The sequence below is a fragment of the Crocodylus siamensis genome, chromosome 3 (assembly GCF_052110815.1).
Source record: "Crocodylus siamensis isolate JL-2025a chromosome 3, ASM5211081v1, whole genome shotgun sequence".
Classification (NCBI taxonomy): Eukaryota; Metazoa; Chordata; order Crocodylia; family Crocodylidae; genus Crocodylus; species Crocodylus siamensis.
Window position 1 is genome coordinate 127,461,997 of NC_143397.1, and position 118,320 is coordinate 127,580,316.

The 118,320-nt window shown below is 44.8% G+C and overlaps 1 protein-coding gene across 2 annotated transcripts; it reads right to left on the reverse strand.

Moving 5' to 3' along the window:
• Positions 1 to 13,426: 13,426 nt before the first annotated feature.
• Positions 13,427 to 71,089, reverse strand: ICE1 (interactor of little elongation complex ELL subunit 1). Of its 2 annotated transcripts, none has more exons than XM_090039161.1 (20): positions 70,867 to 71,089; positions 67,550 to 67,608; positions 66,659 to 66,694; positions 66,114 to 66,131; positions 63,861 to 63,972; positions 60,610 to 60,686; positions 57,816 to 57,853; positions 56,001 to 56,083; positions 55,668 to 55,707; positions 55,523 to 55,582; positions 51,484 to 51,573; positions 51,345 to 51,401; positions 47,349 to 47,710; positions 40,714 to 45,864; positions 39,424 to 39,592; positions 29,157 to 29,317; positions 27,753 to 27,943; positions 24,896 to 25,002; positions 15,375 to 15,473; positions 13,427 to 14,498 (listed from the first exon to the last, which is right to left on the reverse strand). In XM_090039161.1, exons 1-20 carry the CDS (start codon positions 70,951 to 70,953, stop codon positions 14,317 to 14,319), a joined length of 7,179 nt encoding a protein of 2,392 aa, XP_089895287.1. In that variant the 5' UTR covers positions 70,954 to 71,089; the 3' UTR covers positions 13,427 to 14,316. The 2 variants fall into 2 exon arrangements, with proteins under 2 accessions (XP_089895287.1, XP_089895286.1); XM_090039160.1 differs by having other exon boundaries at positions 51,345 to 51,404.
• Positions 71,090 to 118,320: the final 47,231 nt, after the last annotated feature.

Sequence of the window (118,320 nt, forward strand, 5' to 3'; positions counted from 1 at the left end):
TTTGTCAGGAACAGTACCTTCGTCTGTCTGTAGAATAGTACATACATGACTGGTGCTCACCAACTAAAGCATGATTATGGCCACAGAGGACATCTTTCCATATGCCCTAGGGATAGATGGGGAGGGGGTGCTTGAATTAAAGCAGCTCCAAGAGCCTGCAGCATCTCATGTATTCAGTGTCCCATGCTTCTAAATGACAGCAGGGGCACTTTAACTAAAGCTTGTTTGGCAAGCTTTACTTTCAAATGGCAGCAGGTATGCTTTAAGTGTGGGGACGCTGCCTATACTAAACACAGAAGGTTCCTGTCGTGCACTAATGAGCACACTCCAGCAGACTTGATTGAGTTTGCTCCAATGTGCTGCAGTTACAGAACACTGGAGCCGCATCCCCATGTATGCACAGGCACCCAGAGAGGGCAGATGGCCACTTTCACATCCATACTATGCAAGGAATGTACTTCCCTCCTTAACTAAAATTGGAATTTCTTTCCCAGAAGTCAACAGTCAATATGGCTTTTAAGACTCCTGCCATATTTTCTATGGGTATTTGTTGAGGCTTCCTTTCATAGCCTATAACCTACATTATCACTCATTACCAAGAAGTCAATTGGCTTGAGGTGCCTCCATCATCCAGTTGCTAAATTTTCAAGCAGGCACCTCTGTGCTTTCTCCCATCTTGCATTTTGTACTTTTGAAGGGTTGTTCATAAATCTGGACAAAGGCACTCCATTTTCATCCTTCAAATCACTTCTTAAATTCTCTTTTGCTGGCATGCCAACAAAAAGCTGATTTTATTTTGTTGCAGAAAAAATGCTTCAGTGAGAAAGTTGACATCTTGACCTGCTCAGCATTATCCTGTGTTTTACATTCTTGGAAAATCACCTGATCCGTGGCCAGTCTATGCTGACTTTGTAAAATCTAAAGTCATTGAGTGACATGAGTCATTTCCTCATGATCTAAGGTCCATTGGTCATCTACCTCTGAAAGAAAGGGACCACTCTGGATACCCAGGACAATCTCATTCTGCAAATTAATAGAAAGCCCAAGGAAGAGAAAATGGGAGCAATCCTGTAGAAAAAAAGACAAACAGAAGAAAAGTGGATTATTTTTTCATGCTATCGGTATTACCATTAACTGCTTGTTTTCAGACTTCCTTGGACAAGACATGGAGAAGGGCATGGACCTCTCTGGGTCCATGCTCTGGATTTTAACCTCCAGGACAGAGGGTAAAATCCTGTAGCCAGGCCCAAGTCTGAAACCTGACTATTGAACCTATGAGTTATGATAAGCTCTGAGCAAATCTTCTTCCTGGTTCCATATAGCAAAGAGCAACAATCACCTGAGTTAAAGTTATCAAGAAATGGAACAGAAGAAAGTTCTTCTTTGCCTTCAGTTTTTTAGGGACATCTCTGATCTCTCCTATTTTTATATTAGTGCTTGTATGTGCATTTGTGTCTGTTTGCAGGAACAGTGCCTTCAAAAGTTTCCTAAAAGTAAACGCCAAACTGTCATGGAATGAATCAGTAGCTCTCTTGATTAGAAAAAGTAGCATCAAAAGCTACTATTATGTACAATTTACCCATCACTTCTTGCAAATGTAACAAGCATGGGGCGAGTAAGAATGGGCACAGCAATGTGTAATGCAGGTGAGATTCAAGGAAGGTTAAAATATCACTCAGGTTAGCTACATTTCCTGTTATAGCTAAACACAAGCCGCAGTTATCATCAGGTTAGGTAGGTCATCCTGGTGAAGGTCTAACACTAAAAGTGCACACTTGGGTCTTTCACCAGCTTTGTCAATACAGGGTGTATCTACACATGCAATTAATGTGAAGCAATAAACTCTAGCACATATCACGCCAGTTTATTGCTCCTGGACGCTACTTTTACACATGTCCGGAACCGCAACACATTGAGCCAGGTTGGAGCAGCCTCAGCTGCCAGGGTCCTGAGGGCTTAGCTTGGGGCTGCTCCTCCAACTTGACTCAACATTTTGTGGAAGAGCTGGCTAAGGCACAAGGGTGCTCCACTGAGAGGATAGCCGGTGGGCAGTCCCCATACTGAAGCACCCTAGTGCTCCAACCAGTCCCATCAGCGTTGCTGTGCAGTAAATACCGCTGCAGTACAAGTACTAACCTACAGCAGCATTTATTAGTTTACTGCAGTGTAATAGGCTGTGTAAACGTGTAGATGTGGCAACTTTACTTTGGAGCTAATTAGGCCGCTCTGCAGTAAACATGTCGTGTAGATGTACCTACAGTGTGGTAGATAAGACAGTAGCTGAAGTCCTGGATTAAAAAGGAATCTGAATAATAATTTTGAATTTATTTCAACACCAATTTGAATCTATTGCTTTAAGAGTTAATTTGAGCATTGCACTTTCATCTATTGGTAAGTAAAGTGGTAGTAAATTCACTTAGGCATATGGTTACTTAAGTGTATGTATGTTTACACTTTTTTTTGGATAAAATCCATTAAAAATCACAGAACTCATTAATTCCATTGAATTGGAATATGAACAAAAAACTTTAAGGGATGAAGTAACCTCAGTAAGAAATTTGCAAGCCATGTGGCTCAGACTCCAAATACTGAAGTCTTTACCAAACTCATCGTTATCTATTAGATTCATGAACTTTAAAGGCAAACGAGAGTATTGGATCATTCCTGAATATCAAATGGAGCTAACACGGAAGAACTGAAAATGTTGAGGTGCTTTCATACTCCAGGACCCTACGCTGAGGGAAATGCCCAAAACCTAATAAAGGACTAGGCAAAATAGCTCCTTTCTTTCAAAATACGGGGATGGTGGCAATGATGCCATCACTGTCCTTTTATGTAGAAGGACAGTAGTTAGAGTACTTACCCAGGACAAAGGAGACCCAGAGAGGTCCATGCCCTGCTCTGAAGGAGTCACATCCACAGCTCCCATAGGAGTGTCTGGGCTATAGCTCCTACTCCAAGGACAGTTTATATATTTTATATTTCACAATCAGGAGGTAAAATACTGAAATATTTCAGGGGGAGGGGAAAACACTTTTACTGTCAGAAGATAGGACTTTGAATATTGGTCCCACAGGGAAGATTATCTATGGAGTCAGTCACTTTTCAGGTCAAAATCGTACGGCTGGGATTTCCCTACCCCTCCCACAATGTATTTACAGTCTTAATGCCACCTTAAAGCCTGTTCCATCCGTAGTAATCCATTAATTTTAAAATGTCCAGTCCCTTTCCTTCATTAGAAGATCAAAGCTCTGGAGTCTAAAGTCCTTTTGAGTAACAGACAAAAATAAAGTAAGTGATTTCCTTTGGGTGCTGAAGCAGTGAATTGACCTGAAAAGTACAACCTTGAGGCAGGGCTTTTGTTCCATAAATGCTCTGCCAGCTGAGGTTGCACACATTATGCAATCGCCCCACAAAGGGCATCAGTCTTTCTACAGAAGAACACTCTCCCTCTGTACATTATTGATAGTACTGTGTCTGGCTCAAGATCTGAATGGGCAAGCAAAGGCATGGAAAACATGCAAGCAAGCAGACTTTTAAAAGTTAACAAGATGACAACATTAATTCCCTTGTGAAAGATAAAGAGCCAGTGGAACATTTACAAAATATGATATAATTTAACTTTTCCTCACCTTGCATATAAAGCCTTGGTATAATGTTTCCCTGACACATAGGGTTCTCAACAAGAAGTGAATCTATGGTACTGATTACACCAGACCAAAATCTATTTGAAATTTCTTGGAAGACTTAGGCTTAATCCTAACTGTAAGGGGTGGGATGAAGAAAGGTCACAACCATAGAGCCTCGAGAGATGTTACATTCATTTTTAAAAAACCTACGTTTCAAGGGTATGTTTACAAGCTAAAGGGATGGTTTCATAACAATACTGAACCGTAACATTGATTTCTTGCTTCTACAAAGTAAGTGTTTTAAAAGCAAGATGTATGTTAAATTTTAATGACTTTCAAGATGGTCGTAGTTGAATTTCAAAGTCATTTTTCTTAAAGGTCAGGCAAGCTTTGAAAATTCCATTTTCCGCTCCATTGCAAATTTCACAAACAGGTTTTCAATATGCAAGCAATAGATGGCCCCTGGTTATACCCATTCATGGTGAAAGTTGTTAGAACACCTTTACTTAGATCTTAAGTCACAATTTATCTTTTCTTCACTGGGAGTGAAACTGCATTGCAGATGACTTTTCATACAACACATATTCAATACATTCTTTGAATAGCAGTGGCAGCTATGAACTGTGTGCTCAGCAAAACCATGCAAAACCTGCTGATACTAATCACTTTTTTCCCTCTAAATTGGGAGTTCAGAAGCAATGGGAGTGAAGATATTTATTCAGATAGTCTCTCCTCTGACAGAACAAGGCGTTTCAGGAAGATAAACTAACATTACATTAGCATCAGCCTTTACTACACCTGAATCCAATTCAGCTTTTTACAGATCTGGTTTAAATTTAATCCAGAACAAGCAGCAAACTCTCCCCTAATCATGAGGACCCAAAATAAACTGGAGCTTGAAATCAAGTTTTACAGCTTTCAAAGAATTGATAACTGCCTGGGCAGAAGAGCTAGGAATTTTAGGAAGATCTTCCAGCTACACTGCTTAATAAACTGATCCAATGTCACTGGAATCAGACAGATGCTTTCAAATTAACATGAATGAAAGCTGATAGCTGCCCAGACCATCTGTCTGTCATCATCTGTAAAATCACGTTGCCCAGACTTTAAATGACTAGCTCCATGTTCATATGTTTTCCTGGGCTGCACACATGCTTTTTCCATAGGTTGACATTTTCTTTTTCTTTTTAACTACAAAAGAGAGTAAAGTCACTGGCATAAAACACCTTTAGGATAAAGGTACATCAGGTCTTCAAGTTATGCAAGGCACTTTCTTTTTTACATTTTGCTGTGCACTTGTGCATAAAAACAGGGGGAAAAGGGGGAAATAACTGGAAACTGTTTTAAAGCTGACAAAAAGTTTGCCAAGCTAAACATTTACACTGAAGTTACCCAAGATTGATGTCTGCCTCAGCCTGAAATGCTTCAGGAAAATTTCAGCTGAAGTTACTGAGCTGTTTCTTTAAACGCAGTTAAGTAAAAGATGTTGCTCATTTTATTATTACTACTGTTCGGTTGAAAAGTTCTGGAATCTGTACAGTTGGAGCAGAGCGTCCCCCTACCCCCCCCCGGCCTGCGGGGGATGCCCAGCAGAGCCGGGGGGGCAGGGAATGGGGGGCCCCACACCTGTCCTGCAGGTGCCCGTCTTAGGGCCCTGGAGATGCAGGTGAGGGAGCTCCAGGAGGAGGTTAGCAGGCTGAGGACAATCAGGGAAGCAGAGGATGAAATTGATGGGTATTTTCTCTCCCTGCAGGGCCATGCATCCAAAGAAGAAGCACGCCAGGAGGCGCCCTCCACAGCAGAGTGGTGGATGGTCCCCTCCAGAGCCAGAGCTGCTCACAGCAGAGCAGTACCAGTTCCTCCACTCCGGCTGGAGAACAGGTATGAGGCCCTGGTGACCCTGTAGGAGAAGGAAGGAGAGGAGGAAATCTCTGGAGAGGAGGCAACTCCACACTCTGAACAGGCTGAAGGAGCTAAGCAGACCCAGAGGAAGAAACGTTGAGTGATCATCATAGGCAACTCCATCCTGAGAAGTACAGAGGACCCCATCTGTCGCCAGGACCCCTCGACACGTGAGGTCTACTGCCTGCCCAGAGCAAAGATTCAGAATGTGATGGGGATGATCCAGACCATGATCCAGCCCACCGATTACTACCCCATGGTCCTAATCCAGGTGGGCACTAAGGATGCGGTCAGGAGAAGCCCCGATCACCTGATGATGAACTACCATGCTCTGCAGGGCATGCCGAAGGAGATAGGGGCACAGGTGGTATTCTCTTCTGTCCTACCAGCGAGCAGACGTGGAAGACAACACGAGACCTGCATCAGAGAGGTCAACTTACGGCTTCGGGAATGGTGTCTCAAGGTGGGCTTCGGCTTTGTAGACAATGGCCCACATATCAGGATGAGAGACATGCTCAGGTGGGATGGGCTTCACCTTCCCCCTGAAGGTAAGCATGTGTTCTCTTCTAGGTTGGCTGATCTCCTCTGGCGGGCTTTAAAGTAGGCTGATCGTGGGAAGGGGAAGACGAGGGCAGAGGAAGCTTTGGACCACTAAACCAAATGTCACCCACGAGAACAGCCTAGCCTAGACTGACGACGAGCAGAACAATACCCAGGTAAACAACAGGGGCCCGGGTAGTACTGAGATTAGGGGGCCAGTGCATGCATCTTCAGGAGGCCTCAAATGCCTCTACACTAATGCTCGTAGTATGGGCAGGAACTTACCCTCCTGCTAGCTAACACCAACCCAGACAATGAGTAGCACTGGGTCAGAGGAGGGGCACACTGAAGTGCTCTGGGTTAGAATACAAGGAAGTTGAGGGGAAAGGGACTTAACGGTGGGGGTCTACTACAGAGCACCCAACAAAGGGGAAGAGCTAGACCAGGAATTCTTAAGTCAGCCCATGGAGGTAGTTAGGTCAAAGGATGTGGTCATCATGGGTGACCTGAACTTTCCAGACATCTGCTGGGAAGAGCAGTCAGCCAGGTCTGACCACTCATGTAGGTTCCTAGCCGAGATACAGGACCTCTACCTAACCCAGGAGGTGTATAGCCCCACCAGGGGAGACGCCTTGTTGGACCTGGTGCTGGCCACAGGCAACGGCCTGGTAAGAGGTCTGCAGGTGCTCAACCACCTGGGCGACAGCGATCATCGCCTGCTGGAATTCACCATCCAGCACAAGGTGGCAAAGGCCTACAGAAAGGCAGCAGCCCTGGAGTTCAGGAGGGCAGATTTCAATGAGGTAAGGAGAACAGTCGGAGAGGCACTGAGGTCCCAGTCAGGTGTCCAAAAAGAGTGGTCGTTCCTTAATGAGACGATCCTCCAAACTGAAAGGGAGTTAATCCCAACATGGATCAAAGGGGGCAAGAGGGTGCAAAAGCCCCCATGGCTCACTAAAAGAATATGGGAACGTCTCCTAGCTAAAAAGGAGGCGTACACCCAATGGAAGAGAGGGGCCATCACCAGAGAGGATGATACCCCAGTTGCTCAGGGCTCTGGGGGGCAGTCAGGAAGGCCAAGGCAGAGATGGAATTGGGACTAGCCACCCAGATGAAGGACAACAAGAAGTCCTTTTTTAAATACATAGGGGGTAAAAAGAAGGTACCGGGTAACGTGGGGCCTCTGCAGGACATGCTAGGAAATCTGGTGGTCGCACCAGACAGTAAAGCTAACCTATTTAACAATTTCTTTGCCTCCATTTTTCAGAGCAGGGACCGGGTCACCCCCATCTACTGGGACCCCCGTAGGCCCCAGGGGAGGCACACCCAAGCATAGGGTCAGTGAGGAGCTAGTCAGGGAAATTCTGGAGGGATTGGATGTATTTAAATCAGCAGGTCCTGACGATCTCCAGCCCAGAGTGCTGAGGGAATTAGCTGAGGTCATTGTGGGACCCCTGGCATGGCTTCACGAGCACTCGTGGTGCTCTGATGTGGTGCCAGAGGACTGGAAGAGGGCCAATGTGGTTCCCATTTTCAAAAAAGGGAGGAAGGAAGACCCAAGAAACTGTAGGCCAGTCAGTCTTACCTCAGTCCTGGGTAAGCTTTTTGAGAGAATTCTCCTGGCGCATGTCCGTGAGGGGCCAGCAGGGGAGATTATGCTTAGAGGCAACCAACATGGGTTCATTAGAGGCAGGTCCTGTCAGACCAACCTGGCGGTCAGTCAGACCAGGTCACAAAATCCCTAGATGCAGGTGTAGCAGTGGACACAGTTTTTCTGGACTTTTGGAAGGCCTTTGACACTGTCTCTCACTCCATTCTCATTAAAAAACTAGGAGACTGTGGTGTCGATACCTACACAGTCAAATGGGTCACTACTTGGCTGGAGGGCCGCACCCAGAGAGTGGTGGTGGACAGGTCATTTTCAACCTGGAGGGACGTGGGGTTCCACAAGGCTCGGTCCTCGGGCCCGCACTGTTCAACATCTTCATCAGTGACTTGGACGGGGGTGTAAACAGTACCCTGTTCAAATTCGCAGACGACACTAAGATGCAGGGGGATGTTGGCATGCTAAAAGGGAAGAATAGGCTGCAATCAGACCTAGACAAGTAACTGGGGTGGGCAAATGAGAACAGGATGGGTTTCAACACTGACAAGTGCAAGGTGCTGCACCTGGGGAGGAAGAACCAGCAGCATACCTACAGGCTGGGGAACTCCCTTTTCATCAGTGCAGAGGCAGAGAAGGATCTTGGAGTCATTATTGATGCCAAAATGAATATGGGCGAACAGTATGGGGACGTGGTCAGAAAGGCCAACCACACCTTGTCATGCATCCACAGATGCATCTCAAGCAGGTCCAAGGAGGTGATCCTCCCCCTCTACGTGACACTGGTCAGGCCGCAGCTGGAGTACTGCACCCAGTTCTGGGCGCCGCACTTCAGGAGGGATGTGGACAACGTGGAGAGTGTCCAGAGGAGGGCCACTTGCATGATCAGGGGGCAACAGGGCAGGCCCTACAAGGACAGGCTAAGGGACCTGAACCTGTTCAGTCTTCACAAGAGAAGACTGAGAGGGGATCTAGTGGCCATTTACAAACTAGTCAGGGGGGATCAGCAGGCATTGGGAGAGTCCCCGTTCCCCCGAGCACTACCAGGAGTGACAAGAAATAACGGTCACAAGCTGGCAGAGGGTAGATTCAGGCTAGAAATCAGGAGGCGCTACTTCACTGTAAGGGTGGCTAGGATCTGGAACCAACTTCCAAGGGAAGTGGTGCTGGTTCCTACCCTGGGGTCTTTAAGAGGAGGCTGGATGAACACCTTGCTGGGGTCGTTTGATCCTGGTACTCTTTCCTGCCATGGCAGGGGGTCTTACTTGATGATCTGCTCAGGTCCCTTCCAACTATGAAACTATAGGGATTTCATGTTTGGCCAGTGGAGATTACCCTGCTGATCAAACTATGCACCCTTTACTGTCTCCAGGAAAATTCACCTGAAATTGGCCATGCCGTAAGCATCTGAAAACTGCAGGTTGAAAGAAGCTCCTACTGAGCACATTCACACTGATGAACCAAATTCTCTAAAAATTCTTCTCCACTATGTACACTCCCATGAGCAGACTTCCCCTGCAATTGCTCCTACTAAACAGTCAATCCTAGGCACGGAAACAAAGAATAGGAGGACAGTCCCCTGTGCTGTCACTGACTTCTTTAGGATGTCTAGGCACCAAAGAGGAGACAGAGCTTGACTAGATTTCAGAGCTGGTCAGGATCATGAATGAGGCTGAGAGCTGGAGGGACAAGAGTGGATTGAGCTTGAGGGTATTGAAACACCTGTAATCAAGGGTGCACAATACCTGAGAGCCTGGAATGAAATGCTCAGGAGTTTTGGGACTCAACGTTTCACTATTTCCAGCAAACAGTCTTGACAACCAATGGCAAATTATGTGCATCCCTTCCATCTGATGGCTGGCCCTCATAGGGAAAGTAAGCAGCCTACTACCACCACAGCTGCTTGGTTAGTTCAAGGGGCAGAGGGCTGTGCTGTAATTCTAATCCTGTTGATATGCATCATGTGCAGTCAAAACAGTCCCATGTGGATGGAATTTGGTTTTGAATTGCTCTTTTCCTCCTAAAAAACCCTAAGAAACTACACACCAAATCCAACATGGAAGGTAAGTGAAAGTTGCAAAAATGAGGCCATAAAGTTGGAGAAATCAACACTCAAGTTGCTCCTGTGACCTTCATTTAGCGCTCTTGTGCATGTGTGAGTCTGATAGAGCCTCTTAATTAAATTCTTACATGTTATTTCCTCACAGGACTTTTGCCTCTTGCAGTGCACACACTATTGATGGTGCTAAATGAATTAACAGTTGTTTTTTTTCTATCCTAATCATTCAGTATGCAGCCATTCCTTTAATTCTGTACATCATTCAAACCCCGCTCTGAACACAGAATTGAATAATTTCTCCTCCGGCACTTGCGGGATCAATTGAGTGCTTCAACAAATTCACAAGGATTCATCTCCACAAAACCTCTGAGAGCTGAGGAAGCATCACTCCCATTTTATAGAAAATTAATAGAGGAACAAAGGGAGAAAATAAAAAGGTGCCTTCATTTGGGGATATCCAGTTGAAATGCATGTGCCCAAATAATTTAGCACATTGTTTTATTGTGCTTTCTGCTGAGGAAAAAAATATTTCAGTGGCATCTCTAAGTATTCAGCACCACAGACCTCAAGCAGCTCCATCCACTCAAACACCGAGAAAGGTAACATACAAACAATTCATGAGCCCCTGTGAAATGTATGGTTGAAATAATTTGCCCAGCACCACATAGGAACTGTGGCCATTCTTTCTCCCCCTACAATACAGTACCATACCTCTGAACTCTGGCAACCATTGATGAAGGGGTCCTAAGGATAGGGTTATGATGCAAGCGACGTATTTCAGTGTGGTAAAAGCTGCAAAGGTAATAGTCTACCAGAGCTGGGTACCACTGTTCAAATCAAGGTACAGTTACTTTGTTTCATTCAGCTCCCTAAGACTCAGATATATCCAAACTCCATCAAACTCTTAAATGGACACATTTGCACCAATTGTCAAAGTATAATGATGCATAATGATCTGCCCCTTTTATGTCCAACATTTTTCCTGAACACCAGGTAAAAAGGTCAGAGCAGAGCAGCTTATCTGGGAAAGAAAGTAGAGGTGCACCAAGATATTGGTCCATATTGTATCAGCATTGATAAAAGAAAAATTGACATTATCAGCAGTTGGCTGTATTTGGCTGATGTGCTTGCTAATGTCACCGATAAATGTTGTGCCAGCCACAGTATGTATGTGGCCAGGAGTGCAGCCCGGCTGCTTAGAAAGCAGGGTCTGGCCAGTAAATCTGTGATGGGAAAGGGACATGTTGGATGGATGGGGAAAGATTGAGGCCCCCACAGTGAGGGAGGGAATAGGGCTGAGACTGGGGCAGGGGCAGGAGCTGCAGAGCCAGGGCAGGGCATGGGACAAAGCCGTGGGCATCTCCCACTGCTGCATGCATCCCAGGGGAGTAAAGGGTGGCATGTGCCTCCTGGATTTGTGCATGAGGGGAGGGCAGGCTGCCCACTACAGGCTCGGGGCCAGAGGCCACACCAGCCTCTTCCCAGCAGGGGGACCGGGCCAGGGCTGCGCTAGGAGGGGGGGCTACAGGGAATTTTGGGGTGGCCAGAGCCCTCCTGTACCTACCCGCCCAGGACTTCCGCCACCCACGCCAAACACAACCCCAACCCACCCTCCCCTGCCAGGAAAAGGCCCGCACAGCCCCCAGCCCCAAGCCTGCCATCTCCCCATGCACAAATCCGGGGGGCACACGCTGCTCATGCCTCTCCCAGGGAGTGCAAGGTGGCAAGAGCTGCCCACCCCATCCCCCACATGGCTCTGTCCTGCACTTTATCCCACCCCAGCTGGGCAATGCCTGCCCCAATCCCACTCCCTTTCTCAGTGTGGGGGCCTCAATCTGCCCCCACCCCCATGCTCCTTTCCCCCCTACAGACTTACTGGCTGAATGCTGCTCTCCAAGCTGCTGGGCTGCATATTGGCAATCAGATCGGTATCGGCTGATATGGCTTGTTAATAATCGGCCAATGGTTATCGGCCAAAAAACTTTATCAGTGTCCTCCTAAAAAAGAAAGTGAGCTACAGACCACACATACACCTTTGTGAAAACACCTTTAGTCCTCAAGATTGGGACAATGTTGACACGGCTAGAGTTTCTTTTCCTCTCCCTCAAATTGGCAAACATGCACAAGCATCAGCAGTGCTATTACTGCACTGACCTACTGCTGTCTTAACTCAAATTCAATGGGTGACACACTATTAAAGTAAACAACTGAGCTGTTGACTAACTCTTTGGTTTACTAGAATATACTTGGGCACCTGAATTCACACTTGTTAATGCAGACATCTAGTCATGACTTTTAATTACTATTGATCTTCTCTAACTTTGAACCAGTTAACCCAGTGAGGAAATGTTTCATATATTACCAATGCCCAGATGCAAAATATTTAAATAAATGCAGCTCAATTTTCCAAAGCATTTCTCAGACAATTTCTATCCTGACTGCCAATTAATGAAATTAAAATACTTGTAAGATGTAGAATCTCTACCTAGCTTGTGTCCAATTCAAAGCTCATGTCACAAAAGGAAAGTATGCAGGAAAACACCAAAAATGTTGTATTTAGATAATATAAACTTGTACTTTTTAGTCGGCGACTTTAGAAGACTGTAGCTGTAGCCCATGGTATTCCAACTGTCCACATCTTATGCTTTAAACGTGTACCCCTGTCAGGAATATAAATAAGTCCCATAGTCCAGTTAGCTGCATTGAAAAATCAAGAATTCAACAAAACCTTTTTCCATTTCCGAAACTGAACCATAAATTCAGTTTAACTGATTTCATGGCTCATTCTGTGCTGGAGTGCCCTCTAATGGCAGTTCCCTACAATGACTATGTTAATCTAAAATTCACCAAGATTTAATGTTTCAGTTGTACATCATTTCAGAAACTTCCTTAATGGAAATTAAGATGTACTGATTTTGTTTCATATAATGGGAGCAGGGGGAGGGGGGAAAGAAGAGTGGCGGCAAAGGGGGATGTAGCTAAGTGGTAAAAAGGGGACGTAGCTCAGTGGTAGAGTGCATGCTTTGTGTATAGGTCCTGGGTTTAATCCCCAGTATCTCCATTTTAGGAGGAAGGATGGGTTAGTGGTTAGAGCACTGCCTTTGGGGCTCTGGAGACCAGGGGTTCAGTTCTCAGCCCTGCACAGACTTTCTTGGGGATCTTTAAGAGAAGGCTGGATAGGCATCTGGCAGGGGTCATCTGACCCCAGCACTCTTTCCTACTCAGGCAGAGGGTCAGAGCCAATGATCTGTTGCAGGCCCTAATAGCCTCAATACAAGATCCATTTACATGTGAGCAATACAGCTCTAAACTTGCCAGAAGTAATCTTTGGCAGCACTACTTAGGCCAATAAGCCTTCAACATGTTTTACCTTGCCAGAGAAGGCTTTAGATTTTTAAACAGGTTTCAAATGTTATGCCATATGTCTACTGCTCAAGAAACAAGGCTACCTATACCTAAGCATTCCATTTTAATGGGGATGGGAAATCCCTTCTTACTCATAACTCAGCTCATCATATGGATAAAACAAATGCTAACGTGAACATACACACACCCACCATGGTAACCAACAGATGCTGAAAAAAAATGGCCAGTTTTTCTAAAGATGTTTATCTATTTTGGACAGCTGCCTCTTAGCTCTTTTTTAAAATGAATTGCTAATTGAAGTGAAAAGTGACTGCTATAGACACAGGATTGTTTTGCATTTCCTTTTTATTATAAAAATGTTTTGAGACATTTTCTAAAAAAAGCCTGATGTATACACATGAAACTACATTAGAAGTTTCAACATTTTAAAGATTTTTTTTAACCCAACTTCCTATATACACGCACTAAAATTCCCAAAGTGGAACAACATCAAATGTGAAACACATTATAGGAGTATACCATATATACAAACTCACAGAGATCCATTACCTCTGAATCTTTTATACTATATATAACATTGTTACACAAGGAGCCCATTCCCGCTTGCCTTATCTGAGTAGACTCATTGACCTCAATGAAGCTAATTACAAATAAGTAAAGCAGGATGCAGGCCAAATATTTAAGCTTTTACCATTGGGATGCCATCTTCCATATAAAATATAATAAATACACCTGAACAGTTATTTTATGGACAAACATAAAACAACATTTTTTTCTTTTCCCTCAATGCAGGGCTGTCTTCTGTTTTGGCAAGTAGTCCATCAAAAGGACAAGAGGTGTAGTAACCAGATTTTCAGCTAGTGGAAGACTAATCAAGACAGAACCTTTCTATTTTAAACCAGATACCCTTGGACTACAAATCGGCCAATAGCTTTTATATAACTGATGACTTATACCAGGAAGAAAAAAAGATGAGAAAAGAAAAAAAACTCCTAAATATTTCTGGATGTCTCTGCAGCAGAAAGGGCAAACAAAATCCTTCAGTGCCTCCTTTGTTATTCCCAAGGGGGTACATAGTGCCTATGTAATTAAATGGGTGCATATGCTTCATGGCTTTTTCTTTTTTGTATCGTTGTAAGATTTCTTTTTTAAAAAGGTGCCACCTAGTGTAATAAAAGGCACTTTTTCCATAGATAATGAACCTCCTTCCCAATGGCTTAGTTTGATTCTGTTGTAGATAGGGAGCTGAGTTCAGTTATGCCACTATTGACTGCAGTTGGGATGCTGTTAGTAGCTGCTGCTCTCCAAGGTTGGATAGCCTCAAGAATTCCTACTGGATTGCTTGGACCCAAGTCCAAGAGTGCATACACTGCTGCCAGCTGCACACCCCATGGCACACCTGCAAAGAGTTGATAAGATCTTAGCATCAGTCCACAGAAACTCAAAACTATTTTACATGTAATAAGCCCTTCAAGTCACCTGAGCCCAAGAATCTTAACCTCATCAAAGATTAACATTTAGCAAAACAAATTAACAGGCAGTATGATGATCAGAAACAGGAAGCACTATTTTAAAATGTGTATGCTTCTTTCACCCAAATTTACCATTAAAAAACTAAAAAATTATCACCCTAAAATAAACTTCCAAATTCAAATGGAGATGGACTTCTAAAGGGAAGTACATACCCAATTCTCTTGTGTCCCTTTGAAAATCTAGTAATAACCTTTCTGTTTCTACCATGATTTCAATGGTGTCTTCTAGGCTCTTCTGACGCACTGTAATTTCCCTTACAACTTGCCTCTAGTCACTGCCACTTGAACAAGCCAAAGAGATCACTAATGGGCTCCCAACTAGTAAAGGCTGGAACTAGGGGCCAATTGAGGAAGAAGGTGCTGTTCTGCATCAGTCCAACTATACACATGCTGAACATTATCAGTTTCCTGCTTACCAAAAATATGCAAATGTCTTTCACTGGACCAATAAGCCGAAAGTGGTCTAATTCATTAAAATAACTTACTAAAACAATTGCTCTAACTTCCACTTATCCTGGACTTCTCTTCTTAGACCTGAGGAAGGGTGCCCCACAGCCTGAAAGCTCATCCCCCATCTATACTAATGCTTCAAACTCCCAAATCTTGTTTCTTATGGCCCTGGACCACCACAGTGTCACCAGTGCCACCACTGTTACCACTAAAAAAAAAAAAAAAAAAATCACCAGAACATTTAGAGGATTTTGCAAGGAAAAATCTTCTAAAGCATCTTTAGAAGACATTACCTTCTTCCTTTGCATGCTGCACAAAGACTCCAATTACAGAACTGATGTTTTTCACAGCAGAAGAAAATCCTTCCTTTAAACCAATTTGACTTAAGCGACCTAAAGGTAAAGAAAAAAGGGTTACTGTGTGCCTCTATGATAAATCACTGTTTCAGACAGAGCTTTTCCAATTTGCAGGAGAAAGTAATAATTGAAATCAAAGTGCTGACTATGTAGAACACTGAAACTACATATGAAATATGAAGGTCTAGAAAAATAGAACTGGTCACTGAATATACCTTGGGAAAAGAACCCCCCCATTATTATACCATTTAAGACTAAAGATCCCAAAGCACTTTTCCAACTTACCTGAATTACACAAATACAATGGAAAAAAAAGAAATCACACAATTATCACAGTAAAACCTCTGGAAAAAAGGATGCAACAGTTGTTTAATTTGCTCATTGTGGTTTAAGATAAAAAAGAAAAACAGCGTATACAATTCAAAGTGCAGAGGAAGTTTATCTAACCTGATCAACTTCAAGTATAGGCAAAATATTAGTGAAGCACTAAAGCTCAAGAGCATTGGTGAAATGGGGGTCCAGGAAGGGTGGTTGTTCCTCACAGGAGTGATCCTATGGGCACAGGAGGAGACAATCCCATTGTGCATGAAAAGGGGCAAAGGGGCCAAGAAGCCCTCTTGGCTGAACAGGGAAGTCCAGGAAAGACTAAGGGCAAAGAAAGAGGTATATAGGCTGTGGAAACAGAGCTACCAAGGAGAAGTATACCTCCTTGGCCTGCACTTGCAGGGAATCAGTTAGGAAGGCCAAAGCAGGATTAGAACTTAGGCTGGTGACAAAAATTAAGGACAACAAAAAGTCCTTCTTCAGCTCTACAGGGAGCAAAAGGAAGACACAGGGTAGCACAGGACCCCTACAGGACAAACTAGGGCAACTGGTGACAGAGGGAGTGGACAAAGCTGAGCTCATCAATGAATTCTTTGCATCTGTATTTCCAGACAGGCAGGACACCAGCCCATCAACTGTTAGTGCAGACACAGTGAAGGGGCACTTGGAGGGGCTGGATGTGTTCAGATCAGCAGGCCCGGATGAACTTCATCCAAGGGTGCTGAAGAAATTGGCCAGTGTCATAGCTGAGCTGCTGGCACAGCTGTTCGAGCACTCATGGTGCTGTGATCAGGTCCCAGAGGACTGGAAAAGGGCCATTGTGGCCCTTGTTTTCAATAAGGGGAGGAGGGAGGAACCAGGAAACCATAGGTCAGTTAGTCTCACCTCCATCCTTGGGAAAACTCTGGAAAAAATTATTAAGAACCACATTTGTAGAAGCCCAGCAGGGGAAATAATGCTGAAAGGAAATCAGCATGGATTCACTGCTGGTAGATTCAGCCTGACTAACCTTGTTACTTTTTATAACCAGGTCACAAAATGCTTAAGATGCAGGAGTCACGGTAGATGTCACCTACCTAGACTTTAAGAAGGCCTTTGATATGGTATTTCATTCTGCTGTTGTAAATAAACTGATGGGCTGTGATGTAGATGATTACACAGTCAGGTGGGTGGCAAATTGGCTGAGGGGTCTGCATCCAAAGAGTGGTCATGGTGGACAGGTTGATATTGATCTGGAAAGATGTGGGCAATGGAGTCCCGCAAGGCTTGGTCCTTGGACCAGTGTTATTCAATGTCTTCATCAGTGACTTAGACAAGAGCATGGAGAGCACCCTGTCCAAGTCTGCAGATGATACCAAATTATGGGGCAAAGTTAATACACCAGAGGGTAGGGAACTGATTCAGGTGGAACTGGACAGGTTGGAAAAATGGGCAGAACGAAATAGGATGTGGTTCAGCAAAGACAAGTGCAAAGTGCTGCATCTGGGCAAAAAGAACTACCAACACATTTACAGGCTGTGGGAACGACCTTCTCCACAGCATAGCAGCAGAAAGGGAACTGGGAGTCATAGTTGACTCCAAAATGAACATGAGTTGTCTATGTGACAAAGTGATTAACAAGGCAAATCACACTAGCAAATGCATGATGAACAGGTCCAGGAAGGTGATGCTTCCCCTCTATGCAGCCCTAGTCAGGCCGCACTTGGAGTACTGCATCCAGTTTTGGGCACCGCACTTAAAGAGGAATGAGGAGAATCTTGAGAGGGTTCAGAGGAGGCCACTCGTATGGTCCGAGGCCTTCAGGCAAGGCCCTACGAAGAGAGATTGAGGGACCTAGATCTCTTCAGCCTTTGCAAGAGAAGGCTGAGAGGTGATCTTGTGACTGCCTATAAATTCATCAGGGGAGAGCAGCAGGGAATAGGAGACTGTCTACTAGGGCACCCCCTGGAGTAACTAGGAACAATGGCCACAAATTGACAGAGAGCAGATTTAGGTTGGACATTAGAAAGAACTTTTTTCACATAAGAGTTGCCAGAATCTGGAATGGGCTTCCAAGGCCAGTGGGGCTCTCCCCTACCCTGGGGGTCTTCAAGAGGAGACTGGACAAGCACCTAGCTGGGATCTCCTGACAACAGAGCTCTTTTCTGCTCAGGGCAGGGGGTTGGACTCGATGACCTACTGAGGTCCTTTCCGACCCTAACATCTATGAATCGGGGGAGGGGGGCGCATACAGTCACAAAACAAGGGGAAAAAAACAAGCAAAGAAGAAAGCAAAAACGCCCTATTTCAAGTGAATTAAATTACACAATGACTAATGTTTATAAGGTACCTTTAACCTAGAGATTTTAAAGCACTCCAAATGAACAGATTTCAAATGTATGAAGGGGTTAGTTAAATCATGACTGGCAAGGTAAAAATGCCTAAAAAGTGAAAAGCCACAAAAGTTTAAGAGTGGACAAAAAATGCAGAACAGAACAGGAAGCAAATACCACACACAGCAGAAATGAGTTGACTATGCAAAGCAAATCGACCAGAAAAGCAGGGCCAACCCACAGCTTTTACTTAACCTAAGTGATCTTAATTAACACAGCTATTAGAGTCTGTTTTAGATTTCATTTGAAACACTGTCTCCTGCAGTACTACGCAAAGGAAGAATTGATCCTTTAATAATTCAGAGAGGGCAGTGACACCTACTGGAATCTACAGCATTTTATATAGTATGTAGATGCAAGTGGAAAAAATATTGTGTGGACTCAGCAACATAATAAGAAATCATAGCCTACAAAGAGCTGATTGGTTACATGGTCTGGGCTCAAATTTCTAGCCACCAAATTCATTACTATTCATAAAATATTCTACTAATTTTCTATGTAAATAATACCCGTAGCAATCAAGGTGACAAACAAGCATGGCCAGGATTTCAGCTTTATATTCAGTGCTACAATGTTGTTACTCCCTCCCCACTCGCAACATTAGCAGCATTTTGCCCATGGTGCATACTTTGAACTTACGAGCATAAAATATAAAGTACTGAATATACTAATCCAAGACTACGAATCAAACGGTAAAATAAAAGAAACCATCCCATCAACAGAACACATTCTGATCAATGTAGTCATATTCAACCTGGGGGGAAGTGGGCAGCGGAGTCCCCCAGGGCTCGGTCCTTGGGCCCGTGCTGTTCAATTTTTTCATCAGCGATTTGGACAACGGGATGAAATGCAACCTGTTTAAATTCGCTGATTATACCAAAATTTGGGGTGAGGTGAGCACGCTAGTAGGGAGGGAAAGATTGCAGCAAGATCTGGATAGGTTACAGGAGTGGGCTAAAATAAACAGGATGTGTTTCAATACTGGCAAGTGCAGGGTGCTGCACTTAGGCAGTAGAAACCAGCAGTAGAAACCAGCAGCACGCTTACAGAATGGGAAACTCCCTTCTTGAGAGCACGGAGGCAGAAACGGATCTTGGAATCATTACTGACTCCAAGATGAACATGGGCCGACAATGCGAGGTCACGGTTGGCAGGGCTAACCAGACCTTGTCGTGCATCCACAGATGCATCTCAAGTAGAGCCAGGGAGGTGATCCTCCCCCTCTATGCGATGCTGGTCAGGCCACAGCTGGAGTACTGTGTCCAGTTCTGTGCGCCCCATTTCAGGAGGGATGTGGACAACATTGAAAGGGTCCAGTGAGGGCCACCTGCATGATCCGGGGACTACAGGGCAGACCCTACATTGAAAGACTGCGGGACCTAAACCTGTTCAGCCTTCACAAGAGAAGGCTGAGGGGGGACCTGGTGATTGTCTATAAACTCACTAGGGGGCACCAGAAGGGTTTGGGGGAGACACTGTTTTCCCTAGCGCCCCCTGACATGACAAGGAACAATGGACACAAATTATTGGAGAGTATATTTAGATTAGACATCCGCAAGAACTACTTCACAGTTAGGGCGGCTAGGAGCTGGAACCAACTTCCAAGGGAAGTGGTGCTGGCTCCTACCCTGGGGATCTTTAAGAAGAGGCTTGATGCCTGCCTGGCTGGACTCATCTGAGTCCAGTTTTTTGTTTTTTTCCCAACCCAGGTGGGGGGTCGGACTTGAAGATCTACAAGGTCCCTTCCGACCCTACTTCTATGATTCTAATGATTCAATTACTCTGCAAAACTAACTTCATTGCTAGGTACCATATAGACAAAACAAATGAACTGAACTAACATTACATGGTCTAAAATCCTTTAGGAATCGACTAATCCTAGTCATCATTGACTAGGATAGTGTGATACAACTGCAGAAGCACTAAACTTTTATGTCAGTTTTCACTCATAGAATTCTATATCCAATTCTTTATTCTTCAGAAAGCACTGAAACACGATTGTCTAACTGGCAGGCCACACAGGGATAAACTGTGGACCCTCTCCCATCTCCCACCCAAGCACTGCTGCCCTCATTGCTTTGGCTGCAGCAGTAGCCTGGAACTCCAGACTCCTGTCCCTTGAGCTTCTTCATCCTGCCCTGCCATAGACAGCAGCGCAATGTAGCTTTCAATGCTGTTTAGCCTGCAGCCCAGGATGCCTAAACAGCCCAGTGCAGTCAGAGAACTCACTGTAACGAAGCTAAGGATGAGTTGGGGTACCTCAGTATATAGTGCAGCGGGGGTGCACAGTATAGTGGAGGGGGAGCATGATTCAGCATGCAGGGTTCCACAGTGGGAAGGCACATGGAGCAGCCGGGGGTGCAGCACAGCCATGCGACCCTGCTGGTATGGCCCCCCAGTCACTTAAAAGTTTGAAAACCCTGCACTGAAAGATCTCTATCACAGCAAGGCTTGCTGAAATTGTGGCCAGAACATGGTTTTGGTGGGTACAATTTATTACAATTTATTAGAGATGCATTCAATTAAAGTGTTTCAAGGGACTTATTTTGGTCTGGAGGCAACTTTTAATTTGTTTTCATTTATCCAGTAGGGGTGTGCAAAGTGGGCTGTATTTGATTCAGATTTGGCCCGATTCAGGGGACAGGAATTTGATTAGTTGATTGGATCACTGTTCCGATTCAGACTGGCCGAATCCGAAAACTCTATGCTGATTCAGAGAATCACCGATTCAGCCATAGACACAGCTTTAAATGTTTTTTCTACATACCTCAAGGTACAAGGTGCAGCTCATGAACGCTGCAATGGTGGAGCGCACGGAGCATCCCACAGGAGCACAGAGGGGCCTCCCCACGTGCTTGGCAGCAGACCCAGAAGTGAACCAGAAGTAGTTCTGGTCCACTTCCAAATCCACCACCGATTACATGGGGAACCCCCCCAGCTCGGTAATTGGCCACGGGGGGACCCCAGATATCCCCCCAAACCCAGGAGGCACCAGTCGCCGAGCCATGGGGAGGGTCCTTGGCATGCTCCGTGACAAATTCAGAAGTGGACTGGAAGTGCTTCTGGTCTACTTCTGGGTCCTCTGCCAAGTGCACTGGGGACCACCCCGTGCTCCAGTGGGACACTCCATCCGCCCTACCATCTCAGCATTCACAAGCCACCCGGTACCTTGAGGTATGTAAAAAAAACATTTAAAGTTGTGTCTGTATCCAAATCGCTGAATCTTTCCGAATAGATTCAGAGGGTTTTGATTTAGTTCAGAGAGATTAAAGGGTCTCCTGATTCGATTCAGATTTGGCCACCAAATCCGGCCAAATCTCTGCCAAATTGAATCAGTGACCAAAGCTTTACATAGCCCTATCGTCCAATTCTGCCTGAAAGATTTTCAAGACAGAGAGCAGCAGTCGTTCTCCCATTTCTGTCTATAACATGAAGTTTGTGTGAAAACAAATACTGGAGTGAGAAAATGTAGGTGACGTTCAGCTCAGAAACCACAGGATTTGCCATTTTCTTCAGTGTTCCTGTGAGTTGTCCCTCCACATAATTCAGCACAGATATGCGGCTAATACAGTTTGCCAGACATTTCACCTAATCATATGGGACAGAAAATCATACACTGGTTCCCTCTGATGCTTCTCAGTCCCTCTATGCCATGGTGCAAGTACAACTGAACAGGTTCTGTGATGCATCAAACTCCAATGAAGTCAGGCTTAGTAACAGAAAACAAATCTTTCTGCAATGAATCACCAAACTTGAAAATTTTCACAAAGGGCTGGTCACAATGTAATTTAGCTTTGAAGAAGTGAAGTGAATCTGCCCAGCTGATCCAGCAGTATTCCCTGGTGAAGACAATGCTGTATTTTCATCATCTGTTTTCCCAGTCACACTGCAGCTTCATGAATTCCTTAAGTTCTGTGAAAACCACATTGTTGTGCTTTGCTGCTATTACTTCCTGCAAGTATTCAATGCTTGCTATCTGTCATCTTGAACAAGGATGAACAATTACCATGTTCAGATCACAGGTTTGCAGACAGTATCGATTGCTTCAGGAAGAAGTGCAAGGATTCTGTCTAGGGCTTCTCTGAACCTCTCATCAGTATTGCTGTGTCTCAGAACCGTAACACATCATGCATTTTTTTTTTGATAGCCCACACAGCAACTCTGCAAAAACAGCTCTGCAAGTGCTTGCCTATTTGTCTCCCAGACTCCCACGCACTAGATAAAAATCTCGCAGTTCCATTTGGATGAACATACCACATCAGCACTGCTATCTGCTCTTTCACAGAAGTCTCATTGAGCCAAACTGGCCTCCGAGCTGAAGAATCTTGCCACTTTCACCTGTGCCAGATGTTTGCATTGAATCTGTAGCCCTCTCAGATACATCGGCTCATTTTCAATTTGGATTCTGTGGTCACCAACCCAGATCTTAGAAAATCAGGCTTAAGTCAGCTGTTGAAAGTGTACTGAAATTGCCTGTGGTCTGAAGCCTCTCCATCTATAATGCTTCCGCACAACACCAAATTCTGACAACATCCCACTAAGCATGTACTATTCATTCAATTTTTTTCTAATCCTGCTTCAGAAACAGGTGGGCTATTATTTGTCTTTCATCACATACACAAATAATGCATCAGCCGTAGGAACTACAAATCTTGTTTGTTTTCAACTTTCTGTGCCTCTGAGGAATCCTATTCACATGGACCAGTCTGTCATTAGTGATGATGCCAACACTGCTTCTTTACAGTTTTCCAAAAACAAATCATGGTTCACAGACGACTCCATCCATATGCTTTAAGTCCCATGCAAAATTGTATTCTTGAAGAGGCCTCAAATCGTAACTTCTACAGTGCTCACACTGGTCTGATTTTGTTTGTTTGGGAACAGAAAGCTTGCAGGTGACATAACCTGTGGGTTAAAACTGTTGCATTTTGACATCTGTCAAATGGTCAACATTTGTGTAACAGTGTCACACATTCTGCATGGGTGGGAATCCTCCTCTCTTTCAAAACTGTACATCCTGCTATTTGGCAGGTGCAGGTCCTTCACCAGTGGACGTGGTTTCAACTTCAGGAGCTGCCTCTGCTTCACTAATGTTTAGAGTGGCATTTACAAGTACACTTGGTTCTTTGGTGAGATAAGCTTGTGACATGAAAACAACAATAAAAATACAACACAACACTGAAGAGGGATAGCACCAGATATTGTAGAGTCTGGAATGTCTCGTTTTCTACATGCTTTCTTACCGGTTCAGGAAAACTGCCATAACCTGTAACATTTATGTTTTCTCCTTGTTAGGTGCATTTTGCTTTCCTCTTTTGGGAAGCAGACAATCATTTTCTCTGCAGATTCACTCCTAAAAACACCTTTATATCTTAGGTATTTTTGAGTAATTTGGTATGGTACACTTTGCATTTCAGGATCAGAGACAGGGCTCTTGAAATCATCTACATCCACAGGCAGTGACAGACTGTTGAGCAATCCTCTTGCAGCCCAGAAATGGCACATGATGTGCTGTGGAGAGGAGACCTGTGTGGGGCACGGTGAGAAGGTCAGCAGCTGTGTGGTGTGAGCACTGGAGAGGAGAGGGCTGTGTGCTGAAGGAAGAGCCTGCTCACAAGGGGCATAAGGTGTGTGGAAAGTTGCAGTGTTCAGGCACTGGGAGACACTCCAGACAGTCCCTGTGCTGGGAAAGGGCCCTGGGACAGAACTGGTAAAAGTCCCCCAACCTGGACTTGCCCCATTTACCTGGCCTTCCTGCTCCATAATCCCAGGCCAAGCAATCCTGCCCTGACCACAGCCAGCAAGAAACAGTCAAGCACAGTGCTCAGAGCACCCACTGGGGGTCAGGCCAGTCTGCTTACCTGGGTGCCATGGTTCCCATCCAATCTGTAGCCTAAGACTCAACCCCTGCCCCCAACATCTAATATCTATTTCCCATTCTTCAACACAGTAGCCAGTCCAGCCACACCCACACTTCCTCAACAATTGTGCAAGCCCCACCGCAAGCAGCTCACACCAACAGCTCACACCCACCATCTTCATCCATAGCCCCCTGTACCCACATGTTTCCCAGGCCCTACATAGACCCTGCTTCCTGCCACAGACTGCCATAAACCCCAGCAACCTCATAAGTCCATAGTGTGATCCACCCAGCCTACCTTCTACCCAAATGACTAGGTTAAGAAAGAACATCCCGTCTCACGTTCACAGTCACCAATTTGCATACAAAAGCAAGTCAGGCAAAATGCAAATGCTCCTCCTCTCTCAAATTGGGAACAATTACACAACAGGACACAGCCTCCTCCTTCTCCTCTTGTGATGAATGAAAGAGGTGGTCTATGCAATCACATCTACAAGGCAGGAGTCTACCAGAACATCTGTAAAGAGGTGGAACCCCAGAATACAGCAGCACCAGAACCTTCTGCACAAGGATGTGGCATACATTAAAAGGATTCTTCATTTCCTACTAATAGATCCCAAAGTCACTGAGCCATCAGAAATCTTTCAGACACCATAATACAACAATTTTTCCTCTGAAGACTCAAATACATACCAAAATTAGGTCGAATTTCCCATGTAGAGAAGATGAGATAAGATGTCTGTATAGGAAATTAAAAACGGTTGATTTTTTTATGAAATCACATTAAAAGTAAATGAATTCAAGATCCAAAAAGCATACAAATACTTCCAGCAGTCACCCTGACATCTTCAGAGAGCATACCTATACAAAGTAAGGATTCAACCAAAACTTAGGTTACTCACCAATTAGCCTGAGTGCTGATGCTACAATAATATCTGGAATAGACTGAACAGCCTCGTGTCCTTTTCTGTGCTGTATCCACTTATGCATGAGAGGCCAAAGCTCTTTACTGTGAAAAAAAACCAAGGCGGAAGTTAAAAACATAAGACTTGAAAGACCAATGTACTGATACAGAGCTAGTCATGTAAGAAATGAATACATTGTATAGTTCTTCAGCTTACCATGCAACCTTTACCATTTTGTCTGATGAAAGATCTATCTTCTTGCAATTAAATTTTACATGCCATACATCCTGCCCTCTGAACAGTTATAAACCAGCTTTTTTCCCCTGCTTTTTTAAAGGAATAAAAACAGATCTGTTGTAAGAAATAAATTCCCCTAATATATTCTCAGCTAGGGTTCCATGGCAGGGTTGGGTGCCATGAGATCCTTTCAAGGGTGCCACAGAGTGCCACGCAATATTAGCACTTTTAGGTGCGCAAACCGTTTTTCTCAAGGTAAACCCAAAGATTTCAAATAGGAATACAGTCTCAAAAACATTCTGACTGGTTGTTGCCTGAGGCTTTTTCCAATAGAAAATTGTTCTATAGTTTTTATGTAGTCAAAAAACAAGTGAAAACTAAGGGGGGGGGGGGAGGCTGGCCTAAGGCCAGCCAGATACTGAGGGGGGGGGGGGGTGGGAGTGCGTGGTGCGTGGCCAACCCAATGGCATTTTGGGCTGAAGCCAACCTCCCCCTGTCTGTCTGTCTGCAGCAGCAGCAGCAGCAGGCAGGGGGCGCGGCTACAGCCCAAAATGCCATGGCACACTTGGACATACCTGACAGCACACTAGTGTGCCACAGCAAACCAGTTAGGAAACCTTGGGTTAAATACAGCTAACACTAAGCATGCCTGTAAAACACATGACCCATATGGGGCACATATACCGATGAGAACCTACCACAAGGATAAGTTAGGACAGCCCATCTGAATAAAACATGTGGTAGTGCCCTCTGAGTGCAGTCCCCCTCAGTGCCAACTTTTTCAAGTCACTGCACTGAATACATTTCGACTTCCTCTTCAGTCCCACAGCTGAGTTCTGCCTTTCTTTCCTATTTCCAATAAGTTCAGTTTCTTCAACAGCCTTAAAAGTCTGGCAAACATCAAACTGGGCCCCAAACACTTCACCCAGAAACCATTTGTCACCCCCTCTCTCAGTCTGCTGCATGTGATTAGTGTGGCCCTGCCTTCCATCCAAGGTTGCCCTGTGCCTCGGCTGTCTATACGTTTTTGGAAGATCCCAGGACTCTGACAAGAACATACAGTTCCAGTCATGAGTGAGGGGCTAAGTTGCACATGGATCCTTTGTGGGAGGGAATATCTGGAGTATGTACACACACACACACACACACACACACACACACACACACTCCCCCCCCCCCCCCCCCGTTCTGGGGGTTACCATGGCTTGAAACACTCATCTCTGCTGGGGTCCATCTATATGGTAAATCATGAGTCTTTTGGCTTTGGACTAACATCATGAGTTTATACACTGTATAGGTAGGTAAAGCGCTGTTTAACAGTGTGCTTATGGAGTACCTGTACTAAAACTTGCAGCAGTTTCAAAAGAGGTAAATGACATCAATTCTACAAGAACTAAACCTATGGATATGTAATAATTTCTCTATATGAAAGTTATTACATGTATGTTTATTTCAGTCAGTGTTTTCAAATTTTTCTTTTGCTTCAGTCCAAATTTTTCTTTTGCTTCTGTGCTCAGGGAGAACAGGGTCTGACAGTAATGAGGCAGGGGAAGAAAGTTTGGGAAGGGTGGGCAGAGGGTAAGAGGGCTATGTAACCCCCACCTCTACCCCCCAGATTTATTTTCCCTGCTGTAGCAGTGGGAAGAAGACACATTCAAGGCAAACCTCCAATAATTACATTCTATACCTGGAAAATTATAACAAATACATACATTTCCCATATATAGAATCTAATTATTGGGGGGGTTGCCTTATAATCAGTCATTAGGTCTTATAATAGGTCATCATGTTCAAGTAAATACAGTACTTCTAACTTTCCAGGATATCAAATACTAGACCTTAACAGTTCTGCCTATACATAAACCATTAGGTTATTCACAATTTATATGACTCTCACTGGTAGCCTAATTCTTAATTAAGATCGTATATATGCAAATTTGACTGCAGCTATGCTTTTACCAATTCTAAAAAAAGCACTGCCCTGAAATAGCTTTTGTGACATGTATCATACACAAAAAACAAAAACAGGTTAGCTTTTGTAATTTGCAGGGTGTTTACATCACGCCATGCCATACAAAGTTCTTCCCTTAAGGAATATTACTAGTTTAATTTGGCCTTACATGCAAATTGAGGCTCTTACAAATAACTAGTATTTTTTTCAAATGAAAAACTTTAAACACAAATGCTCCGTTTAATCAGTCCATAAGCCTACCACTACCACATTTCTGTATATCATACACACACTGCACATTTCCACAAAATGTTTCTAAAATTACTATGGATACTAAGGTAATCCCTGGCAGAACAGTATGGTTAAAAAGGCTTCTTGCCTCCTGAAGCAGAAACCAGGAATAGACTAGACAAAATACAATAATGTTTTTGTTCCATGCTAGAGTTTTGATTAGAATCAATACATCAGTTTTGAGGTGCAATTTTCTGTCACTCTTACATCATTTGGAAAGAGATAACTATTTTCAGAAGAGGCAGGTCAAACATTTTACTTCCTTTGCAAATTGATCTGGGCCAAGAGGCCAACAGGTGCTTCTACATCCATTCAAAATGCAAACGATTTGGATAACTCTAACACTTTGAAGCAGGGAGGTGAGTCACACAATACCTAATGATATTGTTGTGGGTCCAATCCCATTTCAGATGAGAACATAGTAGCTCAATGGCAAATATGTACTCCCAAGTGCTTTCAGGTAGGTCTTCTCCATACTGATCACTCGATTGGAATTCAAGTTTTGGACACAGCTGTATTGCCAAAAGTAAGCTTGAAACCATAATGCCTGCATCCAAAGGTGACTCCTGGAAAATTAAAGATTGATCTTTAAATGAAACGTTATCTATCGAAAACTTTATATAAGCTTTCTTAACACTGCCAACAAACAAATCACCACCAGCTTTTCCTATTGGTACTGAATCAGTAACACATATCATAATTTATGTTTTTATTCATAACTCCGTTTTATATCTTCAATACTTTCCTTTCATAGACTGGTTAGGGTCCAAATGGATTACACGCACTTCCATATGAACAGAGGTTACTTAACAGAAACCGTTCATTGAAAGTTACCTTTCAGTTCCCACTTACGGCTCCCCAAACGCCAAGATGCAGAACTGAATTGAAAAGCATTGCAAGATAAGTCTCATGCAAGTACAAAGCCAGCTACTGCTCACCAAGGAGTACCCCCATTTTATCAGCTCACCCCCTAAAACTGATAAATGTTTCATAGGCTAGTGTCAGATGTCATAACAACAGTGGAAAGCCCATTACCTTCATAAGAACAAGGCAAAAAGAAAGCAGAGCAACTAGTTAGTTGCTAAGCAGGCACCTTAGCAACTAACTAGTTCAGAGAGGTATAAACTTTTGTAGACAACAGCCTACTTTACCAGATGCTACAGCAACTGCTGTCCTGCCTTCTCCCCAATTTCAGACTAAAATGACCAGCTTACTTCTCTACTCAAGAGCAAAGCAAGGGCTCTAAAACACATGTACCCTATGCCCTTGAGAAGCCTGAGGATGATTTAGATGCATTTATTTGCAACATAACTGTGGAAATCCTAACTGTGGAGTGACTTAAAGAAATCCTGAAACTTAAGGTGTAACAGGTATTTTAGGACTGCTGGGACCCCATCATAAACTGGGATTAGCAATTTATTTCCATTTGCATCATTTTAGGGTAAATCCTTTCCTCACTTGTAAGGCTTCCACAGAGGGTTAAAAAACAAAACAATACCAAACCCCGCCACCAACTTTAAAAAACAAAATGTTTAAATAAGATAACAAAAGTGCATGTTAAAAAAAACCCATCAAGGTTTAAACAGGAAAGAGAGCAGCAGGAAAAAGCAAAACAGGCAGCAGCATTAGCAGCTGTACACTGTAACAGATTACTTGGGAGACTTCTGTTGTGCCTCTCTTTGCATCCTTCTGCCTGCTAGTGGTTTAACGAGACACTAAGCTTGCATGCAAATTAGTGCAGACCTAAAACCCCACTCAGATAGCAAAAGTACAGGTTACCTTTTCCCAGTTCAGATAGGCATTCAGGCATTTCAGCACCTCTCCTTTTGCACGTTGCCTGGCAACTAACTGCACAGCTTTGTTAATCACACCTTGGAAGGAGAATATATCTTGCCACATGCTTACGATAAACAAAATCAATTTCTCAGATTCTGGAAAGTCTAAGAGAGAATAGAAGAGATCAGTCAAAGGGGAGATAAGTCTCCAATAGCTTCTTTTTTTTTTTTTTTTTTTAAGTCAACTACTCCGACTGCAAGGCCAGCACACTTCTTTACAGGTGGTTCTTGCTTAAACCATTTCTTCACTGTATACATTAAACATACAACTGTCTTTAAAACATTTCACACTGTCAAAATAGTTCTTTAGACCCATTTTCAGAACACCATGCAGTCTCCCTACAAGTTTTTGCAAATGCCTCTGCTGAAACAGAAATAGTGGGAGCTGGTAGTCAGGGCTGTAAAGACAAATTAATTATGATGGTCAAAAAATCTTTACCTGCTGTTAAATAATTCTTATCAAATCTTCGGTGTCAAATTACATTGTACCTCTAATCATGATGTTAGCTAATTCAGAGCCCTCCCTTTTCTGTGGGTTACCCACCGAGCAAAACATATTTAACATACAAAGAATTTTAAAGCCACCACAACTGTCAGAAGACCTCAGGAGTCCTGGCGTTGTAGCTATAATGGCCCAAGGCTGCAGAAGAAAGACGGACATGTAAGAGTGGAATTAGTATCTTGAAGGATTTTAAAACCAGTCCTCAATTCCCATTTAGGCATCTAAATGAAGTATTATCCATCCATCCACCCACCCATCCATCCTTAACTTGACAGGATTGCTTTAATTCAACATAGCACGTTATAAAGACCACCACTAAAAACTTAGCTAAACTTAACATTTGTTTCCAAAATAATTAGGAAGCAATAATTACCATGCTTACAGGCAGTGGGGTTTTTTAATGTTATTCTCTTATTTTCACAGTACATTTTGATAACCACCCCAGAGCAGTACCCTGACGTCAAAGATGATCTAGATAAGACTCTGATTCTCAAGTGGAAGCATCTGTCATCAACGCCACGGGTCTTTTCACTTCAATATGGACAGGTCTTCTGGAAAGACCATGGCCATGTTACATGTGGATGAATACATCTGTAGATATACAGATTGCACACAGCCTTACACTGAGTTATGGTAAACCTGGCAAACTACATCAGGAAAGACCATGCATCTTGGAAGTCCAAGGTCTGCATTCCCTGTTGCTCTTGGGTGAGCAAGAAGTTTCTTGATGCAATGGTATAAGGTTTTTTGAACCACTTCCTGGCATAGCCAAGGTCGTCACCATGTTTAGTGAGGCCCTGGAGTCCCTTTAATTCATCTGTGGGACAAGCACAGGGAAAAAATACCTGTGCCACATCTGGGAAAGATGAAAAGACAACAGCATGCAGCTTGTTGTACACGGAGACGGTGTCTTCCCTCATTATCTGCCTATTCTTTCTATAGGCCACCAGCTGCCGTGTCTCAGCTAGTTTACAATTTGCCTCTGTGGAAGGGACAAACTAGTACTAGAGACACCAGATGATACACGTTTTCCAGTCTAAGGCTGCACAAATGCACACTGAGGTGCACAACAAAACTATAGTAAATAAGGTAGAAGTACTAAAACAAAGGTATGGGGGATACTAAGGAAGGATTAGCCACAAGTCTCTTCTTGCTCCCTTTCATGGACCCCTTTAAAATCCCTTCCTGAAATTGTGCTGCACAGAGGGGAGGGTGGACAGGTAGGTAATGACTTTCTACTAGGCTCAATGGCAAAGGAACACTTTTTTGAAGGAGGATACCATTCTGTTGCAAGTATGTAGTAGGGCTGTGTGAAACTTCAGGTGTTGATTCAATTCGGAGGAGATTCAGCCCGATTTGGTGGCCAAATCTCCAAATCCATATCGAATCAGGAGACCAATGAAGAGGTCCGAATTGATTCAAAGCTCTCTGAATTGATTCGGAAAAGATTTGGAGAGCTTCATCGATTTGGGCAGTCCCCGCTTACTGCAGCATGGAGCTGGACCCAGACTACCGAATTACTGAATCAAATCACTGTCTTCCGAATCGACTGTATCCGAAGCGAATACTAGCTGCTTCGCACAGGCCTAATATGCAGCCTCTCTGGAGAAGGCTGGTTCCTGGGATGCCACCATAATCACAGAATCATAGAAAAGTAGGTTTGGAAGGGACCTCTGGAGGTAATCTATTCAAACCCCATGGCTCAAGGCAGAACGGTCTCTGCCTAACCCGTCCTGGACACATTTGTTTAACCTGCTCATAAAAATCTTCCAGTGATGGAGATCCCACAACTTCTCAAGAAATATGTTCCAGTACTTAAACTACTCTCATAGTGAGAAAGTTCCTTCTAATATGCAGCCTGAATTGCTGTTCCATAGTTTGAGACCACTGCCTCTTGTCCTATCCCCTGGAGCCACAGAGAATAGCTTATCACCATTCCCTATATAACCACTCTTCAGGTATTTGAAGAATTATCAAATCTTCCCATAGTCTTGTTTTCTCCAGATTAGATAATCTTAGTTCTTACAGTCTGTCTTTGTACGCCATGCTTCCTAGGCCTCTAAACTTTTTTGTTACTCTACATTAGACTCTTGTCCATGTTTTTCATGAAGTATGGCACCCAAAACTGGTGAGCACTCCAAGTGAGGCCTCACCAGTTCCAAACACAGCAGAAAGATCATCTCCCTTGGCTTGCAAGGATGCTTCTGTTGACATAGTCCAGTATGCTATTAACTTTTTTTTTTTTTTTTTTTTTTGCAACTGTTGGCTTATATTCAATTTATGGTGCACTATAAGCCCCTTCTTTTCAACAATATGGCAAACTAGCCAGTCATTCCCCAGTCTGTGTTTGTGCACGCAGTTGTTGTGTCTTAAGTGGAGGACTGCCTACCCTTATCCTTACTGACATTCATTCAATTAATTTTAGACAATTTCTGAATCCTAATCCTACCCTTCACCATCTGCAGTTCTACCTAGGCTGGTGTCATCTGCAAATTTGCTAAGTGTGCTCTCAACCCCATCCTCCAAATCATTAGTGAAGCTGTTTAACAATATTAGAGTCAGGTTTCCCCAGGGATCTCTCTCCTTCCAATTAAGACAATGACCCACATATGACTACAGTTTGAGTACATTAATCCATTATATTCACCTCACAGTACTTGTGTCTGGACTGCATTTCCTTTGTTTACTAATATAGACATGGGAGACAGTGTCGCTAAAAAAAATCAAGGTGCTTAGAAATTGATATCTTGACATGTTCCATGACTTTTCTAGGTATTGAGGTCAGACTGACCAGTCTGTAAATCCCAGGATCCTCCCCCTTCCCTTTTCTTTACAGATTGGCACTGTATTTACTGTTTTTCCAGTCATCACCCGAGATCTCACCTAATTTTGATGAGTTCTCAAAGGCAACAGCCAATGGTTTTAAAATGATTCAGCCAATTTCCTGAGAATTATAAGATGCATCTTGTACAGCCCTGCTGATTTGAGAACATCCAACTTCTCCAAGAAATCCCTACTCTGTTTTCCCAGTATGATACGCTGCTTATCTTCTCCCCTATCTGTGCTGCCAAGTGTATTCGTCAGCCAATAGCTGACCTCGATCAGTTATGACTGAAGTAAAAACATCATTTCAGAAGCTCTGAGGTACCTGATGCTGAGATTGCTACCAAGGTAGCAAGACCTGTCAGTTTAGTGGGTACCGCATAGCCTGTCTTGGAGGCTACCAGGACACTAGAAGACACCTCTCAAGCTTTCAGCCCTAAAAAGACTGAATTGGAGAATCACAAATGCAGTACCTCTTATGATTTGACCTATTAGGCATTGGAAATGATGATCTACATGGTGGCTCACTTCTTTTTCTGACTACTTTCTACCCATCAGATGTCAGTGTCAAAGCAGCGGTAAACGAACCAAAGTTGAGTAGATGCAACTGGGTGGTTCGGGCTGAATCTGAACTTACCTGGATATTAACAGTTTAACCAAATGGCCAATGCCAAGATGTACTAACATGATGGTAAGTACCATTGCCGCCAGCGTCCTCAGGGAGACCACCCACAAGAGGATCGCAAGGCAATCAACCGGACGTGACTTGGCCACCTTCCTCAAAGGCTCGCTGGACGGCAAGTTTGGCAGAGATGGTGGGAATTTTGCCTCCCTACGGAGCTGAGCCCGCAATGCCATGTGCCGCCTTGGGAAGCGCGTCAGCTGCACCTGGATTTGGACCGAGGAGTGCCAGGAGCTGGGAGTCTCCCGCAATCAGCCTCACGTGCCGATAGCGTCACCGTGACGTCCCGCACGAGGACCTTCCTGGAGCAGTTCCTGAAGGACACTATCCGCAGCCAGTACGCCAGTGACCGGAGGGACAAACCCGGTCAGGGCAAGGTCTTCAACGTCACCTCACAGTGAGACTCCAGCAACCACTTCATGCCCAGCAAAGCTTCACGTGCTTCGCAGACTGGCACTTCCCCCACCGCGCCCGCCTCAACTGCCTGCCTCTGAAAGGGGCCGCCCACTTCGGCCACTGGGACAAGAGGTGCCAACAGTGCAGCTACGCGGCAGAGACCCTCCTCCACATGCTGTGCAGTTGCTGGCTGCACGCCAGAGCCTGGCAGCTTCGCCACAATACTGTCCAGGACCGCCTGGTGAGGGCCATCCCAGCTGCAGCAGGGGAGATCTCCATGAACCGCACCGTCCCAGGCTGAGAGAACCAGACGTGCCCTGACACCACGATCACAAATGAAGAGGCCAAGAAGATTGTGATTGTGGACGCGATCATCCCCTTTGAGAACCACTGCCAAGCCTTCACCGACACCTGGGCTCACAAGCAGGAGAAGTATGCCCCACTGGCCGACATCCTAAGGGGCCGCAGCTATGACGTAACACAACTCATCATGGAAACGCTTGAAGCCTGGGACCCCAGTAACAAGAGCATCCTGTGTGCCTGCCGCATTTCCTACAGCTACGCCAAGCTGATGTGCTGTCCCATGCTGTCTGACAATCCGCTGGTCCTGTGACAGCTACGTGGAGCACATCATGGGCCACTACCAGTACACTGACCCCACCAGACTGACAGCCACTGGACCAGATTCAGAGAGGATTGCCTGAACCCCACTCTGCACCTGATGGACTTCACTTCAAGAAGAATCTTCGGGTGTAACAGGGTGGTCCATTGCTGAAGAGGACCCCCACGATGAGACTCTATATGGACTGAGAAACTTTCGTCAATCTACTTCCTCCACCATTGCGGACCACTGTACGGGTTTGTGTCTGTCTATTTTCTCTCTCAGCATCAGGAACCCCCTCCCTTCCCTTCCCTCACCCTCTCCAATGTGTTTTGGATTCATAACTCTTAACATCTACTAATAAAATTCAATCCCTCCTGGATTCTGATAAGTTGCCACTAGTTCTTAACAGACAAAGCATCATACAAGGTACAGAACTGTAATCCCAGAGATATTGTTTTGGCCACGCTGCTAACATCTCTTACAATAACCTATAAACTTGCTAGGCACAATCAGATCTGAGCTCACTACTAGGGACATCCTGACCATTGCTGCTGCACCAACAAGGATCAGAGCCAATAACACTTGCAACCCTACTTTGTTCTCCCTCCTCTTAGGTGTACTTCTGTCCCCCCCACAGGGTCTTCCTATTTGTCTTTCAGATTTTCCAAGACCAATTGCACTGCAGCATGATACGCTAAGATGGTGCATCCAGTTTTGCACAGCCTACCCAAAAAACAATGCACAGGACAATGCATGGGAGTGATCTGACCAAGCAGGAAGGAAGATGTCCCAAACTGAAGATTTAAGCCACAGCCCAGACCAACAGCTGTCATGACTGATTCGCTAGCTGAAGCCCACTCGTAACTGACCAGCTGCCTCATCCTGAAAAAGCGGTTTACTCCTGCTTTCACTGTCCACTCTTTGCCCATGCATCTTATTTAAGATAGAGAAAGTGACTATTTGTTCACAACTGAAAACTCAAACAGAACTGTTTCTTCCCCCTAAGCAGAAGTGATTGATAAAATGAGGTGCTACAGCTACACAATAAATTTACTGTCCTAGCAGCAGCACCATTGGGTGCTTTGCGCTGTTCCAAGAGGGTTCTTCTTAGCCAGCATCAAGTTCATGTAGCACTTCAGGCAGATTCATTACAGTTGCTGAGTGACAGGTCCATTTAGCATGCCTCCGGAACCATGCACACATGGCTACACTGCAACCAACAGTGTTACCACAGACGTGGTAATCTGTCCAAAGCAAGGAAACATGCATAAGGCACCACTCCTAGGATATTTAAGTTTACCATGTAGACATACCAAGAAACCAATCATCCTCTTTGAAAGAGGGACTTTTTAAATTTGTTACACAATTTCAGAATTGTTTGTGCATATTATATAACAATAACACCTCCCAACTTTGCTCTGAAATTCTATAGGCTGAAGAACAGTAAAACAGGTCACCCAACATTCACAAGTTTGCAGAACTACTAGAGGCAGGAGCTAAAGAACCAACTCAATATCTACACCTGTACATGAAAAGAGAACAGAACAAGCTACTGGAAAAGAACTAAACTGTCAAAATACCAAGGCCTAACAATTGCCTGTAACAAGTAGGACAGAATATTATTAAAGCAGAATCATAGAGGTAGGGCTGGAAGAGAGCTCCAGAGGTCATCTAATCCAACCTTCAGCCTGAGGCAGGACCATCCTTAGTCAAATCATCCTATACAAATCCATTATCTAACCTCACAGTAAAACTACAGTCAAACCTGACACAACAAAAGACATAACACCCTAACCTGCCACAAGTAAAGCAGGCTGACCACGGGAGCCAAGGTCTTGCTCCTGTAAAAGGCTGTTAATATGGGGTCAAGAGATCCCAGGAATATGGCTATGCGCCCCCTACAGAGGAAGAAAATCCCCACAGTCCACACTAATCTGACCAAGGTTAAATTCCTTCCTGAACCCAGGTATGGCAATCAGTCTGAACCCAAGTGGATAGACAAGGCCTTTTAGCCAGGAACCTCCAGCTTTAAGTCCCAACACAAACACTGGAATACCCCAGCCAAAATCCCCAACCTTGGCTGCAGCCAACATCCAGTGCCTCTGAGAAAGGCTTACAACTCCTCCCGCACCCTGTATCCCATGTAGTAGCAAGGTGGGAAAGGGGGGGAAATGGAAGGCGTGGGCACAGAATTCCCTTCCAGCCCCATGCGGCAACCAAAACCCAGAAACATGGGGAATTCCTATAGTATAACACAGGCTTAACCCCAACAAATGCCTGTCCAACCTCTCTAGTGATGGAGGGTCCACAACTATCTTAGGCAGTCTATTCCACTGTCTCAGTGCACAACTGTGAAGAAGTTTTTACCTAGATATTGAATCAAACCTCCTTTGCTGCAACTTTTAAGCCATTGTTTTGTGTCCTACTCTATGCAGCAAAAGAGAAATGAAGGTGTTTTCCCTCTTCCTTACGGCAGTCCTTCAAGTTTTTTAAGACTGCTACCAGGTCCCCTCTTAAGCACCTTTCCCTCCAGCTGAACATGCCCCTTCAAGCCTCTGTTTGTATGACTTCCCTTTATCATTTTTGCTGCCTGCCTCTGGATCCTAACTTCTCCATGTCCTTTTTTAAAATATGAAGCCCCAGCTGAATGCAATACTCTAGATGAGTGCAGAGTAGAGAAGCACTTTGATGTCCTGCATCTTGCACCCATGCATCCCAAAACCATATTTGCTTTTTGCATAGCTGCATAGCACTACAGACTCATATTGACCCTATAATCTACCAAGATGCACAGATCCTTTTCCATAGTGCTACCATATGGCCAGTTGTCACCCATTTTGTATTTGTATTTTTGAATATTCTTCCCTGAAATGTAGCACCTTGCTTTTGTCAGCACTGAACTTCTTCCTGTTAGCTTCAGCCGAGCTTTCCATTCTGTCAAGATCCTTTTGAATTGCGCTCCCATGCTTCAACATGTTCATAATCCTTCCCAGTGTCATGTCATCTGCAAATTTACTCAAGAAACTATGACAACATGCAAATAATGACTATGCTGAACAGCACTGGCTCAGGACAGACCCCTGTGGGGAAACCTCCTGCTATTGCAAGATGGATCCATTAATTATCCTTTGCTTTCAGCTGTGGAGCCAACTGTCTATTCACTTTATAGTAGTTTTGTCAAACCCACATTTCTCCAACTTACTTATGACAAGGTCAGGTGGGACTTTGTCAAAACAGGCTTGCTGAAGTCCAGATATATCATATCCACAGCATTCCCTTCATCAACCCAAGTAGTTACTCTGTCAAAGAAGATTAAGTTTGTTTGGCACAATCTGTTGTTCGTAAATCCATGCTGACTGCCTATGGTCAGCTTCTCCTCTTCCAGATGCTTACAAATGGCATCAGGATATGTTCCAGTAACTTCTTGGGTATTGAGGTGAGGCTAACCAGTCTGTAGTCTCCTGGGTTCTTCTGTTTGCTTTGTTTTAAAGATGGGCACTATGATGGCCCTTTTCCAGTTCTCTGGTACCTGGCCCATTTCGCACAACTTCGTGAAATTCATTCTGAGATCTCTGCCAGTTCCTTCAGTCCTCTGGGAGAAGTTCATCAGGCCTTGCTGACTTGAATTAATTCAGACCCACGAAAAGCTCTCTGACCGTCTCTTATTATCTCACTCATCAGCTTGTCCCCTTCTTCCTTATCCAGATAATCTTTACTGGCTGTAAAAGATGCCACTAAAACCCATCTGGGCCCTTGTGCATGTACACGCACCCCCCTCCCCGCCAAACACAGGCACTAGGAAAACATTCAAGCACCAAAGTCACTAGGTCCTGGAAAAGCCTCCTCAAGGCAGTCCCACTACTGAGCTGCTTATCTCAGAGCAACTGCTCTCTGCTTATGAAGAAAGAACTGGGAACTAGAAAGAGCTTATAGCAGGATGTTATGGCAGATGAAACTAGAGACAATTTGTTAGGAGTAGATAAATGAGTTTTAGAAAAGGAGAGTGTTTAGTCAATAAATATTTGTTGTGAAAAATCCTAGAAAATGTACTCTGGTACCAAATGCCAATCATTACCTTTGATGACTTCAAAAAGCCCCTGCTGAGTCTTGACAGAGACAGCTTATAGAAGTTAATAGCTAGCTACACAATATTACAGAAGACAATTAGAGAATTACTAAGCCTTACCTATATAAAAGTGGATTAAACAACAACAGGATGGTTTATGATAGTGACAGGAGTCAGTCAAGGATAAATATCATCATTTCTGCTTTTTGGACTGGCTCCATTGGAACCTGAATACTTAAATTTCTATGGACGAGACCACCTTCCTCTCAGTTTCTACATATAAACATACAAATGCAAACGAGCTGCCAGAAGACAGTACAGTGTTTCAGCAAAGACCAGCAACGTGGTAACACAAATGAAAAACAGACCCAATATAACTGGTGATGAACAAAAGAAAAAAAATGTTAAAAAAAAAAACTTAGCTATCATGTTGGTCAGTAACAGCAGACAACAACACAGAAATGACAACAAAAGGAATAGGGAAGGCAACTGGATATGTGAATGGGTTAAGTTGTGTCTGGAGCAACAAAAGCTGCTCAGTCCATAAAAGGATGAAGCTATTCACCAGCATAACAGAGATGCTGGTACACAGAGCAGAACCATGGCTATTGTTAACAACCCTTGTGGCAAAAATAGATACTTTTCACTCGTAGCCACCACAAAAAAACTATTAAAAGCTACCTGGGCAGACAGAATTACAACTCTAGAAATGCAATAAAAAACATGCTAGATGCTAACAGCTTAATAAAGAAAAGGTGGTGAAATATAGCTCAAAAATATAGAAAGAATGGAAGCACACAAAATCACAAGACAAACATTCAAACTGGAAACAAGGAGAGAAAGAGAGGCCAAAGACTACCATGAACATCACTGCAATATTAAGGGTGCAAATGAGCCAGGGATCAACTGGGGTGAAGCAGAAGAATAGGCAAGAGACTACAGTTTAATAAAAACCTGTCCATTTGCACCACAAGACCCAAGAAGAACAGAAATGTCCCTTTACAGACAGAAGGAGTAAGGATAACTACACTCTTGAAGAAAAGTGCAAATACATATACAGCATGAGGGAAGCATAAAATCTAAAACCAAAAAGGCACATACCACCCTTGAAAAACAAGATTGCTAAACCAAACCATACCTTCCTTAAGCAAGCTGTAACAGAAAAGACGGGCTCTTTCCAAATCTCCAAACTGCCGACAGATTCCTATGTATACTCGGCAGAGAGCATGTATGACACTGTGTTCCAAGGATGTCTTCTCAGTCTTAAGCTTATTGAGAACAGTATGCAGCAGCAGGTCTGCTAAATGCTGTAACAAGCAAAAGCAATTACCTGTTAGTAAAAATAACCAAGCTATATTGGAGAGTAGGTGACAAATAAACATGAACGTAAACTCTGTACACGAAATAGCATGCTCCTTGTAACCATATTAAGAAGGTACATGGTGAGATAAGCAATGATTTTAAAGACATACAAACACAAATACCTGAGGTCCTCACAACAGGCCTATCAGAATAAGTATTATTATAACAAAGAAGCAAAGTGACTTTATGGTTCTTTAAAAATATTTTTTAGAAATGTTCAAATGTTTAGATGACACAGACCTATGGTATTATCCCATGAAAAAGGACTGGTACAAAAGATTGCAGCCAATGATAAACAATGATAAAAACTGAGATGGTAACCTTTTAGGTACCTTTCCGAAAAGGGCCAAGATACTCCAATCAACACCAGGTTATAGATTCACAAAGATTTCATCTTTTTGTGATGCTCCACCCTATGGGTTGATAAATGGCCTAATAGGGACTACAACCTTAAGAGGAAATCGGAGTCATTACAGTATCTCTACTATAACATTAGAGAAGTTATTAATGTGCATTTCAGGACTAGGAGCTGCCCTTCCCCAATTCTAGCCATTTGAAAATCTTTATCTCATGATACTAAATGGACTGAACAGAGGGTGAGCTGTTGTGACATAACCAAATAAACTGTCCAGTGTAATATCTTTTGTAAGAGGAAGAATCAGGCCACAGATTTACAGAGGGAAACTTAAGTATTTCATAAATACTTTTGCTATCCACCAGAATAAAAGTTTAGAGAAAAAGAACTAACCATGCTAACTCTGGTATTTATAACCGTCAGGAAAATGAGCACACCAATGGATGCAGCGGTGTGTGGATACTGAAGGAACAAATATTTAACAGTAATGTCTTGAAACTTAAAATTAGTCTAAAGTCTTAATTTTTTTTTCTGTTTAAATTTACAGCTTTACAAAGTACTTGCTGGCCTCACCATCTCAACAGCACAAATACCATCATTACAGAGAACCTAAATTTTCAACTTCAAGTTTTCACTTTCAGGACAATTACATTCTCTTCATCTGAACAAATACAGCTACTGGAACACAAAATTCAAAGATATGCCACATACCTTGTTTGCAACGCCAAATTCATAGACAATGTCCTTCTCTTCATTTCTCATTACTGGGACCTTTGAAATATTGCCTACATGCACATGGCTCCGTATGACAGGAAACAGGTCAAAACAGGATTCAGAAATTTTCTTCAGTGCCAAAGACACAGCTTTGCTGTCAGGATCAATAATCTTCTCTACTGATGAAGATATTTCTGAACTAGAGTTCCCTACAGACTGACTGATTTCAAAATTGTTGAGGCACATAGTTTTACCCACACCACTCTGTACTTCGCTACTGAAGTCTCCTTTAGCTTTATTTGCAACCTCTTCCTTATCATTAGTTTCCAATCTGGGTGACTCACTATCTAGACGCAGCCTCTTAGCGCTTCTTGGCATAGATGTTGACAATGTTCTTTTCCCAATTTGATTCAATGAGCTGGTACATGGCTGCTGATTCCCCAGATCTGTCTGCTGATCTCTGTTGCTGTCAGGTTTCGAGCTGCTTCCCGTTTTAACAAAAGCAGTGGATGTAGAAGCAATTGTTTTGAACCCAGTAATCTGATTCACAGGCCCTGGGAGATTTTTGGAGTCTGAAGGGGCACATCTATTGAGCTGAATATTACCTTTGAGGATGTTGAGTGTTCTTGCCCTTGCTGAAAGCTCTGGATACATAGTGTCCAGTATTTTCACAGAGTTTTCCTGAGGAACGCCTGGAGCACCACTACCAGATGCAGATAGTGGAAGTCGCCCTGGTACAGGAAGTGCATGCTTTGGCGTGGCAGCACAAAACTGCAAAGGCGAGGACAGGATTCTTCGACATACAGTGGTTTCTGAGGGTGATGGAGTGCAAGTCCTAGGGGGAGATCTGCGTTTTGGGGTATCTGCCAACGGAGAGACAAGCGGAGGAATTGGAATATCACGTAGTGGGGATATTAGATCATCAAGAGGAGATGGCAGAGAGGACTGACTAGCTGAAGTCATCATTGGGGAAGCAGGCCGTACTGTTCTTGGAGGAGTAGCTTTCAAAGGCAAAAGCAGGGGAGGAAGAGGTGGGCCCATCTCCTGTCGAATTTTATTGAGGGTCTCAGATGAGCATCTGCTAGGTGTGGAAGCATCAGTATTTGCAAGAACTTGCTGGGTTAGTTGGACTTGCAAAGTTTTCTTTTTCCCTTTACCTTGAGATAACCTCTGCGAAAACTTGCCCTGGCTGTCCCGGTCTATCATCTTGGCTGAATCTTTTATGATTTTTGACGGTTCTTGGGCTTTCTGCTTTGATCTGCTGCTCTTTTGGGGTGCAAGATCTACAGATGACTCTAGTTCTATAGCAGGTGAGTTTTCCAATATTGTTTCTTGTGACTCCAAATTTTGATATTCAGCTTGCGGGTCAGAAACAGCACACAACATGGCTGGATTCTGAGAGCTTTTGACAGAAATGTTTTCTCTTTTGCTTTTTTGAAAATCTGTCTGTTGAAAAGAAGTGCCACTGTTGATACCATCCTGCAATGCTCTAGTATTGCAGTCTGCCAAGCTAAAAGCAGCATGAGTTTCTTCCTGTTTATCATTTAGTTCTTCACCAGGCACAGGTGCTTCTATGCCAGCCTCATGTGGCACACTTTGCTCAACATTTGATCCAAGTTCTTCATTGCCTTTTCTTTCTAACAAGTCAGCAGATGTGAAAAGTGCTGCATCTAACTTACTATTTTTTATAACACTTTTATAAATTTTAGAGCATTTGGCTAGTAGCTGGTGTGGCAATAAATTAGTTTCTAAAGTACTTGGTTTAGTTGGAATCTCTTCTGATGCCTCATCTCTTAGCGAATTCTTCTCATTGTCAGAGGACCACCCAACTGCATTTGAATTTTCTTCATGTTCAGGAGCCTTTTCAGTATTCGCATCAGTATGGAACACAGTTTCACATGTCATGGAAAGCTTACTTTTAGAGTCACTCACACCTGTGAAATACGTTACCTCCTTTGTCATACTTGGAGAGTGATTAGTTTTACAAGGTATGACCATATCCATTAGCATATTTACCTTTAATTGTTTATCACTCTCATTATTTTCTGTGTGCAGTGTAGAAGGGTCAAACACTTGGTGGTCATCAACAGTCATGTGAATTTGTGACAGGTCCTCTACTGAGGTCCTAGAAGTGTTCGATTCTTCCTTGAACACTGAAAAGCTATCATAGTGTTTGGCGTATTTAACCTTTCTTAAAGGATAGTCTTCTTCTGCAGATCCATTGGCCTCCTCTTGAAACTCAGGAGTTTCTGTTGAAGTTCTGTCCTCATCTTTATCAGACTCCCCAAGACTGTTCAAGTCTTTGTCCTTTTCCTCAGTCATTACTTCAGTAACAGGATATTCTATGGGACTCTCCATCTGCCTTTCAGAGCACAGAGGTTTCTCTCTGTAAATGGAAGAAGTTTCTTTTGTTCTACAAATGTGTGTGTCAACTTCCCTTAGGATAGACATCCCATGAACTCCTCCTTCAAAAACTAACTTAGTTTCCTCTTGTGCATGGTTACCACTGTCAGTAGAACTTGCACCCAAAACCTCTAAAGTTACTAATGGTTTTTGAGGTTCCTCAAGCTGCACTTTAACAGTCTGTATGTTATTTTTATTTGCATATTCATTAATGGGGCACACAAGTTGTTTGCATTCATTTTCTTTGTCATTAGGTACAGCCTCCTTGCCATTCGCATCTGCCAAAGACTGATTATATGCAAACTGGATACTGCTATCATAATCTATTTCATTATTTCGAGCTACAGTGGAAGCAGCATCTGGTGTGATACAGTCTTTGACAGAATCGTCTGTGCTGTTAGTGTTAAAATCGTGGTGATTCTGTTGAAGACTGAGAGTAAAACCAGCAGGAGCTGCTGTAGCCTCTGAACCAATTTTCACTGTGCTAGAAGAGTTCGCCTCTTCAGTAACTACATTTCTTCCCAACAAAATACCTTGCTTAGACAAAGCTAGCTCTTTTTCAGCATTCTCTTCTGAGGCAACCTGGTCTGGGGCATCTGAAATCTCACCTCTTTCATTCATTTTCTCCCCATCTCTCTCTTCCAGATCAGTCGAATTGTTGTTGCAGATCTCAATCACCATTTCCTCAGGTGATTTGTCACTTAATTTCTCATTTATTCTACTGCACTGAAAATTTTCAACAACTGAAAATGAACGTACAGCTTTTAAAGGCTGCGCCTGAGAGGTATGTTCATTTTCTGTTACAACACAGTTTGCCATACCGATTTTCTCAGTCTCTAATAGCTGACTACTTTTCTCTCTAACATATCCCACTTTAAATTCTAAATGTTCCATTTTAATTTCCTGACGTTCAAATACTTTTATTGTTTCAGACAACTTGTGTTCCAGTTCACCAAACATATCTTCAACGTGTTTGGTTTCACTAGTCTGTCCTACAACATGTTTATTTGGGTCCATCTCCTGGGGTTCCACTGCCTCATTTTCTCCATTTATAATGCAGACTGGGTTTGGTGATGCAGGTAAAATTTCAAAATCTGACTTCTTTTGCAGCAATATACCAACATCTTTTTGTTTGTGTTCTAATTTAGCTTGCAAACATCCCTCCTCCTGTACCTCCAGCAATTCTCCACTTTCAACATGGCGAGATTCAGAACATGTAGCTATTTCTAAAACATTTTTCCCATTCATTGAATTGCCAGAGAAACCTTTCTGCTCAGAGTTCATTACATTCACCTCAGTGCTCAGCAATCCAGTTTTGAGCTGTTCACCCTCTCCTCCTTTTGTAGAAAGGGAGGAAGCAGATCCACCTGCAATGGCATTTGCCTCTTCCAAAGACAGTGAATTTTTGCTTACTTCAGTTGTATTCCCCTCAGAGCTCAGCTCTCCAGTTCTGAGCTGTTCACCCTCTCCCTCTTTTGTAGAAAGAGAAGCAGCAGTTCCACCTACATCTGCAATGGCATTAGCCTCATCCAAAGACAGTGAATTTCTGTTTACTTCAGTGGCAGAAACAAAAGCACTAGCCTTTTCCAGTCCACACTCTTCAATTACTTCAGGCTCTTTAGACTGTACAAGTAGTTCCTCCAGTCTCTCTTTATTGCTGAATTTTTCTTCTGAACACTGAGATTCAATGGCAGTATCTTTAGTTTCAGTGTCTATTTCAGTCTTCATAAATGTTTCTTCCCCATTATACTGCCACACCTCATCACTCTCCACTCCAGAAAAGCTTTTAGGATTAGTGAAGTTAGATGCCAAATCTTCCTCTTCAGGATACTGTGTTTTATCTTCAGTTTCTACATGGAGTTCTTCTGCTATTACTTTCTTCCCGTTTGTTATTTGCTCAACATGGTCTTCTAGGCCAAGTACTGCATTTACTACATTCAATTCTCTTTTTATGTCTTTGGATTCATTTTCAACCATTTCACTCTCCATCTCATTAGCCTCTTCCTCAAAACATTCGTTCTCAACTGCAACAACAGATTTCTGAGGTGATGAGGGAACACCGTCCTTTGGAATAGGTGATAGTTTGGGGGTAGCTACTTTTCCAGGTAATTCATCTTCCCCCACTTCCATTAATTTACTAGACCTTTCTTGCAAATGCTCAGAACTGGCTACTGTATTCGTATGTGAAACTACATCTTTCTCTGTTTGCACTGCTCCATTAGAATTTTCTTGTAAGTGTTCAAAATTAAATGGCATGTGCTCAGTTGAAGAAGCTTTGTCTTCAGTTTGCACCCCCTCATCATCGATCATCTTCTCTTCAATGACTTTTGATGTAGGCATCACCACCTGCACTGTTGTACCAGTTTCAATTTCCATATTTTCAATCTGCTCTGCTAAAATCTGTTCAGCTTCCATACTTTCAACCTTCTCCTCTAAAAGTTCATTTACCATTGTGTCCATACTTGAAATAACCATCTGGGTTTGCTTCACTTCAGCATCTCTCCCAGTTATGAGCAAATTCTTTGCTGTGAAAAGATTACTATAAATTGATGTTTCTTCAGTCACTCTCAATTTACGTGAAGTTTCTGTATCATGATCTGGTTCATATGTCTCTTGTATGTTGGTTTCCTCCTTCAAACTGACATAACACTCTTCTAAGCTTTTTTCCAAAATATTTTCCACTGTTTGAGCATAATGGTCAATTTCCTCATCACTGGAATCAGTGAAATCTCCAAATAATGTATCCTTTAATGAAAAAAGAAAAGAATGAATAATTTAAATAGCAGTTTTTCAAATTAAGCCTATGTTCCATGACTATTAGGTATTTCTTTAAAGTGAATGTATTTACTGGCAGCACTGTGAATTTATGCCATATAGTAAGGCTGTGCAAAGCTTCGGTCACTGATTTGATTCAGCCGAGATTCAGCCCAATTCAGCCGCCGAGTTTCCAAATCTGAATCAAATCAGCAGACACTTTAATCTCTCTGAATAGAATCAGAAACCCTTCAAATCGCTTCAGAGAGATTCGATGATTCAGACATAGATACAGCTTTAAATCTTTTTTCTACATACCTCAAGATACCAGGCGGCTCATGAACACTGAGATGGTGGGGCAGATGAAGCGTCCCACGGAAACACAGTGTGGGGGTCCGCAGTGCGCTGAGCAGCGGACCTGGAAATGGACCTGAAGCACTTCCAGTCCACTTCTGGGCCCAATGGCGAATGCATGGGGAACCCCTCCCCCTCCCAGTGACTGGTGCCTTCTGGGGAGGAGGGGGCGGGTGGTGGAGGGCACCCAGGGTCCCTCCATGGCTGACTAGTGAGCCAGGGGGGTGTCCCCCGCACACTTGGCCGCAGACCCAGAAATGGACAGGAAGTACTTCCAGTCCACTTCAGGGTTCGCCGAGCACACACAGGGGGCCCCCAGCACGCTCCTGTGGGACGCTTCATCCGCCCCAGCATCACATTCACGAGCCGGCCCTGGTACCTTGAGGTATGTAGAAAAAACATTTAAAGCTGTGTCTATAGCCAAATCTGCTGATTCAGAGAATTGGTATCAAAGCACTCTCCCCGATTTAAGCCGAATCTGAATTCGAATCAAATGTGGTCCGTTTCGCACACCCCTACCATATAGCCATTTAAACAGTTACCAGTTAGTAAAAAAACAATTCTCTATCAATGTTCTTTAATAATGGGCTAGCAAGAGTACCTATATGGAAAAAAACAGCTCAACTTTTGTCCCCATCTATACTCTAAATGGCAGAAAACATCCATTATTGAAAACTGAGAAAGTTTTAAAAGAGCAACAAGGAAAGGGAGGGGAGAAAGGACTACTTCCTAACAATAGTAAAGCAGCAAGGCTTACAAAGTAGCTGGAGGCAAAACTCTTAAATCTCATTCCATAAAGTTAAGTGATTAAAATTAGCACTTGTGCACACATCTCTGTGCATTAAAATAGCAGTGACAGCAATTATTTGCCCATAGTAAGTCATTTGACATGCTTATAGTACATAATAGAAAATGGTCTCCCCTTTCACAATGACATACTTTACAAGAACTCACAGAAAAAAAATGATCAATTAAATTTTAATTTAAACACTGTGATAAAGTCACTTCAAAATGCATAAACAGAAATAATGATATGTTAGATAAGCCTATGAAACCTTTATGTTTGCTGTATAGGAGAAGACAAAATTATTGCCATTTCAGAAAAAGGTTCTAGAACTGACCGGTGTCACTGCTGGTGAAAGCTGCATTGGAGAGAGTAGTGGAGGAAGAGGTCTGATCCAGTTCAGTATGTCTTTTACATTTCCAGCAAGATGTTCTTCCTCATCTGAGAAGTCTGAACTCCTGTCTTCGCAATCTGTTTGTACAACTACTCCTATTGTTTTGTCCTCATAAAAAGCACTGTCACCATTACAGCTTTGCAGACTCTCATCAGTGGTCTTGCTCTCAAAGCGATCAATGAGAGACTCATCCATTTTTATTTGCATGGGGGCTAAGGGGTTTTGTTCTAGAACAGTTTCTAGTGAGGACTGGTGAGGTATCATTTTCTCAGATTTCCTGGGTTTTCGGCGAGTTTGTGCAGCTTCTATAAAACAAATTTTTAAAGGGTTTGACAGATCTCTAAACTTTTCATTTTGCTTTATCCGGTTAATATTTTGCAAGACAAAATTACTGTTTTTTTCCTAAACGGTATTTTCACAGATTACCTATAGAAAACACATCAAAATAAGACAAACTCCAAAATACTGTTCACAGTGCATGAATAAAATATAAGCTTTCAAATTCTCAAATAAATCTCCAACATAGGAATGCAGTTATTAAGAGAATGGAAAAGGACAGTTATTTGTCTTATAGTATCAGTGGTCCTGAGAGACACTGATAAGCGGTTCCTATTTGTGGCACCTATTTAGCTCTTGCATATGGTGTCAGAATTTTTTTTACCAACAGAAAGAAAGAAAAGAGAGGGAACAGAGGAAAGGGAGAGAAAAAAGAAAAGAGAAAACTGTATGCATGCATTTGTATGCGAGTCTCCCCATACCTTCCCATCAGTTATGCTTGTCTGCAGACTCTAGCCTCTCTACTTTGAACACTAAAAACAAGTACAGGAAAGGCACAAAGTCCCTGAAAAAAATCTGCATATTTCTATATGCGGTTCTCATCTCTGCACTATAAAAGTTGAAGATCAATAATATCTTAAGCATCTAGACAAATATTTCAAGAAAACAGATCTCCTCGGAAGAGAGGATCTACTGATCAATGTATCTTCAAATGCAAATAGTCCGTTATCAAGCAATATTTACCAAGTATGATGACCTGATCTGTGACAACATTCGCTGCCAAAACCCCACAGGTCAACCCAAGATCTGTCACTGCAAAAGGACAACTTTCAAAACTGCCTCTCAAGCAGGCCTGAATGCAACCCTTTCCACAGGCTCAGCCATCACAGTAATGGGAGCATCTATCATCTTCAAGTATTGCCAGATCTCCAAGATCTCCTCTGAAGGACCAGGCCTGTTTAGCTTGTGCACAGAGTCATGGTTTTATACCCTAAAGAACATCATAGCTGAGATGCAAGTGTTTGTGTGCCTGTTGTCAAGGGAAAACCTCTTAGGTACTGGGACCAATTCACCAAGAACTTCCTCCCATGGGATGCTTGTCTAAATTTCTAAGAGAAATCTTACTTCTCCTACAAGGGCATCCCACCCTCTTCTGTTGTCACCCATCCAATATCATCTTCCAAACAACAAATTTAACATTCAAGTCTCAACCTATGAATAAACTATCAGTTTCCTGCTGTGCCTGATTTTTCCCTGTAGCCTCTCATTTCCCAGACGTAGGCTGGGATTACTCTAGGCTAGCAGGATTGTACCAGCAAAGGTTCTGCCAATATTCTACAATTCTGGTCAATATTCCTCAATCACCTTTTTCCTAACCCAACTTGAGACAGCACCTCACAGGACGGGACCAAACTGAAGAAGTTTTATTTGACCTGCTAAGGAGCCACATAAGTTTTAAAATAAGGAGGGGGAGGGGATCAATGCCATTTCCTTATCCACCACAGGAAAGGGGACCTTGTGCTATCCTGGACTAACAGTAAACACATATATTCACATGCTGACTCAGATTTGGAACGGTGAAACCAGCCTCCATAATTCTCTCTTCAGCAGATTAAGGATGGTTTGCAGTTTTCACTTGAGATGTTTTATTGTCACAAAATGAGTCATCCATCCCACAGAAACTCTCTCTGCTTACAGTAAAAAAATGATCACTACCCACACTGCATTTGTAACTCCCTAGTAGCAGAGGCTTCCCATCTGCTACAGCAAGGTATCTAGCGCCTTGTATTTGCATGACTGGCTTCTCAAAGGGAAATCCCCATAGGATTTTCAAAGGGCATACCCAAAACCCCAACTTACATCACTCCTTAGGACTGAGTGAATTACAAGACATTTCTCATGCCAACTTAGTCAACAGAGTTCATAGGAACTCTTTTACAGTCCAAGACAACAAAGCCAAACCTGTCCACTAGACCAGTTTCAGACCATGATATTCCTGCATGCAATCTCTGGGAGAGCGGCAAAAAAAAAAAAAGCTGGCTCAGGCTCTTAGGACATAAAGAATTGTGGATTTATGTGACATTTCATGTCAGACTTCACCCCTGCCTTCTCAAAGGTCTGCCTACCACCCACTAAACATGAGGATACATCTCACATCCACAAAATCCTGTAAGTAGAAGCCAGATATTTATCTGTGAATGGGTGATTCACAACCCACTTCATTTGTAATGAGTTGCTGAATTAAGGATGATCCACTCATCTGATTGATGGGGCATTCATTTTAAAGGGTACCTCTTCCTCATTGAAATGAGCTCATCAGGTCTCACATACTTGTTTGGAGGGGCAACACCCTTTGAAATAAAAGCCCCAGCAAACAGCTAGAGCAGCTCAGATTGATACTTAGGTATTTTGCAATTTTAGTGACCGAGGTTTTAGGTCATGCTTTATTATACCTTAGAAATGAAAATTAACTTTCCATATTATTTTTTTATTGATACGACGGTATCTATATAATAGTCATCTTTAAAAGCATGACCGGTGCCTTTTTTCTAGCAACATTACATTGAGTTAATGATAACCTATTATGTGAGAGCCTCCGTAAGAAATTCCAGTAGGTGCTATATTTCATTACAGGGCTGTCCAATGGGCAGCCAGCAAGTGCTTACTGTGTGGCATCCCTAATCCTACCCAGCCGCCACTCCCCGTGAACCTCCAGCTGTTCCAGCAGCCAGGGTCTCTAGGCTCCTCCCTCAGATTCTGCTTCCTGCTCCTGCCCAGGTGGTATAGTAGCATAGCCCATAGCACCAAAGGAGACCAAAACATGGTTCAGTGAAGAAGCTGAGGTGCATTTCACCCACATGTGATGTGCAGGATGGGGCTGAGGGGACAACCCAGAACCTCATGGCTCACACTAGCATGGTCCTCGCTGGTGCAGAACACACAACTCCCAGCCGTTTAGAAGTTGGGTAGCCCTGTCGTAATATACCTAGGCAGAATTTGTTTTAAATGTATATATACTTAAGGCAGAAGTTAAACTTTCAAAGGTCCTGATTTTTAAACCCCAAGGGCTTGAATGCTAAACCTCAACCATGCACTTCTATTCTCTGCAAAAATTAGTCCAATACATAATTTTAACGTGTTAACAGGCAAATGTACGTTAGTACAACGGTCTGCAATGATTTTTTCCCCAACAATGTTAACATCTAGGGACAGCAAAAGCTCTGTTATGCGGCATCCCCCAGGAATGGGGGATGCCCATTAATCCAATATGCACCATCTGGTGCACTCCCTGGTGTCACCACGGGGGCAGGGAAGGGGGTCCCGCAAAGGCTACTTTGCCCCGCGCAGGCTGCTTGGCTCTAGGCCGTAAGCCTAAGAAGTGAAGGAGAAGAACTCAGCTTGCGGTGGCGAAACCGGAAGTGGGATGTCCGGTTTCACTTTTCCTGCTTCCCTTGGCTCCGGTTAGTGGAGCTTTCCAGTTGATAAAGTGCTGGATAACACAGCTTTTGCTGTACTACATACAAGTAAAAAAATCCTCAAAACAAAAAGACACCAGTGTGAGAATGATACTATCTAATCGGTAATATTTCAGAGGTATTAAAATTCCACTTAGCACCAATTAATATATTTATAGTAAATACAATGAAATCTACTGCAATATACCTTGTCTGAAGGACTTGCTTATTTTTTCTGGAGTTCTTGAGTGACCCTGAACAGATGCTGCTAGAAAAAAAAAGAATAATAATTGTTCTCAAACAGTAAAAAAAGAAAAACACTTCAAAGACTTTGAGTTTCAACTCACCCAAGATATAATCATTGTCTTGGTTCTGCCTTTTTCCTGCCGCACTGTCAATACACACCCAGAGCTCTTCCAGCAACTGTTTTATTTTTTCTATTAAAAGGGAAGACAAGTTATGTTTAATAGCTTTATCTTCGTGAGTTATCAATATCATTCTTGTTTTAATCCAGTATATACATCTGGCAACAGTAAAATGAGGAATAGCAGAATCTACCATCAACTAGAACAGGGGTGCTTAACCCATGGCTTGCAAGCCAGATCCAGTCCCCAACACCATGTAATACAGCCTTTGGGGCTCTCCATGGATGACATGAAGAGCTCTGCTAGCTGTGGCAGCATGTGCCTGATCAAGCCTGCATTGTGGTGCCATCTCTGGCTGGGTGGAAATACCATGGAGCCTGATCCTGACATGCAGGGCCCAATCTGATCTCATGGCATTCTTCTGACACGGGGCAGGCAATTATTTGGGCAGTTTTGGCAAGCTGTCAAGGGCCAGATGGGTAGCCCTGCCCCCCCTGGTTGCCAGCTTGGGACCAGAAGTCCTACCGCCTAACCCGACCCTTTACCATCAGAAGTCCCTCCCCTTTCCCCCGGGAGTACTTCTTTCAGCAAGGGGCTTTGCCATCTCAGAACCACAAAAATACCAAATTATATTCTAAACATCAAACATCTACAACATTCATTAACTTGATTTTTAAAAAATATTTTGTCCTGATTTACATGCATTTGTGTAGTGTGCAATCACCTCTGTGTACAATAGCTTAAAATGAGGTCTTATCTTTTGTATATTGTGAGGGTGTGGGGGGAAGGGTGTGTGTGTGGGGGGAGGTAGGTGTGGGGCTGTGGAGGTCAGCGTGTATGGTAAGGTGTGCTTGTGGGACTCGCCCTACGAACATACACCTACACACGCACTCTGTGCCTCCCTCACTACACAGTCTCTTTGTCTCTATTCCCCTCCCCTTCCCTGCACGCACCTACCCACTGAATCACACACACACCCTCCTGTTCCTGGCCCCGAGGTACTGGCACAGCCCTATGCTCCCACACTCTGGCAATGCAGCCCAGGGCTATGTGGTACTGGAGTAGGCATGCAAGGAAGCAGTGAAAGCCAAGCAAGCAGAGGTTTTTGGGTGTGGGGCAGGGGTAGGAGGAGGCTGGGGATGGGGTGGGGCCCAGCCAGCCTTGTTGCTGACTCCTGCCTGCTCCCCCTGGGTCCTACTGCCCCTGGCTCCTGTCATCTTTGACAGGCAGCCAGGAGCAGATAAATATTAATTTCCTACATTTTCAGAGGCCCTGTGGGCCAGATGGAGTGGCCTGGACCCAGCCTGTGGACTGTATTTTGCCCACCCCTTATTCCGACACATGGGGACAAAAATGTGAGCACCACTGAAATAGAAGGATAATTAAAACCACTAATGCAAATAAGTGAAAGCAACAATTTGAAAACCAAAAAACTGAACAGTTCACTACTGGACCAGGTAAGTCTATAAAGAAAGAGAATAGCAATAGACATGGGATAGTTTTAATTTAGCAAGCTCAGGTTATAGAAACAGGGATGGACTAATACAAGCTGCAGTAGATTAATAACTCTAGTACAGGCTTCTGGGATCCCCAAGTATATTCCTTGAACTCTTTGGCAACAAGTCTAGTAACATGTGCATGCTGCATAAGGTCAAACTAGTGGTCTACCTACTCTGGTATGGTCTGGAATAACAGCTGCTTAAAGGAACATGTAATAATCTCTTAAATGGAATATTATAAAATAAATTGCTAATCAGGTACTTTTCTTAATACCCTCAGAGGTTGGTTTATGGCTTAAAACACAAGCTTTGTATTTTTTTTTTTTTACCAACTTCCTTTTGATCATTATTAATGAAAAACCTGGGTAATTTCTTACACATCTAAATATCCAGTGCCTTTTTGAAATCCTATTAAATTCTTAAATCTCAGTTACCTCTCCTGACAACGAGCTCTTTAACACAGCTGTATGTCACATGAAGTATTTCATTTAATCTGCTTCCTTTCAATTTCACTGATTATCCCTTAGCTCTTCTATAATGTAAAGAATAAGGAGCCTATGATCTTTTCTTCACACATTCAGCAGCTCCTCATATCAAAAGTATTTTTATGCCACAGTTCTTCGTTACATCTTTCTACTCTTCTGAATTAAAATGAAAGGATGCTTGGGGGTGCGAATGGAGTATGTTTTAATAAACAAGCAAACGATTTCATAGATTTTTTTTTTTCATAGACATCAGGGCTGGAAGGGACCTCGGGAGATCATCGAGTCCAGCCCCCTGCCCAAAGGGCAGGAAGTCAGCTGGGGTTATAGGATCCTAGCAAGATAAGCATCCAATTTACTCTTGAAGGTGTTCAATGTAGGTGCTTGAACCACCTCCGCTGGCAGACTGTTCCAGACCTTGGGGGCTCGGACAGTAAAGAAATTCTTCCTTATGTCCAGCCTGAAACGGTCTTGCAGGAGTTCGTGACCGTTCGACCTAGTCATCCCTTGGGGAGCTCTGGTGAACAAACTCCCCCAGACCCTGGTGGTCACCCCTGATAAACTTATAGGTGGCCATCAGATCACCCCTGAGCCTACGCTTTTCCAGGCTAAAGAGTCCCATGGCTCTCAGCCTACCATCGTAAGATCTGTTTTCCTGACCTCTGACTGATGTCAACTTTCCCTTGAAGGACAAAAATATTTTGAAGCTAATTTATGTAAAAAACTCTACAAGCCAGTGGAGCTGATTAGAAAAAAAATACAGGTTTTCTCCCCTGCAGAATGCATTCAAAGTTTTTCACATCCACTCTAACAAAAAGGGATTCTGTATCCCTTCAAATTTAAGGCATACTTTAAAATGAAAGATTTCTCCTAAAAAATGCACCATAAAAGTTCTATCCATGTAATATGCTTTTATTGGATGTTTTACTTTCTTCATTTGAAAGTTTAATCCAAGGACATTTTTTGTTTGAAGGAATATGGTAACCGTCAGCTAAAGTGCAGCAAATTAGGCACCCCTCACTGAAAATAAAGGGTCCCTCCCTCTGTTATTAAAACGAAGGTGCATGCTGGAAGGAGGTTACAGACACACTGTCACAGCAAGCTGCTTGTTTTACTTGCTTAGCTATTTCCCATTCAGGGATTATTCAGGAACAGATGACAAGTCCTGAATATTCAAGCAGACGTTCTCTGGCTTTTTGCAGCGTTCAACAGAAATAATTCAGTATGACAAAAGTAATCCTTCCCATTTCCCTTCTTTTCAACCAACCTTTCTGAGTTTGCCATCCCTCAGCAAACTCAGTGGTTGGGCAAAAATAGCCAATGTTTTTTATGATAGAGCTTTAATTCGTATCTCATAACGTTAGTTTAACGTGTCTTATCAAGATTTCAACCCTGGGCTTTGGATACAAAGTACAAAATGATGGGGAAGCTTTTATTTTTCAGAAACATTTTCATTCTGGGCATTTGGTAATTGCAAACTGGGATTGCACAAAAAGGAACAAACTTTTAAAAATGACTGCATCTTAAAACATCCTTAGAGATTTTATAGGATACAGACAAACATACCTGTTAACCTCTTGAAAGCAGAGGAGAGAGCTCCCACTCAGGAAGCACAACAGCTTTTAAGATCTAGCTGGTCTACACAATCCTAAAGCAAAGGCAGGTTAGCTAAACTGCCCACACTTTCACCCTCAATGGCAAATTGCATCAGATTTGCTACGCTTGCATCACTGCAGAATCATGTGGACATAACAGTACCATCCTAACAGCTTATATCATTATACTTAGCTATAGATTTAAATGTTATATCTTTCTATACTCTTAATGGAAACAATCAACAGTATATTAACATGACTGGCTTGTACTCCTTCCTAAATATACTGTTTTTCATTCTTAAAACCAACTTAAGTTTTTTCTTGTAGCATTCATTACAATTCCATTACCACTCATCTCTACCATTAAAAGTGCAAAACACATTCCTGCAGATATTCAATAAAATTTCTAACTACTAGTTCTCTCCACAGGCAAGTTGAAATATACCTTTATCAATGCTTGCTACCAGATCATCTCTTGAACTCTGGGTCTCTGCGTGCTTCATCACTGAAAAGAAAGAAAAAGATAAATGATAGCATACAGTTTAAAACACAACTACAAATCTGAAAGCAAACAACAACTGGCTACTCACCCTTTTTGCACTTCTGTTTGGGAAGGCCATCAAGTTTTTCCTGTTAATATAACCATTTAACACTGTTAAGTTACTTCATAGTGCAAATATATTTTATAATGTTCGCATTGAAACACAGTGGTCAACACCTAAAATAGGCTAAACTTTATAAATGCTGTGTAGAATCTGCTAAAAAGAGCCACTTACACACTGGATCTGATGAGCTGATACTTTAAAGCAATACATTACACTAGCCCATTTGTAGAAGTTGAGATATTCATGAAGTCCACAACTATTTAATCTACTTCTTTTAAAATATTACAAAATGTTTTTCCTAAAGTCACTAAATATTACCTGTGCTTTCTTTAGCTCCTTTTCAAGCATTTTCTTTTCATTTTTCAGCTGTTTGAAGTCCTGTGTATGCTTTGTTGCAGCCTCTTCATTCAGGAGAAAAGCAAGAACATGAGATCAGTAATTTGCATGTCAAAGTACAAAAATACCTAACTCCAGCCATTACAAATATAGAACACAAATCTATGGAACTGCCCTATATTAATGATCTGTTAAACTTTGGAAGTTTATGCAGGATTCATCACTAGTCAGTGAAATACTTTCTGAAGTATTTTACTTGGATTAGGGTTATAATTTACCATTTCCTATTACAGTACTGTATCAACAAGAGAATATCAAAGCATCACAACATGAATCAGTCTTAATTTATTAGCTAGGAAGCTACCCCCAGTAAGGCTGATGCAGATTTGGTTATACAGGATTATCCCGTTATCCAGGATTTTACTAACCTGCACACTCTAGTAACCAGTTTTCAGGCCAGATGCAGGAGGGGTGGGGAGGAAAGCTCACACATGGCCACCGCTGCTGCCACCACTCCACATGCAGCCACCGCCACACCCCACCCACCGTGTGGCCGCCACAACCCCCGCCACCGCATCCGGCTGGAAACCCTGTGCCCTCAGGTAACCGGCATTTTTACGTTACCGGCACCCCCCATTCCCCACTCGTGTCAGATATCAGGGATTTTACTATACTGTTTTGACACTGACACAGAAAAGCATACAGACGTGGATGAACAATTTAGCAAAAAGAGGGATGCAGGGGCAACTACCCGTGCTATGAGGGTGCGAGCAGACCACACTTGAAGTCTCTGAGGTGTTTTTTAAAAAAAAATTTAAGTCCCAAAAGCAAGTAACAAACTCCCGCTTCCCCTTTGTATCTAGAGGCACATCCCCTTCCCTCTTCTTCTTTCTCACCTGCTGCTACTGTTTTCTCCACTGTCCTGGGGTGGGGGAAATCTTCAAAGCCACTCCTGTTTGATCCAGCCACGCTATAAGCAGCTGGGCTCAGCTGGGACAATGACAGCAGTAGCAGTGGAGATGGGTAGAGAGTTTAGAGAAGTCCCCAGAGACTCCCAGGAGATGATCCAACTACTTTGGAGTAGACTACTACGCTTCATTCTCAAATTTATCAATTTTCAGACACTCTGGCTTTCGACACCTGTTTATCTTAAACTCAGTGACCAAAAGCTGGCCCATAACCTTTCTTTCCAAATTCTCTCGTACCTTCATTCACCGTCACAAGTAACATCAATATATTCCGGGGCTACCAGACCTACACATGGAACTTCATATCCAACTCCTTCTTCTTCACATCTCTCCTCACTCAGACCCTAGTGAAATTGTGTTGGCATTTTCTGCCTAACAGTGCTAAAATTTCTCCTTTTTTCCTTTCACTGACCAGGTGCTAAACTCCCCAGCCCATGGGTGAGATCTGGCCTCTGGCACCATGTAATCTGGCCCACAGGGCTCCCCACAGATCTGCTTGACAACATCACCTCCTCTTCTTTAGGTCTTCAATACCAACAATATATCCCACCTATTGTTCAAAAACATAATACCTTTAACAGCACTCCTGAAAAAAATCTCTAAATCTGTTCCCCAGTCACAGTCCCCATTCTTCCAAATCATTTTGCTCATAATTCTGGCACAAACTAAATTTCTTATCCTCAACGGTCCCATAATTCTATCCTTGCTTACATGTGATCAGAACTCCTTAATTTCCACTTAACACAATTACTTAATTAGATAATTACAAATACACTGAAAGACTAAACAAGGTATTGCCATTATCACTTTTATCCTGACTTACAATTACCTTCAAGTTTCTTCACTTTGGCTTCCAGTTTCTTCTTCCTGTTCATATAAAAGAAGTATAATATTACAACTTAAATTTTTATTACACATTCATCTCTAGGAACACTGCACATACACTAGATATATATACACTTATACTAGCTATGGTATAAGTAAATCCAACATTTTTTAGCATAGGAAGTACTCTCAGCACTCCAAAACCTAGAACCTGAGTAACTGACCCAAAGTTTTGGCTTCTGGGATACCCATCTCCAGGAGTGCAATTTACAACACATTTGAAAGGGCTGAAGAGCTGCAATAAAGATGAGGGCAAACATCTTTTCTCTCTTGCTGCAGACAGCAGGACACAGACCCATGGCTTGAAGTCGCAGCAAAGCAGGTTTAAATTAGATGTCTGGAAAAAAAATCTTCACTGTTAGAAGAATGTAAGACAAAGGCACAGACTGTCTGGGAAAGCTGTGGAATCTCCATCATTGTTGGTGTTCAAGAAGAGGTTGGCTAAGCACTGGTCAGATATGACCTAGGAGTATCTATATCTATGCTATGCTCAGGGTATTTCCCATGCTTCTGGACTTCTCTGGTTGCCACATGGGGCAGACAAGGATTTTTTTTTCCTCTCCTGTTGCTACAAGTGTCAGGAGGGCTTTTTCACCTCTCTCAGCAGCACTGGACATTGGCAGCAATGAGGTTGGGGATTTTGACTGGGATGTACCAATGCTCCTGCTGGGACTTAAACTTGAAGGTACCTAGTTACAGGGTCTTGCCCTTCCACTCAAGGACAGACTAATCATCATATTTGGGGTCAGGAAGGAATTTTATCCACAATCAGACTGGTACAGGCTGCATAGGTTTTTGTCTTCTTTGATAGTACGGTGGGGTAGGGGGGATTTGTCAGTTTCCATGCATCTCTCAAGCATATTTTAATAACCCTTGCAGCAGCAAGAAATTGGTCACTGTTGATCCTCTGCTTTTACTTGCTGACACAGGATGCTACGCTTTATGGCTGTGTGACAGGGTTACCTGTGTAGTCACAGTAATAAATTAGAAGGATTTACTCATGATTGTTTGGATGATCCTGCCTCTGGCAGGGGGTTGGACTACATAATCTCCTGAAGTCTCTTCCAGCCCTAACTTCCATGAAACTTCCAGCCCTATGATTCTATGAAAACAGGGTTGGAAAGGAAGGAAGTGCTGTTCATTTTATGTAATGACCTAGTGACCACATCTTCATCAATGACCTAAAGATGGGATGGAGTGCACACTCAGCATGTCTGCAGATGACACCAAGCTGGGAGAGGGGAGTGAGGAGGTAGTAAATATGCTGGACAACAGGGCTAGGATTCAAAGAGATCTTGATAAATTGGAGGATTGACTCAAAAAAAAATATCTTATGAGGTTCAATAAAGACAAATGCAAAGTCCTGCACTTAAGATGCAACAATCCCATGCATAAGTACAGGCTAAGGACCAATTGGCTAGGCAACAGCTCTGCAGAAAAGGACCTGCGGGTTACAATAAGCTGAATATAAGCTAACAGTGTGCTCTTGCTGCAAAGAAGGCTAACGGCATACTGGGCTGCATTAGTAGAATTGTTGCTGGCAGACTGGGGGAAGTGATCAGTCCTCTCTCTTCAGCACTGGTGAGGCCACAACTACAGTACTGTGTCCAGTTATGGGGCCCCCACTACAGAAAGGATGTAGACAAATTGGAGAAAGTCCAGCAAAGGGCAACAAAAATAGAGGGTTTGAAAACATGACTCATAAGGAGAAGCTCAAGGAACTGGGCTTATTTGGTCTGAAGAAGAGAAGACTGATGTGGAACTAGATAGCACTCATCAGCTACCTAAAAGGAAGAGGATGGAGCTAGACTGTTCTCAGTGGTGGCAAATGACAGAACAAGGAGCAAAGCTCTGAAGCTGCATCAAGGGAAATTTGTTAGACGCTAGGAAAAACTCTCACAACTTACCTAGAAAAATTGTGGAATCTCCATCCTTGGAGGTTTCTAAAGACCTGGCTAGACATGCTTGGCCGGGATAATATAGAATAATACAGTTGGGGATGGTCCTGCTTTGAGAAGGGGCAAACTAAATGACCTCCCAAAGTCTCTTCCAACCTTAATTTTTTGTGATGCTATGATCACAGGACTTGCGCCTAGGTTCTATATTCTTTGCTACAGCTGCTGTGCTCCATGTTAGGCTCAGTGCTAGCTGTCTACAGATACGAATGGCAGGAAAAGCCTGCTCAGCTGCTACACATGCCCAAAGAAGATTCCACTTTTAAAGACCATTGCTGCCAACCTCTAACCATCTTCTACTGTGTACAACTAGTTCCAGAGACCTGTGACTCTATGTAGATTTTTATACAGTTGGCAAACAGATCTCTGACCCCAGAATGAAACTCCTTGCCAAAATGCAAGTCCTTGCTCCCAATCATAAACGTAATAGTTTATCAGCAAACCTCATTTTACTTTCTTATAAAAGAGGGGCAGCCTTGTTCTCAAACAGGTGGTTGTCTTCACTGAAACTGTCAGTCAGCTTGCCATTTTTTCAGATGACTTTATCAAAATGTAACCACCTATGCTGAAATGTTCTAAAGTTGTCATCAGCAACTGAAAACAGGGAAGTGCTGCTTAAATATCAGCATTGTTTCCAGCGCCAGCTATTACATGTGTACACATAATTTACCAGCATCTCTGTTCATGTAAGCATACAGCAAATACAAGACAATTTACAGGTAGTTTACTTATTGCCATAAGCATGATATACAAGAGCAAGCGGACACAAAAAGATTTGCTTACGCAGCATCACTTTTGGTGACTTCTTCTTTCACCCGAATATATTCCAGATGACTCTCCTGGTAAATCTTAAGAGAACTCTGTAAATAAAGAAAATGACAATTGAGAATATATCCTATGGAAACAACTGGTTGGGAAAAAAATTGTGTATTCTAGTAAGAATAAGTGGAGAGTTACCAAAGAATACATTCTACCAAGAACAGAACAAATAAACTAGAAAAGAAACCATCTTGTATGTTATTTGTGTTCTCTACAGGTACAAAATGTAAGATATATTTCCTTTGGGTCTGTGCTTTCCTTTGGGTCAGTACTTAATTAGCATGAAATACAAAACTAACATACAGAATAAAACTGTTTCAGGTGGTACAACCCTTAGGACCTTCTGTTAATTTTTTGCCAGAAAAGGAACTAATGTTAAATCAGTAAAGTACTAGATCCCTGAAGTACTGACTAAAGAACCATATAAAAGATAGATTTGCTTCAGTGCAGAAAGAAACCAAGAATGAGAAGTAGCCTCATTTTCTTCAAAGGTAGTAGTTAATAAATCTAGTAAACTCCCCACACTTGGAGAGTAAAAGTTTCATAGATGTTTCTACAGAAATTGTGAGGAAAATAAATTAAAAATAAAGTAGCAAATAGTAGCATTAAAACTGCTGAGAAGCAAAGCTTCTCAACTTTAGCCATATCATGCCTTCCTCGAGGCAAAGGCACCTGAGAGTTCAACATGCCAAGAAGGCAAGAGCTGAAATGTAAAGGATCTGGAACCTCTATCTAGTAAAACCGTTAGTTTTCCCCAGCACACAGGGAAAATCAGGGAAATAATGCGAATCATTTAAATTTTGAAATTGGGTTAGTCAGCAACTTCTAACACTAGGACATTTTAATTACTTAGAAAAGGTGAAAAGCTTTGATAGCTAAGAGTACCATGGGAAAATGAATCAATACAAACATAGGCAGACCAGTTTCTTTGAGTAAACCTGATATCTTTTATTAGACCAACTAAAATAGTTGGAAAAATTCTTCTTTGCAAACTTTCAGGTACAAACACCCTTATTCAGGCAGAGGGAGCAGCATCTGCAGTTGTTTTGTGCTCATCTTAGGTGGGATAGAAACCAGTACGCAAGAATGCAGGTCAGTGAAAATACAATGCCAAGAAGTGAGGTTCAGAGGGGGTAAGAGATAACGGGTGAGAATCAGGTTGGGGGAATAAAGGGAAATGGTGACCTGATGATAAAATGTAGCTGGTAAATTGGAGAGAAGTAACCTGGGGTATCAGATGGTGGGCAGGTTATAATGTGCCATAAATCCTAAGTCTGTATTTAGACCACGATTTTTTGTATCCAGTAGGTTGATGAAGTGAAGTTCATAGGCTTATCTGTGAAAGATATTTTGTAAAATTCCCTTGAGGATTCAACTGAGGGATTGAAGAGCAAGTGGTTATCTTGTGAGAAATGTGCACCCAGAGGTAATTGGGTATTTCTGTCCTTGATAGTTTTTTGGTGTGCATTCATTCTGGCACACAGTTGTTGTTCGGTTTCTTCTACATATTTTCCATCAGAGCTTTTAGTGCACTGGATGAGATGTATTACATTTCTGGAGGTATAGGTGTAAGATCCAGGAATGGTGATGATTCTGTTGTGGGGTGTACTTATTGTGGAAGTGGTGGAGATTTTGGTAGGTTTAACATTTTTGTCATGGTGTGGTCTGTATCCATTTGGTGCATTTTGGACCGTAGGAAGTTCGATTCTGGTGATGAGGTTGGCAAGGTTTGTGCTTATTTAAAGCCTTGGATGGGTGGTTCTGGGAAGATGTGTGTAAGAACTGGGTCTTCTTCTAGTATGGGTTGCAATTGTTTGACAATTTCCTGTACAGGTTCCAGGGAGGGATGGTATGTCATAACTAATGGTGCACAATTCATGGGGATTTTCTTATTGTAATGCAGCAATTCTTCACATGGTATCCGGGTGACTCTTTCAAACGTGCAATCTCTCTCTCTGGAGAAGCGTCCTTGCTGAGTAAAAGCCCTTTTGAAATTTGTTGTGGTGACGATCGCAATTGTTCTCCCCAGTGCAAATTTGGTGGTATTTGTTTGTACCTGAAAGGTTGCAAATAATTTTTCCAACTATTTTAGTTAGTCTAATAAAAGATAGCAGATTTACCCAGAGAACCTTATCTGCCTGTGTCCTTAGACTAGCATAGCTACACAACCAACATCTCTCAATACAAACATTTCACTGAAGTCCTGCAATATATCGTCCCTAAGCAGAACCATCAACACTGAGATTTCAATGCAACAATCTACCAGCTCCCACCCAACTTCGAAAAGCTTCAAGTACAAATCATATTGAAAAATTTCTTCCAGGCTTCTGACATATAAGCCAAGGAAAGTCAAGGGTCCAACTTAGGGCAGCAAGTTATACTAAAACACAAAAAATGCCTAACATTCAATACTATGATGGCATGCATGTGGGAAAGCTATTAGACACAGCTTTGAAAGGTTGTGCATGTGTGTCAGGCACTGTGAATGCCATTCTCACCAGTGAGAATATACAAACACCCCTTTTAAGAATTACCATGGCAAGTTTAAGAACACAGGGCTAAGACCATTGAGTGACCCCCCCACCCAACTCAGCACTGAATCGCCAGACCTAGGCAGCATCTTGGTTTTTCTCCTGGACAAGTAATGATCTAGCCCAATACTGCTGTATGAAAAATAAAAACACAGGCTCAAGTAGAACCCATGCAGGACATATACATTATCAAAACTACACATGCTAGTGCCTCTACATTTAACCGTGATGTTTGGGACATTGAGCGTAGTTTCACTTAGGTAAAGTTAAATCTCACATACAAGAGAACATTCTAAATATTCCCAAGTAGTAACAACTCTCAAACATCTGACTCCTGTTCTAAGAAAGCTATTCTAACAGTATGGGCCTGATTCTGCCATTTTACTTGCAATGAGTAACATTTTATTCTGCAAGTAATGTGAATTACTATAGGCTATCTGTAGAACCAGGGTGACAAAATTTGAAGATCTGGGACTCACAGCTGCTAAGGAGTTGGAGGAAGGCCTGAGCTCACCCCAAGATATTGCTTAGTTACAAATGAAGAAAAGGGATTTGGACTAAAAAACAAAAACAAAACACTGACCAAAAAATGGCCTCTACCGTAATTGCATGCATTAAAACTATACATGCACGTGCGTTTCACAAGCAGCATTTAAATCAGCCTCATGCTCCTCACAAGACTACCTTTTTCTCTTCCAGTTCTGCTTTCAAAGACCCCAGCTCTTCTTGGCATTTCTCTAGAGGTGAGATTTTTTGCAGCATCTGTTCTACTTGGTTACGGAGAGTGCTGTTCTCTCTGCAACAGACAGTTAAGAGAATGAAGAGATAACCAAAAGATGAAAAATCCAAATTTAGTGCAGTACTTCTGCTGATTATGGCAAAAAAGCAACTATTTTGTTGTTTCCCATACAAGATTCAAGATGCTTTAAGCATTTAAAAGTGTGCGCTGCATAAGTGAACTTGGCCTAAAATGTGTAAAAAAAACAAGTATGTTTGTTACACATTTTAAGCCAAGTGTACTTACGCATAGGGATTGATTTAAAAAAGAGACCTGAGAGGAGAGCCAAATACCTAGAGGCACATTCTGGCACACAGATTACACAAAGAAGTGTAATTCTGCCTTCTTCACTGATTAAAAATGTGAGTCATCCAACCTTCATTTTGAACCCATACAAGAGGTAAGATCTGCATGCTGTCTAAAGCCCCCTGGGGACTTTTCACATAGCACAAAAGTTCTGTACCAGAACTAAGAAGGTTTCTGCCAGTACATGATACTGGAGAAGGCTATAAGTATGCCCCATGCCCAAGAACAAAGACAGACATGCTCTAGGACAAGAGTTGAGAAACCTGTGGCCTATGGGCCTGATCCAGCCCATGAAGAGGTTAGATATAACCTGGGGAAGTGTGACAAAGAGGACTACTCATAGCTGGTCACCATACCAGCCCGCCCCTCTGTCTAAGGCAGTCTGTCCTGTCTCTCTTGTCATGACTTGTTGTTAAATAAACTTGATGTAATATGTGGAAGGCTGCCCTTTTTAATGCCTCAATGCCTAGGGCATTACATTTGGCTCCAACCTTCCCTATACTGTGTCCCATGCCTCGCAGATGGCATCCATATTGCACAGTATCTCACACCACGACCCATGCTCCACAGTCTCACACAGGACTCTCACTCCCCCCTGGACCTTGCCATCACTGTGCCACCACACTGTGCTCTAAGTTACCCACTATCACTCCCCTCGCCAGGGCTACTTCTTCGCCCTCTCACTGGGTAACAATTTACTCCCCTTCACCAGGGCTCACACCCTAAACTACTCTAGCACAGCCCTTCACGTCACCCCTAGCAACCCTACTGTACACCCACTACTGCATAGCCCTTCAGGCCTCTCTTGAGGCCCTACTCTACGTGGCCCATCCTCTTGCGATGCCCCCTCACTGGGGCCAACACTCAGCCCCCATGCTGGGACCTTGCACCCCACAAGAATCAGGCTCTCCCTAGGTATTTCTGGCCCCATCACCTGTTACCTCCACGGGCTCAGGTGTCCGAAGACATGCCAGGCCCCACTCCCTGCTCTACTACCCACTAAGTTGTGGAGGCTGGAGTTATAAGGCACCCCTACCTGTCTTTCACTGGGGAGGCAACTGGCCTGGCATTTCTGGGAAACTCCTCTACCACAGGCAATCCCACCAGGCCATCTTCCCCAGAAGCATGCAGTTCTCAGTCATACCCAGGACCAGGAGCCTCCTACCATCATCACAGCTCCTGCCCTTACCATGAAGTCTGTTCCATGAGCAGAAGCTCAGCTGGGTGTTGTTCTTCCAGCTGCCAGCAGCAGACTGCTGCCTCAGCCCTAAGGGCCTGAACTAAAATAGAGGTTGCTCAGCTCCCTCCTCCAATCCCAGGGCCCCCCTGCAGTCATATGACCTCTTTATTCCCCGGTGCACACTTGCTGGCTGACCCACTGCCTGCTCTGGCTCTTAGGAAGGTACAGGAAGGTACAACCCCAGCCAGCATACAGCTGCATTGAGCCGCCTATCCCCTGTATAGCCTCCCTCACCAGTGCTATCCTTGCTCCAGAAGGGCCAGTTAACTGTAGCTAGGGAAAGCACAAGTAGCCTGGGCTCTCCGGGGGGTGGTGATTTTCAGGCCACAGCAGGGTTCTGGGTTACAAGCTCTAGCCTGAGGCAGAAAAAGGTAGCTGACCCTTGCTTTAGGGCACATGCCAAGGAGTAGGACCACAGCAAAAAAAAATGTGGGTCACTAGGAAGCTACATGACACTGCTGTTGCTACGATGTGTCCCCACAGAGAATTTAGCACAACAGCACTGCCAGCCACACAACTATTTGTGTCAAACATCCCTCTTCCTTCACTAGAATAATTGCCAATCTAAGCTGAGATTCAAACAGTCTGCCTTAAACTTGAATTTTGTTCTTACCTTTCAGCAAACTGAAGCTGTGGTGTCTTGTTAAGGAAGAAATTGTAGTTACAGTTTCCTGTGATAATTTCATAAGTGTTAAGAATGGAAAGAAAAAGCTATGCAAGAATCCAATCAGCAGCTTGGATGACAAAATAAAATTAATGCCTCCTTCCATGATGATCCTTTGCAGGAGTAAAAACAATGTGTAGCAGTACAGCAGAAAGGTTGCAAGTACATGAATAGAGTGAATAAACTGAAAAAACACAACATAAAAACACTGCCATGCATCATTTACAACCAGTGTAAAATTCCCCTAGACCACATCCTGATCCAATAATTCTTTCCTCTGGCTTCACTATAAAAAAAAATGCATTCAGGTTACAGTGGAAATAAATGTCCAATTCTGAACACCTGCCCCAGCCCTCCCGGGATCTATACATTACATTCAATATTTCGGGACAAATTAGCTTCTCATCTTAATTTTTAACTTCAGAAATAACTAAAGCCCCATTCATGAAATGAAACATTCCCAATACCACAAAACATTAAAATGAAAAAGGATATCATTACACTTCTGTTGATAGTCCGTCAGCAGGCGACTGTAAGAAAGCAGAGAATACAAACTGCTGACATGGGTGATATTTCTATTCATTTTTTCTGTCTGACTTGGACAATCAAAGATTAAGTTTCCATATCACTGTAACACACACACAGTTTTAGAGCTGATATTTGATTTACAAGTTGAAAATGTAAACAATATCTCTGTTACATTAAACAATGATGCAAACTCAAGTTTTAATATTTGACATTTTGAAGAAACCAAGTTAATCTGAAACATACTTGAAAGCTGTGCAATCAGTAAATTTCATTTTAAATAAGTTATCAGCTTTGTATTACACAGCAGCATTTACTGCTGTTATTAAACTGTCTCCAGACAGTGCTAATGAAGCACACTCACTCCTGCACACCATATTTAAATTAAAAAGCTAGTAAAATGGATCAGTATCCGGAAGAAACAGGCTTAAACTTCAAATCATAACTCTCAGGCTCTAGTTCCAAAGACATTTCCTGCTATCATTTAACAGCAAAGCTAACATTTCCTTTGCTTCCTGTATGTTCCTTTTTACCCACTCCTGCACACACTAGAAACATTTTTGCAATATTTATCACAAGGTTGAAAGCTAAACAAATAAGAAGGGCTGAAATGATGTGAACACATAGCATGATGTCTCTCTACGCATCATGGACGTTCCATTTCTGTGCTCACAACAATCTTTACAGTCTCATCTTGAGCTTCTCTCTGAGGAAGTAACAAACCCTTGAAAACCAACATCCATGAGGAGAATAAAGAATTTATGGTAAAACAGCTTTGTTGTGCTATCTCCCCTAAAGAAAACTACTAAACTTAAGAATGGTAAAAGCATATTTGCACAAAATACAGCATTTATACTTACTCTGTGTCAAATATTTTTTGCTTCAGTGCAATTAATGCAGCTACATACTCATTTAAATTCTGTAAAGAAGAAAGAAAAGAAAGTAGTAGAGCAGCTCCATTCCCAAAAGAATTCATATACAGTATATAGTAGAGCCCCGATTAATACGATTCTGACTTACACGTGTCTTGTGTTTATGTGATTTTTTTATTAGGGTCCGGACTGGAAAACGCCCCTCGGGATGCATGTCATTCACATATATACGCGAATACTTGTGAGACTCGCATATATACACAAACACCTCACAAGATTTGCAGGCAGAATCAAGCAGAGCTGTGCCACCACTGTGGTAGCAACATCTCAAGATGCATAGGCGAGAAGCTAGACTCGCCTCCTAAAGGCGATTCCACTGAGAAAAAGGGAAAAAAACCTATGACTGAGGTATGTCTGTGGTATGCAACCCCTCACTATTCTATTATTTCCTATGGGGAAACTTGTCTCGACTCGTGAATTCGACTTACACAAAATTCCCCCAGAACGCAATAATCAAGTAAATCAGGGGTCTACTGTATGTGCGCAAATCAAGGATGTTATATTAACTAGTAATACTCATGTTGATTAATCTAACACATAGGTGGCTAAAACTCTGGCATGTGGGGCTCCACACAGGTCTGGAAATTTGGCAGTGGGACAGCAGTGGCACCACTGTCCTACTTCCAAGTCTCTGGACCCATACGGCCATGCACACTGGATCCCAGTGGGTAGGGCTTGGCAGAGATAGTGCCAGGCCCCAATCCCAGTGTAGGAGGGTTGGGAGAAGGTGGCATTGAAATTCTGCGACCCAATCCTGGGGCAAAGACAGTGGGAGGAGGTGGCACTGGGCCCCAATCCTATTCTGCTGGCAGATGGGTCCTGTGCCACCCATGTGGACCGCAGAGCCAAAAGGATGAGTACCACTGGTCTAACACCTTTTTCTTCCCCTTCATCTTTATCTTCAAGGCCAAACCAGTTTCAAATTCAACTGTGTAATGCCCAGTAGGCAAGTTCCAAAATTTGACTGAGTCTGTGTAGCTCTACTACTGGGCAAGCATCCTCTCTCCCAGAACCGTGAGTCTGGGGCTTCAGACATGACCCAAATCCAGGCAAGCATCCAATGTGCAAGGGCCAGGCCTGAAGGCCTTGGGGTTCAGAAGCCCCCTTTCTGGTGTGATCTTAGCCAAAAAGACACACATCTGGCCCTCTGGGCCACAAGGTTGAGCACCACTGATCTGACACCTTTCTGCATCTCTCCTGCTCAGGGCAGGAATTATCCAAGGAACTGAGAAATCTTTACCCAGCCTACAGGTGTTATCTGATTCCTTTGTCAGAGTCACACAACATCTAAAGTTGTATTTCTGCAGCATTATAACATTCGTTACAATACTGTTTTGTTGGGGTTTTTTACTCTATATTTATTCAGTCTTTTCTGAAATAAGCAGATTTGAAAAAGCGCAAAAGCAATCCAATACAGCCACCGGGGGGCGGAATCCTATCTAGAAATAAGATTCACTATGAAAAACATGCAACATTCAACAAAGCCATTTTGTACATAAACAACTTTTATGTACAAACAGCTCAAACCATATACTTATTTTAAAAACAATGTAAAAAAGAAAACCTTAGCTTTTAAAGAAAGGCTAGCCAACCACCTGTCAAAAGTGATGGGGGGGTGGGAAGGAAGTGGCTGTGGACAGCAGCCTGCATCCAGCCCCGCTTCCCACCTCCCTCCCCGCCCCCCAATCTTCAGGGCCTGGCCCATTTCCTCTCTTGCCCCCCACCATTTCAGGGCAGGGCTGGGCTGGGCTGCCCCCCCCTCAGGTCCACTCCATCACCACTGTGTGCACTACTGGGGTGGGGGGGCATGACCAGCAGCACTGGCCTGACCACCCCCCTCCCTCAGTCCCCACCTCTGTTTTCACAGCCTGCAGGGAGCAGGGGGACCAGGGCCAGCACCACTGGCCCATCTGTTCTGTCACCTGCCAGGAGGGTGGGGTTGGGACAGAGGCCCTGGGCCAGCCTCGCTCCCCTCCCCCTGCCACCCATGGAGCCGGCAGGGACAGAGCCCAGCATCCCTGGGCCCTGCACTCCTGCTCACCTTGTCTGGCCCCGTCCCCCTGAATTTGGGCCTGACCCTGTTCTCCCGTCCCCTCCCCCAGTCGCTTCAGGCCCAACCCTGTTTCCCCCGGCAGTCTGGGTTCAAGACTGCTCCCCACCGCACTGCGATGGCTCTGACCTCATTCCCCCTGCCTCGTGCCAAGCCTCCTACACGGAATGGTGGGGGCTGCTCCCCCGCGCTCCCACTCTGCCACGGGACCAGGTCTTGGCTCCCCTACCCTCCCAGCTGCTTTTGCAGGGCCTGGCGCCCCCCCCCCACCCCAATACTCTCTGTTGTGGGGCCGACACCAGGCTTGATCCCCCACCTTCACTACCGCTGTTTCAGGGCCGGGCCTGGCGTGCCCACTCGCTGCCGTTTCAGGGCCAGGCCCAATTCCCCGCCCCACAACCCCTGCTGCATCAGGCCTGGTCTGTTGCTCTCCTCCCTGCCGGTCCCCACCACATTGGCCTGGGCCCACTGCTACCCCCACATCGGGAGAGAATAGCATGGGAGAGAGTGGGCGAGGCCAGCAGCACTAACTTCACCTCCCCACCACCGCCTGCAGTGTCCCAACCCCACTCCCCCCCATGCCACTGCTGCCACCTCCAAGGAGCAAGGGGAGGTGGGAGAGCAAGGCCTAGCCTGCTGCTAGCCTAGTCCCCTGTCCCGTTCCATCTGCTCCATTGCCGCCACCTCCAGGAGCAGCGCAGGGGGAGGGGCGAGGCCAGCTGTGCCGGCTTCCCCCCTTCCCCACCATCATGGCCCAGCCGCTACCTCCTGTCCAAATGCTGTATTCACACTCTGATTGGTTGTTTCTGTCTGCCAACCAGAGTGCGAATAAAGCATTATGGATGGACAGACAGACAGACAGACTATAGCTTTTAAATTAGAATGCAGATTCACTCTAAACCTAGAGCCAGATCCTGCCACCACTGAAAGCAACAAAAGCTCTGTCAATAATTCAATGGATAGAGGATCCAGCCTTTGGTTTGTTTCAAGAGACATTTTAACTACACATGTGTACATAATATATGTCTACACACATATATATCTCTATGTACACACACACTTGGAACCCTCCTACACCCAATGCGCGCTTGGAAGGGGACCCCGCCTCCGCACACACATTTGGAACCTTCCCGCGCCCCCCACCCCGCAAGGAGATTTCTTGCCCCTGCCCCCCCGCCCTCATCAGGGGCAGTACCTGCTGGAGGGCGCCGCAGTTGGCACAGCCCGTGACGGCCTCGGCTGCGGTCCCCGCCGCCGCCGCCGGCGTCTCCCCGGGCATCATGATCCCCGCGGCGCCGCGCCCGGCAGCCGCCTCGCCCCCCGCAACCGCCGCCACCGCCTCCCGTAACCGCCGCCGCGCACGTCCATCCGCCCGGAGCCCGCGGAGCCGTAGCGGGGCCCGACAGGCGCAGGCAGAGTGCGTGCCAGCGCGCCGCCAGGGGAGGAAGGACCCCGCCCCTCCCGCCGGAGCGGCCCCAATGCTGCCTGACGGACTGAGGGACACATGGGGCTCGCTGAAGTGCAACCTGCCTATGCTGATACTGCCGCTGGCTCTAGAACCCTTCCCGTGGGCATTCACACTAAGCGTCCAGCGGGTCCATTGCTACTGTCTCCTCAAACATGCATTTTTAGAAACAGGCGCATTTTGGACAGCCCCACCAGAGTCCTAAGAGAGGACCGGGTTGCGGATAGGGGCGGAGACTGCATCCCAGCCACTGCGGGGAGGGGGCGGGGCTACTGTTCCCGCCTCGCACGTGGCAAGGGGTTGGGCTGAGCCGCCGAGACTACAGCTCCCGGCATGCAGCGCGGCGCCTGATGCCCGCTGGGAGCTGTAGTTTCTACAGGCAGAGGCACTCCCACAGTACCCCTGCAAGCGCCTGTAGGGGTTGCGCTGTCTCCTGCCACTGACTCTGGCCCCTGCTCCCAGGACCATGCCTGCCCACGGGATGTTCTCCGTGGTGGCAGATGACAGAACAAGGAGCTATGGTCTCAAGTTGCAGCAAGGGAAGTTTAGGTTGGATATTAGGAAAAAAAGTTCTCACTAGGAGGGTGGTGAAGCACTGGAACGGGTTACCCAGAGAAGCTGTGGGTCTCCATCCTTGGAGGTACCGGGCTTGACAAAGCCTTGGCTGGGATGGTCTAGTTGGGGATGGCGCTGCATTGAGCAGGGGGTGGAACTAGATGACCTCCTGAGGTCCTTTCTAATCCTAATTTTCTATCATTCAGTGTGGCCCACAGACTGACCTCACACCAGTCATCTGGCATGTGGGGCCAGAAAGTTGAGCACTGCTGGTCTAATGGAAAAATGTGTGAACGCATCAGGAACAGGAAGCAGGGACTGGACCCCAGGACTTCCCACCTCCCCAATGAGTGCAATCCTTGCTAGACTGTGCTCTCAGGTTCCCTCAGCCCTGCTCACCTTCTTAGTAGTTGTACTCTTTGTTGCTTTGTGCTCAGCTTCAGCATTATGTCCCACAGTCTGTGGTGAGAGCACTCTCCTGGGAGGCAGATGTAGCTTTGAACGCCCACCCCCCAGCTGAGGAGAGACTTCAACCCTGGTTTTCTGCTTCTTGGATGAGTGGTCTGTCTAACCACTATGTGCTCTTATATAAAGAGGACCTGTCTCTTCCTTTTAAAAGAGCCAGTGCCACTCAAATCTGTCAAAAAATACCTGCCAGCATCTACCCTTAGAAGTAGATACCTCTTGGGAATTGGGCTCTAGGTCCCAATGGGCAGAGATGTTCCCCAACAATCCTGACACCAGCAGGACTGCCAACACACCTGCACTTAGGGTTCCTTACAGGCTATCTGCAGGCGGATCCCCACTCAGCAAGTAGGATATTTGGTCATGTTTCTGAAGCAACTAGTTCACCCTCTGCACTGTGTATGGAGTCTAACACTGGGAGCCAGACATCTAAAAGCTGGGTATTGTGGCGTAACTAGCTTAGCAGGCCGAGTCCTTTGGATATAGCTTGCAGTTAGCCTTGCTACTTAAGGCCATGTGTTCAGTATATTTTCATTACGGTCTTCCTATTTATTTATTTTTTATTTAGTTACATTTTCCATATTCCAAGCCAAATTTGCCAAATCAAATTCCAAATCTGTGAGTCAGTTCAGAACCGTAAGTGACCCTACTACTGGCAAACAGCCTCCACCCCCATCTGGGGCTTCAGATGTTTCTAAAACCTTTGGTGAGCATCCTACTTGCAGGCCCAAGCCTGGAGGCTTGGGGTTCGGATGCCCCCGGGTTTTGCTTGCCCTCAGCTGTAAGGCCCCAGGGGCAAGCCAGAGAGCAGTTTCCCATTTCCATAAAGTAGGCTTAAAGCCAAGACATTCCCACATCAGCAGCTAAGTGGGAGGTTTTCTATACATTACCTTGGCAGGTACTATCCCCATGCCAGGAGAGCAGTCTTCCCCAGTGTGGCTAGGAAGACTACCCCCATGGTCATGGTGTTTCCCTTCCTAGATAAGCATAGTCTATGCTTGATCTGAGCCTTCAAGAAGCCAGCCTTCAAGAGGACTATGCTTGATCTGAGCCCACGAGAATACAATGCTGAAGCTCAGTACTTTCATTCACAATTGCTTGTGGCCTTTTGAAGACTTAAACATCCCTTTTGTGGTGACAAAATGAAGCTCAGTACCCCTGATAACTGTCTGTTTTCCAGTTAGACAATCCTGATCTATCTGCTTGGTTGATTAGTGTAATCCATAAAACTGTACAGTAGTAGAAACATGTAGGGACAGATTCTGTTCCACCTGTTAGGGTACGTATGTTAGCTTAGATGCTTAAGTGCACTTCTCCCTCTCTCTCTTCCCCACTTAATTTCGTGAGGAAGAGTTAATGCAAAAGGTGAGTGGGTCCTTGCTGCCTTTTGTGATTCAATCTTAAGAAGATAGTGTGTTACAAAAGTACATGGATTCATGGATTTTCAGGAACTAGAATAGGGTGGAATAGAATCGCACTTAGATGCCTGTGTGCACGTCTACACAAGATGCTTTACCGCGCAGTAGAGCGAATTACTGCATAGTAAGCATTCACGTGTACACTTGTAAACACTTACTGCACAGTAATTGGCTCTAATCATGAATAAATTTGCTACCTGCAAAGTAGAAAATTTACTCAAGATTACTTCCTCCACAGTAGTACACATGTAGATGCCTGACAGAGCAAACGTGAGGGATCAGCTGCCAGCACTGGCCCAGCAATCCCTGGACTTGGGCTGGGAAATAAGGATCTCCCAGTGCCGGCCTCATGACCGTAGAGCTGGCACTGGGAGATAAGGCTTTCCAAGCCTGGGCCCTGCAATTACAGAGTGGGGGCTGGGAGCTCCCTGCTGCTGGGGCAGGGGGACATTGTCCCTGCCTGGCTGTGGTGGCAGAACCCACTGCAGCAGCAGGCAGCCCCCAGAGGCCCGGAGCAATGTCCCAGCCCCTGCCAGGAGACAGCTGTCCCCTGGGCTAGCACCCAGAGCTCCCCCTGGCTATTGCAAGGGCCAATTGCAGGGCTTCAGGGAGCAGAAGCAAACTGCAGCTAGGAGCAGCAAATCTGCTTCTGCATTGCTGCATGTGTAGACACATGCCTGGAAGAGTTCATTCTCAAGTAGTTTACTGAAGAGTAAACTGCTCTCAGATTATTTGCACATGTTGATGTGCCCTGTGTTCTATTAGAAGCCCAATAGGTGGAAGAGAATCTGAATCATAATGTCTCACCACTGTCTTCAAAATAATGGAGCCACTAAAAAATCATTTAACCAGGATGAGCAGAAAGACGAGGCTCATTTTCCAAAGCACTGCACAATACAGTAATAGCTGGTGATGTGTTTCAGAAGGGCCAACCCATATAATTTGACTCCCATTTAAAAAGAAAATGGGAGATAGTGCCACCTACCCTGGGCTCCTTTGAGGCCTCCACCCAGATGGAGCCCATGGTGGGGTCGGCGGCCCCCTGCCCTCTGTTGGTGGGGGCTGCCTGGTGGGGACCCGGAGGCTGCAGATGGGTCTGGAGGCTCCTTTGTCTGTCCCTCTTGTGCCTGACTTTGGGCCCTGGAGGAGCAGGTGAGGGAACTCCAGGCTGAGGTGAGCAGGCTACGGGGGATCAGGGCTGTGGAGGATGAAATTGATGCAAAATTCCATTCCCTGCAGGATCAGTTTTACAGCAGACAGACCTTCCTGGAGAGATGTACAGCAGAGAAATGGCAGAAGGTGACCACCAGAACCAAGGCTGCTCAGGCTAGTGTGGTGGTGGCTTCCCAGGTATAACCGGGGAACAGATTCAAGGCCTTAGCAGCCTTATAGGAGAAGGTCAAAGTGGATGCCTCCAGGGGGGAAGGTGCCACTCTATGCACAGCATGGTCTGAGCAAAGACGGAACACAACGAGGAAGAAACACTGAGTCCTCATCATTGGAGACTCCATCCTCAGGGGAATGGAGGGTCCCATCTGCCAGCCTGACCCCATGGCACGTGAGGTCTGCTGTCTGCCCGGGGCTCGGATTCAGGATGTTACAGACATGATCCCGGACCTCATTTGACCCTCAAACCAGTGCCCCACGGTCCTAATCCACGTGGGAGCAACTGATGCGGCTGGGAGCAGTCCAGAACGCATCATGAAGGACTACAAGGCCCTAGGGGCCAAGCTCAAGGAGACAGGGGCGCAGGTGGTATTTTCCTCAATTCTTGCAGTAAGTAGACATGGACGGTGCCATGAGGCCTGCATCGTAGTGGTCAACCGGGGGCTTCGGAGTTGGTGCTGCCAGGCAGGCCTCAGATTCCTTGACAATGACCTGCATTTTTGCACAGGGGGCATGGTCGGGTGGCATGGGCTTCACCTCTCCCCTAAAGGCAAGCATGTCTTCTCTTCCAGGTTGGCTGATCTCATATGGAGTGCTTTAAACTAGCTTCGCTGGGGGATGGGGCCACAGGGGGACACGAGGACACTTCCTAACCAAGACAGGTGATGAGCACAAGAAGTACCCAGGTAAGTGACAGGTGTTTGGATAGTCCTGAGATCAAGGGGGTGGTGCATGCACCCATAGGAGACCTTAAATGCCTCTACACTAATGTTCATAATATGGGGAACAAGCAGGAGGAACTTGTCCTCCTGCTAACTAACACAAACCTGGACATAGTGGGGCTCACTGAAACCTGATGGGATTCAACCCATGATTGGGCGGTAAACATCAAGGGCTACCGACTATATACGCAGGGTAGAATAGGGAGGAAAGGTGGGGGTGTGGTGCTCTACATCAGAGTGATATTTGTCCTCAACAAACAGCACTGGGTCAACAAACAGAGGAGGGGCACACTGAAGTGCTCTGGGTTAGAATACAAGGAGGCCGGGGGGGGAAAGGGACTTAATGGTCTACTACAGACCACCCAACCAGGGAGAAGAACTGGACTGGGAATTCTCAGGTCAACTTGTGGAGGCAGTTAAGTCAAGGGATGTGGTCATCATGGGTGACCTAACCTAAACTACCCAGACATCTGCTGGGAGAAGCAGTCAGCCAGGTCTGACTGCTCACGTAGGTTCCTTGCCGAGATACCAGACCTCCACCTAACTCAGGAGGTGCACAGTCCCACCAGGGGAAATGCCTTGTTGGACCTGGACCTGAACCTGGCCACAGGTGTTGACCTGGTGAGTAGACTGTGGGTTCTCGACCACCTGGGCGACATCAATCATCACCATCCAGCACAGGGTGTCAAAGGCCTGCAGCAAGGCAGTAGCCCTGACTTCAGGAGGGCTGATTTCAATGAGTTAAGGAGATTAGTCAGGGAAGCAACTGAGGTCCCAGAAGGGAGGGGAGTTGGGAGTCCAAGACAAGTGGTCGTTCCTTAAGGAAATGTTCTTCCGAGCCCAAAGGGTGACAGTCCCAATGTGAATCAAAAGGGGCAAGAGTGCTCAAAAGCCCCCATGGCTCACCAGAGGCATTCAGGAACATCTGAAAGCTAAAAAGGAGGCATATACCCGGTGAAAGGGAGGGATCATCACCAAGGAGGATTGTACCTCCACTGCTCAAGACTGTAGGGAGGCTGTTAGGAAGGCCAAGGCGAAGATAGAACTAAGACTAGCAACCAGGATCAAAGATAACAAGAAGTCCTTTTTTAAATATATAGGGAGTAAAAAGAAGGCACCGGGTAATGTGGGGCCCCTGCAGGACATGCTTGGCAATCTGGTGGTTCCACCACATGATAAAGCTGACCTCTCTAACAAATTTTTTGCCCCCATTTTTCTGAGCAGGGACCAGGACATCTCCCCCACCAGGATTCCGGATGGACTCAGGAGAGGCACGGCCAGGCCCAGGATCAGCGAGGACCTAGTTAGGGAACTTCTGGTGGGGCTGGATGTGTTTCAATTAGCAGGTCCAGATGATCTCCACCCCAGGGTGCTGAGGGAATTGGCGGGAGCCATTGTGTCTACAAGTACTTGTGGTGCTCTGGCCAGGTGCCAGAGGACTGGAAAAGGGCCAGTGTGGATGCCATTTTCAAAAAAGGGAAGGAGGACCCAGGAAACTAAAGGCCAGTCAATCTTATCTCAGTTCTGGGGAAGCTATTTGAAAAAATTATCCAGGAGCACATCTACGAGGGACCAGCAGGGGAGATCATGATTAGGGTTAACCAACATGGGTTCATTAAGGGCAGGTCCTGTCAGACCAACCTGGTGGCCTTCTATGACCAGGTCACAAAATCCTTAGACGCAGATGTCGCGGTGGACGTAGTCTTTCTGGACTTTAGGAAGGCCTTCGACACTGTCTCTCACCCCATTCTCATTAAAAAATTAGGCAACTGTGGCATTGATGTCTACACAGTCAGATGGGTCACAAATTGGCTAGAGGGCCGCACCCAGAGTGGTGGTGGACAGGTCATTTTTGACCTGGAGGGATGTGGGCAGTGGGGTCCCCCAGGGCTTGGTTCTCAGACCCGCACTGTTCAACATCTTCATCAGCAACTTGGACAAAGGGGTGAAAAGCACCTTGTTCAAATTTGCAGATGATACTAAGATGTGGGGAGAGTTGGGCATGCTAGAAGGGTGGGATAGGTTATAACTAGATCTGGACAGGTTACAGGGGTGGGCTGATGAGAATACGATGCACTGACAAGTGCAAGGTACTACATCTAGGGAGGAAGAACCAGCACCATACCTACAGGCTGGGGAACTCCCTTCTCATCAGCACAGGGACAGAAAAGGATCTTGGAGTCACTATTGATTCCAAGATGAACATGGGTTGCCAATATGGAGACGTGGTCAGTAAGGCTAACTGCACCTTGTCATGAATCCACAAATGCATCTCAAGCAGGTCCAGGGAGGTGATCCTCCCCCTCTGTGCAACATTGATCAGGCCACAGCTGGAGTACTGGATCCAGTTCCAGGCACCGCACTTCAGGAGGGATGTGGCCAGCATTGAGAGGGTCCAAAGGAGGGCCACTCCCATGGTCAGGGGCCAGCAGGACAGGCCCTACGAAGAGAGACTATGAGACCTGAACCTGTTCAGCCTCCACAAGAAAAGGCTGAGAGGGATCTGGTGGCGATCTATAAACTTACCAGGGGGATCTGCAAGGGACAGGAGAGTCCCTGTACCTCCAAGCACTACCAGGAGTAACTAGGAATAACGGCCACAAGTTGATTGACAGTAGGTTCAGGCTAGACATTAGGAGGTGCTGCTTCACTGTCAGGTCGGCTAGGATCTGGAACCAACTTCCAAAGAAAGTGGTGCTGGCTCCTACCCTGGGGGTCTTCAAAAGGAGACTGACCTAGCCAGGGTCATTTGACCCCAGTACTCTTTCCTGCCATGGCAGGGGGTTCAGGTCCCTTCCGACCCTAACAACTATGAAACTATGAAAGCTGTGCCAGGCATGGGCAGATCCAGGATTTTTGTAAAAGGGGTCACAGAAGCAGCAACTGGTACTACATTAGTTTCATCCTGGCTCCCAGCCCCCTCCCCAACCTGGTTCAGGAGCATACTGCAGGAGCAGCAAACAGGGACATTTTAAAAGTTCCTGAACCAAATAAGACTTTCCCCCTTCCTCTCGGCACTTCTCACTTCCCCTCCAGGCTCAGCAGCACATCCCTTCTCCTCCCATTCCCCCCATTTCCCCCTTCCACCCAGCAATGCTGCTGTCCTCAGCTTCCCTGGGGACAGAGGGAGCCCCAGAGCCTTTCCTGTCCTGCTTCAGCTGAGGCTGTGGAGCAGGGCTGCATGGGGATCTGGGCTCATCTGGACACAGCAGCAGCAGTGACCAGGTCTCCATGCCTCCTTCCAGGCTTGGGGGGAACAATCAGGGGTTTTGGGCAGGGAGAGGGAACCTGCCCACTGCTACTCTCTTTGCCTGAGCCTGGCTCCCTGCACAGCCCAGCTGGAGCAGGACAGGAGCAGTACTTTAGCTTATCCTACCCTTGAGGCAGCTGGGAACAACAGCAGCACTAGCAAGTTGTTGGGGGTGGGGAAGGGAAGGGCAGGGGACATGACGCTGAGCATGGAGGAAAAGAGTGGGATTCTTACCTGGTTTGGGAACTTTAAAAAAGTCTCTGGCTGGTGCTCTTGCAGTGCAGTTCAAAAGGGTGCGTGACTGCATCGCTGCACCCACTCTGGATCCATCTGGGTGCTAGGTCTGATCTATAACAAGCAGCAAGTTGATCCACTTGTTGATGGGTGTGTAATTTACTCATGTTTAATCACTCATGTTTTAAGGGCTTTCATTTCAGCTTCATAAAAAATATGCTTTATTTCTGTCTTTCTTTTGGGCACTACTTGGTGACATGGTAAGATGGCATAAGATGGCAGGCCTCCCCCAGCCTTTTGTGGAAAAAGCACATGGAGCTCATGAGGAGAAGGAAGAGAAAAGAGAGCAGACGATTGGGAGCGAGTCTCAGAACAGTGGCTGGCCCTACCCCAGGTCTTTCTAGCTCAAGGATCAAAAGCCCCAGAGAGAGAAGGAGGGGTGAGCAGCCTTTGTGAAAAGAAGAAACAGCTAGCTTAGCTGCTGAGAGTGCCAGGGGCATAGCTGGGGCATTGTAAACCATGTAGTTGCAGGAACCAGAACTGACTAGGCACTTCTCCTACATTAGCAGTCCTCAAACTCTTGATTAGAAGGTGTCAACTTCATGGCCATTCAGGCCTGGTCCTGTCCTTAGGAGGAGGAGCCAGACACTGAACTCTGGAATGGGTCCCCTGAAGGGTAAACACTGCCCTTGACAAGGGTGGAAGAAGCACAGGCAGACAGGCCTCATACAAGGAGACAAAATTCTCCCTCTCGAGAAGAGGCTGCATTTCTGGCCCCTTTCCAAGCTAGGGAAGGAAGGAAAGGATTACAGCCTGCTTCAGGAGAGTCAGTGAGCCCAGCCACAACTACCAGAGCTGATGGGTAGCCTAGGGGAAAAGAGGGATTTGATCTGAACCTCAGACAAAATGAAGCGAGCCTAGGCCTTGTTGCTACACTAGCAAAATCGGCTATAGGTAACAGTTTTCATCCAACACTGGTTTTGAGTTGGTGCTAAGCATGAAAGGCCCCAAAATAAGCTTGCATGAGAATTTTCAGCTTTTAATTAATAAAGGCTTTTTTTTTTGGCAAGAAAAGCTTGAGAATGTGATATGAGTGAATCTTGATCACTCAGAAACCACTTAAATATCCCCACATTTATTTTATTTTTAATCCGTTCTCAATTATATGGCTTTTTTATCCATGATCACTGAACGCTTAGCAATACTAAACCAAGGTTAATTGCAGGGATAGCCAGAGGCAAACCGCATTCAGCAACATTTCAGCAACTGTCTTTGCTGCAGACGTGCCTTTGCTAGTGTAGACCAGGCTCGTTAATTGCACATTGACTTGCTTTGTCAATTAAAGCATCCGTGCTATTGTAGAATTATTTTTTCTGTTTGTTTGAAGATCCAGTGAGCCACCCTTGTAGTTGTCATATAAGCTTTCCCTGCAGACGTAATAGCAAAAATATATTTTTCTAGAATAAACATTTAAAAGCTATGGTGATGTATGGGACCACTAGAAATGTGTCTGTATACCCCACCAGAGGACCAAACCAAACCCTGGATAAGGAAGTGCTTAGTCTTGAATGCAATTAAACTGCCAAACGTCAGCCTTGTTGGTACCCACTGCCTTCCAGCAGCTATGAAACCCATAATGTGACAAAACTAGCTTATGAAAGAGATCACATAGGTGGATGATTACAGTTGGATATAAATGGTTCCAAAGCAATGTCTTGAGAATCCAGAGAAAGAAAAGAAAATCAAACTTAACATTAATGTGATTAAAATGAAAGGAAAATGCTCATCATATCAAAATGGGATAAACAAGAGAAAAGTGGAAAGGCTGGCATGGCCCTAAAATTGAAGACACGGAATAAAGTGTTCTCAGTCACACATTCTTCATAGAGACTGTGTTCAGAAGCCCTTGGTTCCCAAAGCTTCTTCTATTTGGCAGTGCTGAGGGAAACTTTCTGAATGTTGGAACGGGAATTTCACTACATTACCTGATGAAGAATGTCTTGCCTTTGAAAACTTTAACTTTATTCTACACATGCAGTTGGTCCAATAAAAGATATCACCCCAAAAAGCCCTTGTCTCTCACTAAATTACCTCAGCAGTCAATATGTCTACTCTTGTACAATGTGCCCTGGGAGTATTTGCAGCTCACTCTTGCCAGATTCACCGAATAACCTCAATTCCTGTGGGATACTTCATTACCATGCATACATGCACAAGATCTTGCAGGATCAAGTTATTTATAGCCACCAGAGGTCAGGCTCTTTCATCCAAACTTTGTAAGGGACTTTTGATGGGCATAAATAAACAGGACTGAAGCTTCATGGCACTCAGTCTAACATATTGGCTGTCTCCTTGTGACAGTTCTCATTAAATTCCCTGTATTCCATTAGGCCATGTACAAAGAACCCTCTCACGCTTGTCTCACAAGCTATCAAATGTGGGTGCTTGTTAGGTCCCTGCAGATGAAGCTTGTGTGTACATACATGGTTCTATATTTCATTTGTTGACCATAGCATCAGCATGGAAATCAAGTGGCTCCTTCCCTGAGAACACTGCATGCCAGCATATGGGACAGATTAGAGATGGAAAAGATGATCTATTATTGTGTAGACAACAGGCAAGATGCTGGACAGTTTGGATGCCTGAAGCCCAAGACTTGTAGAAAAGGGAAAATAACAACAAAATAATAATAAAAACAAATGGTTCTATGCTGTGTTTCCCTGACTTATGAAATAAGTATCATCTTTATATTGTCAGAAGCGACCCAATGTAAATAACCCATGACATGGCATTTGTATGGAGTGGTTCATATGTGTCCTTTTTCCTTATTCCCTTTATCATTTCAGGTTCTTAACATCATCTGTAGTTTGCTGGCTTCCTTAGAAACCAGTGCCTGTATGTTACTTAGCCTTGCCTGCAGTGAATATTTAATAAAAAGGGTTACCTGTATCCTGCTGCAGCTCTCTGTTGTTGTGTAAAGGCAAAAGGAAAATTTTTTCTCATTCTAAGGTACGAGGTTTAGTTCTTGTCAACCCCAGATAGAATGACACTGACACTGATCATAATGACAATTATTAGACAGAGTCTTTCAGCCCAATCAGTGCGACTTGTGGGTGCTCAGTTACCCTGGAAATCAGACCACTCTCTTTAACAGAGAGGCATAAATGTGACCCAGGATATCTCACTCTGGACATCCAGGTTGGAAATGCTGGCCTCTACAGCATGATCCTGTGGGGTATGTTCCCCCTGCTCAGCACTAGGAGTTCCCACTATCTGCGTGTTTAGCACTCCACATAGTTAGGCACGGATGGCAGGAGAGAGCTCGTTGCAAGCCCCTGATTCAAAGCCTCCTGGCTCTGGTGCTAGTTAGTGATGCACAGGGGCATCCCTAACTTACGCTACTCACATCATCTCCCTCTGGGCACTATTCAGAGTCAGGCTGAGAAAGACAGTCAGCAAAAAGCACTGCAGCCTGAAAAGTGAACATTCAAGTTCTGCTTCCTGCACCAGAAATGGTTTTCACCACAAGAAATGTCAAGCAGCACCAAGAGTGCTGCTCGCACTACATATAGTCTTCCATGCACATGAGTATGTGAGAGGGATGGGGAGGCTGTGAAGTCACATCAGGATGTTACAATAAAGGTTGCTTAGGCATTTTGAGGCAGTCTGTAATGGCGTAATCCCATGCCATTTTCTGCACAGCATCCCTGTCTCATTCACTACATGGAATGGACAGTGACTAATCTTTATTTTGTTTTCTCTTCATCATGTAGTCTGTGTCCTAGGCCATATTAATTGCATTCTATTCAAATACCATATTATTGACCAATGGAGTTCTCTCCTGCTCTGTCTCTGTAGCATCCAGGACCTGCCTCAAGGACTTCCCTCAACCCTTCTTCCCAGAGATGCTACTGAATTGAGGCTACTAAATCTACTGAGCAGACAGCCAGTGTCAAACAATGGTGCTCTACAAACTACACAAAACAAAATTTGGTGGTACATCCCTCCCTGCCTCGGTATGCTTGAGCTCAAGCATTGAGGTGCTGAGTTACTATTACTCAAAACCTTTCTCTGGCCCAACAATTATTTAGGAGAAGCCTCTATGCAAGAGTCTCCACAGGCCAAGTAGAACAACTTCAACAGCAGGATTTAGAAAGGTCCTGGACTGGGACTGCTTCACCCCCACTCCAAAATGGCCTGTAGCCTGGCAGTTTTATTACCTTGGGAGATGGGTGTTCAGTCTTCTCAGATAAAGGAAGGACATGGACCTGAAGCTCCCAGATCCTAGCTGAATACTGTAACCATTGGGCTATTCTGTTTGTCTTTTGGTTGGGAGGTGGGTGCATATATCGAGGGGAAGGTGGTCAGACATACTCTGAGTATGCTTACTGGAGCATGCCTCATAGGTGAAAAAGGAAAGGAAACATCTATTTTATGAGTCTAAATGGGTCTTAAGTGCTGAGATGCCCAGCACTGCCAGGATGTAGGCAGCTCTGCAAATACCCAGTGGCAGAATCTTAGTTGCCAAGGGAGTTTACACATCCTAAAGCTGGACAAGCATTTTGCAAAAGCTACTGGTAGGTTAGACTTAGCTACATACAGGACATCTAGGTGTTTAAAATCCCCTTGTAAATGTAATCACATTCTAAACTGCTAGATAGTCTCAGTAGGCTGTCTCTGGGTTTTTTGAACCATGTCATCAGTCCTCTATGCCCAGAGCTATTTCTCTTTTCTTTCCCACTTGTTGATTCAGTTGCAAACTTGCACTTCAGCTAAGTGGTGAGCCCTGGCTTTCTGCTTTCCATATGGAGAGAACCTATGCAGAAAAACTTGATAGAGTAATATTTAAAAACATTGTTGTAATGCCTACTAACATACACAGGGTGGTAGCACGCAACACAGAGAACAGTACGTCCAATTGTTCAGACAGAAACAATGTACACCTTGTCAATGCATCCCACAAACTGAGGTGAAAGCTTAGATCTGCAAGTTTCTTTAGTTGTACTACTATTGTGCTTGGTGACATCTAGGAAACTTCAGCCATATTATCCAGATATTCAAACTGACATGTCCTATTCCACCTCACTTGGTATCACAAATATCAACATAACAGTAGCACAATATGAGTTTTATAATGCATTTATCCTATCACTTTGTTTTATTTATGTCTTTTGATACCACCGTATATGCATATACATGCATTAATGAAAGGGCTGACTGAGGAAAGCCCAGCCCAAGGAAATGTATTCTATGACGCCATGGAGAATACTAAGGGGAAAACATTAAAAGGGAAATATTAAAGTTATAATATAGTCCAAAGCATCTGATTCTCATTGTTTAGACCTAGAATGACCAAGTAAAACCAGAAAAAGAGTTTACAGGGATGGTATCAATTTATTGGAGGGTTGGTCAACAAACTTCAGTGGACACCTTAGTCATTTGTATAAAATCAAAGTAGGAGAGCAAAGGAAGGAAAAATTGGGAAGAGAGGAAGAAAAAGAAATAATTCACCTGAAAAGGGTTTTGAGAAAGGGGAACAAAGCAGTGCAACTGAGGGCTGAGGCAGTGTAACTAAGGGCTGATCCAGGGAACTGTGATTTTTGACTCCACAATAAAAGGTGATCATATTGGGTCCTTATGGCTCAGCTCTGTTTTGTAGTACAAAAGAGACCAAGGCAGAATAGATAAGTCCTAGAATGGAGCGCACATACCGTTCAATAATGGTCCATTTCTGATTAGTCAGAGGAAGGTGAAAAAATGCCAAGGTGCATCTATCCAGCTGTGCCTGAAGAAAAAAAAATCCCTGCTGATCCTTGCAAGCAACTGGCTGAAGGCCTGAGGCACGAGATTTGGTTCCGGTCTTTATAGGACCACTATAGCATATGCAAGTAAGAGCCGCCTTCTTGCTGCTCTAACTTGCTTTGGGGACAAGATCAACTCCACAGCCAGGATTATGGGAAACATAAAGTTGGCATTGAGCCTGCTTTGTTCCATCTTCCTAGCTTTGTTGAGCCTAAGGTTTAAGCTATGAGTTTCTATTCTCTCAGGTACTTTAGGCACAGATTTGCTCGTCAAGGCCTTGAGGCTAAATGTTTTCATATCCCCAAAAAGGGGCTTCCTTCATTTCCACTGGGCTGCTAAACAGAAAAAAATCAGTCCTAAGCACATGCAGATGTGTGCACATAATAGGCTGTATTAGCATTTATTACTTTTTGTGTCTCACAAACAGAACTCTTGACTAATAGTGGACACTGTCTAGGAAGCCAGTAAGCATTAAAGAGACACCTTCCAACAATTGAAAACAGTAGTAAGGAACACTTCACATTCTTTTATGCCTGGGCATATTCGATCTTGCTGTGGCAGTCACCATAAAGCAGGGTTCTTACCTTTAAACCAAAAAGCCTCTATGCAACAGGCAGCTTTTGGAATATTCCAAAGGTCAGACTGCATTCAAACTTTGATGAACTGGAAAAATGGCATAAAATTAATTGAATGAAATTAAATAAGGACAACTGCAAAGTCCTGAATGTAGGACAGAACCATCACATGCAAGAATACCAATGGGGAATGACTGGCTAGGCTACAAAACTGCAGAAAAGGACCTGAGGGTTACAGTGGATCCTAAGGTGAACATGAACCAACAATGTGCTCTTGTTGTTAAAAGAAAACCTGTATCACATTTTAAACAGTAAGAACAATTTTCTTCCTTTTCTTTCTTGGAGAAATATCTTGGGATGTGAACTTTATCACCAGCAAAATGTGAGTGATGTGTATATCAATAATGTAGCAATGCTCATGAGTACTACTTTATAAATGAAACAAAAGGAATTTTTCAAGAATCTAGCTGTAGAAAGGGGTTTGTTTCCTGGAAAGGTCAGAGGTCTTTTGAAGGGTCACAGTTGCATTCAAAGTAATAATCACAAACTTGCACCTATGCCTCTTGGCAAAGGCTATTTTGGAAATTATCAAATAATCCATACTATGACTTAAGCCAGAGAAAAAGAAAAAGTATAAAACATTTAAGGCTCTGGTTGCTCCAAGGGCTTTTCGAGGTTTTGAACTGACAGCTGTTTACACCTGATCCAGGACTCATACATTGGAAATCTAACCCAAACACTGACTTTTTTTGTTCCTGTTGCCTTCTGTGGTTACTTAAAATGAGTTAAATTTAGCTACTAAATACATCATTTATAAATCTGTGTAAAATCCTACAAAAACTTCTTGGTTGAGAGACAGGCTGACTGGACTAGTAAATTGTTTATTAATAAACAGATTTGGATTTAGATTATTGATAGGCAAAGAGTTACCTTAAATGGTGATAATTTCTATGTATTAAGAGAGAAACACGAGATCCCAGATGAGTTTGAGACTCCGCTGTGTTAGGTGCTGCACATGTGCTTAGAGTCCCAAATGCAGAAAGATTACAGACAAAACACTGGAGTGGAAACAAAAAGGCAAGATAAAGTGAGATGACATGTCCAGGACCACATAAGAAATCAGTGGTAGATTCATATATGCTGTTCAAATACTCCAGTTCCTCATCCACACATTCATGGTACTCTGATGCAATATGAATCATTGCATATTAAGTATCATGTGTATGTTGGACATAATATAAGTATAAATTTTGCTCATGGTGACTTTCTTTGGAAAGTTAGTTTTTATGGGAGTAAAATTACATAAATAATCAAAGCAATTGTTTGTATTTTCAGAGCTATTTTCCTAGTTTTACTCTTCTGATATTCTCTCTGTATTAATACGTTCATTTGCTTATTATTTACACAATGCCAATAGTGTACACAGTACTTTACAGACATGGAAATAGCAGAGCGTGGGTTTAAAATGCTTCAGAATCAAAATCTCTTGTGGTTATGAGACAAAACTCCCACTGCAGTGAAAGAGAGTTTTGCCTGAGAAAGAACAACAGCATCTGGCATGTGCATTTTAGCCTAGTCAGTTTTCTTCAGCTTTTCAAAGCAAAGCAGTTATGTTCAATTGACAGATCTGCATGCCCAGTCTGCAAAAGGGAATTGTCTAATGGAAAATGGACAGTTTCTTGGGTTTCAAATATCTAAGGGATTCTTGACTCGAGTGGTATGGTACAGCTTATTTATCACAGCATTGTAAATGCCAAGTGTTGAGATAAAGATAATATAACCAGTGGGTTATTGGTGTTGAATGAATGCTGGCATTCATGGTAGCTTTAAATTGATATGAATGTCAAAGTTGTTTTTTTTTCTTCTGTTCCTGAAGGCATTAATAACAATGGGCTGAGAATGCTTAATGGTACCTGAATGAGAATCAAATTCACATTCTTTTTGATGCACATATAATTTAGTTTTGGCATGGTGTCTGTTTTTCTTGGGTTTTACATCATCTATGAGGTTGCATGGATACACTATAACAAAACATCATCCATAATCAAGCTAAACTCACAGAAGAAAGTTATGAATGCCAGTTCAGGTTAATCTTTGACATTATGGGGACTGCTTTATGCTGGGAGTGATTAGCTCAACATCTGTGTCAACACTCAGCTGCAGATAGAGATATCATTAATGATTAGTGCTCCTAGTCATAGAGTAGACTCTGCTCCTTTTCCAGTCAATGGAAAACTCCTGGTGATTTCAATGGATCCTTATCAAGTCCCTCATTTCATGGATTAGCATGGGATAACATGCAAACATATGCATGCCCAGACGCACACATACACACATGCACATGCTGGACCTTTCCTAGGCAGAGTAGAAGCCAGGTCCTTCTCAGGGTTAGGTTCCTTAGTCTCCTATGAAGGATGAAGATTTATGAAGCAATTGAGGGCATATGCAGCTGCACCAAACAGCTGGGCAGCACCAATGAGGTGCTCCAGCTGTTTGCTGCAACTTTTAGTTCAAGAGCCTTCACTTCTCTGTTCATCTGCATGAAACCACTGATGAGCTCCAGCTGAAAGGAGTAGTGATGCTCTTTGAAGCAAAAAGTGCAGCAGACAACCGTTTAATTCATCCTTCATTCAGTAATCCCCTGAGAATTAAGCAAACTGCAACCACCCAAATATGAATGATCAGTCTACCATATTTCTGAAGCTACTGGTTCCGCAGAATTAATGAACAACTAGGTCTAGTGATTATCCCATAAAATCAGTGTTCTGAAGCTTGCTATTTCCTGTCTCATACTTACTATATAACACAGCTTGTTTCTAGCATGTTAAAACCGTTTTATAATCACAGAGCCTCAGGGCAGCACAAATATGGAGAAAATCATTGTAAATATTTGCTTTAATTTAAATTGGTGTCTGCTACATTCACTCCCCCTTTCTATTGATTCATGTGACCATTCAAATAATCAAGTTGCCTGGCATGGTTTAGTCAGGGATGCTCCTGCCTTGATCCTGAGATGACCGCATGAGGTCCTTTCCAGCCTTACTTTCCTTCAATCCAAAGTTGTGCCACAGAAAGTGCATTGTGAAATTGTGAAGACTCTGCTAAGCAGGGATTATTCCCCCCACCCCCCACATGCTGGCTATGGTCCATGCTGTGGGAGGCAACAAAGGCAGACAGGCTTTTTGGAACTAATCAACAGGTAGCTGGTAATGTCCTTCCTTGGAAAAGCTGTTTAAGAAGAGCTGGGAGCTGCTCCACCTGTTGGCAGCTTGCCCTCTCCTCCCTGCTGGCAAGGCAGGTAAGTCAGCAGGGGGTGTGCACAACATGGGGGTTTAGTCAGCCCTAAATTGAAGCAGTGTTTTTTGAAACCCACTGCTTCAATTTAGGGCCCCCATTTTGTCTACACATGCCCTTTGTGATCACGACTCTAATATCTCATGGTTAGAGTACTCAGCCAGGAAGGTGGCTGGGTGGTTTCCAGTCCATGCTCTAATGAATACATGTATATTCACTGGAGGAGGGAGTAGGACCTACTTGTCTACTCCTCAGGAGACTGACCTGACCACTAAATTGTAAAATTCTCTCTCTTCTCTACCTCCCTCCCCTCCGCCCAAAACTCTTTTGATTATCAGTTGAAATTTTCCACCTAGAACCCAATAAAAATCACATCTGACTTACATACAGGCTCACCAACACCTTTAAAGAAGTCATGCAGAGACTTCTTTCCTGGCAGAGTGACAGCAGGCTGTTGGGCTTAGTTTGTGTAAAGGGCTACAATGGGCAGGTGACCCAAACTACTACTACTCTACAGTTCCTATGGATTTCCTGCATCTGCTTGGCTGAAGTGGGAATCAGGCATTAATCCTCCCTCAGTTAGGCTAGGGGCTTAGGGCTATATGAGTGTTGTATCAAGTTGGGTGTTTCAGAGCCCTGAATTTACTTTATGGAGCCAGCCAGTCTCGGTCCCCCAGTGTTGAGACAATCCATGTGACAGGTCATCACTAGAGCCACAAAGCCAGGAAACAGCCTCCTAAGGTGAGCTGACAGGAAACCACAGAGTCCTGTTTAACTTTTGCTGGTGTCTCACTGGAAATTAGTCAAAATCAAGAGTGAAATATTTTGGATTCATCATCAACAACAACAAAAAGACAGAAAATCCCCATGCCACCAAGCACTATCTCCTTTCTCACATCCCCCAGAAATTTGAACTTTGAATCCCTAAAACCACAGCTGTTTGGTTCTAGAGCGGTGGTCAGCAACCTTCATAGAACCATAGAAGCCGGGTCGGGAGGGACCTTGTAGATCTTCAAGTCCGACTGCCTGCCTGGGCAGGAGAAAAACTGGTCTCAAATGACTCCAGCCAGGTAGGCATCCAGCCTTCTCTTAAAGACCCCCAGGGTAGGAGCCAGCACCACTTCCCTTGGAAGTTGGTTCCAGATCCTAGCTGCCCTGACTGTGAAGTAGTTCTTACAGATGTCTAATCTAAACCTACTCTCTAACAACTTGTGGCTGTTATTCCTTGTTATGCCAGAGGGCACTAGGGGAAACAAGGTCTCTCCCAAACCCTTCTGGTCCCCCCTAGTGAGTTTATAGATGGTCACCAGGTCCCCCCTCAGCCTTCTCTTGTGAAGGCTGAACAGGTTCAGGTCCTGCAGTCTCTCATTGTAGGGTCAGAGAATCATAGAATCAATGAGTCAGAAGGGACCTAGACAGATCATCTAGTCTGACCCCCTGCCATGGGCAGGAATGAGCACTGGGGGTGGCAGGGGTCATAAGACCCCAGCCAGGTGCCTATCCAGTCTCCTCTTGAAGATTTCCAGGGAAGGTGAGAGCACCACCTCTCTGAGAAGCCTATTCCAGGTTCTGGCCACCCTTACAGTGAAGTAGTTCTTCCTAATATCTAACCTAAACCTATCCTCCCTCAGCTTGTGGCCATTGTTCCTGATGACTCCAAGGGGGCCCTGGTGAACAGACTTTCCCCGAGTCTCTGCTGCTGGCCCCTGATAAGGTTGTAGGCAGCCACAAGATCCCCCCTCAGTCTCCTCTTGCAGAGACTGAAGAGATTCAGGTCCCTCAGCTTCTCCTCATAGGGCTGGCCACGGAGGCCCCAACCATGCAAGTGGCCTTCCTCTGGACCCTCTCCAGGTTCTCCACATCCTTCTTGAAGTGCAGCACCCAGAACTGGACACAGGACTCCAGCTGCGGCCTGACCAGCGCTGCATAGAGTGGGAGCAAGGTCTCTCTGTACCTGTTAGTGATGCCCCTGTTGATGCATGACAGGGTGCAGTTGGCTCTGCCTATTGCTTCATTGCATTGGTGACTCATATTCATCCTGGAGTCAATCATGACTCCAAGATCCCTCTCTGCCTCTGTGCTGCCGAGAGGGTCAGCCCCTAACCTATAACCATAATGCTGGTTCCCTCTCCCCAGGTGCAGCACCCTGCACTTGTCCTTGTTGAATCGCCTCCTGTTCAGATCCCCCCACTTCTCTAACTTATCCAGGTCTGCCTGGATGCGGTCCCTGCCCTGTTGTCCCCGGATCATGCGGGTGGCCCTCCCCTGGATCCTCTTAATGTTGTCCATATCCCTCCTGAAGTGAGGCACACAGAACTGGACACAGTACTCCAGCTGTGGCCTGACCAGTGTCACGTAGAGGGGGAGGATCACCTCCTTGGACCTGCTTGAGATGCACCTGTGGATGCACGACAAGGTCTGGTTAGCCCTGCCAACCGTGACCTCGCATTGTCGACCCATGTTCATCTTGGAGTCAATAATGACTCCAAGATCCCTTTCTGTCTCCGTGCTCTCAGGAAGGGAGTTTCCCATCTTATACGTGTGCTGCTTGTTACTACTGCCCAAGTGCAGCACCCTGTATTTGTCAGTATTGAAACGCATCCTGTTTTTGTTAGCCCACCCCTGTAACCTATCCAGGTCTTGCTGAAGTCTTTTGCTCCCTACTAGTGTGCTCACCTCACCCCAAATTTTGGCATCATCAGCAAATTTAAACAAGTTGCTTTTCACCCCGTCATCCAAATCACTGATAAAGAAAAGCCTACAATGCCATGCTGCGAATAGTAAAGCGACCAAAATGCTGGCGTGCATCCATAGATGCTTCTCAAGCAAATCCCGGGACGTCATTCTCCCCTTGTACTCGGCCTTGGTGAGGCCGCAGCTGGAGTACTGTGTCCAGTTTTGGGCTCCACAATTCAAAAAGGATGTGGAGAAGCTTGAGAGAGTCCAGAGGAGAGCCACGCGCATGATCAGAGGTCAGAAAAACAGATCTTACGATGACAGGCTGAGAGCCATGGGACTCTTTAGCCTGGAAAAGCGTAGGCTCAGGGGTGATCTGATGGCCACCTATAAGTTTATCAAGGGTGACCACCAGGATCTGGGGGAACGTCTGTTCACCATAGCGCCCCAAGGGATGACAAGGTCGAACGGTCACAAACTCCTGCAAGACCGTTTCAGGCTGGACATAAGAAAGAATTTCTTTACTGTCCAAGCCCCCAAGGTCTGGAACAGTCTGCCAGCGGAGGTGGTTCAAGCACCTACACTGAAAACCTTCAAGAGCAAATTCAATGCTTATCTTGCTGGGATCTTATTACCCCAGCTGACTTCCTGCCCTTTGGGCAGGGGGCTGGACTCGATGATCTCCCAAGGTCCCTTCCAGCCCTAATGTCTATGAAATCTATGAAATCTATGAAATTGAACAGCGCAGGCCCGAGGACCGAGCCCTGGGGGACTCCGCTGCCCACTTCCCCCCAGGTTGAATATGACCCATCTACCACCACCCTCTGAGTGCGACCCTTCAGCCAATCTGCAATCCATCTGACTGTGTAGGCATCAATGCCACAGCAGCCTAGTTTTTTGCAGCCAAGACTATGTCCATGGCGACACCTGCATCCAGTGCTTTTGTGACTTGATCATAAAAGGCAATCAGGTTGGTCTGACATGACCTGCCCCTAATGAAACTGTGCTGGTTGACCTTGAGCATCATCCCTGAAGCTGGCCCATCGCAGATGTGCTCCTTGATGATCTTCTCAAAAAGTTTCCCTTGAATTGAGGTAAGACTGATGGGCCTATAGTTGCCCGGGTCCTCCCTCCTCCCATTTTTAAAGATGGGGACCACGTTGGCTATCATCCAATCATCTGGCACCTGGCCCGAGCACCACAAGCGCTCATAAAGCTGTGCCAAGGGCCCTGCAATAACCCCTGCTAGCTCCCTCAACACCCTGGGGTGGAGAGCATCTGGACTAGGGCTGTGCAAAGCTTCGACTTAATATTCGATTTGACAAATATTCAACATATTTGACCTTGAAAAGTGAAAGTCGAGTTGAATAGCAGCTGGTCGAATAGCTGTCGAATTGAATACCAGAAAGTTGAATATTAACAGCACAAGTTGAATATTAACAGCGCGGGTCGAATATTCGACAAGCATCGAATATTCGACTTGCCTATACTGGATTCCCTGTGGGGGGAAAAAAAAGGGAAAGTAAGGGGAGGGAGGGGGAGAGGGGGAAAGAGTGCTTTCATGACTGACATGTGTGGCTGGCCAGTGACCTGTCAGTGTTCGCTGAGGTCCCTTCCAATCCCAGTGCTCTGGGAGAGGGCCAGAGAAAATGCATAAAAGGCAGCAGTTTTTCAGCTCCCTGCTTTCTGCCTTGGGGTCAGTTTCTGAGCTGCTGGTGTTCTCCAGCACCTGTGCATCAGACCACAACGGCTGGAAGCCCTGATCATCAACAGATTCCTTGCTTGCAATGCTAGCAACAGGGATTTCTGAGAACTTGGTGCTTTTATTTTATAACTACTTTTCATATTAGTTTATGCTTATATTGGTTAGGGTTAGTAGTAGCCTAGGATCTATTCTATATATAGGAATTTAGTTTATATAGATTTTTTTTATACATCATTCATTCTTTCCACCACACCAATGCTTCTCAATATATTATCTACACACAGAAACACATTTACATAACATCCAGAAATCTAATCCACGGCGTACAGCACACTTAGAGGTTCCAGTTTACATACGAAGGAACACATTATGAAGCGGGGTGGAAAGGCAGGTGGCCACACTGGCCAGCCTGCATGAAGGGGAACAAGGGGGGATGCAAGTTGGAGAGCTGCAGTTTCTCCCCCCACCAAACTCAGTCGCAGCCTCTTTCCTCCGGCTACAAGGGATGAGGCTGCTACAAGCAGTAGATAGGGGAGCAGCAGTGCCACCAAAGCCACTGCCTGTGCCTGAGACTCTCATATCCAGACACAGCAGCCACAACCTCTCCCACCATAACTGCAACCAGCACAGCAGCACACTCCACCCCTGTGCTGAGCCTTACAGTGCCAGAAGAAGAGCTGGTGCTGGATCTGGATCTCAGTGCCCTGGCAAGGGAAGTTCTGGGGAAGGAGGGGGAATCAGTTGAGTTTGTGCTTGACACCCCTCAGGGTTTTTTCTTTCAAGCCACAGGATCTTCCCCAGAAGGCACTTCAAAAGGTGAAGGCAAGCGGCTCAGCTGAGTCCACTCTTTCTCTTGCTGTGCCTCTGACTGCTGAAGAGGGGGAGAGTTCAGCAGCATCCACAAATGCACCCACACGCCAGAGGGAAAGGCCTAGTACTAGTATGGTCTGGGATCATTATGAGCTGGCGGATGGTCCCGCATTTGCTATCTGCATGCCCTGCCAAGCCAAAATCAGCTGGGGCAAGGGAACAAAGTGCATGACCACCTCGGGGATGCTGAATCATCTCCACAGGTACCACCCTTTTGACACAGGAACAGCCCCCACTTGTTCCACAGCCCCCATCTCCCCACAGCAGAGGCAGGGCACCCTGGAACACTGGGGGCAAAAGGGACCAGTTACACATGCGAGCAAGGTCACCCAGACCACTGGGGAGATGCTTGCTCTGAATGGCTAGCCCTTCACCTTTGTTGAGCAGCCAGGGTTCAGGTGGCTCCTGGTACTGCTGGCTCCATCCTACCGGGTGCCCACACACACCACCTTCAGCAGGATGGTGGTGCCCTCCCTATACATGGAGCACTTGAGGGAGGAGCTGCACAAGGGAGGTCCACAGGTGACCGTACACTTCACCTTGGACGTCTGGAGCAGCCAGAGTGGAGATCATGAGTACCTCTCCCTCACAGGGCACTGGTGTGGCCAGTCAGGCTGTCGGTGGGCTCTCCTTCATGCCAAGGTGACGGATGAGTCCCACACAGCAGCAGAGATAAGGGAGGCCATGAACCGCATGGTGCAGGGGTGGCTGGGCGCTGGGCAGACTGAGCTCACCCACGGCTTCATGGTCACCAACAATGGGGCCGATATGGTCCAGGCAGTCCGTGATGCCAACTTTGCTGATATTTGCTGTGTGGCACACAATTTACATTTGATTGTGAGGGATGCTTTGGAGGGGGACAGGGCTGCCGGTGATGGCTCCAGCAACACCAGCAGGCTCGTTTCCAGATGCAGGAAGGTGGCAGGCTACTTCCACCGGAGCATCAAGGGAGGCAAGATGCTGTGGGACAAACAAGCAGAGCTAAATGTCCTGCAGCACAGAATCGTCCAGGCTGTGGAGACTCGGTGGCACTCCACATACCTGATGCTCGACAGGCTGGTGGAGCAACAGAAGGCCATCCATGAGCTGGCCTTGCTTGGGGAGATTGGGATCAGCGGCCCCCTGATCAAAGCTGAGTGGGATGCCATCTCCCAGATCTTGCTGGTCCTCAAGCCCTTCCTCGAGGCACTGAAACCCTTGGTGCTGCTGATGCCTTCCTCAGCCAGGCAGTCCCCATAGTGAAGGAGCTCCGCAGCCAAATGGAGAGATTCCTGGGGGCCAATGTTCCTTGCTGGGGCAGGCCGCTTTCACCAGATGTGCAGGCACTGGTGAGGCAGCTGAAGGAGGGCCTTAGGAAAAGGCTTGAACCCTTGGGGCCCAACACAGTGCATATGCTGGCCACCATCTGTGACCCAAGGGTGAAGGGCACTATATGTAGCAGCGAGACACTGAGTCACTGGAGGGAGGTACTTATTAAGAAAGTGACGGAGGCAGAACGGTGGATGCGGGGGGAAGTGGAACAGGGGGATCCACTGCCTGAACCCAGCCCACCATCCACGAGCCAGTCTTCCCCTCCACCACAGGTGCTGCCAACATGGGCTAAGGGCATGGCAAACATTAGGGGAACCAGACCCACCATACCCCAGGTTCAGGCAGACAGCCCTCACACCATGGTGTCTGCCTATCTTGCTGAGCCTGTGGAGCCCCTGGACTGTGACCCCTTGATCTATTGGGCATCCCACAGCCCGATGTGGCCGGATCTGGCCACAGTTGCCCGGGAACACCTGTCCTGTCCACCGACCAGTGTGCAAGCGAGAGGGTGTTCAGCATGGCTGTGGATGTTGTGACACCCCACTGCACCTGCTTGGATCCTGGTTTGGTGGAGCAGCTGGTGTTCCTCAAGGTGAACCTCCCACTGCTGTGGCTCCCCAAGCTCCAGATGCAGACAGAGTGAATGCCGCCCTCCTCGCTCCATCTGGATCACGAGTTTTGTCTGTCAGCAGCCTAAGGTGCAGTTTCCCCCAAACCCCTGCAGCTATCACCATGAAAGTTGGCAGGCTTTGTGGGCTCCTCAGGGGCAAGCAAGCCTGCAGTTTTGAGCTCCCTGTGGCTTTTCACACAGAAGTCACAAGAGGTTTTCTCTCAGGTATTTGTGGTACTGTTTCTCCAAAGCCCATGAACCTATCTTGTTGAAAGTTGGCAGCCTTTGTAGGCTCCTCAGGAGCTACCATCCTGCAAGTTTCATCAAGATCAGACAAGAAATGCCAAAATTATAGCCTGCTTTGACCTTCCCCATTATAGCCTATGGGGAAGTCGAAGCAGCTCTAATATTCGACTGAGCTTCAACCTCGAGTCAAAGCGGACCCACTTCGACTCGAAGTGGACGGCAAATTGAAGCAGGACCTGGTTTAATATTCACCGTGGCTGTCAAATTGAATATTACCTGCTCTGCACAGCCCTAATCTGGACCCACTGATTTGAACTTGTCCAGCCCCTCCAGAAGCTCTCTAACCCGGTCCTCCCCAACTTGAGGTCTGGAGGCATTCCCCTCGAGTCCATCTTGCATCACGGTGGGGAAGTCCCAGTGCCTGCACAAGAAAACAGAGGTGAAGAATTGGTTAGAGGTCTCTTTCTCCTCTGGCACAACCACCAGATTGCCCAGCATATCTTGCAGGGGCCCCACATTTCCTGGTGCCTTCTTCATCCTCCCTATATATTTGAAAAAGGACTTTTTATTATCTTTGATCTTGGACGCTAGTCCTAGCTCTATGTCTGCCTTAGCTTTCCTGACAGGCCCCCAACAGGCCCAAGCAGAGGAGGTATACTCCTCTTTGGAGAGAGCACCCCCTTCCACCAGTTGTACACCGCCTTTTTGGCAATCAGGCATTCCCGGACGCCCTTGGTGAGCCAGGGGGGCTTTTGGGCACTCTTGCCACCATTGCTTCTTGTTGGAATGGTCACCCCTTGGGCCCTGAGTATCATCTCCTTAAGGAACGACCACTCTTCTTGGGCACTGAGTTACCCTGCTCTCGAGAACCCCAGTGCCTCTCCCACTAATCTCCTCAACTCGTTGAAAATAGCCCTCGTGAAGTCTAGGGCTACCGCCTTGCTGCAGACCCTTGACACCCTGCGCTGGATGGTGAATTCCAGCAAGCGATGATCGCTATCACCCAGGTGGTCCAGGACCTGGAGGCCCCTTACCAGGTCATTGCCTGTGGCCAGGAGCAGGTCCAACAGGGCATTTCCTCTGGTGGGACTGTGAACCTCCTGAATTAAGTGGAGGTCCTGTATCTCAGCCAGGAACCTCCTGGAACGGTCTGACCTGGCTGACTGTTCCTCCCAGCAGATGTCCAGGTAATTTAAATCACCCATGACAACTACATCCCTTGCCTTAAGTGCCTCTGCAAGCTCACCTGAAAATTCCCTGTCCAGCTCCTCCCCTTGGTTGGGGGCTCTGTAGTAGAATCCCTCTCCCCATGACCCCCTTGTATCTCGACCCAGAACACTTCAGCCTGCCCCTCCTCTGACCCCATTTTGCTGGCAGAGGATGTGTATTGCTCCTTAACATAGAGCACCCCACCCCCACCTTTCCTTCCTTCTCTATCCCGCCTGTAAATCCTATAGCCCCTAATGCTAACTGCCCAGGCGTGGGATGAATCCCACCATGTTTCTGTAAGCCCTATTATGCCTGGGTCTGAACTGGCTATACTGAGGACAAGTTCCTCCTGTTTGTTCCCCATACTACAAGCATTTCATAGATTTCATAGACATTAGGGCTGGAAGATCATCGAGTCCAGCCCCCCACCCAAAGGGCAGGAAGTCAGCTGGGGTCATAGGATCCCAGCAAGATAAGCATTGAATTTGCTCTTGAAGGTGTTCAATGTAGGTGCTTGAACCACCTCCGATGGCAGGCTATTCCAGACCCTGGGGGCTCGGACAGTAAAGAAATTCTTCCTTATGTCCAGCCTAAAATGGTCTTGTAGTAGTTTATGACCATTCGACCTCGCCATCCCTTGGGGCGCTCTGGTGAACAGACATTCCCCCAGATCCTGGTGGTCACCCCTGATAAACTTATAGGTGGCCATCAGATCACCCCTGAGCCTGCGCTTTTTTTTTAAATGCCTATATACCACTGGTATAGTGGCATTTAAGGCCTTGCATAGCTGCTTAGGCTGCAGGCCAGAATGACCCAATTTCGGTAAGAGGGGCAGGCCCAGCCACTGCTGTTTCTCCTTGAAGTCACTTGAGGAAAGTTCCCATCTACTGCCACTGCCATGGCTCCCCATGGGGGCACAGGGAAAGTGGCCACTGACAAACCCCACACTGCTAAATGCTGCCGAAGACCCATGCCCCTGGACCAGATCAAATGGTTCTGTAATGTAGATCTGGTCCACATGCCACCGGCTGCCTGATCTAGAGTTTTGGCATTATATATCAATGTGATTGAAGGCAGTCACTCATTGTGGTGCCCTGTGACCAGTGGGGTCCCTCAAGGCTCTGTCCTGGGACCCATACTGTTCAACATCTTCATTAACGATGTGGACATTGGAGTCAGGAGTGGACTGGCCAAGTTCGCCGATGACACCAAACTTCGGGGCAAAGCATCCACGCCAGAGGACAGGCGGGTGATCCTGGCTGACCTGGACAAGCTCAGCAAATGGGCAGATGAGAACCTGATGGTGTTTAACACCGAAAAATGCAAGGTTCTCCACCTTGGGAGGAAAAACCTGCGGCACCCTTATAGGTTCGGCAGTGCTACGTTGGTTAGCACTACAGAAGAAAGAGACTTGGGGGTCATGATTGACCACAAGATGAACATGAGCCTGCAATGCGATGCTGCGGCTAGTAAAACGACCAAAACGCTGGCTTGCATCCATAGATGCTTCTCGAGCAAATCCCGGGACGTCATTCTCCCCTTGTACTCGGCCTTGGTGAGGCCGCAGCTGGAGTACTGCGTCCAGTTTTGGGCTCCATAATTCAAAAAGGATGTGGAGAAGCTTGAGAGAGTCCAGAGGAGAGCCACGCGCATGATCAGAGGTCAGAAAAACAGATTTTACAATGACAGGCTGAGAGCCATGGGACTCTTTAGCCTGGAAAAGCGTAGGCTCAGGGGTGATCTGATGGCCACCTATAAATTTATCAAGGGTGACCACCAGGATCTGGGGGAACGTTTGTTCACCAAAGCGCCCCAAGGGATGACGAGGTCGAACGGTCACAAACTCCTGCAAGACCGTTTCAGGCTGGACATAAGGAAGAATTTCTTTACTGTCCGAGCCCCCAAGGTCTGGAACAGTCTGCCAGCAGAGGTGGTTCAAGCACCTACATTGAACACCTTCAAGAGTAAATTGGATGCTTATCTTGCTGGGATCCTATGTCCCCAAGTGACTTCCTGCCCTTTGGGCAGGGGGCTGGACTCGATGATCTCCCGAGGTCCCTTCCAGCCCTAATATCTATGAAAATCTATGAAAGCCTGAATCCTGAACTGGCCGTTCAAATCTTGTTTTTCAATTTAACTACAAATATTTGTCTTGATATGGATTGACACGAAATTTTAGGCTGAAGACAATATTGCAAGCCCTGGCCAAAGATCATCTTTGGTGTAGAAGATGCTTTTTTTCTTCTTTCCTTTAATACGTTTTAGCACATTTAATCCTTTGGGTGTTTTTCTTAGTTATTGGATTCTCTAGTGGGATTTCATTAGTTTAATAGCAGTTCAAAGACTTTATCTGTAGTTATCCATATACATTCAGGGGAAAAGCTGTTTTTCCTAATATGTAAAATCTAAAAATGTGCATTTGACTTATATGTAGGCTTGACTTATAATCAGTATAGCAACTAACTCTGCAAGATGGAACAGTTTCAAAGGGAGGGACCAAAAATATTCCACTTTAAATTTTCCGATAAACTGGTGATTAGGACAATCTCTTTAAAAGGTTGGTTCAAACCCACTCAAGCAAAAGAAGGATGTGAACCCACGTCTTCCATATCCTGGTTGAGTATACTAGTCACTAGTCTATTGGGCAAAAATATTGTGTGAGCAGTTTAGTCTGGTAGGTGTGGGCTGAGAAAGCCTAGCAGGCCAAGCAGGTAAGACAGGGAGAGACAGCTTGTTTGTGAAACCCAACTGAGCATAGGTGTGTGCTAGCACCTAAATACTCATTAAGACTTCAAAGTTCTTGGCAGGCCCAGAAGCAAATATTTAGTGATTAGAGAACTTTTCTGATAGAAACATAAATCCTTCTGGATTTTAAACATCTCCCAGGTTAAGGAAGAGCTGAGTGCAGGTTTTAAATTTTGCACTTAGATGGCAGTTTAGGTACCCAAGCCATTTTGCAGACCTAGTCCAATATGACTAATCCAAAGCTACATCTTCTGAATCTAGGGCACAGGCTTAATAAATTTATAATGTTTAAGACTACAAGGGACCATTAGTTCATTTAGTCTGATCTCTCATAAGTCACATGCCATTATTTTTCACTCACATGTTCTTATACCAGCGAAAGCATCTGTCAGGAAGAAATTTGATTTTGATCTGTAGACATCAAGAGATGCAGAATCTCTCATATCCTTTGTCAGTTGGTCCCAAGGGCAAAATGCCTTTGCTATTAAAAAAAATGCCTAATTTCTCTTTGAATTTGTCAGGCTTTAACTTAGGCTTAACAGGAACCAGTGTTTTTCCACTAAATTAAAAAGCCCTTTAGGGTACATCTACATGGCACAATGCCTGAGAAGCAGGGTATATTAGTCCAAACAAACAGGTATGCTAGCACAGATGTAGTGATTCTGATAACCAAGCTAGCTCACTTAGATCTAGCACAGGTATCTCTAAATTGCACTGCTTTGTGTTGTACACACATATCTTTAGCACCCAGTATTTTCTCTTTGTGAAGATGTTTGCAGTAGGTTACATGGCTATCCAATCACTCTCAGGGTGAGAACACAAAATGTTTAGTGCACAGCAGGGCTGACTGGTTGGGAACTGAAGGCCTCCCAGCCACATGCTGCAGGAGCCCCTGGAGACACCTCATGACGCATGCAATGTGGCGCCTGCCATGGGACGCTGCATGTGGTACAGCACAGCCCCCACCTCCACCACATTGCATAGGTTACTGAGGCACCGTGCATGCTTCCCCAGCCAGATGCTCCCATCCCTGACCCACATGAGCCACAGGAGTAACACACTCCCCCTCAGGCCATGTGCAGATGTATCCCAGCCCCCCAGTACCTCCTATAGCACTGCACTGGTGCCTCCAGGCTGAGTCTCTTTTTCGTTCCCTGGCCACAGGGTTCCCCATCCCCATAGGTCAGGCCACTTTTCCCCAGCCCTGGGGGTCGGGGCATGCAGTGGAAGCTGGAAGAGGCAGGGGAACTGGGGGCTCTAGCAGCAGCAGCTGGAGAACAAGGGACTGCAACCAGACCAGGAGCCCAGGGGCCACGTGTTAACCCCTCGGGGATCACATGCAATCTGCAGACTGCCAGTTGGACTGAACTGCCTGATCTAGAGGCAAAATGGAGTGGACTGATGACACACAGAAGGAAATGTGGATTTTTCATGTAAAAATTACTTTTGAGAAAGTCAGAATTGCATTTACCCTGGAGAAAATTAATCCAGTATACATCATGTATCCACTACTATTTTCAGTTTCATTCTGGGGATCCCTTTTGCTCACTACAAACTGTCTTCCCTAGCAGGGCACCGTAATAATGCCCACTTTGGGCAGTGAGTTTAGGAGAGCTGCTCACATATGTCTGCTCCTTATGTCAGAGGAAATGTACTGCAGAATAAAATCTAGGCTAAATTACTCAAGAGTGAACAAGTTGTGGGTCCACCCCCTCAGTTTTACAGCACTGCCTCTCCTCAAAACATTGTGCTCTCTTATCATGCTGTATAATCAAAAAATTTGCAGACGACTATTAATATTTATAACAAATTTAAAGAATTTATAGGCCCTCAGTTCAGGGAGCACCCGTTGAAATGAATAGTGTGCACAGCACAATCACAGAATATATTCATAACTGTGAGAGAAATCTTTGCCTTCATGGTGAAATTTTAGGATGATGAATGTGGGACATTCCATTCATCTCATGAAATAGAGAAATAATGGAATTCCTTATATTTATAATCAGACTGTCTGTAATCACTGTTAAAGTGCAGGATCTAATTATATTCTCAATAGGTATATTTTTCATGACTCACATATACCATTTTTCATTTTCGCCTGTAAACTTTTAACAGGGGGAGATCCATTTGAAATAACGTCTGACAGATGTTTGGAGATTTAATAAATTCCAGTAACAGGTTACATGTTATAGCTAATGAAAATGGGGCCAATATTCAGGAGCTTTAGAAGTGCTCCCCTCCACCTCCTTTCCTGCAACACTAAATCCTGCATAAAATGTATAGCTCAATTAAGACAAAGCATCCACTTCTTCAGGAATAAGAACTCTTTTGACTGTCTCAGTTGTGTCCCTCCCTCCCTTACTCTGTAAGTCCTAGGTCTGCAGGAAGATGCAGCAGCAGTCAACTAAAACATACTTGATCTACAACCTCAGGGCATATGTAGATGAAAAGGGGACCCTAAATTGAAAAAGTGTTTTTTTAAAAACGCCGCTTCAATTTAAGGCAAAGTAAACCCCTGTGCTGTGTACACCTATGTCTTACTTGCCTGTCCAGTGGCAGGGAGGGGAGGGCAAACTGCTGGCAGGCAGGCAGAGCAGTCTCTGGGCCATTGCAGGGAGACAGTGCTTCCTTCCAAGGCAGTGGTGGCCCCCCGACAGGTAGCAGCCACCTGCAAGCACCTGGTTTAGGTGGTCTCAGGAGGCACCACAGCCGCAGAGGGAAGGACTGGGTCCCCACACAGCTCATGTAGGTAGGCAGGCTCCAGGGAAATAAAAAAGAAAAAGATCAGGCTCACCGCTTTTTTTTTTTTTTTTTTTTCCTGCAATGGAGCCTGCTTTCCCAGGTTGCTTCCAGGCTGCCTGCATGGGCTGCCTGCACAGTCCCTGAGCTGCACACAGCCCAGAGCTTCACTCTGCAACTGTAGAGCAGCAAACTAAAACTTCTCGGAGGTGTTTTAGTTTGCTACGCCCCACGTCATTTAAGGCGCATTACGCTGCCGAATGTGTTACAACGGCTGGCATTAATGCACGCTAATCTGCTGACGTGTGCAAATACCAACACCATTAAAGTGGTGCAAAAGCATTTAACCCAATTTAAAGTGTTGTGCACACACGCCCCTCTTTTTGTCTACACACACCCTCAGTTTTTATCAACCTGAAGAAAATGTCCTATTTAAATGAAAGCTAAATTTCAAATAATGAGTTTTTGGGTTTTTTCAGTGATGATATTTATTGAATTAGGCTCCTTCTGGACCCAACAACTTACTGAAAAAGGAAACTTTCAAGATATTTCAGGCATCGATTCCAATGGATTCTATCAATTAATAATTTCAGTTGGAATCATTCCAGATTCAAATCAGATCTAATTGTGGGGGAAAGTTTTATCTTTCCTTATTTTCCTAATTACTGTCTTTTCTCTGAAAAAGGCTGATGTGTACCAAAAGATATCAGTTAAAAACAGAGAAGGAAAAACCAGAAAGCTGTACAAAAATGTTTAAAAATGTGGTTTTTACTATTATATCTCAGCTCTGTCTGGTATTTTCCCACTCCCCCTCTGTTAGTCTGGTGGAAAGACACAAGAATCCTGGGCTGTGTGATCTGAAATTTCCCTCCTTCAAACCACCACCAAGTTGTGTCTGGATTCGACCTGTGAAAAGCCCTATTTTATCTGAATTATTTGCACACAAAACCTCAGACTTTTGCAAGTATTAATGAATTTGATCCAGGAAAGCAATTTTGCTGTGTTATTCACAGAGGAAATAAAACCTCTTTTGGCATTACAATAGCAGTTTTTCACCCCTTTGTTGACAAAAAAAGCCACAAAAGTTTGATGCAAATCCAGAGAATGTTTTGTGGTTTTTAAAATATCATGATTTTTTTCACACAGTCTTGCACAGAGCGGGGTCAAAATAATTTACTGCAGGCCCTGTTTCTCTCATCATGTTTGCTTGTGTTATCAGTGAGTCTTATCCTACAGCTGAAAATGCTCTCAAAACTCCCTTGTCACTAATAGGCATTCCACCTCCAGCGTGATTACAGAATCAGCCTGTGGGAATGGCATAGTATATAGAGTTTGATCCGAAGTGCAGGCCAACAGGGAATGCCATGGGTTTGGCACAGAACATCTCTGCCTTTCACCACCTCCCCTGACCCTTAGGGCATGACTACATCTGTTTCCCCTCCAGCTTGGAAAAACAGAGTTCAAAGTTGACTCCTGAAACTTATTAATACATATGATAGTGTGCTGGACTGTTACCAGCCAACAGCCAGGTTATGAACCCTTTCTTCCCATTGGTAGGCAGCTTCTTGAACAGGTAGCCATAATGAACAAGTCCAGTTTGTTTTATTGCCCCCATAAACATGGGCTTTTCTTTAAACCGCCCATGTCCATTATCCTCCACTGAATTAAACTTGATGGGAAATCTGGCTTGATGCCCTGACAGAGCTAAATATTATTCTCTTTTTGTGTTAGTGCAAATGTTAGCACCCCAACTTTACATTATTTTAGCTACTTTTTTTCCTTAAAATGCTGAGAATCCAACTCTTTAAATTATTATAATAATCATTCAAATCAGGGACTTATCTTACTATATGTTTAAGATACGCCCTGTATACAGGAGGGCCACTCACATAATCGGGGGCAGCAGGGCAGGCCCTACAAGGAGAGGCTACAGGACCTGAACCTGTTCAGCCTCCACAAAAGAAGGCTGAGGGGGGATCTAGTGGCCTGTTACAAACTAGTCAGAGGGGACCGGCAGGCATTGGGGGAGTCCCGTTCCCCTGAGCACTGCCAGGATTGACCAGGAATAACGGTCACAAGCTGGCAGAGGGTAGATTCAGATTAGACATCAGGAGGCGCTACTTCACGGTCAGGGTGGCTAGGGTCTGGAACCAACTTCCAAGAGAAGTGGTGCTGGTTCCTACTCCGGGGGTCTTTAAGAGGAGGTTAGATGAACACCTTGCTGGGGTCATTTGACCCCGGTACTCTTTCCTGCTATGGCAGGGAGTCGGACTTGATCTGAAGAACCGGCACCACACTTACAGGTTGGGGAACTCCCCTCTTGCCAGCACGGAGACGGAAAAGGATCTTGGAGTCGTCATTGACTCCACGATGAACATGGGCCGGCAGTGTGGGGAGGCAGTCAAGAAGGCCAATCGTACCCTGTCATGCATCCACAGATGCATCTCGAGCAGGTCCAGGGAGGTGATCCTCCCCCTCTATGCGGCACTGGTCAGGCCGCAGCTGGAGTACTGCGTCCAGTTCTGGGCACCACACTTCAAGAGGGACGTGGACGATATGGAAAGAGTTCAGAGGAGGGCCACTCGTATGATCAGGGGTCAGCAGGGCAGGCCTTATGAGGATAGGCGCAGGGCAGGCCTTATGAGGATAGGCTACGGGACCTGAACCTGTTTAGCCTCCACAAGAGAAGGTTAAGGGGGGACCTTGTGGCCTGCTACAAACTGGTCAGGGGGGATCAGCAGGTATTGGGGGAGTCCCTGTTCCCCCGTGCGCTCCCAGGAGTGACCAGGAATAACGGTCACAAGCTGGCGGAGGGTAAGTTTAGATTAGATATTAGGAGGCGCTACTTCACAGTCAGGGCGGCTAGGGCCTGGAACCGGCTTCCAGGGGAAGTGGTGCAGGCTCCTAGCCTGGGGATTTTTAAAAGGAAGTTAGATGAGCACCTTGCCGGGGTCATCTGACCCCGGTGCTCTTTCCTGCCAAGGCAGGGGGTCGGACTAGATGATCTACCTAGGTCCCTTCCGACTCTAGCTACTATGAAACTATGAAACTATGCTCAGGTCCCTTCCGATCCTAGAAACTATGAAACTATGAAATACTTGTCTAGTATTTTATATACATAGCAGGCAGGGTAGAAGCTCACCATGAAATGTCTGGAAAGCCACTTGTATGTTAACCAGTTATACAAGAAGTTGAAAGGATTTAAATATCTATTCTTTATTTCATAGATCTTGAGTAAAAATGCTGCTGCTGTTACCAAGCGCATCCCCAGGCTTGGAGCAGATTTGGTCTCTGTGATAAGACTAGTTTTCATACAGGTCAAGCTATTAAACTTATAGCACCTATGATGGAGTAGGGATGTCCAGCTTCTCAGTCTCTGGGGGCCACATGCCCCAGGGGCTGTATCAGCGGGGACCGCAGACCATGCAGGTTGCATCAGGCAGGTTGCATGCATGCTCCTTCTCTCCACCCTGATGCACTGTGTGGGTGCTCACCCCCACTGTTGCACCATGTGGGTGTGATTCTCTTCATCCCCTGTGGCATGATCCCAGCTCACCCTCAGCTTCTGGCACTGTCACCATGCCTGGCCCCTAGGGTGAAGAAACGTGGATTCCAGGGCCCTTTAATAACTGTTAAAGAATGCATTCCATTCAGCAGCACATTATCCTCCATGCTAATAATCCAAGAAGGCAACCAAGTGAAAAACTGAAAATAGCATTCTATCAAACTGCATAAAAAACATGTTCCTGCATCCTTTCCTTCCTATCCTGAGGATTAATGGGATCTGGGGCTACATCTCTTCTGTTGCAGAAAAACTCACGGATGTGCTATCAACAGATCACTCTTTTCCAAATTACTATCCCCTTACAGTAGCTGCTTCCACAACTGAGTGGACAATAAGCAAATACAACCATTGAATTCAAAAGGTTTCCAGTCCCTAAATATCCTTGTCCAGAAAAATCTGGGTAGCAAGATCTGAATAGTTAAGGCTGCTTTTCAGAGATCAGTTTAAGCAGGCACCTGAAACCTCTGAGTCTGCATACAAATTGTTGCAATAGAAAAAAAAGTCATAGGCAATAGTATCAAATGGGTGTGATGAAAAAGAGGTGGATATAGGAGAAAGAAAAGAAATTTCAGAAATGACACCATCGGGAATTTTTTTCAGTGGATTGACCACACTTCCCTTGTCATACATTTGCAAGAAATCTGAAACATGCTGGGAGATGTCCTTTGGGCACATGGCTCTTCCTCATTGTTTCATTCCTACATTATCGATTAGACATCAGTAGCATTTGTCTGGAGAATATTTCATTCTTAGTAAAGTTTTAATAAACATCTGTGCTCCCAACCAAACTCACTACAATTGATGATGTATCTGACACAGTCTGAATACCATCATTGAATTCCAGGGCAGAGCAGTACTGGAGCATGTGAGACTGCCCCACCTAATCCACCATTGCAGTTGGGACAAAGATTCTGAAATGGGAAAGGAGAACATTATATTTTTCCATTCCCAGCTATTGCATATATTCTTTCCTATGGTTTTTACTTATCTTTTCACTGATCCTGACTTCAGAAGGCAGCCAGTGAACGCTCTCTTACAGGAAGCTTGTACAAGGTTATTGCAGAGAGAGTCAGAAATAGAGCCCAGGAGGGAAATTTCAACTCAGAAGCTGTGAAGTTTGAGGTGGCTTAAACCAGCCTTGTATCCACCTAGGCCTGGACTGCCTCAGAGACTGGTGGCAGGTCTAATGGTATGTCCACCTGGCACAATCCAGTGCAGACATATCAGAGCTAACTGAATGAGCTGACTACAGCTTGGAAAGTAACAGAGCTATGTAGCACAATACTCCACATACCCTAAGTGACAGCAGCCTCTTTAGGCAATAGCCCTTCTGACAAACTCTACAATACTGTGGCTTTATCCCAGCATACCTCTCCCAGTATCTGCCTCTTATGTCATGGCTTCTCAAAGGATTCTCAGAGGCATCTGTACAGCTCTCTGTTGGGGTGCCAGCACCAGAAGAATCCCTCGATAAGGGGAAAGTGTCCTCACAGCCTCCTATCTGATCCTTCTGCCCAGTGTAAGTGGTTTGAAAAATAGGTAAAAATCTCATCCTTGTTCTCTAAACAAACATGACCACCCCCAGTCTTACACACTGTACCATACTGCCTCTCAGAATGGCTAGTGCTGTTTGAGTAATTTCTACTTGCTAAAACCCATGTTCCTTTCTTAGAACCAGAGATGGAATCCAGGATTCCTGATCACCAACAGTCTATTGCTGTAATAGAGTAATAGCTGTACAACCCACTGAGAAAGTGCTCATCAAGGGCAAAATTGTATTTTACCCAGTAGGTGACCAAAGTGCAGCTTGAGACCAACTTTGAATCACCCAGTTAAAGTGTGGGCACTTTGTGAGTCTGTGGGGGCATCTACACGAGATGCATTAATGTGCATTAATATAATTTAATGTGTAATACGGGTGCGCATCTATACTTAATACTGAGTATTAAGTATAGATTTAATGAGTATTAAAAGGGTGAAATTAGGCTAATCGTGCCTAAATTTGACACCTGAAAATGCTGGTATCAAATTTAGGCATGTGTAAAGCACTTTAATGCACGTGTAGATGCAACCTGGCACTAATTTTAGTGCCAGGTCTGCCCAGGCACTAGATGCACATGGCAGGGCTGCAGGGACTTGCACTAACTTTAGTGCCAAGTAACTTCATGTGTAGACATCTGCCAAAAATCACTTAATGAGCATTAAATTTAGTCATGCTTAAATGCATGTATTGATGTGCCCTGTGAAGGAAGGCAGAAAGCAAAAGATGTACTAATAGCAAGAAGAGAGAGAACTTTTGGGGCAAAATTCTGGCTAGAAAAGGCTTGGAAATATTAGCAAAAAAACCTGTTTCCTTTTGTTTGATTCTTTTGCAGAAGCAGGTCTATTTCCATTTTTGGAAGATCGACAGAATTATATCAAAATACCTGACTCCCTTATCCATTTCTTCTCCCAAAAGAACCAATCCTCAAGACCTCAGGTATTAACTAAGTGCTCAGGTTAAGACTAACCAGCATTATTTTGTCTTCCCATTGATGGGTAACTGTTAAGATGTTGCAGATGAACTGAGGGGTTGACACTTATTAGTTGTGGGTACTGATGGAGATGGAAGTGAAAACTTCATCAGGTGTTTGAGTGTGTTTTTGGCAGCATTAGAACAAGTCTTTTCATTTCTCATTTAATAGCTTTTCAGGTTTTGGATGGAGTGCAATCTGCCAGGGGTGGATCTGGGACAGGTAAGGGGGGTGTGCACTGGTGTACTTGCATGCCTCTCCCCACAACCTTTGCATCCTGCTCCACACAAAGTTTAAAACCAACAGCCTGGCAGTGGCAGCAGCATTTCAAGTCAGGCAGTGCTGAGGGGTCATTTGATTTCATGGCTCATTACAGTCTACCCAATCCTTTCTAAAATCTTCATTCCATCAGTGTTAAAAACACTCTCTTCTTTTTAGTGATCTTGAGTTCCACCAGTCACACTATCCTTTCTTCTGTAGTTTTGTGGCCTCTTAGGTTCTCATGGTAATGAAGCTCCTATTTCACATCCCTGCAGATTGTTTTTAACTCATTCCGATGAAGTTATATTCAGTTTAAGATTGAAGTGAAAACAAATAATACAGTCCTAGGCCCCTAGCGTATTAGGAAATTCTCTAAATGGAGAAAAACATGTATGATGATGCACCTCACTACCTGCACCCCTGTTTTTAAATTTCTAGATCCACCCATGCATTCTGCCATAGCCTAAACTGGCTTGAGCCGTAAGAATTGTTAGTTAATAGGTAACTGTATGCCCCCCATGTCATAGCACCTGCGAGTCATGGCACAAGTAAGGATTTTTTCCTTACAATCCCATGTTGGAATAGAGAAATATTACCTCCATTTTCCAGATGGGGAATTGAGTCGCAGAGAGAGTGAGTTGCCCAAGGTCACAAAGGAATCCTTCTTCAGAGTTTTGAACAGAACCCAGGTGCAACCCACAAGGCCATCTGTTCTCTCCAGACCTGAGCCCATAACTGGAAGTGCCAAGCTGTGATTACAAAGTTACACTGGTGCCAATGTTAGGAATGGTGTTTGTGTCTCCATGGAGCCCAAATGCACTTGTTGAGCTTATTTCTCTGTCTTGTGCTGTTATGAATGTTTCTCTTCCTTGTGTGCTGATAACCTGGACAAGGGAGTTAGTTATATTTTCCCCATACAACAGAAAATTCAGCGTAGTTGTACATAGGCCAATCATGTCACACAGCACATGAGAAAAGTGCACTTTATTTACATCTGGGGAATTCTGAAATAGTTAAACAAATGCTATTGAATCTTCAGATAAAATTTATCTTTGAGTTGACACCAACCCTAGAAAATTTCAACGCTAAGGGAATTTATCTGATTATAGAAGAGAATTAAAACCAAATCTGCATTTTAGCATTATCAATGAGGGCCACTTCTGCTCATATATATATATATATATATATATATATATATATATATATATATGCACTTAGATATTGTGTGTACTTTAAAAAGCAAAATACATGGAAGACAAAATTTGCATTTGGCCAAAGTGCCACATAAATTCCCTGAACCAATAAGGTCAACAGCATAAAAGAGAAACAACATGCCAGCTTTAAAACTTGATGGCAATACGTGCCAAAATTAATAAATAAAAACACTGGAGAGCTACATCTGATGTGGAAAATATTTAGTCCAATATTCCAGGATGTTGCAAACAAAAGATTTTTTTAAAAATATCATATGGTCAGTTGTAAAGTATTAAAGAATAATAGATTTCCTCGCTAGCCTGTCGAACATAAAGGATGTTGAGGAAGCACTGTATTACATTCTCAACTAAAGTCCATCCACAGGAAAAATGTTTTTTTTAAACAAAGCATTAAACCAAATTTGATTTCAAGTAGTGGACAAAAAAGTCCTTATGAAATGACTTGCATAGGATGTTTTGTTATATAATGAAGTAATGAACATAGCATCTAAGGGCTACATTGCACTTGCCATGCATTAAATATATTTAAAATGAAGGTGATGAGGTATTCAAACAGTAAAACATATGAAGTGCTTCTGTATCATAGCAAAATTATGACTTTTCTCATGAGCAGTATCTCCAGATCATATTAAGTAACATGTATTCAGCTATCATTGGATGACTTCATAGAGATAATATGAGCAATTTGCAGACCTGACCCAACTGTGACATCAGGCAGGGATCCCTCTGCTGTACCAAGGTATAGCACTCCTGGTGACCAACCTAATTCTGCCTGGCTGCCCACTCTAACCTCTCAGAGTATCACCCTGCTGTCTCTCCTGCCATGCCTTGATAGAAAAATATAATGCAGAGGCCAATGAACTGTGGGTGTCTCACTTGGTCTTGCTCCTCCTTGGGCTTAGCTCTCTGTCCTGAGCAGGACTCCTCCTCTCCCTCTCCGTCTAGTCAGAGGAGACCAGCAGGCACTGGGGAAGTCCCTGTTCCCCCATGCACTACCAGGAGTGACCAGGAATAATGGTCACAAGCTGGCAGAGGGTAGATTTAGGCTAGATATCAGGAGGCGCTACTTCACAGTCAGGGCAGCTAGGATCTGGAACCAGCTTCCAAGAGAAGTGGTGCTGGGTCCTATCCTGGGGGTCTTTAAGAACAGGCTAGATGTACACCTTGCTGGGGTCATTTGATCCCAGTACTCTTTCCTGCCATGGCAGGGAGTTGGACTTGATGATCTGCTCAGGTCCTTTCTGACCCTAGAAACTATGAAACTATATCAATTAAAGGGATACTGAATAGCAGAAAGAAGGAAGTGGGAGTGACAGTTTACCCATGGAGTACCTGGGGCTTAATCATTCTGTCTTTTTTTAAAACAAAGTAAAATACATTTCCTTCCATCCCAGTTTTTCAAGTTACTTTCCAGCTGGCCCTCTGCACTCCAGGAGATCTATCCTGTCTGAGGACAGATCATTATACCATCATTACTTTCCGCTGGAGTTTTCTACCACTGTTAGGACAAGCAGCACTAAGTTATAGCCAAAGCTGTGCACCCCAGTGGTAAGGATTGCCAGGACGGCCTATTTTCAAGCTGGGCTTATCCCTGTAACACAGGGAACTGACAGAAGTGCAATTCCCTGCTGTAACTCATGGCACTTCACAGAAAGCACCATGAGTTACTGTGACCTCTCCAACCCACCAGATATTCACTGTTTAGTCAGAAGCAAGGAAGGAAGGAGCAACTTAGCTCCACTTTGGAGCCAATCCAACAGAGAGAGGTTGCCTCTCTGCCTGTCTCTTCCCTAGTCCTGCCCCTCCCCACCTCCCAGTTCGGGTGCTGTCTTCAGCATGGGAGAGCAGGGAAAAGAGGGGAGGGAGTTCTGTCTGGCATTTGCCCAGCCTGCTCTGGAGGGTGGGAAAAGTAGATTGGAACCCCCCTGAGGAAGAGGTCTCCAATCCACCCACCTGACACTTCAGTGCAGGCTGAGCAAACCCTAGATGGAGGGGGGGTGGGAACCCGGATGAAGGGGAAACCCCAGATGGATTTCTCTCCCCACTCTTTCTTCCCTCCCATCCTGAAGACAGCACTGGGGGAAGGGGCAAACAGAAGTTAATGAAGGTGCTTCACTTTGGAGCACCTCCATCTGAACCCTCATTAAATGAGGATTAATTTGTCCCATTATCATAGATTTCATAGGTTTCATAGACATTAGGGCTGGAAGGGACCTCAGAAGATCATCGAGTCCAGCCCCCTGTCCAAGGGGCAGGAAATCAGCTGGGGTCATAGGATCCCAGCAAGATAAACATCCATATTTCTCTTGAAGGCGTTCAGTGTGGGTGCTTGAACCACCTCTGATGGCAGGCTGTTCCAGACCTTGGGTGCTCAGACAGTAAAGAAAATCTTCTTTATGTCCAGCCTGAAACAGTCTTGCCGAAGTCTATAACCGTTCAACCTAGCCATCTCTTGGGGTGCTCTGGTGAACAATCATCCCCCCAGATCCTGGTGAGCACCCCAATAAACTTATAGGTGGCAATCAGATCACCCCTGAGCCTGCGCTTTTCCAGGCTAAAGAGCCCCATGGCTCTCAGCCTGTCGTCGTAAGATCTGTTTTCCTGACCTCTGATCATGCATGTGGCTCTTCTCTGGACTCTCTCAAGCTTCTCCACATCCTTTTTGAATTGTGGAGCCCAAAACTGGATGCAGTACTCTAGCTGCGGCCTCACCAAGACTGAATACAAGGGGAGAATGATGTCCCTGGATTTACTTGAGAAGCATCAATAGATGCAAGCCAGCGTTTTGCTTGCTTTACTAGCCGCAGCATCACATTGCAGGCTCATGTTCATCTTGTGGTCAGTCATGACCCCCAAGTACTTTTCTTCCGTAGTGCTAGTCAGTGTAGCACTGCTGAGCCTATAAGGATGCTGCAGGTTTTTCCTCCCAAGGTGAAAAACCTTGCATTTTTCAGTGTTAAACACCATCAGGTTCTCATCTGCCTGTTTCCTGAGCCTGTGAAGATCTGTCTGGATCACCCTCCTGTCCTCAGGTATGGATACTTAGCCCCAAAGTTTGATATCATCAGCAAACTTGGCCAGTCTGCTTCCAACTCCAATGTTCACATCATTAATGAAGATGTTGAACAATACAGGTCAAAGGACAGAGCTTTGGGGGACCCCAGTAGTCACAGGGCACCACGACAATTGACTTCCATCAACAAAAACCCTCTGGGTCCAACCACAGAGCCAATTCCCCAGCCAGCAGATCATGGTGGACCCGAGGCCGCAGTTGGCCAGTTTTGCCAAAAGATGATCATGGGATGCCAGATCGCAGGCTTTTTTTAAGTCAAGATATATAACATCAATCTCCTCTCCCTTGTCCAGGTGATAGGTCACCTGATCATAGAAGGAAATGAGATTGGTCAAGCAAGATCTACCCATGACAAACTCATGCTGGATATCCCTCAGGATATTGTCTGTTAAGGATGACCTCTTTGATAATCTTTTCCAAGACCTTGTCCACGATAGAGGTCAGGCTGATGGGCCTGTAGATTGCCAGATCCACTTTCCTCCCTTTCTTGAAGATAAGAACCACATAGGCCTTCTGCCAATCTTTGGGCACTTCACCAGAGCACCAGGAATTATCAAAGATCCATGCCAGGGACTGGGCTATGATGCTAGCCAGCTCCCTGAGTACCCTGGGGTGTAGATTGTCAGGGCCGGCTGACTTGAAGGTGTCCAGCCTCTCGAGGTGTTCCTTCATGAGGTCAGCATTGATGGAGGGCAGGGAATCTCCCTCACCCTGGTCTCCTGGTCACGTAATGGGTATGGGTGTCCCATGGAACTGGTGAAAGTACCAATGCAAAGTACCCATTTAATAGGTTGGCTTTTTCTTGGGCATCGGTTGTCAGTTATTTCATCTGGTTTAGCAGGGGTCCAATGTTCCCCTTGCTTTTCCTCCAGTTCCCCGCATATTTGAAAAAAGGACTTTTTGTTGTCCTTGATGCCTGAAGCTAGTTGGAGTTCAGTTGCAGCCTTGGCTTTCCCGGTTTGCTCCCTGCTGGACCAGACCAGTGCGGAATATTCCCATTCTCCATCCTTTGTAGGCCTTTCTTTTTAGCTGCAGGAAGTCCACTAGTTCCCTGGAGAGCCAAGGGGACTGCTGTACCCTTTTGCTGCCTTTCCTCTAAGACAGAATAGCCTGAGCTTGTGTATTGAGTATTGGTTCCTTGAGGAGCAACCATTCTTCCTGAACTCCCCTGCCCTTAGGGTCGTGATCCCTTAGGGCCTCACCAACAAGCCTTCTGAGCTTGTCAAAGTCAGTTTTCCTGAAGTCAAGGACTTCTGTATTTCTGACTGACTTGCCAGCTTTACAGTGGATGGTGAAGGTGTTCAGCTCATGGTCCAGCTTCCCATCAATCATTAGGTCACTGATTAGGTCGTCCCTGGTTGCTGGTACCAGGTCAGGCTACGTTTTACCTCTCATTGGCCCATAGACTTCTTGAGTCAGATAGAGGTCATCCATGCATGAGAGGAAGCTTTGTGACCGCTCAAATTTAGCCGAGCGCTCTTCCCACATAATGTCTGGGTAGTTGAAGTCTCCCGTGACAACCATGGACCAGGAGCATGCGTCCTCAGCCAAATCCCTGGTGAACTCCTGGTCAAGCTCCTGATCCTGGGTAAGAGGTCTGTAGTAGACCCCCATCATCGTGTCCCCTGTACTGTGTTCCCCATGGATTTTAATCTAGAGGGTCTCCAGCCATCCACCCTGGTCACCAATATCAGCTTGCAGAGATGCATAGCTCTCCTTGACATAGAAAGCTACATCCCCTCCCCTTTTGTCTACTTGATCTCTCCTGTACAGGGTATAGCCGTCTATTCCCATGGTCCAGTCATGTGTGGAGTCCCACCAGGTCTCCGTTATCCCTATGACCTCATAATTATTTGTGTGAAGTAGGAGAACAAGTTCCTCCTGCTTATTCCCAAAGCTCCTTGCATTCGTGTACAGGCAGGCAAGTATTCCTCTTGGGGGCTCTTGCCTTGCCCACAGATTGTACCAGGGCAGGGGCAGGGGTGGTTTCCCTTAAGTGCCTAGGCCTACTGGCTTTGCAAGGGTTACTTAGTGGGCCATCAGTGACAGTAATCCCTCCATCCCCCAGCAGGCTTAGTTTAAAACCTGGTGGAGCAGGTCAGCCAGTCTGGCTGAGAAGAGCCTCCTCCCCAGTGGACAGAGGTGGAGGCCGTCCCTTCCCAGCAGCTCGCTGCTTCTCTCACCAAAGAGCAGACTGGAGTCACGGAAGCCAAAGACTTCCTGATGACACCAGCACCGCAGTCGTTGGTTCACTACCTGGATCCTCCTGTCCCTCCTCAGCCCATAGCCCAAGACTAGGAGGATCAAAAAAAACATCACCTGTGCCCCCAGACCCTTTAGCCCTGTTCCCAAATCCCTGTAGTGCCTCATGACCTGGCTGGGAGCACTCCGAACCATGTCATTGGTGCCCACATGGATAAAGAGCATGGGATAGTGGTTAGTGAGCTAGAGGAGTTTAGGGATCTTCTCCACAACGTCTCTGATAGGAGTTTAGGGATCTTCTCCAAAATGTCTCAGGCACTTTTAAAATGTTTTGCAGCCATGCACTTCTGTCAGGGCATGGTTGTACATCATTTTCAAGGGACCAATCACGCAACAAATGTCACTTCTGTTTTCACCCATAGTGCCTACTGCAATGTCTCTCTGACAGATTTTCCATTTCTTACACTGAGCAGACAGAATAAGGACAGTAATGTATGAAGTGACAGGGCAAGGCCAGTGGCATAGAGAGAAGGGTCAGTAATAAGTATTCACTGCCTGAGTATGAACTATTTCAATCCAAAGGAGGGAAAAGCTGTACTGAATCAGAGGCCACTTTCTTCTCTGAAATATTTTTTTCATTGGAATTAACTGGAAAGGGCTTTGTTCTCATTGCTGTGAACTACTTGGAAACTTACAGTTAATATAAAAGCTGAAAGGAGCTTTAGTGTTACCAGTATCATTTGGGAAGCTCATTAGTTTTGGGATTATTTGGCCTTGTCATATTTTCAGAGAATTTAAAGAATGTATATGCAAATAAAATTTATTATAAAAATTTTTCTCAGGAGCATACTGACTAATCCGATATATTAGCCAAGTAGAAATGACTTTCTGGTAAAAACTTTCAATAGACTATATAAATTCATATTCTGTCTGCAGCATCTTTCAGTAAATCTGCCTTTGTTTTCTACATATCTCTGTAGCTATAGTACTGAAAGTTACAGAGCACCAGAAGCTAGAAGAAAGAGGGAATTTAAGTCAATTTTCTCTTTCTGCTCCTTTGGAGCAGAGTAGTGTGACATTGTGTAAATGTGTACATATATATGGATATTGCTTTTCTTTTTTACCAAACAGTATCATTTGTGCTTAAATTTACAACCATCAACGTTTAACAGGCTTCCATGGTTAGCCCCACACCACCATTCTCTAATTTTTTAATCAAAGATTTGGCAAAATGACAGCAAATGAAGCTAGAAGCCTGACAGAGTCATTTTCATAGATTTCATAGATTTTAGGGTCGGAAGGGACCGATTAGATCATTGAGTCCGACCCCCTGCCCTGGGCAGGAAAGAGTGCTGGGGTCAGATGATCCCAGCCAGGTGTTTGTCCAATCTCCTCTTAAATATCTCCAAGGAGGTAGCGGATAACACCACCTCCCTTGAAAGCGTATTCCATATTTTGGCACCCTCACTGTAAATAATTTTTTCCTGATGTCCAATCTAAATTTGTTCATCTTCACCTTGTAGCCATTGTTTCTAGTTACCCTGATGGGCACCCTGGTAAACATTGTATCCCCTATTTCCTGCTGTCCCCCCACCCTGGTGAGTTTGTAGATGACCATGAGATCACTCCTCATCCTTCTCTTGCAGAGGCTGACGAGATTCAGGTCCCTTAATCTGTCCTCATAGGGTTTTTTTCCTGTAGGCCGTTAAACAGATGGGTGTCCCTCCTCTGAACACTTTCCAGGTTATCTACATCCCTCTTGAAGTGCAATGCCCAAAACTGGACACTGTACTCCAGCTGTGGCCTGACCAATGCTGCATAGAGGGGAAGTATCACCTCCTTAGACCTGTTTGTGATGCACCTACTTATGCAAGAAAGAGTGCTGTAAGTTTTACTTATTACTTCATCACACTGGCGACTCATGCATTTTGGAGTCGACTACGACTCTGAGATCCCTTTCCACAGTTGTGCTACTTAGAACGGTACCTCCCAGTCTACAGGAGTGTTAATGATTCTTCCTCCCTAGGTGCAACACATGGTACTTATCTTTGTTAAACTGCATCCTACTCTGTTCTGCCCATTTCCCCAGCTTGTCCAGATCTGCCTGGATTCATTCCCTGCCCTCTAGTTTGTTTACCTGACCCCATAGTTTGGTGTTGGCTGCAAACTTGGACAGAGTGCTTTTTACTCCCTCATCCAAGTCACTTAAAGAAAATATTGAACAGTACTGGTCCCAGGACAGAGCTCTGGGGACTCCACTGCCCACATTTCTCCCAGTAGAAACTGACCCATCCACCACGACTCTTTGGGTGTGTCCCATAAGCCAATTTTCCACCCACTGAACTGTGTAATAATCTACATTGCAACTGCTTAGTTTATTTATAAGAATTGGGTGCAACACTGTGTCAAAGGCATTTTTAAAATCTAAGTAAATAACACCTACCTCTATACCTTCATGCAAGCATTTTGTGACCTGGTCGTAAAAAGAAACCAGGTTAGTCAGGCAAGATCTGCCTGCTATGAACCCACGCTGGTTACCCCTTA

Coding starts and splice junctions, on each gene's coding strand:
- ICE1 (XM_090039160.1), bottom strand. CDS start 70,953: ATGATGCCCGGGGAGACGCCGGCGGCGGCGGCGGGGACCGCAGCCGAG. Junction 56,084..57,815: donor CAAAGTGAAGAAACTTGAAG/GTAATTGTAAGT, acceptor TCCTGAATGAAG/AGGCTGCAACAAAGCATACA. Junction 29,318..39,423: donor TTACAGCTTGCTTAAGGAAG/GTATGGTTTGGT, acceptor ATTCTCTCTTAG/ACTTTCCAGAATCTGAGAAA.